This window comes from Tenebrio molitor, chromosome 4 (assembly GCF_963966145.1).
Source record: "Tenebrio molitor chromosome 4, icTenMoli1.1, whole genome shotgun sequence".
Lineage (NCBI taxonomy): Eukaryota > Metazoa > Arthropoda > Insecta > Coleoptera > Tenebrionidae > Tenebrio > Tenebrio molitor.
This window is the reverse complement of record NC_091049.1, coordinates 20691532-20796795: the sequence shown is the minus strand read 5'-3', so window position 1 is coordinate 20796795 and position 105264 is coordinate 20691532. Positions and strand designations below refer to the sequence as shown.

The following is a 105264-nucleotide window of genomic DNA, read 5'->3' as shown; positions in this document are numbered from 1 at the left end:
GCTTAAGAAAATTGTGTAGCGTGGGTTGCGTTGCCTTTGCAACGAATGTTCGAAAAAATTTGGAGTCAAATAGACGGTTTTCTGTCTTTTACAAACCTAAATCGTTTTTTATATTTCCAAATATATAACCTCACTTTGATTATTAATTATTTGAAGCAAAAACCATCGCGTCGTACTAAAAAGCAGAAAAACTGGTTGGTTAGTTCTAAAAAGAACTGCTTCTTGCAGAAGAAATAATTCACACCACTGCTTGCTCCCTGTATAAATGACGTTTGACACCTACGGTTTGACAGTTAATTAAGCTAGGCCATAAGTACGTTAACGGAAACAACATCGTTTGGCCACAAATTTTTCTGAACACATCTCTAAACTGCTGCCGACCATTTATATTGATCTCATCTTGTTAATTACAAAACATTTTATTTCGATAATTTTTTTAATTCCTCCGATATAAATATCAGGAGATATTGGCTTCATACAGGGTATCTGTAAATGATTGTCTGGTCCAGCTTACTATGAAAATTTGTCAAATTTTGAATGTGCCGCTTTATATGTAGAATAAATTCGGCAAATTCTGTCACATTTTCAGGTTAGGTTGTTGGCTAAATCCTACTCTCACAAATTTTGTTTCGCTCTAAAACCGGACGTATTTGTAATTTGTATTGAAAATTAGAGATTTTTGGTGTTTATTAACTGATAAAATGAATATGTATAAGGAACGAAACTGGATTGAAAAGCGTGAATGAAACGCCATTAATGTCAAAAGTGACAGTTTAAAACAAATTAAAATTGGGCATCTGTTTCAAAAAGGCGGCACAGTAATATTTTTTTCCAAAGCTGGCTGGGCCCGACAATCATTTATAGACACCCCGTAGTTAACACTTATTGTAAGCACACCAATCATAAAACAATCCTAGATCTTAAAAAAATGTTTATTACCTCCAAAATAGACATCCACAACACCTATTGTGATTTCATTTGAACAAAACAATCCGACAAATATAGGAAACTTCTTTCAGCAAAGGAAGCCAGAGTTTCTTTGCCTGTTTTTAAAATTTTTCGATCGTAACGTTGGATCTACGTTTCGGCCGTAGTTACGACACAATCCAGAGAGTTAGGAGATTCCTCCACAAAACAATTTGGATGTTGTCACTCTTCGCGTTCAAGCGTTTGGAGATCCACTTAGCAGATAATTTTTTCCTGGCCCAAATCACGATGTAGTTCACCTTTAACATCCCTTATTTCCATTTTAAAATCAGCAATTCAATTTTTTAAAATGATGCAAGAAGGATATTGATCCTTTAGTTCAGGATATATGATAAATTCGCTTATTGGACAAACCTCTCAAAAGTTTGTTACCAACATACAGGGTGTCTCAAAATTCGCGAATTCCGAATTCAGAGTGTGGTAGGGAAGGAGCTCGAAAAATACTTAGAAAAAAAAAATTCGCTCTTCCTGAAAAAGATATAAGCACTTGGATTTTGTTCAATACATAGCAGCCTTCATATCCAGTGACAAAATACTATTCTAGCTACGTTGCCGTTGCATTTTTAAGAAAAATTACAAAAAATTGTTTTACGTTATTATTTTCCACAACCATCTACACCATAAATAACAATAAAGACTGAACTTTTCAGCCTGTATTTGAGGAAAACGCACTTCAAAGAGTGCACCTTCAGATCAATGTATCTTTGTGGGGGGAGTCCCGATTTTTTTTTAATTTCCATATTTCGACCACTGAATTCGGAATTCGCGAATTTTGAGACACCCTGTATAGTGAATTTTCTGGAAATCAAAATTCATCTCGTTTGTTTGCGCTTGCCTCGCAAAAGAATTTTTATTATTGATTGCTCAACATCAACATCCCCAGCTTTTGAAGTATTGTGTGCTAACCAAGATTTTCTTAAAATTGTTGTTCTATAATAATTTTGTTTGTTTCTGATTATTTCCTGATCCTCCGAACGCAGCTTCGAAATTATGTTTGGGGGAAAAAAAATCAACTTGAGTGGTGTCATATTTTCTGGCTGCGCCGGACAGTTGTCAATCAACATTAAAACTTAAAGATTTCCTGAACACAAGTTGCTTGACATCCAACCTTTTTCATTATTGAAATACGAAAGGTAGTTAGTTGCTTGTCTGGAACATTTTGGCCTTTTGAATTTTACATTGATAAGCCAGTGGCGGCTCGTCAAATGACGCAGGTGAAACTCTGATTAACCTAAAATGTAGTATTTTTTTAATTTTCACTTATTATTTAGAAATATTTTTGTCACAAACTTTAATTTCATCTCAACCCAAATTGCTTCCTTAAATTTAATGCCTGATAACATCTACATCTGTTCTAAATAAGGTTAGGTATATCGTAATGTAGCAATTAGCAAATCACTGCACAAGTGAAGCAGGTCGAATGGACATGGAACACTATTCTGCTTCACCTCAATATATTGGCTGATTCAAAATGGTAGTGGATAAATCTGGCAACTATGTACGAAAATTTATGTGGCAACTGTATGGGTGGCGTATATTTGACATTTGTATGACATTTCATATGCGTGCATTTGATTTTTTTTATACCAGTGCACATTGACGTGACAATTTTCAAAATTGCGCGACTATGAACTGTCAAAAGAAATGTCAACTGTATCCTACTTACAGAGTTGCCACATACATTTTCGTACATACTTGCCATATGTATCCACAACCATTTTGAATCACCCAATACCATGTGTACAGGAGTAGTTTGTCGTGTTTACCGCACGTAATGCAACACATCGTACAAGGTGATGCGTATTTTTAATAGGTATGTTTCATTTCAATTTAACGGGTAGTCGTTGCTGGGGTTTACACAACTTATTACTTTATTCATTAATGCCATATATTGAGTAAGAAATAAATTACATTTTAAATGGCGTAACTTCAATTGACTACGGCTTTAAACTGATTTTGTATACCGAATTAAAAAATCTCATCACCCCAGATCGGGGAATAATCTGGTTTAGCCGTTTCTACAGTCGCCACTGTAACCAGCAACTTTAATTTCTCTATTCGTGTAATTCCATTACAGATATTTTCTCGAATTATAAATATCAAGTTCTTCATATTAAATGGCCAGTCACATAAAATAGAAGCTAACTCTTCAGTTTACGTTTCTTCAACGAGTTCATATTTTTTTTTCCACACAAAACAGCGTAGATTGTCACCAAATTGACGTAGTTGAATTCACAGTATTGCGAGGCACATTATTGTTGATGGCTTTTTCAATTTCTTCACTTGAAGACTCCAAATCGCGACATTTTCACAGATCAGATAGGTACTTTTCTGACAACGCAAGTTTGAGAAAAATTTGTTTACAATTTTGGTTGTCATGCCAGGGTTGCTAGAGACCGATGATGCAGACCTACTAGAATCAGATGCGTTCAAAGGTTAGGTTCCGTTTTGTCGCTGGAAAAGTTAGGGCAAACTTTTTTCGCTGTCATAATGACAAAAACACCGCTGCTGATGGGATTTTTAGTGCATGAATTAAATTGTCGGATACATTTTTCAATTTTACGAAAACTTTTTGCTTTGACAATTTTACGAGTTGAAATTGGGCATTTTTACGATATTCTGGTTATTAGGCCCGAGAGCTTTACCTCGAGGTTTAATCTTTGAATAAAAATGCCCAAATGTCAAGGCGTAAAATAGTCTAAAGCAAAAATATTTAAGTGAAAATTGGGATATTTATCAGATATTAAAAATTAGGTCCTGTTATTTTTGACAAGATTAATTCCAAAATACAAACTTTAACGTTAATTATTAATTTATAATACAGTTATTTAAACACAATTATTAAAAACAATTTGAGAATCTGGCAGGAGTAGCATTCAATTTTAATCACTTTTGACAGATGACAGAGTAGCAGGACGTTTTAGTCGCGATAAAAATTTTTGATTGGGTGAAAGCAAGCGCTCTGATTGGCTGAACACATACGTTTGATGTACGTGGGAATTAGTCACTGTTAAAAAATTTTCGTTTTCTTTCTGTTTTTATGTTAATAAATGAAAAATTTTTGGATCAACTAGATCATTTTTACGCTTTACAGCTTCATTTCATCATTAGGTAAGAATATATTTTTTATATTAATTTATCATTACATTTATTACAGATCTTCTCTTTTTGTTATTGCAAAATTTGCTGTTTAGTAGTAATTATCGTAATAAGGAGTAATCTGAGGCTGCTTATTAGTGCGAACTGGTAATCGGAAAGATTACAACAAAATAGGTAGTATCAAATGTACAACCTTGTAAACTTGCAAATTAGGGTAGAAGATTTTTATCTACACACATTAACACTAAATTACTGCGACGGTGATTATACGTTACGAATGTGTAAAAGAGCGAAATTAGTGACCAACACGAACCACCGATTTGAATCCCACAAAAAGTTTAGGACATTTGAAGATTTTTATTTTTCAAGATTAACAGAGCTCTTGAATTCTTTGATCATATTACATTGAATCACATCATGTGTATTTTGTTTGTAATATAAAAACGATATACTACCAAATTTCTATTTAAATATAATTCATTGCAGGCTCTAAAACTTCAGACTTTAGTAGTTTTCCACGGATTTCACATAAAGCACGTCGAATTAATTCATATCATAGATTTTAAGGCACAAGTGCTTTTTGAATCTCGTATTTAGAGAACGTTTAATACTTGTTTATTCAGATAAGTTCTAACTATTATTTAACACTTAGTATTCTTCAATGTACAATGCAAATGATAACGTATTTTCTGTTTTTTTTTGACATACGAAATTCAGTTTCAGGAATTTTTCTCCGTTTCTCTAATATTGCTTCTAGTGTGACATTAGGTATATGACACAAGATATTTGCCAAATAAAACACATTAAAATGACAGTGGACCCATAGATAAACATTACAAGCTAACCGCTTACACTACATTGCTTTTATGTCGCTGTATTCTGCAATACTAGAGAATGCACTCTTGTCGAAACGGCGTTTTAGCTTTGCATCAAATTTGCTTAAGGTGAGTCGATAATGCGTTTTACAATAGTGTACATTGTTACTTGACAGCGATTTTTGTGAGTAAACTAACTTGCTTGCTTGCTTCGTCAAGAAATACAAAGTCGCAAAGTTTGTGCAATAACAAACATAAAATAAACAAATAAGATGAGAGTAAGGTTGCAAATGTTTACTCCGAACTAACTTCAAAATCGTTAAAAATTGGCATTTAATTTAATTTCTGAAACAGGGTATTTCTAAAATCCAATAAAAATAGCATAGGCATGCCTGAAAGAAGAGTAATCATTTTTAAAGACTTCATTCTCGACCTACAGTCGCGAGCATTAAATCTTGGTCGTCAAGGTCATTTTGAAATTTCCCGCTACTGCCACAAATTTAAAAAAAATCCTGCTTAATTAGGGCTAATGTCAATAAAACGTCAATAAAAAAAATGGTCAAAGTTTTATTCCAAACATTCAAAATTTTGGCCCCAATATCGTATTTTAACAGAGTAAAAATTATTTCGCTGATAGAGACGGATGTGTCAGAAACTAGGATGGTGGCAACCTATTTGAGATTTCCGAAAAGTTGACAAGATGTTGACAAGACAAGACAAATAGAATTTATTAAAGGTTATGCCCGTTTCACATTAGAGGACTTACCATTGTGTCAGAGAATGACCTTGATGAGCAAAATTTATTGCTCGCGACAATACAAAATTTTAGACTCCCCGAAATTGGGGAATTTCAAAAAACATCAAAAAGTATCCTAAACTTGTTAAAAAAAATACTTAAAAACTAGGTTTATTACAAAATGTTAATTTTGTCAAAATGACTTTTTTGTTGCAGTTGAAGAAGGTAATTTTTTCAATTGAATGTTAGTGTCACGCAAGATTTTTTTTGTATTTAAAGTCATAAAAACAGATATTTCGCGTTTTCCTCTTATTCATTCTTCTATTTAAAGGAATCTAATACTTTTACATTTTCCATAAAAGAAATTTCACGCTACAGTCATAGGAGAAACACTGATTTCTACATCCACAAAAGAGCAATCTTTGACAGATCAGCCATATTGTGGTGCGAAGTGGAATTGCCTTATTAAATGATTGCATTAAATTGAAGTTATTTCATGACTAAATTTAAAAATTACTTTGCACAAGGAGACAAATTAATGCGTGTCCAATATGAAAGGCAACAAAAAACAGTTGAGGCAACATTGAATGTAACATATTTTTTTAGTAATCTGAGGAAAGAAACAAACATGAGTAGTCAATAAAAGATTTGCAGAAGGTACTGAATATTTTACTACTCCTTTAATAATGATACCCAATATTATGTTGTTCAATCGTGTTGCTATTACATCATTACAAAAAACAAACTTATATCACTTGATAGTACTAACAGCACCTTGACGAGGTCCTCTGGAGCGGTCGAACTGTCGAATTCTTCTTTGGGGTCGGAGTGACTCCACCAAAAGCCAGTTGGGTCCCGTCTCGAGATGCACGCAGTCTTTTTTTGTAGAGGGAGAGGAGAGGAGGAAATCAACCGAACACGTTCAGAGCGTGAACGAAAGTGAACGAATTTCGGAAAGGAAAGGATACATCTTTCGTAGGCGTTTGCATCACTAGTGAGGAAAATGGAGAAAGTAAACTCACTAGTGAGGAAAATTTATTTAACAATCTACTACATTAACAATCTACTACCTACTTATTAATATAAAAAATTTAAAATACTGTTACTTGCATTAATTGAAACTCCAGATCCGGAAGATTAAAAAAGAGGGGAGTAAAATAATTATAAAGAAATTTAAAATTGAGACTCATTTTCATAAGCGACGTTGGAAAAAATAGTATACACAATTCGTGATCAAAGTGCGATTTTTCAACTCGCAATACTATCCTCACTCGCTGGCGCTCGTGAGTATATCATGTATTGCTCGTTGAAAAATTAGGCACTTTCATCACTTATAGTGTAATATACTATACTTTACCCGTTTTCAATTTCATCAATCCCAGAAGCTCGTTCGCGGTGATCCTACCTTGATGGTGTTCAGCTCTGATTGGTCAAGTTTAGGATGTCTCTTCTCGATAGATATAAGTTTTTTTCTTTAAAATTCAGATTATTATTCCATTTACCCAAATACTCATTTTTTTCTCTAGAGAGGCTGTTCTGGGACACGCGCTATATGTATAAAAAGTAGATTTTTTTGAAATAACAAATAAACTAATTATTATTATTGTTCAAAATAAACTAAATAAAGCCACAAATATTTATTTTTCCTGACAACGAGAGACAAACAAGAATCCCTGAATTCCCTCAAACTTCGATCAAACAATTGAGACTCTTGCCGGATAAAGATTTTAAAAGATTCGTTCTGTTTACAAGGGAAGATAATCACCACAGCACCAGTCGTTCAATAAACTGAAAATGGTACATAATGAAGCTCCATTACGTGTACGTTATTGTATTCTTAAAAATCACATTAAACCTCTTTAGTGACATACTTTATTTAAGAAGATAAAAAGATTCGCGTTGCTGTGAGACAGTTCTTTTAATGTCTCGAATATAATAAAAGAAAAACTTCAAAAGGACTCTCGACTGTCCCCAATTAAGGTCCGACATTTTGCCACGCAAAATGGAATTCAGTGAATGGAGTAAGAGTAAGTCCTGGTTATTTTAGAAAGCGCTGTACATGTAAAGAGTAGAAAGACTAAATTACTCGACACACCGCTTCTTATGTAAGTTTTTTTTTTGAGAAGTTTATGGTCAAGCATAACATCACATTTATTATCGTTTTAATCTTAGGCATTTGACTTTTCGCGTCGAGAAAAAGGATTCGCTGTCAACAACTTTCCTTTTGGATATAAAGAAGCTTTAATAGGTTCTTAAAACTTCTATAGTCATTGTCATCTAGATTGTTTAAGAATCATTCACAGAACTGTAAACATTGTGGCAAGTCAGCTGACAGTAGCTCTTGAACTGCAGTTACTCGATAAGGATAAAGAGGCAAATCCTTGTGTAATATTGCACGAGACGTTTCTGAAGACACCTCCATTTCTTGTGACAAATGACGAATTTAATTTCGGTTCCCTTTCTGTTATATCCCTAATTCATTGAACTGTTTCTGGAGTACGTATTGCCAGTTGTCCACTTTCATTTTTTCGTTCTACATTACCTGTTTCACGAAACAGTTTGACATATCAATTCACAGTTACTTGAAATAATTTGTACAAACCGTCGCATCTCATTAAAAAAAAAAACAAGAAATTTGTGGTTGGTTAGTTCTAAAAAGAACTAGATGTCTATTTTTTAATCAAAGAACCACAACACCGCAATTTACACCCAAAATAGAGCTGACAACATTGTACACTTTTGACATAGGGTGAAAAATCTCATATATAAAAATTGAGGTTATTAGAGATATTAGTAGCGCAACATGTTAATAAAGTTAATAACAACTAATTTGAGAATTTAATAAATGTCTTACTTTGCGAGGCATTTTTAATAACACGTTCAAATTTTAGGTGCGAGTTTGCGTATCAATAGATATAATTAAATTCTCTAAATTTAGTAAAATTTTATATTTACAAACCTAAATCAACAGGTCGTGGTTCTTTGATTAAAAAATAGACTTTATAATCTATGATTTGACAGTGGATGAGGCTACGCCATACATTAACGGAGGCAAGCACCAAGGCCACTTGACCACACATTTTTTGAACGCTCGATACAAATATTTAATTAAATTTATATTAGAAAGATGCGTTTATGTGTTCTCTAGCAATTGCATTTACACTTTTGTTTTTTCTCTGGACGTAAATTTCGTATTGAAAATATTAGAGTCGCGTTAAATCTGGCACAAGAACCGATTTAAATATTAATTTTTCAGGCAGTGAAACGTGCCCAAAAAAAATCTGAAAATATTTCAAATATTTAGCCAATATCTTAGAAATGAATAACTCCGGAAATTCTTGAAAATCTGTTACCTAGGAAGTCAGAGAGAGAGATGCCTGGAATGCCGACGCACGTTGCCGGATTATATTGCAATCTATCTGCTACTAACTGGCAAATTATTCACCTAACATTGAGATAATTGCAGACAGAGATGATTGTATGTTTTTAATCCGGAAAATCGTTTTAATGAGCTATGTACGTACTTCTTCTTCTACAAAGTAACAATGTTTAGTCGCCACTCAGTCTAACCAATTAGATGCCGGCTTAGTCGTTGTTTACAGTACAAAAATTGCATCAGTTCGTTTATAGCAGGGCAAACGATCGCAAATATGGATCAACAGCTCGACCCCTTCCATCCCCACTCCAATTATCGGCTAAAGGCAATCATCTCTTGGTGCCGGATCGCAACCTCCAATAAAATTTTTGTTTTGTTTGTTCGAATAGCACTTTATAAGAACGGCAGCAATACCTACAAGACATTCTCCACTTTCCCCCAATTTATTCGAACGAGCTCTTTAACATAATATAACACGTCGACACCACATTACCGCTTATCAGCAGAATCGCTTACGAAACTCCCTAAAATTTGCAAGTCGCGATAAAGATCAATTTAACGTGTAGCGGCAACGGCATAGGTTAATCCGAAGTGTTCACATAAACCCCCGAATCAGACATTCCGTTTCTTTATCACCCTTCTACGAACATGTCACGTTTCCACCACTTCACTTAAAACAAACAAATCGACAAATTATTTAAAAATCATAAACCACCCCTCCGGGCTGGAGTAAGTTAGATAAATGCAACGGAAGAGATCTTAAAGTAGAATTAATGGACATCTCGGGCTTATATAAAGTACCGCCTTGAAAAACCAAAATCAGGTTAATGCACACGAAATAAATTAGAAAAACGAGCAAGACTCATCGCCGACGAGTTGATAAGGAGGAAATTAAGGGTTTAGCTTAATCCCTGGCACTGTCGAGAGTTGCCCAATTGAATTTAATACCCAACAAAAGTTGATCAAACTGTCAAAAGTTGCGTCACGAGTCGGCAACTGCGGCCCGTTGGCCTGCGGAAAGGAGCGCCACCAGAGGGGGGCTGGTGGGGCGACCGCCCCGGCATCAAAATTTGCGAGCGGTAAAATAGTCGTTTCTTATACCTCATAGGTTTCTAAAGGGATAACATTGTCCAAGAAATAACCTTATAGTAGTCAACCCTTATCACAGCTTTGAATAAATTTTATGTAATTATATAAATCAAGAACCGGAAGGGAAATTCTCTTTGTACGCAGGAGCATCTCCAGTCCAGTTATTTTCAGTTTTTATAAATAAGAACTTCATCATAGGTAAAATAAGTCATTACAGTTATTTGTATATCATGGCCGCGAAATCATTCTTTAACGTACTGAGAGAAAAATTGTCGCGGAGGCCGCTTGCGGCCGAGGCAAACAATCTCGAGGATGTTACACAACATTTTTTGTGCAACCGAAAATTTGTAATTACTACATATAAAATGAACAAGTAAAATTTACTTCACTGTCAATAAATACATATAAATTCGACTTACCTGTCGCTGTGGAAATGACATAAATAAAACAATTCATTTTGTAAATAATTATAAAAATGTCGGAAGATAATTGTAGTGAAAGTTATATGTGGGTACTCCTCCAGATTTAAAAAGTACGTATTATAATTCACTACCGCCGGTAGCGCCACCTATCGGCGATACTAGTCTCACTCATGTTATGAGGCTTGCGGCCCATTCAACTAAGTCACCAATGCCTACTGCGATGGTGACAATAATTTATAATGACCCTGTAGTTTGGCTCTGGTTTTGAAATAAATTGAGTGCCCTATTTTTCTCCTCTAAAATCTATAATGTCTGAATTAAAAAAGAACGCTATGCCATCAAACTTTTGAAATGTTTTAACGGCGGCGTACGGGGATTGTATCTCACATTCTTCATCTTTTCGATGGCATAAAGAGTTGACCGAAAGCAGTGAAAGACTCGAATTGCAGATGGTTCTGGTGCTCCACTTTTTTGCACTCTAAAGGCATCAAAACTGTGCCGCATCCCTCCTATAGTCCTGACATCGCCCCATGTGATTTCTATCTTTACTCTCAAGGGAAAAAGGAAATAAATGGACGACGTTTCGAGACTGAAATTGAGGCTGTCAAGGCTTTGAGACTCTCTATGAACGGCTTCCAGCACGTCTTCGAGCAGTGGCAACACACATGGGACAACGTAGTAAAGCATTAATTTAAATGATTAATAAATAAAGTTTTTGTCAACTTAATCCCACTCTTTATTGAAATTCCCTCGTACTTTATCTAACTTCTTTCTCGTCAAAAGACTTCGTTTGGTTGGAATAACCCCCTATAGTGTCTACTCAAGTCAAAGGTCATAGAAAAAAGTTGATCTATTGCCTAGAAGTTGTTTGACACTGCTAGTTCTGTTAGCAGTAATTTTCTTTCATTAAACTAAGCCTTTCTTGTCTTTGCACGTCCGATTCCAGTAAGTGATTTGTTACTTTTATTTTGAGCATCATATCCCGAAAATCTAATCCGAACAATTCTGTTGGGTTGTTTACTGAGCCTCCCTGTATCCATTCTCCGTTTTCAATCCCTCTACTCTTGCTACTCCTGTAATTTTAGTCTCATTCGATAACTGTGATTTTCTTTTCGACTTTTGTTAGCAACGAGAGTTGGGATGGGTATCGTCACCAAACTCACTCAAGCGACACTCGAAGTAGACATTTCTGTGCACTGGCCAGCTCTTTGATTATATAGCGTGATGTACTGATGTCTATGTTCATTCTCAAAGAAGAAGCTATCCAACAGTGAAAGTTTCGTCGACATCGGTCCAATGGTTCTAGAGTTTGAAAGACAAACACAGGGATATAAGAAAAACATTTTATTCACAAGTCAGTAATGAGACGTGATCGGTCAGAAATGAAACCATTTCCCATCTGTGGGGGCGTTACTATCGCACCAGTCGTTTTTTCGTTTCGTAGTTTGTTTTTTTCAGGTAAAAGATTGAATGTTAATTTTTGTGCGGATTCCCGCAATTCTGGGGGAGTACAGGCTATTTCACTATCGGACATTTTGTTTGTTAAAAAAACTGAGCAAGTGCAAATTTGGTGTGACTTTTGTTACCTAATTTAATAAAATGTCAACCGTGCAGCGCCAAGTGTTAATATTTTGCCGAAATAAACGATAATATTATGGAAGTAGGTTTTTATTTATTTCTTATTATTATAATGTTGCTTGTTTTACAAAATGATTGATTGTAAATAAAATAGTATACAAACCTCGGCAAAAGTACCATTCCTGTGTCTCGAGAACTAGTTTACGTCGAGACAAGCCTCTCGGTAAACTGTAGTTCTCTTGACAGGAATGGAATACTTTCCGCCTCGGTATGTAATATACTATTATTTTGATATTCCCATGTACCTACCTATTGCAAAATCCAAATATTTTTAAATACATAGCACTTGATTCAACTGACTATTTAATTCATCGGTCACTGAATGTTCATCAATCAATGAAACAAACTTAACTTTAGTTGTTTCCATGGTAACAATAGAATTGCAGCGGTTATTGGACTATTAAAAAATATCATCGAATATTGTACTAGTACTTGAAGTGAATATTTTAAACAAATGAAAATCTTTATTTAAACTTTTTTTTGTGCAGCGAAAAATGAACACAGAAATATTATTTTCTGACAAATTGAAATGTACAATTTGAAAAACTGAAAAAAAATTGAGGAATTTGATTCAGTAAATAGTTCTCCAAATACGATTCGTAATCAATGTTATGCAGATAATTTCTGCGGTGGTGTTACTCATGTCAACGGCGCTTTAGAATTCGACTCGTGCTGCGCACTCGTCAAATTCCCATTCCAGCGCCGTTGACATTCGTAACACCACCACTAAAATAATCGGCATAACATTGACTACTCATCGTATTACAACTGATTATTATTTACCCAATGTAATTATTTTCTTAAATTTATAAAATCCCAACTTAATTTATTACTTTGAGTTGATTAAGGTGTTTGAAAAGGGTCTTCAACAGCAAATCGCTTCCCATCTAGAAAAACATAATCTTCATCTATACATACAGTCGCGGACAGAAAAAGTAGGATAAGACTCATTCATAAATTTTGCTAAAATTGAGTTGAGTAAACCGGACTTACTATAATAAATGAATAAATATTTTAATAGTAACCATAGAAATAGAAAACAGACTTACATTAGCGAACTGTTCGCGACTGTATAATCTTCATCTACAGCAGCTCTAGGCTTGGACACTGTACATTTCTTTTAGAAAAGCACAATCATGGTACGATTTTCTGTGATTAAATTAACATTATGTAATTCCAGCTACGAAAAGGTATTGAGTCAGATAATAATAAACCATTACTTGATTTCGATCCATCATTTGACAACAATCGACCACGATCTCAAAAGAAATTGGTTAAAAAATCTTATAGATATTCGAGTCAGATTCTATTCACTGATTCTACATTAGGGAGACTATTTCCTAAAAAAATTAAATTATCTTGTCACATTGCTGTCAAATTAGAATTTCGACCATTGACAGAAATTTTTTTTTTTTTTAATTTGCTTTGGGTGTGGTTTATTAAAAATATTTCTTGTGGTTGTCGTGCATTTACACATTCGAGATAATTATTGGCCACGTGAGATTTTGTTTCAGTCATCAAATATTTAATTTATACAATTTTCATGAACCTGTTAAAATATTCATCTAAATCGGTTACTCGTTTAATTAATTGTAATCATCGTTACAATTGACTTTGACCGTTGTTTTTGTTAATTCTTAATCACAATTTACAAAATTTATTGTAATTGTCAATTGGTAATCAGATTGATTTTTGCCCAACACTGTTTACTGCGGTTTAATTACCCAATGATCAAAACCCGAATTAATCTCTCTCAATGGATACTCAACATCGAACCTGACCAATAATAGTTTTGTGTCTGATACATCTATACTACAGGATGATCAACAAAAAGAGATAAAGGGCGGCTTGTAAAACAAAACTTGTGAAACGTGTGGCGTAGCTTCAATCACACTAAAAGTAGCCATACAGGAGCAGGATTTCCTCAAGGTCTTTGAGGAATTCCCCAATGTGTGTGGCTGCGTCCTTGAGGGTGCGGTGGATGGTAGAGACACAAAAATCAATTCTTTTTCCGCCTTGAATCCAGCATTTCCCAGTCTCTTGCTGCGTGTATGTGTTGCCATAACCGTATCTTTTTTAGCTATAAAAGGGGTGACCAATGAAAGACGATGTATCGCCGTCCATCCTCAAGTAATTGTGGACATCTTTCTGGAAAACCTCCAGTTCTGTAATTAGATTCTTGTGGGAATACACTTTGCTCTTCAAAATCCACTCCGTGCACGATACACGTCTTTTGTGCCTTTTCTTTGGAAAGCAGTCCCATGCAATCGCACAACCGACAGCCGCTAAAATATCGTCATCCATTGATGCCATGATGAAAACAATTTGCAACGAGAATACGAGAATAACCAACAACCACCACCAGTCAACACAGAACTAGTGTGTTGAACCTGGAAAAAATCCCCAAGGCCTTTTCCTTGAGGAAAATCCTCTCCGTGTGTGGGCGAGGGTTCGGTAGAGGAAATCCCGCTCGTGTATGGCTACCTTAACTGGTGATGAAAAGAGGTTTTAGCCGAAACCTCAAACAATGTTCTGTATGTCAAACTCAGTCAATATTTTCTTTCTGTCGTGAATATTTTGTGTTCGTAAGTGGAACAAATAAATACAAGATCAAGAGTGGTTTGATCTAATTTCAAAGCACTTTTGATCTGAAATTTATTTGATTACACAATATTTCTCAGAGCAAAACACTTCTTTTTTAATCCGTAACTATTCTATCAATTTTGGGTTTAAATAAATTTATAGCAGAAAGCCAAAAAGTATTTGAAACATTCACAAAAACGACTAATCTTCTTGATTTAATAAACATAAAACATAGTTAGGTGTGCAGTTGCGTAAATTTTGACATAAACCTCATTCGCTTGGTTAATGAAATTGTGAAAAAACGAAGACTTTTTTGGGAAAATGTTTATTGTCTGCATGAACGCGCAACGGCAGAAGTATTTTTATTACATTCGCCATAAATCAGGATCACGTCTGTTTTATCATCCTTGGAATGTCGTATTTTCACTTTTTCGTAAATGTCAGTCGTGACATGTAAAATCATTGGGAGCAAAGCCATGACGGATTCATAATTTCATTTTGAAACAATACGATATTTAAAATAACCACGTTAACTTTGGAAATGTATTGTGGGCTCATTATCACTCGTGAAATACCCTGTATAGTATGCATAAAGTATTGGTTTTAAATAAAAACAAGTTTTGTAGCCCTCAAAATAAGTGATTACAAGTCTGGGAAATGAGGACTATTAGCCATAATTTTGCAACCGAACTTTTGGATGTTTTGGCTGTTACTTGTGAGAGTTTATGTTAATCTGATAACACAGAACTTCCTGTTTGTTTATCAAATATGGACGGAAGAACGGAGGAACTTGTAACGTAAAACTGCAGCGTGAATATGCAATGATGGCGGTGTAGGTGCTGTCAACTTTGTAATTTTAAACAGCAATGTAGGTCATTACATCATTTGAAATAACATAATTCGCTCTTCAACGGTGGCTTCATTTTCCAATTCCATTAATTGGTTCTGAAGTTTCGATCGTTTGATGTGGTTTCTAGACATGCGGAATACATTATTTTGCCTTCATGTTTGAACTAATTTTAGAAAAAAAAAGGTATTCAGCAACATGCTTGTAATGGACAGTATTTTCGCCTGGTTGGAGCTTTCTCGCACTATTTTAGGCCTGTTTGGGATAAACATATCCGAATAAGAGTGTTGAAAGACGTGGTCAACCTAATTTAACTCCTCTAGATTTTTTTCTTTTGGGGATATTTAAAATCATAGCAAAATCTTTGAAAGATTTGAGGAGAAAAATATGAGGGTGTGTGCATCTGTCGCCCCAGAATGTCAAAATAGACTACAGAGTGATCAACAAAAAAACAAATTAAAAGAGTTACCTCATCTTTTGTTTTATTGAAACGTACGTCTTAGCTTGATCGTGCACTGATTTATACTTGCTATGCACAGCTTCAAATTTATGAACACAGAAATCTTTGCATTTTTAAAAACGAAATTTTAAATAAAGGAATAATCAAAATGGTAAGAGACTAGTGTTGGAATATTTATTTTACTTGTTGAATTTTGTAAAGGGCCTTCAAATAAATTTATATTTAGAGCAACCTATGGAAATTCAATTGTTTGCAACATTTTTCCAGCGTAGAAAATGACACAAGAAACGTCTGGCATTTTAACGAAATAAAATTAGGTTAGAAAATATTTTTAATTTTTGTAGTGCATTCTTCCTATTCCCCCTTCACCGAATATGACAATATGAAATTGGGAAAAAGCTTACTATGTAACCTGTGTAACTCCGGAGAATAATTATTGGTTACCTACAAACATTACTTTACACTGTTAACAGAATTAGAATGTCGCCTACGCCTACTATAAATATATATTTATTTGAAGGCCCGATATTATGGATATTGCTTAACTGTTTGACTTAATAACTCCATAAGCAAAGGGTTAACAGTAAATTGTTATTACAGTTTTTTGCATGTCTTTCAAGATAGAATCATGTGATGTAAATATTATGCGCAATTTGTAATACACCCTGTATATAATTTAAAATTTTCATGTGGGGGTGACCGGGAATGGGTGAAAACAGAATCCTATGCGCTCAATCGCATTCTGAAATTTAAAATTTATAACTTATAAATAAACGCATCGGATCTTTTCAATTGAAATTTCTTTAGTCCTCTCAAAAATAAATTGTCTGGTTGTCGTTCCACCCATCTTAAATTGGTATTAAATTAGTATTTAATTAGATCCGTGATCGATGTCTGTAATTTTAAAAGTTTCTGACATTCTGGATATCAGATTTTTCGATAATTAATTTGGGAATGTCGTTGGAAACAATTTTATCTTAACCTATTGGTGCCTATTGGAAACTTTAGTTGCCATGGTAGTTCCACAGGTTCCATGTGCGGAATTTATCGTAATTACATTTTCCGGGAATTGGGTAGTTAATCAATTTGTTACATCATCCCGGTGGCAAGTTCTCAGTTGAAAAGGCGCATCAATTTTTTTGAGAACTTTACTAATTATAATTTTATACGATTATTATTTACAATAAATGTTTGTAAAAATCTTTGGACAACCAGCTTCAGTAGGTTAAATATCTAATTCGTTATAAACAAAATGTACTGATCTTTTTTTTTTATTTTCAATGTGGAATGAGAAGATAAAAATAATTTTTGTGAAACTGACATCAGTTATGATGATGGAAAGTACAATGTGATAAAAAAAGAAAACAAATCAGAGCAGGCGTTGCAAACTATCGGTCATGTCGTAGCGGAATTCTATGCAAATAAGCGTTCAATGCATGGACGTAGACAATTTGTGGTCTCAAACGCTCGTTTATAATAAATCATGCCTCATTGAATTTTAGATAATTGTGCATTATTTTATTAGTATCCAATAATGGAGAAAGTTTATAAAATAAACAAGAGCAACATTTTTACAGTCGTAAGAATAGGTTATTTCGAAGCTTTATTGCCCAACGCGACGCCACTGGTAAGCAGATTTTTCGCAGAAATGTCAAAGAAACGTCAACGATGTGCTGTTGTTAACCTAGAAACAAAAAAATCGATTTCGGCAAGGTTTACAGACGTTTATTGTAAGGAACATTTATTCCAGAATAAGTGGTAAAATAAAGCATTAATTATCAATAATTAATCAAATTTAATATATTTTTCGAGGTGTAGACAACCAATAAAACGACTGTGCATAGCAAGTATACATATCTGTACGATCAAGCTCAGACAAATAAAAGATGAGGTAGCACTCTTGATTTGTTTTCTTTTTGATCACTCGGTAGTTGCCTTCCACGTGACGCCCTTGGTTGGCGGAAGTCCATTTTCAGCATTCAATTAAAAAAGTGCAATTAAAGAAGGAACTCCGTGTTGCTACTGAAGCCGTGTGATTGATGTTATGAACTAATTAAATAAAAGCGACTGTCGCTAATCACTCAACAATCGTTTCTTAAGACTGGGAGCCGCGGTATTAATGAAAAGGGAGCCCGGCGCCATTGTTATTCATTGGCTGTCGCATTCAAAAATTCGACACGTTCGTCAACTTTTCTCATTTTCTGGCAATTTAATCGAATCGCGACAATCCGGCTATGCGCTAAAACACGTCATTAATATCAAATCAGCTGGGGTGGGATACGCAAGGGGTGCGATTTCTTTGGTCTTGTCGCTCGGACAACATTATTGGCAAGTGAAATTATAGTTTGTGCAGGGTTAAACCAGAAGCGGCCTATCAGGCCTACACTGCGGTTGCGTTGGCGATTATCGAACGCATACCACTAATAAGAGGTCGGGGAAAGTATTTTTCCGGTGAAAGTTCACTTCGACATTAACTTTATTGGTGGTGTAAAAAATACAAAATGTTTGTGAGCGTTATTTTTTTTTTCAGTAATGTTGTTGGGAATTTTGTTAATCCACTTTGTTCAACGAACAAAGTAAGTGTAATGTGGAGTTTGAAAACATTTTCTAGTGTAAGGTTCACAGTCTGTATGTAAAAATTTTAATTAACATAATTACAGTCCCTAACAGAACTTTTTAATTAATTTATTTTACAATGGAACTTTTGTCTGGACTTTGCAGGGTATTTGACGCAGATAACATTAAGTACGGTCAGTAAGTAGTTAAAATGAATTAGAGCTTAATGCAACTATTATATGGAATACCTACAGCTGTTGCATAGGAAAAATTATAAAGTTCTTTTGGAATTTTGGAAGAAGCAAGTAAATTGCAGTAGTTGTTTACATTCGAGTACGGTAGGTATATTTTACAGCTCGAGGCGAAGCCGAGAGCCTGATTATTATGAGCGCTGTAAAATACCTACTGTACGACATTTGTAGTAGACTTTTCGGCTGACCAAACGTTTTATTTTGCACTTTAATAAAAAAAATTAAATTGTACTGTAATGACAAATTTTCTGTATCAACCGATAAATCTAACTGATAAAAAACTTTCAAAGGCAAGAGAAATATTTTAACAAATAATAAATGTTGTGCAAACTGTCAATAAAGAAGGCATAGGTTCAAAAAATTCTCAAGCAAGTTCCTGCAAATTCCTGAAACAACAGAAGTAAATATGCCGTGTGGATTCTGTCTCCAAAACCCACGTATTTTCTTACGAAGTTTGGAATTAATTTTCAAGGTCATTCCCCTTGCTGTATGTTTGGTTGCCTAGCCGCTAATGTGATGTAGCATTTCTGGTGATTTTGATGAAACTGATTTGATTTTAAACGGGTTGCATGGCGTTTGTATCGATTAACCGTTGCCTGCCAACTCATTTCAAACCGATTTCCAATTTCGAAACGGTGTGAAGAGCACTTATGTCGCTTTTGAAACGGTTTGAAATCTGTTTAAAAGTTAATAAAACGTTATCAAAAACACCAAGAATGTCGCTGAACAAGTAGGCAACCAGTATACATAGAGTTATATCGAGTGTTCAGGTGAAAAGTTCGTCAGTAGCCTTTGAATTTTTCACAACATGGTGAAGATCAATAACAAAAGTTAGGTTAGGACCACGTTAAGAAGTGACATATTTGGCTAGATTCATTTTATAGGAATGGGAGTGCCAGGTTATCAAAAAGGTTTATAATTAGAGCAGAATATGTCTATCGCAGTTGATTTATTATAATTCCACAGAAAACGAAGCTCAACTCCAAAAAAGACGTACACTCGCAAAACACAAATGACATCTCGACATCTGTCAAAGAAGACATCATTCTTTTTTCGCTCTATTTTCTTTCATCAAAAAGTCATAGCCAACTTGATGAACTTTTCATTTGAACACCCGTTATATGAAAGTAGATATACGTGAATTATTTTTAAAGTAAAATTAAGTATTTCAGGGGGATTTCGGATTGTTCAATTTAGATGAACTAAAACAGCCAGTGTGCAAACGGACGTGTAGACTAGTTACAAAAACTAAGGGTTTGTTTTGTCTGGAACATTTCATCTTTAAATAATAACGAAATAATTGAGTAGGGGTTGGTGAATATAGATGAAGATAATTCGTGGAGCTTTTGTTTTCGGTCGGTCGGGGCAAATCCGAGTACATTATGTGCGTTCACAATATTAAATGTGGCAATATCATATTAATAATCCCAATTTTGACACAAAACGCCATTATGACCGTAATGTGACCGTTCACGCTAAATAAAGTTGGCGAGCTTCCCGAACTTGACACACATTCCTGACGAAATATGATGTTATTACGCAGCGTATGAGGGATCACTTTTCCTGGAGGCAATTATTCACATTTTCCGTGAATTTGCGGGGTGAATTTATGCAGGGGAAAGTCAGGCAAGTTCTACGTCTTTGACCTTACCCCCGAAACGTGATAACGCTCTGGCGCTGATCCGATTACGAGGACTGCAATTACCTATTTCAATGGGAATGGTTGATTATTGCTATTATTTCCGTGGTAAATGAATTTATGGCTGCACGATAACCTTTTTGTCATGAATGGAGTGGAATTTCTGGATGGTTACTTCTCACAATAATATGAAATGCATTAGACAAATATTTGTGTCCTAATTTTTATTAGGTAAATAAAATTCAACTAGGTAGATTTTGTTCTCCAAAATGCCGTCGCTGTGTTCGTCTGAACAGTAAAAGAATGAAATGAAGTGTTATAGTTGGTGTAGATTTAGATAAGTGCAATTCCATTAAGTCAAAGTAGCTGGATAGCGCCGACAGCGCCATCAAGTAGTTTAAATGCAAATTTTATAGATATATCTGTCAATTTTCACTCTACTATCTTGCAATTTTTAATACTCTTTATTACAAAAATACACCATTTGATAGGAGTTGCCAATTTGAACTTAAAACAATTACATTTTTAGTAGGGTTGAATCACGTTTAGAAGGTTGACGGAAATTAATTATTTTATTTTCGAATGTTTCGATGTGAATGGAAGGAAATGGGAAGCAATGTGAGTACAGTTGTGAAGTGATTCTTTGGTAAAAATTAAAGTAAGTTCTGAATAAAAAACATGTTTTTGGATATAAGAATAAAATTGTTGAGTACAGTTGGTTGCACAAAAAAAACGGGCAACGAAATTTTTCCTAATGTAAATTTGATTTTGTCCATTTGTCAATTAATTGTCTACTTGACAATACCTATCAAATAATTTTAAAAAATGTCATTGAATTTTGACGTTAATTCTAACCTATCTCTCGTAAGAAGGTTTCACACTATGAAAAAAATGTGTCAATTTTATTCTGACAGTTCCCGTTTTTTTTTGCAACCAACTGTACGTCTGACACTGAATTTTTTCCTACAAGAAGCTTTAGAATTTGTGTTAGAGACGCCATTACACCGCATCACTAATTGTGTCACGAAACATCAAACATGATGTTATTAAAGGCCTTTTTCCACATGCTAATATTATTGGCGCCACTCGAAGGACACCAGCTTAGTTGCATATGGAAATATTTCAACTGGCACCACTAGTCATTGTGTGCGGGGTTTCCACATGTAAAGTTTATTGGCGCCATTTTAATTGCACGTGGAGATTTGTAAATCCAACTGGCGCAATTTAGCAGGCACTATTAGTCATTGCGCCAGTAAAGTACGAAACTGGCACCAACAAAATCATTATTGGCCGATTTTCCTAATAATTTAAAAATATCAAATATCTTTATTTCAACAATTATGCCGCATGCGGTTTAGCTCTGAATTTTACAATGTAGAGACGATTTTCTTATGTAACTTTAACCCTTATCTTGATACTTTGACGTAAGTTTTTACAGTATCGTACTTAGTCGTCGCTTTTCGTTGTGAGATATTGAGCTCTTTAAAAATGCGATTAACTAAATCCTTTCTTATTCAGAATTGGGACGTTCAGAGGTTTTCGTAAATGTAACACTTTTTCTTTCCCGTACTTTAATGGAACATCCTACAATATTGATTTCGTAATGCTTGTTCCTTTCCTGACTGTGAGACTTGCATAGTATTAACAAACTTCTTGTGCAAGTATTTCGTCTTGTTGACGTACATGGTTCAATGAAGTTGCTAAATTTTCTCCAAAACAATAACACGCTGTAATATGGGTATATTCCCAGTCTTTTATCAGTACCCACTTAAGTAAGTATTTCAATTACTATTTCTTAGGTCGTATTAAGAGAGTTTATTAATGTAGAATATTTGGTAACCGTATTTTAAATAAAATGTAAACACTTTTTTCATTAACTAGGTATGATGTATTTTTTTCTAATTTGCTGTTTTAACAAAGCTTCGTTTTGAATGCTTTAATAGTATATTAAAGAACGAGTTTTATAAGGGTTGATTTGGCGCACGAGTTCCGGGTGTAGAAAACGACCCGTAGGGGAGTTTTCTATGGGACGAGTGCACCAATGCCCTTATAAAACGAGTTTTTTATGTTATTTTTCAGAATTTGCACCTTTGTTTAAATTTTTAAATAAAAAAATTAAATTTTCAAATTCTAGGGAATTTTGTATTAGTCATTGGTAATTCAAGGTAACGGATCCAACTACAACAGATGTTAAAAAGTAGAGTTTGAACATTAATATTGGAAGTTTTTTGGTATAAATGACAATAATACACTGAAATATTGATAAAAATTTTCTTAGAGATCTATTAAAGCACTCGTGGTTTAATAGATAGCCATAAACGACTCCAAATTGAATACAATAATAGATCTATTAGAGACGCAAATTCTAAAATAAGCTATTAACACATCCGAAATCTAGAGACTTTTTTCAGTTGGTAACACACATTGCCGGCAGCAAATTGACTCTGGTATTCTCTGCTATTTGCCGCATTTCTGGATAATTCATCTTTAATTGCGTCGTAATTTCACTTGCGAAAAATGACAATTATGTTTAGTCTAGATTGAAATTTAGAATTTTACTTTAAATGTGAACCATGAAATAGATGTGTCACCAACTGTCACAAAATTCCCCAAATTACCAAAAATGTTTTTACGATACTGGTGTTCCGAAACGAATGGTTTTAGGGTGGTACAGTCTGGTCTTTGACGGAATTTTGACATTGACAATTGTTTAAAAAAATGGACTGTATTTATTATAGTAGCATTGTTGATAGATCGTACATTTACAAAACTCCTGTCTGGTTTACATTGAAAAGTACAAAATATCCGTGCTGTTATATTTCATTACCGCACCAGTGCTGTTAAGTAAAACAGAAAACAAGTATTTAATAACCAGGCAACGAAATATTTATATTTAAATTGAAATCGGTATCATTCTGTGTTGTTCTAAACTAATAGACTTATTTTCACTCTTTCGAAATTTTCAACATCTAAATTGGAGAAATGACGTTTTGTAACCCAGATTTTATTATTATCAATTTTAGAATGTTAAAAAAAAAACATTTTTGAATGATTTTGAAGCACTAGTGCGCGAAATCTATATCCGAGGTTAACTGCTGCGGTGCCAAAATGTCATTTTGAAGGTAATGAGTTCAAAATAGTAGATTATATCATTAAGAGTAGAAGTGATAGAAGTGTGTCTTTTTGTGTTAAGCTCAGAGATTGAAAACCGAAACAAAGTTGAGACACAAAAATTTGGAAAAATGAGAATCTAGAAGATAGAAAAATAAGTGCCGAAATCTAATGCATTTATTTATGCACACAGTACATGTAATAGAAATCATTTAAGGACTCATGGAAATTTATATTTATATTCAAAGAAAAGTGAACTATAATTTTAGAAGACTCGCTGTAAAGCTCTAATTAATATTGACTCGAAGCTTTGTTGTGTTGTTCTTGACAAATTATGTGGAATTATCGTGTTGCAGTAACAGCTCTTATTGGTGGATAAATTAATTACGTTGTGTGTGCCGGTTTATGCGGTTAATGGAATTAAAATTATTGCAACGATTATTAAATTTAAACATTTAGATCTAACTGCGCCTAGATTGGTTAAATTTAACAGAACGGATTATTCCACTGGAATCATTGTTACAATACTAGAATGATTATTTATAGGTGGGATTGATTTTCAGGTGTCGAGTGTCGATAAATCTAGAGTTTAGCGAAACCACCTTTGCATTTACTGTATATTTCAAACTAGTTTGGAAAAGTTTTTTAAACTTTTTTCTGTTCCCCACATTGTACACCATTACAGGTAAATACAACCCACATTTTAGAAAACGCGATAAACAATGCGAAATGTTAGTAGCTTTCAACAAAAATTATGTGTGCGTTTAACAGCGTACCGATATTTTCATCTGTGATATGATATGTGATCTTAAAGCGTAATAGCTATTTATGCACCAAGGGCGTTACAACGATGATTACGCCCGGAGAACGATGAATCCAGCTCGAGGGCTTTAGCCCGAGAGATGGATATCGTTCGATGGGCGTAATCATTCGGTGACGCCGCGGTGCATACAAGATTTTATTTTTCAATATACGTGTTCTTAAAAAAAAAATTGGCATCTTTGCAATTATGAATTAATAAGGGCGTTATGAATTCATTACGCCCGCTTATTCTTATTACGCCCTGTTATTATTCCCCGGTTGTTATGGACATGTTTACGTATTTCGTATCCTAGGAGTTATCATGCAATTATACTAAAGTGAAAAATAAATATAATTAAGCATCTAGCTAGGCAACAAAAATGGATGATTTATTGGAAAGTAACACGTGCCATTCAGGAAATAATTCAAATTTAAGATATGTGGATTTAAATAAATTATTATCTTTCGTTAGCTTAAAAAAAACTCAATAAATCCTCTTTATGAGCCTCAATTGATTTAGGAAGTTTATTAGTTTGAAAAATGTGCATTTTATGATAGATGTAGATATTATTTATTATGATAGACATTTATATAATAGTTATTTATGGTACAGTCGCGATCAATAAATGTTGGACACTAGTGTCATCGTGCTGTCATACATTCTAAAACGACCTCTATGTATTAATAACCTTAATTTTGATTGTTGTGTCAATTTTGAAAATGTAAATGTCAGATTTACTGACAAAACATTCAAGAAGTTTTAAAAGTCAGACATATGGAACAGAATGACGTTTTAATTAATAAAAAATAGAAAATAAATAAATAAAAACTATAAACTTAATATTGTATCATCGCTCATATTGACAAATTGTAGATCAATTTGACAACAATTTCATCATTTATGTGTGACAATTTCAATAAAGCATGATCTAGAGTAATTTTTTTATATGATAGAAAAATGATGTCCAAAATTTAATGATCGCAATAGTACTAGTGTGTTAGAAGGCATATAATTGACGCGAAAAAACAGGTAAACCACGAGTTGATAAGAAGTGGTTTCGTTTTTTCAAGTGACTTATAACACACTTGTGCCATCCTTAACTTTATCCAACACCTCCAGAATATCGTTGAAAAATGATGACAATTGTAACATTTTTATTTGACAAATTAATTTGATCGACGATGCGAGAATCTGTTCAAGCTTTGATTCCGATTACCATAGCACAAAATTAAACAAAAGCAAAAATCCGTCACAAAAATATTTCATTTCAATGAACCCAATGAAAGAAAATGTGATTGTTCCTGTTGAGATTCAAGAAGCAGCTAAAGTGCATGTTCGAATTTAATACTGCAGAAATCTAGAGATGTTTACGAAAAGGAATTTCGTCTTTTTAATGGCTGGATACAAGGATATTACTTTAATTAATTAAAAGTGAGTCAAGAATACATAGATCACTATAGTCGTTTTCAGTGACATCCGTGCTGTCACTATGACAGTATGTTGGCATTACTTGCTGTTTCAGTTTAGTAATTTTGAATTTTTTAATTTGGCAATTTAGCTTGACGCGGCAAATTGACAAATTCAAATTATTGTCTATAATTTCAAACAAATCAAAGAAAACATGTAGTCTGGTTTAACCATGTTTTACACCATGTTAAAGACTGAGTTTTATTATTTGTTGTTGATGTTTGACGAAATAGCAATTTTCTTTTACCACAACCTCAATTTCTTGTTTGACATTTTTTCAACTAGGATTTGCTTATACTCTGAATCCTGGTTATAAATTTGTATGTACAATCTCCACCAACATATTAAAAATGACAATGACAGCACGGATGTCGTTGAAACCGACTATAGTGACTTATATAGCTTTTAGTCCATCAGTGACTTATATGCCACTTTATTTGTTTAAAATCACTATAGTTATTGTCCTACTATACAGCCTGAGTCAGAATAATTTGAAATTTTTTTGTGGTAAATTTAATGTGTGGTACACTCTCATTGTATGCCCATTTTTTCAGGATTCTATGAAAACCCTGTTAGGAGGTATTAATTAAAACAAGACGTTAAAAAAATGTTTTTGTAAAAATTTTTACATTTTTAAACTCAGTTGAAGAAACATCTTTTTTAAATAATGTTAGTGCATTTGTTTTAGTGAAAATTAAACAGATTTGCTCAAAACAATCCCAAATTCTCAAGAATTCAGCAATGTTGCTCATTTATTCAAAACAAAAGACAACAGGATCACTACTTGACTCTGTTTTGAATAAAAACGACAACCTTGCTACCGGGTGATTTTAAATGATTGCGACTTTTTTTCTTAAGTTGGGAACATTTTTCATAAATTATTTTCGCAAACTTGATACCTTAATCAACACATTGGCGTACGTACGTCATTTTGACATTTTATGTATTAATAAATTGTGTCAATTAGGCGAGGACGCCTATGTTTATGTCACCTATCACATTAAAAAGCAGAATAACCAACAATAATATTACCAACTTATGAAAAAAAGAATACGGGATTGTTTTGAGCAAATCTGTTTAATTTTCACCAAAACAAATGCACTAACATTATTTTCAAAAAATCCTTCTTCAACTGAATATAAAAAGCTACAAATTTGTACAAAATACATAGTATATTATGCACCGAGGGAGTGAACTGGATGATTTGTATCTGAGGTGCAGTTTGTAGCCTGAGGGTTCTACAAAGCACTGAGGGTAAAAATCATTCATTGCCGAGGTCCATATACTATTTTTTGCACGACTCACCGATTTTAATAGAAAAAAGCCGAAAATTTGTAAATGATAGTATCTGCACCTCTGGACTGCATGATTGTTACCCTCGGGCTTGGCTTGGGATATAAACTGCACCTCGAGTGAAAAAACAAATTAATTCGAAATAAATATGTATCATAAAAGGTTGAATTTTAAAGATTTCTTTATTTATTTATTATGGTTTTTTGCCCAAGGGGAAAAAAGATGACTAAAAGCTTGAGTTGGTTATGGTTTTTTGCCCAACGGGAAAAAAGACCCGGTTTACTCCTTCCAACGGTCGCCAACCCGCGGCACGCGTGCCACTATTGGCACGCGGTCATAATCTCATCATAATACTTACGCGAAGTAAAAACTTTTTTCCTGTTATTCGATTCAGACGACTTAGTAAGGCAGGGGTACATATGCATTATCTTTCAGAAGAATGAGAAAGAAATGAAAAAGGGGCACGTCAAATATTTTTAGTCAAATAAAGTGGCACTCGAGAACAAAAAGGTTGGCCATCGTTGCTCCATACGATCAGGGAGTGAAGTTGCTCATTATATACAGGTCGTGCAAAAAATTTTTTTTTCTGTCGTCTTGTTTTAATTAATACCTCCTAACAGGGTTATCACAGCATCACCGTGCTACTCTCTCAAACATATTGTTTTTCTCTTCTTCCCAATTCTTTTGTTTATTCTTAAATTCTTCCTTTAGTCGTTCGATTTCTCCCTTGACTTCTTGGTTCACTTTTCGCACCTCCTTTATTTCCTTTTTAGTTCCAATTTCACTTCCTCCAGCTTTTCTAGTATCTTTTCCATTTGTCTGCCTGTTGTCTTCTCTACTTGTGATCTTGCTATTTTCTTGCTTGCCCCAAATACCTCCTCTTCCTCCTGTTCTGTCTTTCCTTGTTTTTTTTTCCTTTTTTTCCAGGAACGCATCCACACTTCCTTGATTCATCTGAAAAATGGCGGAGGTGCCGGGCTTGAGACTTTAATGGTGCGTTAAAACGGTAGCCTATGAAAGATGGTGGCGGTGCCGGGCAAGACACCTTTTGTTATGTCATGCTAGCCTGCTGATGTTACCAATTAAAACTGCCGTCTTGGCACAAGTTTTTGTTCTATTTCCGTCCGATTTCGTCCAGGTGTCCACGAGGCCTTGGGGGCTTGTCCTCACTTGCTTTGTCTATGAAAATACGAGCACTCGACTGCCCTGCACACAATACATTTTAGGTTATGTTATTCACGGAACAACTTACGTCTGCACGGTACTACGACACAACACGGAACGTCCATTTTACTATTTTTAATTTTGACATCTGCCAACCATGCACCTGGGCGACTCGTGTTACACCACAATGACACCGGCTAAATATTGAGTAATAATTTTGTTACTTTTTTAGAACCTTTTTTTCAATAGGGATAATTTATTAATTAAATATTTCTTGTCGTGACAGATGCTTCTAATGACTTTATATTTGACTCGGTCGGGCCTGTGGATATTTCAACTCCTAGTTTGTAGTTTTCGCCATTCGATTTTATATTTGACAATAATTTGAGAACGATAAAAAAGTCACCTGATCTAGTAAATCTTAATTTGGTGTTTCCTCAATCTGAAATTTGCTAACATCAATTTTATACATCGAAGCTTTGTACTGTATTAGAAATACGGTGAAATAAAATATTCTCATGATAAATATTCGTTCAAATAAAGACTGAATTCGTTATTGCGAATTTATTTACCAGGTAAATTTTTTTTCACGATGTGGAAGTTAAACTTCCCAAGATCTGACTCAAAAGTTTCTGAATTTCAACGGTGTGCCTCGCTTTATCTCGAATTAAACTTCTAGAAGTACGTGAAACTAAAGATAATCAGGGTAAGTTATTCAAACCACATTTTTTTAAATTTTATTTCTCTATAGATTTTGTTCTAATTAAAATGTTTTTAAATTGTGCTGATAGTAGGTATAAAGGACTCGTCAAATCCTGCAGCCGGATATCGCATGGTTCAACTACCTTAAATTTACATAGAAATTACCATCCATAAAATGATAGCTTAATTGCACAACTTTTTATAGGTACACTTTTGTAGAGACATGACTTTAATTAAAATTTTAAAAAGCATGTATTTGATTCTCTTTTCTTACAAAAGTTGAGTTTTAAAACATTCATATTTATTCTTAGTAGACAAAGCACTTCCTTCTTCTGTATTTGGAGAAGAGTAGCTTCAACTTACGCTTTTATGAAAACATATTTTTTTTTGTACACACATTATTATCAAGTGGCGTCTTAAATGTACTCGTACAACGATAACAGTTTCATTTGAAATAATTTTTTTTACTGATAAATATGATTTACATTTTCCAACTTCTTGAATTTATTTTCAAACAAAACCATTAAAAATACACCCACAGACAGCATCCTGTGCGTCTTAGGGGAGGATTTGATGAAACAGGAAGTTATTCAATAAAAATCTCTTTGAAAGATCATCTCGACACCTCTTGGATCTGACTAAAAATCTGACAACACCGACTTGTGGCTTCAGAAATGTTCTCCAATGATCAAGGAAAATTCCTTTAATGCTACAACAATAAGAAGGATGTTCTTAATTAAATTACTCAATGAAGTAATCTGAAAATTTAGTAAAACGATTATTATACATCTGTTAACAAAAGATCTTGGTTATAGCAATTATAAATTCATTTCACGATGGAACTAAAGACAAAAGACAAATTACGCAGACTGACGAAAATCACTGCCAAAGTCTAAAGTGTTATCTTGCTAGAGTAGGGTGTAAAGATAAGAAGGGTGTGGAAAAGATTGTTAAATGAGGGTGTTTGTAAAAGTTTTAAGATACACACACTTCACCTTTACTGAATGTCCTCAAGAATATTTTTTTTGTCTTACGACAACGATGCATTTTTCTTTTAAACCTACTCTTAATTTAAAGTTTTAAACAAATTCTGAGGCGCATAGAGTTTTCTAGAGTATTATTTGACATTTGCTTTAAAAAAATGAGTGCGTGACGGACCTCATCGATCATTGATTTATTGATGTTTTGTTATATAAATTTGTCAGCTGATTTCTAATAGGTTAGGAATCCCTTCAAACTATTATTCTTACGTGAGTTTCTAAAATTTCCTAGTAATACAATGGCCGGCAATAAAAACTAGCCATCACTTTTCTGTTACGTCAAAATCCAAATGTGTAATTAATGTTTTAATGATGGCTAACTTTTTTGCTGGCCACCGTACATAGACATTTTAATTTGTAAACGTTAAATTGTTTTTTCTAACGTTGTAGTAAGAGGTACACAATTGAGAGAAGAGTTTCATCAGGAGATGACGTAGCAGTGGCATCTCTACATACTACAAGAAGACCAAGTGTTGCTTCTCATATTATTAAAGAAACAACTCTTCCGACCATTGGAATAAAAATATCATCCGAAATCAGCTACGCAAAGATTCAATCTATCGAGAAAAAATGCTCTAAATCTTACAATAGTCGGTGAAGTAGTACAACACAATATAAAACCAAGCAAAAAATGACATCGAAAAAATTACACAACTAAAGAACAAATCGTTAAACTGTAAGGAAAATATTATACATCCTGTACTAGAGATATTTGTATTTACTATTCAAGATCAAGTTATCAATACTAGAAATTATATAAAATAGTGTATTATTCAACGAGCGGGTAATGGATGGTTACTACTCATGAGAATTCATCCAAGTGTGTAATAGCCATTACCCGCGATCAGAATACTATACTTTTTCTGCGACTCTGAAGAGAAATTGATAAATAAGTTTCATTATTACATAGATAAACTAAAACTGACGTTTTACAATTATTACTTTACATACTTGATACCATTGCATTCAAGTTTGCGCTTGGACTTCATAAACTAGTTGCTATGATCTTTGCCGTGAGTTTTCAAATTATTTTTCAACGGGCCGTGGGTAATGAACCCTGTTGTCTAATAAAAACACTTTAATAATTACGGTATTATACAATAGGAGTAGAAAAAAAAATATTAGAGATCCTGCTGTGAACAGCGATAGTTGTGGAATTCGTAAAGGTGCAAGCAAAACAATACAACCTATTATTTCTCTTGTTCGGTTTTAGCGCAGGTGATACAAATACCGGCTTGACTGTGTTGTTAAAATAATTAAGTTCCGTTTAGCAACAAATTATAAACTAATCGGAAAATTTAGAAACATAATACCAGTATAAACCAAACAGTGTCCTCGAAAATGATAATTATAAATTATACTGGGATAAAACGTTTTTGATTGATAAACAATAAATCGTGATCACGATTTTACCACTGATTTATTATTATTTCAGCTACTGGTATTATACTCAAGAACTTAAAACACTATTTAAAATTTAAAAGTCCATTAATAAATAGTTATTTGTATGTTAAGGCCAAGTCTGGGTTTTCTAGCCGAGGCGCAGCCGAGGACAAGGCATTTTTTGGCAGAGGTACACATTACATTTTTTAGGCGACCGTACGAACTACAAAGCAAAAGACATCATTGGAAAAATTACAAAATTATTTTGTATCTACTTTTTTCAAATAGATACAGGGTGATTCTGAAATAAGTTTGGAAAAAAAATGTGGAGTATCCTTCACACAAATTAATTCTACGTAAATCACTTTTGGAGGTGAAATCAAAAGGATGGAAATTACCCCAAATCCTCGTATTTTCGACGGCTATGAATGAACAGGGAACATTTGTTCGAATTTGTTCAATTCATTAGCAACTCTTGTTACATCAACTCCACAATAACATTGTAGGTACAAGCACACTGCTTTGAAAATGTTTCTATGGAAATTATCGACAGAAATAATGTCACGTTTGTGACTGACGGGCACCTTTGATTGTTATTGTTGCTAAACTACCAAGATAATCAGGTAATCACCTTTAACTCAGCAGCGTACGAGCAATTTTGACCAAATTTTCAATCATTTGTATCTCGAAAACGAAAAAACTTTTATAAGAAAAATGTTTTGTCTCTGACTTCTTCTCATTATCACCAATTACGGGATTTTCTTTCCAAACTTATTTTAGAGTCACCCTGTATATTTATTAATACATATTAACAATTTTTTTATAGTGTTTTTTATCAGCTTGCCACCAAAACGAGACATTTACTGTTTGCAATACAATTACTTATTTCCATAATTTATGGTAACAGGACAATTATTGCGATTATTAGACATTTATTCATCATTTTCGCTGTTGTATTAGACATTTCTTCCTCATTTTCGCTTGTGCCATCTATTATATGATCGTTCATTTTCTTATTATGCACCAAATAACCGCCAGAAATAAACGATACAATACTTTTTCGGACAAATAAAATACATATGTTAAATTTAACTGTCAAGTATTAATTTGTTTTCGGAACGGTTTACTCGGTTTTGTCGGTTTCGTTGCTGACTTACTAAACAGACCAACAGATGGCGCCACGGTCAGCGACCGAAAAATGCGTCCGAAAAAGTACGTCCGCTTGGAAGTACGTAAAATTACTTTTTTCATTAAAGGTGCCTAAAAAACATTTTAATTTAAATTCAAAAACTGGTGTTATCATATTCTTGGCGTATTGTTTGATCATTTAAAAAAAATATATATCTATAATATCTTTAAAAGTGCGGTTATTATATTCATTCCGGATTAATCGCGGAGTGGAGCCATGCATTTTACGATAATTTTCCTCACTCAGTTTTCATAATGAGTTTCATCATTACTTACAACAACTATGAAAGCATCGAATCATCATTCGATTTAGATGGTTTTGTTGACTTTATTTCTATTACATATTATAGAAAATAATAATTCTGAAGAATATGAATTTTAATTCTTTTTTTTGCATTACGAGATGTAATGAATGTAAAGTTCCCATATTAGGTTTTGATTTTTGAAACTATGTTGTCTGAAACAGACAGACAGTCTGCTAAGTTATATTATACATATATTCTAAATATTGCACCATAAAAATTCGAAAATTAATGAACTACATTCTTTTATGTTCTCTATTGTGTTGACTTTGGTTTGAAGTAGAGTCGAGAAGAAAGAATGAATTCATTCGCTGAATATCTGAACTATAAAAACTTGAAGAAGTGCAGTCTGCAGCGAATTGCAGCAGTGTCATATATGTAGATTCATTACGAGGGTGGCAGATCATTTATTACCTCAGCCATGGAAGCAAGATTATGAAAAATGGAATAATTTTATCTTTAACACACTCACCTAAGATATCATTTGATGTATCGTAAAGCGCTTTAATAATAATAGATATTTTTTTGTGCCTCAGGTTCCACGAAGGTTTATTTTGGGAATAAATAGTAATCACAGGCCAGGGATGAGAGTTTTCGTGTAAAAAATTCTTTGCAGTTTACATGTTAAAATTATAAACAATGAAAATAAAGTCAAAAAGTGTAAACAATTCTGACAAGTGACATGAGTAAGGTTGCTGTAAATTGCAATGGTGTGAAATCTTAATACATTAATATGTGGATTTTGATCCTTAAAAACATAAAAATTGTAATTACATAATTTAAAGATATATTAAAAAAAAACTGTGCCGCAACAAACGAGAAACTTACATCTTGTAATAATTCTAGCGTAATTGAAAAACACATTGTAGAAAATTAGGGAATGCAAGCGTCCAGCTCCGATGGCAGTCTAATTCCTCTTGCAATGCCATCAAGCTCGAGCTTGAGCTACGATTTTAAAGTTGAACCAAATAGTGTATTGACTATTTTATCTCCGACCCCTGATTTACGAGGCACTACTGTGGCAGTTATTGTAAGCAGTAAGAGCTCTGAAAGAATTAAGACCAAAACCATGATTAAAACTAAGAAAATTACTGATTTACTTGATCGACTATCTACAGAGAAAGAAGATGATTTAAGTAAGGCATTATTAGAATTTGTTTTTGGTTGCTCAACATTCTACTTTCCATTGTCAAGTCTCAAAATTTCAAAAAAATCATGACCTGTTTGTGCAAAAAAATATATCATTAAGAAAGACGTCTGTTGGATCAAACTTGCAAAGAAATTATCTTGGAAGCAATTGGTAACTTCGATTCTGAGTTTGTTTGCCATATTGATGATGAATTGATGATGGTTGGAAGAATAATGCTGCAGATTTAAAGACTGTAGTATGTGTTCCAGGCAACGCCAATGGTACTCAACCGTATTTAAATTTAATTCGTTCCATCCCGATGCCGGTCCTGCTTCGGACATTCCAGGTAGGTCTCAGCGTTTCGGTGGATCGTGACTCATTATTCATCCAAACCGGTGACATCAGGGATGCGAGAAGGTGCTACTTGGGGACTTCTGGACGCGTCCCGATTGTTCTTCGTGCGTTCCATTAGGCTGATTTATTGAATTCAATATGCCAATAGATAAATTTGTATCAGAGAGCTTAAAGAAAAAAAAAAACTCACGATTGGATTTGCAAAAGAAAATGGCTCTGAATATTTATTCATTGACCGCTTTTTGTCTACTGCCATTTTTAGATAAGAGTAAATTGAGTAGTGATTTAAGAAAGACGTTAATCAGTTTTTAATTAAACATTTAAACAGTACGTACTGAAGATGAAAGAAACATTTTAAATGTGACAAGAAGGAGACCAGATGACGCTGCAGTATTTTTTTTAGCTGTGTTTACATTTTTCATCAACGGTGAAATTTCTACTGCACCTAATAATGAACTGCAGTGCTTTAAATGCTTTATTTAAATGCTTTTGATGTTACGAGTCCACCACCAAATTGATACAAGAAATTTAATTGCATGTGGAATAATGCCCAAATAACGAATAAAGTTTGCATTTACAAATCACATATTTTTTGGTATTCAAAATACATTTGGGCATTTAAGCCCAAATCATTCTTTGTACTTTGTAAAAAAAAAGTCCTTTGTTCAAATTTTAATTAGTTTAGCAACACTTGTTGTTTTGTCTTCATAATAATAATAATCAGTTCAACCAAATATACCTGACACTATAGCAGATATAAAATAGAAGTCTTTACATGGGAGATACTTTAAAGAACTGGAACAGCCAGAAATTAATATTCAGGCTTCTCATGCATGGCTCAAGAAATCAAATATTCACCCTGAGATGGAGGGTTTTATATTTGCAATACAAGATCGTGTTATAAATACAAGAAATTATAAATAACACATGCGGTTTGCAATCGATAATTGATAAATGTAGGATTTGCGGAACTGAAGGGGAAACAATTGAACACATCATTTCTTCTTGCACCGTTTTGGCTCAAAGCGAATATAAAAAACGACACGATATATTCGCTAAAATTATACACATGAATTTAGCTGTTAAATTCAATTTATTAAAGAATACACAACCACATTAGAGTTATACACCAGAAAGTTGTTTGGAAAATGATAATTACAAATTATATTTTGATCGAACAGTTTTAACTGACATTCACATTCAGCATATACAGACCAGACATTATTATTTTAAATAAACAACAAAAGCAAGCATATCTTTTAGATATAGCTGTTCCAAATTCACACAATATAACACAAACATATAATACAAAAATTAATAAATATTTAGAACTATCCGTTGCTATGAGAAATCTTTGGAGTTTAGAAAAAATTTCTATTTTACCACTTATAATTTCAGCAACGGGAATAGTACCGCAATCTCTTTTAAAAAATTTAAAAATTCTGGATTTAGAGAACACATTGGTAGTTGAAATTCAAAAAGATATATTATTATACTCATGTCACATCGTAAGGAAGTTCCTTAACTTTGACACAGAACATAATAAAACACAACAAAGTCAAAATGTCGAGGCGAGACACCGGTAATTATGTTGATTAGCACTGCACTATTACTTGATAGTAATATCCGTAATAGTGTATGTACTCCGGCAAAATTGCCGTGCCGCCGGGTGGTGAAGGATTCAGATCATAAAAAGTACAGCAGATTTCGACCTGAAAGGGACCCCTGCTTTTGGAGCAAGTGGCCGAATTTCTAGGCGACATTCTTTTGGGTGGCTGCCAGGTTTCACATTTTTTGGAATGTGACCACTGTGGCCAAGCGCTTAGCGCGCCGCTTTGCATTCGGGAGGTGGCGGGTTCAAATCCCAGAGCCGGCTGCTTTGGTGTGGGTTTTTTCAGGGATTTTCCCACACCAGCATATCTTGGGCAATGAAAAATTGCACCGTCGTTACCTTTACGTTTTACCAGAACCACGTGCAGGATGGCACTTCCGTTGAGAATGCTCTCCGCGGCGGGTCAGAGTCCTCGGTGGTTGGAAGCAATCATTCATAAAAGAACTTAACAGCATCCCTTGACCTGCAGGATCCAAAAGACATTCTCGGTTCTCTCCACTTACTACGTTGCCATTAGAAAATGCTGCGCCTGATCGCCAGAGTGTGCAGAAGAACAAAAACGTAATCCGGAAATGATAATATGTATAAAGTAGGGAAATTCTGTAAAGTGACAAGCGGGAGATATATGAAGATAAGTATTAAGGCTTCCTTGGTTGACCCTGTATAAATATTTTTTTACGTTTTCTTTAGTGCTCAGCTTCATTTGTCAGCTGTCAATAAGACAGCATAAAGGTTGTTATTAAAAATTATTTCTTTGAATTTACCTTGTTACTGTTGATATTGCACATCAAACATTTTAAAGAATATTTGCTTGTTATTTTCTCGTAGTGATTCTTGTGGGGATTTGGTAAGGAATGAAAATGCTGCAAAATTCAATTATTAGTGCCAACTTTATTGTTGGTGATTTTCAACAAGTACAAAATTCTATAAATAGATAATTATGATTTTGAAATCTATGGATTTCAATGCTCGTTACTGTTATTCCCCAATTATTTCTATTAAGAATTCGAGTTCGTGCTGAAAAAATATACAATCGTATGGTATTAAAATTAAATTTTGTTTATTTAGTTTTGAAATTATTTAGCACACGTTTCGCGGGAGAGGTATGAAATTATTTACAAAAACTATACCTATATTGGTTCAAACTTAATCAAACTGTGCCAACATTATTTGAATATTTGAAGATAAACTAATTATCCGAACTATATTCGGTCGATATACAGGGTCGTTATAAATGATTGTCCCATCGCAGTTGCCGTTGAAAACCCACACAAATTTTGGATGTGCCGCCAGCCTCGCTAGACAAACTTTGTAGTAGACCTAGCGGCGATACTAGTCTCGCTCATGTTATGAGGCTTGCACGTTCAACTACGTCACCAACGCCTATGGCGATGGGACAATCATTTATAATGACCTTGTATAACATCAATTAGTTGTTTCCGTTGCAAATTATTTCATCAAAATTATAATCGTCTGACCTGACGCTTTAGTAGTGGTAATGGCAACAGACATCAGTAAATATTAAATGTTAACTTTGAATTTGTTTCTTTGATGACGGTATTTTTTGTTGAGTTTAGAAAGTAAGGTTGAACAAATAATTATCCCTAATTTAGAATTCATGAGGTATTATTACTTTTTATGAATTCCTTTAGTATAAGACCTGCAGGAAATTAATTAAAACAAACTTTATTTCATTATGGCGTCCCTAACTGATGATGAGAATTTAATCTTGAGGTTGTCGAAAGCTGAGCTTTCTAGAGTTCTCCTAGAAGTGGGTGAATGATGTCCCTTCATAATACCAAGAAATCACAGCATTACACGTTTCGATGTTTCCAACATTGGTTATGTAAGTGAAAATCGCATTCATGAATCTATTGTCCAATGAGAAAGCTACGTTTATTGTTATTACTATGGATATATAAAATATTTCCGGAAATATTTTTGACAACTCTAGGTGGAAAGAAGAATTACTACATTTTTGGTATGGTATGGTCTTGGTATGTATTTTTAAAAATCTTTAGACTTACATTTTTTGTCGTTCACTGATGGTTAATGTATTCATGCTATTTTCTAGCCGAATATCCCTCTGCATAGAGATTCATATCCTGCAAATTTTATTTTCGTGCATTACTGACAAAGTTATTGTCTTCGTCTCGGGCGATTAATAACTTTGTCAGCAACCGTGGTGGATGGCCACTAGTCAAACTAGATTGAATTTGGGGGTTGTGAAAGGACCCTTTTTTCACTCTTTCCATAGAGGGCCAATTGCTGAAGCATTCCTCACTTCTTCCTCAAAACTATGTGAAAATTCAATGTCCTACATTTCAAGGGCCGCAACCGTACCTCGTTGGCTGAAGCCCACGGCCCACAGTTCTTATTTTGATTAATTCCCACGTACATCAAACGTGCGTGTTCAGCCAATCAGAGCGCTTGCTTTCATCCAATCAAAAATGTTTATCGCGATAAAAACGTCCTACTACTCTGTCATCTGTCAAAAGTCATTAAAATTGCATGCTACTCCTGTCAGATTCTCAAATTGTTTTTAATAATTGTGTTTTTAACAACTGTATTATAAATAATTAATTACCTAACGTTAAAGTTTGTATTCTGGAATTAATCTTGCCAAAAATAACACGACCTAATTTTTTATATCTGATAAATTTCCCAATTTTCACGTAAACATTTTTGCTTTAGACAGTTTTACTCGTTGATATTTGGGCATTCTTATTCAAAGGTTAAACCCTCGAGCTAAAGCTCTCGGGCCTAACTAGAATAAAAATGCCCAAATTCCAGGCACACCTGACGCTGAATGTGTGGAACGGGATAGAGTATTGATTGAAATTTATATAAACAATTGCATATTCAAAACATATTTCAGAATCGAGTCCTTTTCAATACTTTTGGCTGACACAGTAATGTCTCGAATGGCTTCAGTACAGTGGTTATTAAGGAAATGACGGTATCTATATGCATGTAAAGATATTTCAGGCGTTCCATATGAATATTAGAGTTTCTTAATTATTCATCATTATTTTTGTCAACTACCTCGTCAGTAATATCAATTCTAAAACGTTCTTCTATGCAGATAATCTCAAGGCAAATATGTAGTATTAGGAGAATCTCTGCAGTCAGCTTAACTTTTCAGGAAGTCAATTTAGCAAATGAATGTCTAATATGCAGACTGAAAATCAACCTAAATCTATTCTTTATGAAAATAGTACCAACGTTATCAAATCATTGTAGAATACCCCTTTTCGTATATCCATCCGTTTTAATCTGAATTGCTTTAAGTGATTCCATATCGTACGTTACGAAATTTCTCTAAATCATAATACGAGTAGGTATATCCATTTTATGCAGGATATATAGGGTGTTGTGGAAGTCTACGTGGAAAGTTTAATCAATACAACACGTAAAAATGAGCAACATCAATTGACGAGTTGAATTTGGGCATTTTTATTCTGGTTAGGCCGAAGAGCTTTAGCTCGAATAAAAATGCTCAAATATCAACGAGTAAAATTGTCTAAAACAAAAATGTTTAAGTGAAAATTGGGAAATTTATCAGATATAAAAAATTAGGTCGTGTTATTTTTGGGAAGATTAATTCCAGAATACAAATTTTAACGTTAGGTAATTATTTATTTATAATAAAGTTATTAAGAACACAAAAACAATTTGAGCATCCAATTTTAATCAAATCACTTTTTACAGATGACAGAGTAGTAGGACGTTTTTATCGCGATAAACATTTTTGATTGGATAAAAGCAAGCGCTCTGATTCTTAGCTTATTTCAACTCACGTTGGAAAAATGTAAAAAATTAGTTGTTTTGTTTCGAATTAGAACCTGAAAAGCTACTTTTTTTATCTATTACATTGAGTTTATGTAAACAGGCCAATTCTTGTCTTTTTCATGCACTAAGAGTTATGTTCAGACCTTTTTTATTATTTACCTTTTACAAAAATCTTGTTACAGTTTCCTTGCTCAACACTTTATTTTCCTTAGGCTTCTATTCTTCCGACTTTATTTTCAGTGACGCTTTTAAGTGTATATTTTTGTAAATTAAAGTTAATTCGAAATTAAAAATGTTGTTTTTAACGTGGAACAATATTAGCACAAAAATTAAGTCTTTTGAATTTTGCTTAGTTCAAAATATACTAGTAAAGCTCTTCCATCTGTTGTATCTGCAATCTTTTTTCCTTTACACCATTTCTCATACCTGTCATAAACTAATTGATGTTTACCCGATTAGACAAACACGGCCCACTCCTCGCTGTGCAAACTTCACATACTTACATGCTATATGTAATCATGTCTATGTCCCACTCTTTGTGTAAATAACTTTCAATTTTTAGAACCTCCTTAATGCATTTTTCGACAAACTTAAGTTCGACGTCTCTTGTTCGGAAACGACCAATTCATCCATCTCCTAATTTTCTAGAGATTGTTCCACAACTCCAAACTAATAATTCTTCAAAAAAATTCTTTTAGTTACTCGTAGGTGATATTTACAGTCAAACACAGCCTCTTAACAATTTGAGCAATTACATACTCACTGCGTTTATACAGGGTGATTCACGAAAGATGATTAGCCTAACCAAATTCTCGATGCAGCAGAAAAAATAAATCACACTGGTCGAATAATTTGGGCTAAGTGCACAGTAAAGAGACATAAATTATCAACACAATGGGTCAATAATAAATTAATCTAGATATAGGTAGAAATGACTCGGTGATATATTAGGTGCACTCCCTTCATTGAATTCATAATCTGAAGTTGCTAGATTAGAGATATTAGCTCTGTTTGAGTATTTTGTAGTTTAATAAATAATCCACATAATTTTACGTCGCTTTTCAAAGAGAGTTCTATGATGATTTGACATACCGTGAATTCTTCGCTTGTGAACAGTGAGAAATTTTTGTCTGGATTTTCAAACAACCACCTGTTATTCACAGTAAAATGTTCTCGGTTTGTAAAGTAACACTAAATATTTGTTAGGTTCTTAAAATACGAACTGCATAACTACAGACTTGATTTGAAAGTCGCGGAATAAATCTAAAATTACTTGCTATACGATTAAGAAAAAAAATGTAGTTATTAGCTGTGAACTAGTGTAGATTTTTATTTATGAGATAAAAAAATGAGTTTCAATTTTATTCACTAAATCTGTTCTAATAAATGAAAAAGATGCAGCAATTAGGCGTTGCTGCAAGTTTGAAAGATGAAGAGTTTTTAGTGGTTCACCTTATGTAAAATTTGCATTTGAACGTACTTCTTGTGCTCGTTACGAGCAAACCTGTTGTAGTTGTGCAACTTTCAACTCTTTAATGAGCGGTCTGCAAACGACATGTTGACTTCTGGGGTGGGAAAATCTGAGAGAAATATTTTACCAGTAATTGAGAAATGTCTAGATTAAAAATTATTGAAAAATGTTTCAATAACTTTTCTGTAAAGACTTGCTAGTTAACTTGTGCACTAAAATATTCAAACCATCGATACATTTTCTCAGTAAAGTACGTACTTCTTGTCGGTTATTTGTGCAAACGAGCGGTTGTCAAAATGCGAAAGGAAAAAGTGAAACGAGGTGTGCTGTGCCGCACAATGCTCCGGCTCCCAAGAGTTGATCCCAAAATTTTTGTTGAATCCTAGCCACCATAAATCGACAAATAATGCCAAAATAATCTATCATGGTTGTTTCTTTTTTAATTACCTTTAATTCAGTAGCCTACAGTAGAACAAAAATAACGGGTGTTCAAATGAAAAACGTAGCCTTTTTGATAACCTGGCATTCACATTACATATAAAATAAATTAGTTAAAAATGTCACTTCTTAACGTGGTCCTAACTTTTGTCATTGATCTTCTAAGATCTAAGACATACTTCACAATGTTACGAAAAATTCAAAGGCTATTTGATGAACTTTTCAATTGAACACTCGATACTTTTATTAGACTTCTACTCACAGTTTATTTTCACATTCAAAATTATTTTTCCTCAATTTATCAAAAGCAGCGATAATAGTGTCTTAATTTATCCTTCAGAAGATGTAACAATTTATTTTAAAACTGAAAACACTTTGAAAAATTGTAGGGATGATTTTTACAAAATATAAAAAAGCAGTTACATATTATGTCTCAGATGCTTAAATATTTTACAATACGTGGGCACAAATAATGACTACTGTCGGTACGGAAGGTACTTCAGACTACTTCAGAGTTCCGCTTTCTTTGATTATTCTCCAACACCCCACTTTCTTACTCCCTGCTTGATCAAAATGGCCGCTCAGCTCTGACAGATTCTAAATTCGTTATTTTAGCCAAACACGATAACTTTCCCAATATTTCTAGAATTGTTTATGTAACTGTCTTCTCCTCTATGATTTGGAATATTTGAAGTTTTATTTTTGTTAGGACCAGACGAAATTTACAATTGCAAATACGAAAATAACTCTGAATTACTGACTCTACACTACATATGTATAATAATTGTGCAACAAGCAAACAAAGAGAAATGCATTGAAACAAATTTACATTTTAAAATCTAAATTGGGCGTGAAATGCTTTTATGCAAATGCTAAAGAGTTTGACTTTTGCAACGCCATGCACATGCAATTCCGTGGATGCAATCTCTAAGAATTATTAAACTTTTGTTTGAATTTCCCAAACTCTCTCTAATTAGTTTTAAATCTTTATTCACTCTCTTTCGCACTCGAACATTTTGTTTCTAGGAAATTAAATAATGTTGCCATTACTTTTTTTTTGTTTTTTACCAATTTCTTTTCTACTGTGTTTTGTTGCTGAATTCTCCGCGATGTCTGAGTATTCTTCTATTGCAAACTAGTAAAACTGACAACAATGCACTAGACATTGACGCTATTTATAACCTCAAACTGAAAAACATAACCTGATTCAACTTCTAGGATGAAGCGTTTTATTCCTAATTTCCAATTCTAGCCCTTCGCCTATATATTTGACAAAAATTTGAGAATGACAAAAAAAGTCTGTTAATCTAGTGAACATTAATTTGCTAACATCAAATTCATTAGATATTATCTGATTCTAACTGAAATTTCCAAAAATGTGGACCTAAATAGTTTTACTGTAACGTTTTTCCCCAGAAAAATGTATTCCCAAATTTACTACTAACTTATGTACAATGCGTTTTATTTTTGTTGATTTATTTTATTTGAGAAAACAGTAGCTCTAAAAATATATAATATCTCTTATACTTTTTTTTATAAAATCAAACATGAATACCACGTCGGAAATAAATTTTAAACACGGACCCGGTGGTTTGAGCGAAACGTTTAGCACTTAGTCACGTGACTCATTATCCCTTGCACCCCCTACAGGCTTCACTAGAATGTACCCACAAAGTGCATTGCGCTCCTTCTATTCCTTTGAAAGTTCTGTGGTTCCTTCAAATAAAATACAATGTTTTAATAAAAATGATTTGAAGTTTCAACTGGACAGGATTTTCAATTTTCCGTTAATTACACATGTCACATTTATTAACAGAAAAACAAATCATATGCGCCATAAACAATTTGTTTACACAAATTTGTTACCTACTAACTGGTGGTAATAATAAACACCTATAACAGTAATTAATTGAAACGTTGCACAAACAGAAATGACCATTGATTTGTATTTCTTGTTGAATTTCAAGCTGATATGAACATAAAACAAGAAGAGGATGGAATGAAGCCATCACCAACGTTCCAAACACAACCCCTTTGGACTGCCAATTGTGTCATTTGTATTAAAAATGAAAAAGAAAAAACGAAATTACATTTGCTTCCACCGACAATTAGTTCGCTTTTTAATTTGATGGAAAATTAAACACGTCATTTTTTTCACATTTACCAAACTTCACTTGTTTATGTTACTGCGAGACGCACAAAAAAATTTAAATCCCTTTCCCCATGTTTCAATCGAAATCGAGTCACATTCACGCCTAAATAGCTGAAAACATTTTAGAAAAAATGTGTACAACTTTTTGTTCAGCATAATACAGGGTTACTATAAATGATTGTCCCATCGCAGTTGGCGTAGTTGAATGTGCCGCAAGCCTCATAACACGAGGCGATACTGGCGGTAGTGGAAACCTGTCTACTAGTTTGTCTAACGTTGCGAAGCTAGCGGCACATCCAATATTTGTGTGGGTTTTCAACGCCAACTGCGATGAGACAATGATTTATAGTAAGTAACCCTGTAATTCAATTGATTTTCTTTTTTTTTTTATCGAATCATAACATCCTGTAGCCGTAAACACCGATTGCATCAACACCAAATGCATGTTTGATTTCTAGGAAATTTCCAGTTTTGCATAAAATGAAATCATCTTCTGGTAAAACCGCGTGTACTCGCTTCGCCGGTGCAGTGTTTTTGGTCACGTGACACATTCTCCGTGGCACAGGTGACGCGATTCCACTAACTTTCACTCAAAACAACGAATATATTTCAGTTTAATTTGGATAGGTGCAGTGATCAGTTGTCGCTTTGGAAAAAAATCCGCAAACAATGAAAACGGTAGGTTTGTTTTTTTTTAATGTGAAATTCGCTCTTACGTAATCGCCTCTGGCTAATCTCCTTGTTCCACTTTCGGTCGCCCAAGAAAGTTGTTTTCGAGATTCTTCCGTTGCACAGTTCTCATTTAATAAAGGACCCAATTAATCAAAATCTAGGCCTGCGTAGGGCTAAGACGAGGACATTTTCGACGTCGTTCTAAATATTTTATAAGCGCAAAAGTTTCATTTGAAGGCAGAATTTGCAATTTTAGTTGGTGCCGAGAGACTCCATATTTCAAGATATATGGCGCGTTTATTAAGGCGGCTTCACAACGACGTCGGGGGAAATCTGAATTGATGCTTAATTTTTGAGGCGCGTGTGCTCGTTTCACGTTACTTGATTAAATTAAAAAACAATATTATTCGTATTCTTGGGATTTTCGGTATGAATATTCATGGTCGAAATATTTTTCAGCCGGATGGTCGTGCGTTTTTTACTAAATTTTTAATAAATGCCGCGAGGCAGAAGATCAAGGCTGATTAAGTCATAAAGGTCAAATTGTTGCTAGTGATGCTTTTTGTTGTTATTAATATGCGTCATTCGGCTTAATAAGTTTGTTTCATCTCTGCTAAGTCTCTTATTAAAAAGGAAAACAACGGATTCCTGCTGGAAGTTTTTTAATAATTGCTCACCAATCAACGCCCACAACTTTTTAATCTCTTTAATATTTAAAATCCGTAAAACATATCAGAAGAATTCGACGAAGCCAACTTTGATAAGAATTTTGCTGTGCGGAAGGGAAAAGAGAATTATTTCAACTCCGGAGTGCTCATTAATCTTGTAAAATATTTAAAAGGCAAAATGAATGCCAAATACGATAATAATCAACAAAAACTAGGAATTTCACTTTGAAAATTGCTAGTCTCATTCATTTTTCTCTCAGTACGTATTTTTTTTTTTATCTCAAAAGGTGCAGCAACCGTTGAAGAAATATTTAATGTTACAAAGTTCTTACACCACTGTTGATTTTAAATAAACTAAAGCAACGTCAAATCTTCAAGGATTATTTATTCATATCTGTTATTTGACAGCTTTTAAAGCAAACGTAGACAAGTTGTGAATTATTTGCATTTAATGACAACCTAATGAAATAGCAAAAGCCTTTGTTGAATTAAAGATTCAGCATCGCTAATGATAATCGCATCAATGTGATCAATTATTATACTATTGCTGTCAATAACGCTAATGGATATTGAATATCTAATAAAATGAATACACTCTGCACAAGCTTCGCCACAGCTTATTAAACAGGTTATTACTTGAAATATTTTTTAATTAGTAATTTTTACAATGCTACTTTGTTTATTTTAATTAGGCTTTAGTCCTTTAGTATCCCTGTTACTTATATAATTTAAATAAAGTTCATTTGAAATATTCATTAAACAGTTCGCTACTGCATTTATTTTTATTATTGTCTGATTCACTTTCCAGCGAACATACCGTTAAGAAATAAACAGAAAAAACACATTTGCAAACATTATGATGTATTAACGCCACTGATTACGAAATATAGCTAACATACATTATAGCGATAAACAATTTGGGACATTTTAAAAAGTGTGCGAAACTTGGACAAAGAATTTTGAGAATAAAAGAGTAGAAGTGAGACTTTTTGTGCTGAGCCCAGAGATTGAATACCGAGACGCAGACGAGGTTGCCACTGGCCGAAGCACAAAGACCTTCTACTCTGATGGCATACTCGTATACTATTTTTTCTTCAAACGTCCGTAAAATATGACATTGCACTGCTGCATTGATAATGCTACAGTGTCACTTCATTGTTATGGCATCTAATGAGCTGACCAGCGTCCGTGAAGTTATTATCTCCGCTGAGAAGCGTCCGTGAAGTTATTATCTCCGCTGAGGGCGTCCGTGAAGTTATTATCTCCGCTGATGAGCGGCTGTAAAGTAAACTAGCTAAATCATTTGAAATTCCTACCTGGTCTCTTAACGTGTCTTAAATAATTTGTTATGAAGGTTTACAGAAAAAATAGTATATGTTATTCGGAGCAAAAGTGAAGTTTTATGTGCTGCGGCTGGTAGATTGGCCGCTATTGGCTATACTATTATATTCAAGCGGATCACAAAAAAAATCGGACATGAACTCATTTATTTTCTTTTTTCTGTAGCAGATGTTAAAGTGTGCTTTTATCTATTCAAATCAAAAGGTCAAATAGCATTTTAACTGCAAGGGTAGATAAAGTGCTACTTTAGCAGCAAGGGTAGATAATCCTAGATTGATTAGCAAAAAAAAAAAATGGATTGGCACCACGGTGTCTGTGTGGCGTGGTATTAACTAACGTCTTTCAGATGTTGATGGTGTAGAAATGTGTGTCAGGCCTTGATGGATTTTAATTATTTCTGTAACTTTGTTGCTCTGCATCTCACTCGCGTAGGATTTAAATGAGATATGACACTTTTGTTGTGGCGCGTGCCGTCTCTCTAATACAATTCAAACCGCTTTGCAATTAAACCCTAACTATTAGAACGTAGAACTCATCCGAGATGGATGTTATAGATTTTGAGATATAAGTACATACTATTTTTGCAAAACTATGTCATACAAATTGACGTGGCGGTTCTCGGAAACTAATGAGGTAATGAAGCTACGTAAAATATTTTTACATGATGAAAATTTTGACTATGGACGTGATGTACATGCGATGCTTAGTTTAAGCGTTGTGAACGTTATACAGGGTGTCTTAAAATTCGCGAATTCCGAATTCAGAGCGTTGTAGGGCATCACTTCAGTAGTCCAAATATGGAAATTAAAAAAAAATCGGGACTCCCCCCACAAAGATACATTGTTCTGAAAGTGCGCTCTTTGAAATGCGTTTTCTTCAAATACAGGATGAAAAGTGCAGTGTTTATTGTTATTTATGGTGTAGATGATTGTGGAAAATAATAACGTAAAACAATTTTTTGAAAAAAACCTTTACTTTGGAGTAAAAAATCTTAAATGTTTGTAAATTTTCTTAAAAATGGAACGGCAACGTAGCTAGAATAGTATTTTGTCACTGTGAAAATGAAGGCTGCTATGTATTGAACAAAATTAAAGTGCTTATACAGGGTGTTTTCGAAGTTGAGGTGTTCCTTTTAACATGTGATAGTATGCGTTGTTCGAAAGAGTTTTAGCCAAAATCACCTTAGTAAAATGTGTACGGTAATGAAGATACAATAAGTTAATTTTTTTGAAATTTTTGAAACCAGTCCTGCGCTGATTTGTTAGAAATTTGAATTGACAAAAAAAAAATCAAATGAGCATGGACGTTAATCAAAAGTACTGTCAGAGTTGTCACCTAATTAGTCGGAATGGCTTTATTATTAAGAAAATTATGAGTTCACAGATTTGTTACTAATGTATGGGCAATATTATCACGCTATCAGAATGCAGCCGAGGCGTCCAGAGAGTACGCAGAGCGATTTCCAGAAAGTCACCATCCTGGGTCACATCAGTTATTAATCTAGTACAGCGGAGAAATAGACAGGACCGGACTCAAAAATTTAGAAAACAATAATAATATACAATCAATTATCTCCGTTAATACAAACATTTTACTAAGAAGATTTAGGCTAAAATTCTTAAGAATAATGTATAGTACCTCGTGTTACAAGGAACGCCTCAACTTTGAAAACACCCTGTATGTATCTTCTTCAGGAAGAGCGAAATTTTTTTTTTCTAAGTATTTTTCGAGCTCTACTGGGCCCTTGCCTGCCACGCTCTGAGAATCTAAATTTTGATTACATATTTATTTTTTTCTATAACAAGGGAACTTTTTAACAAAGCTCTGTTTGTATCACAATAGAAAATTTTCGCCTTTTCCCATTGGCGGGTATACACTTTGATGGTTAATTTATTCCAAATTTTAAATCAAATTGTATTGCTTTTTTGTAAAAATGTTATAGAGAAAAGTTCCATGATTTGGCGTGTTCTTCCACTGGTTAAAATTAACACACGTATTTCAGAAACACCCTGTATATCTCATTTCGGGTACATAGAATAGTTATTTACGAACCGAGTGCGAAAAGACATGAGCGCATTATTTGAGGCACGAGCGACGAAAGAGCGAGTGTTTCACTGGCGCGGATGTGCCGAATATGTCTTCGCGCATCAAAGTTTATACAAAATTTTTTGAAACGAACGTTATGTCTGATTTGTCGTGTAGTAGCCTTTGTGAATATATGGCGCTTGCCAAAGTGTCAATCGAATTAATGGCGATTTATTTTCCCTATTTAAAAATTTTCAACATCCCGATTGGAGAAATAGCGTTTTGTAAATCAGATCAGTTTATTAAATGCGAACAAAATGTGTTCATATCATGTTTTTTATTTAATTTTGTTTATCATGTCTTAAGTGCAATGATTTTTTCTAGCTGACCAAATTGCATGTTTTACCAACAAAAAAATCTGCATGTTTCCTTTATAAGCTCCACATCTGTGTCCCGCTTGCGGGTATTAATTTACATTGTAATCGATTCCTTCAGATCCTTTAGAAAAGTTGCGCCGATTTCCGCACTTTCAAAACTACCCTCCAACATTATGCTCATATCTGTACCCTCGGGATTATAATCGAACGGGACTATTATTTATTTTTTGTTGGTAGAAAAGTTTATGGTCTCTGAACGTAATAAATTGTGCGAATAATACAATTGTTACAATCAGAAATTTAAAGTGAATTGACCTCACAAACTTTCGCATTAAACACATTTCCAGAGGACTGAATTATTTTATGCTTTGTCAGTCTTTCAGTAATCGCACAAAACTCTTTATTCGAATGCGAAACTATATTTGCCAGAACAATGGAGACGATGAAGAACAAATAATTAAATTGAAGCCATGCCTTTTTACATTTTCTTGGATACCTCTCTTACGATTTATTTTCTATTGACAAAATATTCAAATACAATCACTGACGGCGAGTAAATTTCTCAAATCTCGATAGACAGTTCATTTAAATTTATCCTCAAAGCAGGCCTTGAAAAGTCGCACCACGAACTACAGATCATGCATCAACTATTAAAAATCTAACCTCACTTTTTACATTATTTGTGTTTTATAATTTTAAATGAACGCCTGATACATATTTTGTATGGCCTGGGGCCAGTGTGTTTGTTACATTAGGTTGAAAATAATCAAACAAAATTAATCGTTCGATATAACGAATTAATAAAATTTTCAATAATTACATTTTGTTATGCATCAGATTGGTACATCATATAATATAGGTTGCCATATTCAGGTTCATTGTGTTCGTAACCCGGACATGATAAATTAATGAAGAGGCACTAAATAATATAATAAATATCCAATTTGCACCACATCACTGTTAATAAATAATTTATAAGGTCGTTCCTCAAAAAAATCCATATCTCGTTATTCATTTATGATAGTGACCCCGCTTTAATTAAATTCGATGTAGTATGAACTTGAAGAACTCATAAAAAAGTTCTAGTTGGTGTTACTATAGTACTTTCGTCGGCGAAGGGGTTTGCTGGCAATTGAATAGACCGTTGTTCTTTTTATGATTATTTGTTTATGTCCTGCCGTCAACTCGGGCAATTTGTATATTTTCCTTTTTTCTTGTGAGTTCTCTCTCGTGATTTATGTAACGATTAAGATTTGCAAGTTCCATAACGATTATTAATTTGTGTCGGTCGTTTGTGTGCCCTGACGTGTTATCAAGCTATTCGAAATTGGGTCGCTTTGGGTCGGGAAGTGTTTAATCGTTAATTTCTTATTCGGTCCCTTTAAATCGAATTACATTCAATCACGTGATACACCGTAATAAATGTAGGTACATGTTGTCTCGAGCACATCAACTTGGCATTTTTAATGCGGGGGCCATAAAACGACAAGGGGAAATGTAATTGAGACTGTCGTTAAGAGGCAACATGGCCCCCATCATTAATCCAAACTTTATGACATTGTCATTATAAATTTTACAAGTTGTCTTGCGAAATGTGTACGACAGATTATTTTTATAATTTACCCTTAAGAGTACGTAGGGTGTATACGAGCAAAGTAGCAAGTACCTAATATCACTTCTGGAAAACTTCTGAACTGAAAACAATGTTTTGTTAGTCGCATTAGAAATCAATAATTTTTATCTTCAAGCGGTCGAAAATCGCGCCTTTGTATTTGTATCTCTATAGAAACGGTTGAAGTGGCTTTTTTTTGTAACCGGACTTGAAACACTTCAAATCCAAAGAGTTGAAATATCCACATTATTAAAAGAAAGCCTCTAAAGAAGCGAAATGAGGAATTTATTACCCAATATTTAACCGGTGCCACTGTGGTATAAGTCGCCCATGTGCATGGATGACAGAGGCCAAAATCAAAAATAGCAAAATGGCCGTTCAATGTTAAAAGGTAAACCTTCAGTAGGCTTTATTAATATAATTAAAAATTGTCATTTTACTGTAATTGCGGCAAAAGAAAATAAATGAGTTTATGTCGGATTAATTTTTTTGATCCACTTGAAGATAAAATAGTATACAGGGTGTCGCAAAATTAACGTATTCCAAGTCGGGGGTCTTGCTAAGAAAAATCTCAGGAATCTAGAAAAAATAAAATAAAAAATATAGGGGGGGGGGGGGTGTCTTTACAAAGACATATGGGTCTGGAGGTTCAAACTTTTCATCATGTTTTCTTCAAATAAAAAATATAAATGGTTGACATTCATTTTGAAATATGGTGAGGATGATTATGTAAAATATTAAAATATAAATGAAAAGACATTTCTTGAAAAAACAGCTTTATCTCGACAAAATCAAAGTTTTTAACAGTGTTTGTGGTGTAAATTGTTTATTTACATAAAGGTAAACAAAGGTTTGCGGTGCATCCCTTTTATAGCCTGACTGGGGATGGTGCGGCACGCTCCGACGGTGCGCAGCTGATGATGATGGTAGGGGCCCAGCGATTTCATTCTCGCTGACGACGGTAGCGCTTCGAAAGGGTTAGTACGGGGCGCTTTGGTACTACATCCGTGATTTATGCTACAAGTGTTATTTTTCCAATTTTTGTTCAAAAGGGAAGTACAATATAGCTAGAATATTAATCAGGTACTTTTGAACAAATATTGGCAACTTTGATATTTTTTTCAAAGTGACAGCAAGTCGAGTCAACTTTGGTTTTTGATTTGTTTCTTCTGGAATAACATTTCCATCGCAATTCGTATATTTGTTCAAGAACAACAACGTGAAATCTAATCATTTAGTACTTTAGGGCTATTTATGTACACATCTTCTTTGACGCGGCTCTTGTAATACAAACCTCCTTTAAGCAAATCTACAAAAAATAAAGTGGCAGCGGATCGGGTGATCGATTGACACTCAGTAAAATTTCAACACCCGATATTCCTCTTTACATCTTAGCAGGAATGAGCCAACGATGCAACTGATGTCACATAAACTTTTAATTTCGATTTTTGTCATGTTAATTAGGTCAAATAAAAGAAGCGAAATCTGATTTTCTAGGTTTGTAAGTTTATTGAGTGCTGAATATGCGCTTTTGATAATAATAGAATTGGATTCTCCGTATCCAGTTAAGGACATTCATGCTTACTGACATTACCCATTGTGGTGCAAATATGGTTTCATCATCAAAACAGATCTTATCCAATAAGTTCGGTCTGTCGTAAGCATATTAGAATTATGTCACAAAGCTCAATGCGGGGCTTGGATAAAATGTGTGTTTAGTCCTTGATGAATAAGGATTATACCTACGAGTTCGACTTATATCTGGTGTTCATTTACATTTCTCGGCAAAGTTGGCGTTGAAGAGTCGATTGTGAACGCGCCACTTGTCAGTCTGCAAAGTAAAAACCACGGTAAAAACACAAGCAAAAAGTTAGGTTAGATTTAAACAGCTGATGCAGGATCCGTACTTTGGTGGGAAAATGAAATGAACAACCGATATTTTACTGGTGTTCTTCACATTGCTGAAATAATACCAACTTTTTAAAAGAACTAGCTGTTTTTATCGATTTTGAGAACACCTCGAATATTAGTACCTGAGTACTCCATATTCGAGATCGAATATAGTATTAATCGTAGAAGTCCGAATATACATCAAATATCAAAAATTTCAAAAACAATGATTAAGAAAAGCCGGATAATATTTTCTGCAATGAAAATCTGAAATTTCCTTCACAATTGTGTGTTTATTTTATTTGATTAATAACAATTTGAAATCATTTTTACTTTCTCATTTAATTTTCCATGAATCTCTTTTTTATTTTAATATAAATGTACTATTTTTTCAATTTTGACGGTTTTACATTAGTCCACTCTTGAAAAAAAAAGACTTAAATACTCAAAGTGTCAATAAATATCGTGAAAAACTGAATGTTTTCCATAAAGAGCATAATTATTGTTTAAACAATATAAATATTTATGTTTATGTGACCCAACCAAAATGTTTCTGATTTCAAATAATATATAAAAATACATATTTGAAAAAAAAATCATCAAAATCGGAGCTGTTCTTGAGGATTAAGAAGTTTTAGCGATTTTTGCGCCTCACTGACTCGACAAATTGGATGTTTAATGCGATCGTGTGATTTTCAGTTATAATCTCACTAGTGCATGAATTCTTTAGGAAAATTTTTCGGAGCTCATGAATATTTTATTGTTGTGAAAATAAGCACGAGTCGCAAAATCGCAAAAGCATGATTGAGAAGAGAATAAAAATTTACAGCAACTAATTTATAAGCACGTGGGAGATTCTAGAAGAAAATCGCACTCAAACAGCAAGTAGTAATTACCTGAGAAGATTTATTTACTTTAAATATCAAATCTACAATGTTAGAGATCGAAAAAAAAATAGTTGGCCAAAGATTTTGTTCTTTCCATGACACCAAATGCAAGCTTTCTATTGGACCCTTATTGAGGACGTGTAATTTTCAGTTACAATCTCCTTGGTGCATCGATTATTTTCAAATATTGTTTCGGACTCACGAATGCTTTTGTTCTTGTGAAAATATGCAAAAGTAGCACACGAATGTCTTAACTCCGAAGAACAACAAAAGCATGATTGACAAGCGATAAAAATTTTACACAAAGTAGGTAATTCACATGCACATGTGGTATTATACAAGAAAATCCCACGTCAACACCAAGTAGGTACCTATTTGGAATGTATTTATTTTAAATGAGAAATCAGCAATGTTCGAATTTTCGTGGTAAGAATGATTAAAACAATATTGTGGCCAAGGGCATGCAAAAGAAGATCTAACCTTTGCTGTGTCTATAAAAGAACGTATATCAAAAGTCCTGTGGAATTCGAATATACAGGCTGTCCCTAAAAAAATCGAGCCCATAACTTCCTTATTTATCAGTGGATTTTAATTATTTATGCACCAAATTAAATGGTTGTGAATAGGCTACACCAACTACGATGTTAGAAACATTTATAATAACTAACTTAGAGGCCGATTTCAAGTTGACTTGCAACTTGTATTGTCATGGTAACGGCTCAAAATTGCAAGTTTGAGAAAGATGACGCATATTAGTAATTAATGTGTAGGACAAAGATAGCTACACATTTGCGCTGCATCACCTATTTGTCACCCTGACTTGAAATCGGGCTCTAATATAATAACTCTGTACAAACAAACCTGTCCGCGAATTTTTGCCAGAAATTAACTAAATACATATAAGGAATTTTATTTCTCACTTTATAATCGTACTGTATGCTCTATTAAGCACGAAATAAATTCGGAAATCGTCTTTTATGTCTGATATTGAAAAATCTGACGAAGTCAAGTGACGAAATTGACAAAGCAATCGTAAGTAAAAATAAGGCTTATGGAGGGAAGCAGTTTTGTGAATTTTGTATGAAAATAGGCTATATTTCATTGTAATATAATCGTAACATAATACAAAAGATAAAATTTATATTTCTGTATGTATTTTGTAGGCACTAAACTAAACTATCTAAAAAACTACTCAACACATTTTAATGAGATTTTCACTTAGGGGTGTTAGGGTGTTTTTTTTCTTCAGTTTTAGTAAAAATCATTCCGCGACCTTTCAATGGGGCTGATTATTAACGACGAAAGTGAAACAAGTGGGAGAATTTCTGTAATAAGGATTCAGACTCATTGTTTAACAACAGCGGATTTACATACTTACCAACGTTTGATTGTGTGAGAAGTATGTACTGCAATTACATTTTCATGCTTCAATTCCGTATTGTCGTGTTATTAATAATAGTATATTATTCAACGAGCTGGTAATGATGGCTGTTACTCATGACATGACGATAATTTTGTGTTACGACCCGAAGGCGAGTGACGTAATTCATCCTAGCGAGTAATAGCCATTACCCGCGAGTAGAATACTAAAGTTTTTCTACGACTATGAAGAGAAATTGATAAATAATTTTCATTATTAGGCAAACGAAACTGACGTTTTACAATTATTAATTTGCATATTCGATACCATTCCATTAAAATTATATTTGTAGTGAGTTTTCTCGAGGGCAATGGCCTGTACTAAAGTACAGTGAGAATGGAGAAAAAATGTTCAAATCTGATGGGTCCAAATATACTGGGTGCCCCAAAATTCGCGGAACAACGTAGTAGTACGTTGTTAAGTAATCATTAATATAGCAGGTAAAAATGTTTAAAAAAATTAATGTTCTTTTTTGTGGAAGATATAGACCTTTTCGTTGTATCCATGGAAATGAGAGGGAAAAATCAGAGCCATGTTGTCGTACGTTATTTTAGGTAAAACGAATATAAAATTATTACTTGAAAATGCTGGAAATAATGAAGAAAATAATTGCAAACCTGATCACAATCGTTCAGAATTATTAGGCCACTGGGTAGTAAAAGACAAATAGTCCAAATCCTTTTTAATATTTAAAATAAATGAGATCAAAGCTGCACATTTTGAGCCCCCATATCTTCAAATCTAAGAGGTATAGAATTTTTTTATTATTTTTCTCGTTATCTTCTAACATGAGTTGACATTGCCTCATTGAGTTGTTCCGCGAATTTTGGGGCACCCAGTAAAAAATGCAATATTCATGTAATCTCGTACAAATCTTCTTCATTTTTTTTTAAATTATTTAAGAGCAACTAAAATGTGAATTCATTTGTCGTTATCTATCGAGAGCAGACAACATCAGGCGCCAACAAACTGAAGACATCTTCGCTTTTACGTGATCCCAATACAAACTTTCTGTTTCACGGAATTATTTTGAGATTATTACTACATAATAAGTAAAACCTGATAAATTTGCGTAAACTTATTAAAAGTTATTTACTTATTTAGTTATTTAGTTATTTATTTAGTTGAATGTGCCACAAGCCTCATAACATGAGTGAGACTAGTATCGCCGATACAACGAATTAGTATTTTTGCTTGTTGTGACATTCCACAAATAAGAGAGCTCCTTTCCTTGAACCCATCTTGTTGCTTATCTATATTAATGACTTGTCTCTATTTTTCCAGGAAGTTGATGTACGTAGTTCTATACACCATATACTTTATTTTGATGAGAATATAATTCATGTGTCACATGATCCCTTTTCAAAGATTCTTATTGACTGAATTGGGGCAGTATAAGAATATCCCAGCGATTATTGTGGTCCAAACGACATTTACCAAATTTGACAGATAAAACTGTTTCTTCAGATTCAAAAAAGATTCCAAAAAATAGTTATTAAAAAGTAAAGCAAAAGTAAAGTCAGTTTATGGATCAAAATGTACCTCATTTATTCATTCAATATTTCCTCATCAAATATAAACTCGTGATATGATTAATAACCGACGATATGACTCGTGAAACCGGAGCAGCACATTTCAAACTGCAGACACAAGTCCGTAGGATGAGTTGCAGTTAAACATATTTCAATGTTCAAAATAGTAATACAAGGAAATTTGGAGGGTTTGCAGGATTTTGATAAAGTGTGCAAAAATATGGACACTTGATCAAAATCCTGTAATTATCCGATTTTGCATAATATTTGTAGGGTAAGTTTGGAAAATTTTCAGTTGCCAAAATTGATAAAGGTTTCTGAGGCATTTCTACTCGTACATTCATTCTACATTGCCTATCATGCCAGATATTTCTTAAGAAACTAATCAATGAATGGTACAATCAATAATGACTCGCCCAGTACATATTTGATTTTGTTTTGAATTAGAAAAATTACTTCCCTGTAACAATTTCGCTACTAAGTAATCTGATAGTTTTCCTTTGAGTCTGGCAAACTATGAAATATGTCCCTAGCTCAGTGACTTTAAGTGCCTTCATAAAAAAGTGGTGGTTGCCATTAAATCCATTGTTGTGGAAGTACTTGGTCGTGCGGATAAAACATTTACTCGCTAATGTGTTCTAGCCCCATCCTGCTATATCCTTACATCATTATCAGGCAAGTTTTATTTATCTTAGGTAAAAGGAACCGAAGTGATCGGCTCAAAATAAACGTAAAAAATACACAGGAACAAACAAGATGTAAATATTTAATTGCAGTGTTGTTAAAATAAGTTAAGTGATGAATTCTAAACAAGTATCCTTTTAAGTATCCCTCGTTCATTGTCTCTTTGTAAATAAAAACTTCCAACAGATTACACTATATGCTTTTCGAAAACTAATTTTGGGTGTGCGACTGTGATGATGATGGCACTGAAGAATTTGAAATTATCGAATTGATTACGAATACAGGAGATATAGATTTATTTATGAGAACAAGAATAAAATTGCTCGTGAAGGATTCTCTCAGCAGTTTGGTGTAAACGTGAGAATCCCCAATATTATTCGGAATTAAACAAATTATGCAAATCGTCGCCACAACACATTAGGTATAATATGAATCGAATTAAATAGTCATTACTTCGTTGATTTGAATAGCAGAAGCGTGTATGATATGGGTAATAAAATTCATCCGAGTGAAAGCTTGATGTTCACACTCCGTGATGATCATTATCGACATGAAAAACATTTTTCATTGTAAAATTACCTACGAACGCGTTCAATTTTATTGAAAATTATTGTGGGATGACAAGACGCATTAATGTCACCGTTGAAAATAAACTAATCGTTCTACACGAAATTACCATTAGGGAACGAATTTAACGCCAAATTTGACACAGAATGTAAATGGATAACCGTATTATGTGACGTATCCACCTGTCAATTCGTTATTTATTATTTTTAAATTCAGGTTTTCGCTGTTGAGGATGATAACAGTTCTAATAATAAATAGGAGTATTATTTTAGTAATAAATTTATTAACGAGAAAGATTCCAATTTGTATCCACAAAGTGTAGCATAAGCTGTTCAATTTCTTGTTTCTACTCGTTCCAAGAAACTTTAAAAAATTCTAGAATTTAGTTGTAACGTTGCATTATAAATTTCATCGTATCCCTGAATGTCGAATATTGAAAATTGTAAATAATTTTTATTGCATATGTATATTACAGTGTTGTCGTGTATACTCGTACATAATGTATGTACATCTTCCAAAATGGTTTAAAAAGATTTTTCATTCATTATTCGTTCCTTGGGGTCTCGTAGTTGGAGATGCTCCGCCAGTGTCTACGCAGTCAAATACCTGTGGGCCGGTGCAGAGCAAAAAATGAAGTTTTGCCACCTATTAATAGGGATACGGACCGTTGACAAAACAGCTGACACGTGAAAATAGTTTCTCATAAGTCTGATGACAACTTTTCTTTTTATTCTTCGAGGTAAAGGTAAAGCAATTTGGAGAATGTCTAAAGTAGAATTTGCTGGTCTAAATTTGTAATAGTGATAGTGACAAGTAACCAATTTTTGTTACGTGGAAGAGTGAATTCCTATATTAGAGTTGCATGCTTTCATTCGGTATAGTTACATTTATACAGGGTGTCTCAGCGGCGGCAGCGGAGTTCCTCCCGGCGGTCAGAAATTCTCAGGTCTTGTAACAGGTAGTGAACGGTAAGGGATTAGCGCTGGTGATAAGAATGATCGGGTTGAGTGATGAAAGTATCATTTTCATTATTGATGTTGGAAAAAATTTTTAATTTAATTATTTCTTTAAAAGCGTCAGCATGGAAACTGAGTCAAAAAGTGCGAAATTTTGTCAAGCCAGAAAGTTACGTAATAAGTGATAACCGTATACGTTGGAGATGTGTTCAAAAGTTTTTTTATTGCAAAAATAGATATACCTTGAGTTTTTTTTTAATGACTTGATAATTTATTGTTTAATATAAAAACAGTGCTAGGCTTTGTAATTTTCACAAAAATAAAGTTAATAGGGGGTTGAAAAATTAGCATGTAAAACCCTATGGCCAGTCTTAAAAAAAACTCACTGTATACTCACATCATGTACATAAATAGAGTATAATTTGTAAATGCCGAATGTCATTTTAATTTACCCTTGTAAATAAAATTGTTTCTCCCTCTCATCAGTGTATTTATTGCCAATTTCAAGCAAAATACTCGCCATAATAATCTAGTCCGGCTACCACTCGTCGACTACCTATCGCAGTAATCCCTGATAACCTCGGGAGGAACTCGTCCGTTAAAAAGGGTTATGCAGGTAAAGAAGTGACCACCGGGAGGAACTCGGATACGCCCGTCTCAGCTAAGACTTTCGAGCCTAATATCTGGGTTATTTGCCAACGGATTTTTCTGAAATTTAAAATGCAGATATTTTAGACCGTGAAGGTTCAATTAGTAATAATAAAATTACCTCAAGTTAAAAAATATAATTTTAACACATGTTTCCTTTATCGAAAACTATGCGCGATTATTATTAGATTGTTAAACATTAAAAAATAGGGGCCTACGCAAACAATTAAGTAAATCACTTGTCTGATTCAACGAAAAGATTAGATTTTGTCGCTAAAAATTTAATGTAAAATTTGAAGGTATTTTCGTAGTTACTTTTGAAACAATTGATGATTAATTGCCAAGCAACATTTTGTACACTCTTTAAAGTCTGTCAAAATTGGGCGCGCTTTACTAGAAACGTCAAATTTTGAAAATTTATTGAAAATACTCTAAAAATAGACTACAGCGGCAGAATTTCAATATTATTGAAAAAGGAAAAAAATTTGCCTATGGAGAGTGTCGTAAGAACTTCAATGACACAGTTCGTTTTCTGGTAGAACACTATCCACATGTAGGCTTTACAAAATGTAAGGTTAAGAGAGTCGTCAATTTATTTGAAGACACAGGAAGCGTACGTGAACTAAATTACCTTGCTAAAATATCCCGATCGTGTTTTAGTCCTTTATGGAAGAATTAAAGCATCCAGTATAATAAATTACGTCCAAATGTTGTCTTTAACTTTGTAAGTGTTCGTAAGGTTAGCAAGAGAAACGTCAAATATGTCACCTGCGCTTCTGCGAAAAGGGATGACCAAAATTCTGCAAAATTGCGCGTTTGTTTCATACGCGTCTACGTTTTTGCATTTGCAGCCACGTTTAACACAGTTTTTTTGCTTTTTTCTTGCAAACCAGACGTCTTTCAAGGACGAGTTTTTCCCTACAGCATTTTTTATTGACGATCAATTTTTTATGTAAATCTTAATTGATTCAACCTTTTAAAAAGGCATGTAAAAATTACGTTTTTAAGACTTGGGTGATTGCATTAATTTGATTTTATTCTTCACCATCTAAAATATCTGCATTTTAAATTTCACAAAAATCCGCTGGAAAATAACTGAGTTATTAGGCTCCAAAGTCTTAGCAGAGACAGCCTGTATATGAAAATGTTCCTGAACTGATATTTAAACATGATCACATTATTTTAGGTTTTTGATATTTACCACACAGTACCTTATTTATATTTTTTCCCAAATAAAACTTACACCAGAATTTATACTGTTTGTTTTTCATTAATGTTTTTTTTTGTGACCAAACATAGATAATTTATTGCTCTGGACCTACATGAAAACTGTTTGGTTATGTGTTTTATACAATTTTCATGTAAGGACTACATGAAAATTGTATAAAACACATAATTTTCAATCAGTGCAATTAATTAATAATTGCGGTAGCCCTGGCTCTGCTCAAGAAAATGTCTATCTTCTTTTAATGTATCTATATACCTTTTGTTGATATATTATTTTTTACAGATATATTTTAGAATATGTGCTTCGTTATTTCATTATTAAATAAATGATTTTGTATGATTACGGTGTAGTTCAACGAAGGAAATTTTTAAAACCTTGCTACAAAGTTTTGATGTTTTCACATTTTTTAATACAAACTTGTATTTTTTTAACTAAGGTATTAATTTCAACTATTGTTAATTGTTATTGATCCGAACTGCGCCCCTGCAAAATGCCACCAGTGTGCGACGCCCACTTCACGCAGTAAAATGAAACGCCCTTAACGGTATAAATTTGTTTGTTTAAGTCAATATTGAAGATCCATTATAAAACTGAAAAACAACGAAGTAGCTGTATCGTGTGATAATGCTTTAGTTTAATAGTAAGTCACTGGCGCCGCAACAAATCTTCCAAATAGAATTTAAATAGCAGATCACTTTTCCTTATCGATACCTGTCTAGTTCTGTCAAACTATAATTTTGTTTGTACTAATTCTAATAGCAAAGATAGACATTTATACAACATGTGTACAAAATACTATTTTTTTACAAGTGGGAAGTTTACACACACGAATGTAGAGACAGTTGTACGCGTAAAGTAGTGCTTTATACATAGAGACGTTACATACAGGTGATTTTGAAAGTTGTGCAGATATTTTAATCACGAGCTACTGGCTTCATGTAGAACTCGGAAAAAAATTTTAAAAAATTCTATGTTAAAAAATAAAATACATGGCGTACATTTTATAAAACATGATATACAAGGGTGTATTTTTAAAATGTGCCGAAATTTTATCTACGAGGTTGTAGGACAACGTAGAAAACTAAATGCAATTAAAAAAAAAGTAGCTCAAAAAATAAATGTCATTTTATTTTTTGACAGAATTTTTTAAATATTTTTTCCGAGTTCTACATGACGCCAGCAGCTCGTGATGAAAATATCTGCACAATTTTCAAAATCACCCTGTATACAATTGTTGCAATTTGCAATACTGTTACCTCTGTAAAATAAAAGTATTACAAAAAATAAAATTAATAAAATTTCAAAATATAAATCATTTGTTTTTTTTTTTGACATTTTCATTGAAGCATACCAACAAGTTTTATGAGGAGAAAATTGATGATTCTGCCTTACAGCGTCTTTCTACTGTTAAAGACTTACGTGATCAGAAGTTAGCTTGTACGAATCACTACGATTCGAGAAAATCCTCATCATTCAAAGAGTTAGATGGTGTCATCCGCAACTTTTCCGTTTCAGGCCTGTATTGCATCACTCGGCTAACGCCTCGTGCTTCAAACTTCGGCCTCAAACCTGTGAAGTGATCTGAAACTTCATATGACAGTGTAAATTGACAGACAAATGTGGGTTGATAAGGTATAATTAAAATGGATAAATCTTAACAGACTGCTGAGTGACAGTTTTTGATAGAAGGACCACCGAATTATTTTACGCCTCTTTGTTTTTGTGTATTTTATGCACTCAATAATTGATGCACCTCTCTTCAGGTTGCATTTTGACTTTAATATTTTCTGCTTTGTCTTCATTCCTAACGAACCTAGCGTAGGAAAAATAGATATAATGGATTGCTAAATAAACGTAATACACTATGCAGACCATTCTTCATTTACGTGTTACGCGTTAAATCTACTTTTGATAGTTTTCATATTAGAGAGGCATTACGGAATGTATACAAACAAACAAGTCATCAAATATTCTTATTGTGTTATCAGTCAATAAATAATGCTGGTTTGATTGACTATTCTGTCACAAAACTTTGTCATAAGCCGATTTCGGGAGACTTATGTAATAATAAATTTGTCCTTCATATTTTATTCATGATAAACTGTATACTCGTACACACACCATCTATATTTGATTTTTACGAAAACCTTTCACTTTTCAATAAATAAAGTTCTTTTTAGCCTCATTTCCGGCAAATTATTTTGAAAACACATTTTGTTTGTTTATTATGGAGTTTAATTTTAATTGAGTGCTGCCATGGTGGTACAATGACGAAAAGCGTATGTAGAAATATTTTAAGAGATGTATAGGGTAAATGTATCCTCCTCTAAGTAGGCACTGAAGAGCCTATTGTGAACGCACCATGGATTACAGATGACGGATCAGCTGCTTAAATCTAACCTAACTTTTTGCGTCATTTGTATCTTTACTCTCCAGACTGACGAGTGGTGCGTTCACAATCGACTCTTCAATGCCAACTTTGAGAATAAATTTAAATGACAACCGATATAAGAATCATTATGCAAAAACCTTCATTGATACTAATTAGGTATTATGTACAAAACAGGATACAGAGCTGGAAGAAACACTTCCTCTGGTGAGAAATAAAATTATTTCTTTTTTTGTTATTTCTACGTTGGAGACAACAGAAATGACGAACGATACACGTATGGCTTCATCAAAACAAAAGAAAAATAATTTGTTTTGTTACGTTCCTTGAAAAGTGATATTGCTCTTTTGTATTTGAAGAGTGTGCAAAGCACAGCAGTGAAAATTTTTTAATAAGTTCTGCTTTCTGGAGATGGCTCCAAGACGAAATCGCAACTTGGCAAACTACTTTTTTAGGACGTCATTTACGAAGAAGTTGAAATCATGTTGTTATTTTTCGCGTTTATTGTTATTATTTATTAACCACAAAAGAAGCCCGATAACACTGCGAACAAAAAGGAGATGGTCAATAAAAAATAAGCAATGACTTTATTATCAGAGATAGCAAACTTGTGTTTTTCGTGGATTATGGACATTATTAGGGCCATTCGGTCCGCCCTCGTGATGTGGGCTCTCATGTCGAAGGATACCAAAAAAATATCATCCCCGTACACGTGCGCGAGCCGCAACGGCGTAAAATTGCCAAACACTTAGTCGATTCCCGTGAGTTTTGCGAAATCTCGTGCGATTGCTTTCGAATTGTTTTTAATGAAAAACTCGGCGGAGAAATTGCCGGATGGAGGTTGGAAAATAGGAGCACTCGAAGAACTATTACATAACTCCGATAAATTTTTCCGGCAACAATTACACTAATGAAAAAAGGAGGAATACGAACCGAACGAAATACTTTACCGGAGATTATATCCGGCAAATCACGTGATGTGTTCTTTTTATTTCGACGAGACGGCCATAAGCAACATTTTATCGGGTTTTCTCCGGAGGGAAGACAGTCATAAACCCTCATAATTTTGCGAGTTAAAGACAGGTCGGGTAGGAGCGCCATAATATTTTGTACAATCGAATTAGGTGTCCTTGTATAAATAATTAAAGTGTCGAGGGTTTAGCTCCTGAATATATTGCGAGTCCCATTTGCTTAGCTCGCAAATAAATCAACGATGGATGAAGAAATCGAGACGATTTCAATTTGGAGAATGATTGATGGACGCAATTGTGGTCAAAGTAATTGTCATAGTTTATTTTCCCCATAAATTAGTAGCAACAGAATTGTCATTATTGTTGGCTGCCCAGCAAAGCAAATTATAGGATGGAAAGAACACAAACAACAAAAAGGCTAAATAAAACAGGCCAGTATATTTATCACTTCTACAAAAACGTTCTAGTAGGTGTGGCACGTTAAAAATAGATTAAGGAGAGAAAGTCTTTGATCTGTCATAGCTGTTCAGGGTATTCCACGAGTGATAATGAGCCCGGCGGAATTGAAAATGCAACCCACAATACATTTCCAAAGTTAACGTGGCTATTTTAAATGTCGTATTGTTTTAAAATGAAATTATGAATCCAGTAATTGTATTTGTCACAACTGACATGTGCTCTCTCCTCATAGCCCAGTCTGCAACTTCTTTCCTCTCCTTCCATCCAATACCTCTTTTCTCTCCTAGTTCCTACATCTGAATCTCGCCATCATTTTTCTTTCTCTTGCACTCTCTCTCCTCAGGTACAGCTTTCATATTCCCTGTTGTATCTAGATCCTTTGATCCTTTCCCTTCCTTCTTGCTGTCTGTGTCTTTGTCCATTTCACTCAATTCTACATTCATCCATCTTCCTTTTGCTGTCAATCCTTTCACTTCTTCACTAGCATACCCGTTCCTCTGGTAGAATATATTTCTTTCTCTCCTTCTTCTCCGTATTCTTTTTCTTTTCTCTTCAGCATTCCGTCAGTATCGCGCACTCTTTCTTTTTTGTCCTCAAACTTTGCCGCTCTCTTTCCCGCTTTCACTCTCAGCCTATTCCTTTTGCACTCTTCCCTCGCTATGTACCCTGGCGTTTTTCTGTCCACTCCTAGCACCCATCTCAAATATTTTTCTTGCACTTTCTCTACTTCCTCTTGTTCCTTCCATCCCCAGAACTCTGCCTCGTACATTAATATGTTCTCCACCATGCCCTCAAACATCATCAATCTCCTCCTGAAATCACCTCCCCACTTTCTCTCTCCTATTCCCCACACACATCCCACTACCTTGTTTGCTTTCCTCACTATCTTTCTGATGTGTGCTTTATCCGTGACTCTTTTGTTGAATGTGTAACTCAAGTATTTGAACGTTCTATTTTCCTTTCTTCCCATTTCCACTCATTCTCTTCACTCTTCTTCTTTCTCTTATTGAACACCATCATTTTCGTCTTCTCCACATTCATTTCCAGCTTTTTCTTCCTCACATACTTGTCCAGATTCCTCATCATTTCTTTCTCACTCTTTGCCAGTATTACCAAGGCAATACATTGTCCATGGTACCCCTTCCCTTTCTGAATCCTGCTTGACTGTCCGGTACCACTCCCTTTTCCTCCATCTCCTCGTCATCCTTTCGCTCAAGATTGACGCATACAGCTTGTACTCTGTGTTTATAATCTCTGACGCAAAAAGTAACAACATTTTTGCGTCAGAGATGATAAGTAAGATACTGCAATGCAGTAATGTCTTGTAATTAGAATGAATACAACACTCTATTGTATCTCTTACACTTTATTACTAAAATAAAGCTAACGCACGTTTCGAGAGCAAAGTTGTCATCCTCAGAGTGACGCGATGTGAGAAATAGGAAAGTGTTATAATTGTGAACAGGAACTGGTCAATTTCAAGAGCTCAAAAAAGCAAATAAATGAAGTTACCTCGTTCCACGGGGATCAATTCACAGGACTCAATTCACAGGAACACACACACAATTTTACATCACCAGCTTAATCCTGATTGAGTGAAAATTGAATTACAAAATTCCAAACAGACAAAGGGAGTTGCATAAAAGCTTTTAACAACAAAGTTCTCACAGTTAAACTATTAACCAACTATAGACATACCCTCCGGAAGTTTTTTGTAGAGAATTTTATTTTCTATAACAAAGTTCTGCATGATGTTCCTATGTTCGTCTTCTCGGGGTTTCATACGAAAAACTAAAAACGCGAGATTTCTTAAGAAAACTTTTTAATGTCAGGATTCTATGTGCGGTCCATTGAATTTGTTATTAGAGTTGGCGCTGGAACTGTCAACGCATGTCTATATAGTTTTGAACCATAGCGACAAACGTCACATTTAATGACTATTGTAAAACAGAAAATGGCGAATTAAGGATTCGAGGAATTAAGGGAAAAATTACAATGGTAGGTAATGTTTATTTTATTAAACAATGTTACAACAGATGCTGAAGTGTTCACCATTTTGTTCTAAGTAGAAACGGGCTCTTCGTTTAACTCGACTGACAGTATTTTGTAACATTAATTTATAAGTACACAAATAAGTGTATCGATTCAAAAAGACCTACGGCTTCAGTTCCAGCGCCAACTTTAATGACAAATTCAATGGATCGCTCGATATTATTTTATCATCAGGGATAAACTTGTGTGCAAAATTTCACATTACTAGCTTAATAATTCTAAGTAGTGAAAACTGAGTTACAAAATTCCAGGTCTTCGTGGAGTGAAATTGTCTTAAGGAGTTTGCGAAACAATTTGATAATACTTTACCTTATATACAGGATGTTTCTGAAATAGGTGCATTCATTTTAACTGGTAATAGAACTCATCAAAAGGAACAACTTTTCTCTCTGCCATTTTGGCGAAAAACGTTGCGTAATGGCTTAAAAAAAATAGGAAAGATTTTCCTAAAACCGTTCATATCTCCAAAACTAAGCTACCTAAAAATGTGAAACAACCAGATTCTTACGAAGTGAATTTTTTGCTATACGGTTAGATTTATTTGAATTTCGATTTTGGCGTTAAAACACGTTTTCTGGATGAAAATGGATGTTTTTTTCATATTAGCGCTGATCTCAATTAGCCATTGCAGTATTTAGTGGCGTAAGGCTATTTTAGTGAAAAATCTCTCCAAATTTTTTTTGGAATTAAACATCGTTTTTCGGCAAAATGGTAGATAGAAAAGTTGTTCCTTTTGACGAGTTCTATTACCAGTTAAAATTAATGCACCTATTTCAGAAACACCCTGTATAGTCGTGCAAGAACGATATAATGCATTTTAAATTCAATGATCAGGCGCCTATTATTATTTGACACCTCCTACTGAGAAAAGTACCATAGAGTCTACTAGTTCCGTCCTCTTTTTAAATGGAAAGCGGATTTACAAAATTCAAGGATCTGTTTATTTACATGAATTATCTGCTTCTATGTTACGCTAGCTAATCTTTTAACGATAGAGGGCCTGCAGGATAACGTCAAAGTTCTTGGACTAGACACTGGAATATTATTGTCAGAATGGTTGTCAGGTATCGGCTTCTTTGGAACCCCAACTATTTCAGCGTCTTCTCTTATCTACTCTTATCTAGAGACTCGTCCCATAAAATTGTAGTTCTAATTGTAGTAATGCTTCGCCAGTTAATACTACCTTCCCCAAATTTTACTTAGAGTTGCCACCTAGCGGGTTAATTATATCTCATATAAAAATCGGCTAGTCAGCATGGTGCCCCTGTGGCGCGGCGTTAACTAACGTCTTTCAGGTGTTGACAGTTTTACCAACTGATTGTTTGTTTCTCCAGCTGACTCGCATAAAATATGATACTTTATTGTTATTTAATAACTCGATAAATATACGAAAACAATGTTTATAAAAAATGTAGAGCGAAATATTCAATAAAAAATCCTATCTGAGATGGGATACTTCTTTGTTTTTGAGGCGCGTGCCAACTCCATTCACCCATTCAGCGTGGAACAAAAGTTTCACCTATAATAACGCCGTAAATAACCGTAGTAGGTCGATGGAACAACAAACTTTCAGGCAGCAGCGTGCAAGTAACGTGTTTGTGAGAATTTGCAAACAGTCATGCAGACGATACTAAAATGAAATAAAGAAGTGTCTAGATTGCGAATGGGACGTAGACCTGGGCATTCTAATAAAACTGCTTTCCTCTAAAAAATTTTAAGGTCCGATAGGTTTAAACTTTTAGTATACTCTGTTTCTGAGATCGATGCCGCTAAGCCATAAAACGACCGAGATTCCAGTGCGTCCAAAACATTTGATGAATAATTAATTATGTAAGCAATGTTGCGCCACTGTTGTGGTTCCTAGTGATTCTCGTTTTCCCTAGGCCCTTGTACTGGTGTTAAAATATTATTATATGGATTTCCTACTCTAGAGTACTATCCCTTTCGTGCCATCTTCCAAACATCATGTTTTCTCACTCTTACGCCTGCACACAGTTTTCAGAACAAGGATGGCCAGTTTGTTAACGTGAGCCGAGCGCTAGTATCTTTCCGACGCATGTGCGGGTGGTAACCGGACCGGCATCGAACTCAGAAATGGCGTATACCACAGGTAATCTGGTCGTTTCATATCAGAGATATCTAAAATTAAGCAAATAATTACAAAATTTAGACCAAAATTTAAAGCTTGTTGTATTTGAAGATTTATTTATTAAGAAAAATATAAGATATTTGTTGCTATTGCTGTAATGAAAAAGTGTTATGTTTTTCAATTTTGCAAAAAAAATGTAGCTACAATAAACCAATATAAGGTTATAACTACATATAATTACCGCAAACAAATTTAAACTCCAGTACAGAATAGTTTCGATTTTTCCTTCTCTTTTTGTTCTTGTCACTTTCTTAAAAAACTTTATTAAAAAAAATAAAGTTGCTACATCCTCTTTGATGTTGTTTAGCTTTAATTCAGTATTTATTTCTTCTCGTAATAATTTTCATTTCCCATTTTCTTATTCTCATGACACTTTTCCTCTTATACCTAAATAGATCTCCACTTGCAAATCTATCAGTTGATTTTGCTTGAACCTATGGACAAATAATCACACTCTTTCTTTAAATCTCAAAATACAACCCTTTCTATTCACATTTTTATTTCACTCTTTTTCACGCTTTTTCATCCTTGAAACGGCAACTCACCCACGCAGGTATCCTTCTACTGTTTTTCAAATATGTATGTGTCATTTCTTTATCAAACTCTTGATGTTGTCAACATACCTATATTAGTTTATTTTATTTCTTTTATTTTATTGATACAAAGAGGGTTGTGTTACTTCACTTCTTTGCTCATCCAAGAATATTTTCTATTTCGTTTTATTACATGTTTTTATTATTCATTTTTATTGCTGTTTCCTCCACTCCCATACATACTCCCCTCTGCCAGTCATCTTGACTCAATATTTCAAATTAAGAAGAATCCCTTTTTACAATATAAAATAAAATTAATAGTTTTTAACTGAGTGATTGAAAAGGATGAACTGAATGTCAAGGAAAGTGCCTTGAACAAAAATTTACTCTTGTAAACAAGATTAACCAATAACAAATGTGTATACTGGTATTAAAAAAATACGATGACGTCTACCGATTAGATCACTGCTAGTCTAATCAAATTAATTTTACTTGTAATAATTATAATATAAAAAAAATAGCTGATATGGATCGCTTCATGAGACCCTATTACACAACTAAGCTAGAGTGGTTTTTCGAACTTGAGTAAAGTCAAAAAGTAACAAGGATTGTCACTAATGTCATTTTTGATAATAATAATAATTTAAAAAATATTCGTCTAAGACCAAATTCGAATTAGAATTTTTTGTTTTGTATTCAACGTAGATTCGCGTGACATAAATATTATGCGCCATTTTTAATACACCCTGCATCATAAATTTTAGAATTCTCTCTGAATGTACAAAAATCTGGAGAATATTAAATGCGACAAACATTTCATGTGAAATGGTTTATAAAAATCTTTACGAGTAAATAAACAAAAACACTTTTTTTATTATTTTCTTCGTTGATAACGATTCAATAACAAAATTCATAAGTTATTTTTAAACCTTATTAATTCCATTAATTGGGTAAATAGTTCTTCAATTCAATATTTAGCCCAAAATGGAAAATTTTAATTTTTTTAAATTTAAGAATGATTGAAAATCACTTCTAACTGGCATTAAACATTATTTATCTACGATCGATCGGGTAAAAAGTAGGAACTTTTGGCACTAAAAATCGTTGTCAAAGTTGACGTTTGTGAACTGACGGAATCGTGCCATAAAACTTTTAGTCCAGGATTTTATGGCATAGAACTGTCAGAATACAACAATACAATTTGTTGGAAACATTGTTTAAAAGTAGGTTGCTAAACGACGTGGTTCTCAAACGACTTTGGTTATTCATAAAATCTTGAATCAAAAATAATTATTTTATACAAATTTATGTTGAAAAAAATTGATGTAGATAAAATGTTGAAGACATACGTGTAAAAAGTTCCTTTGTTGCACTCACATCCTTTAAAATACTCCCTCGTACCTCGGTCGTATTTTAAACCCGTTGCAATAAAGGATAACTTTTTACACTTATATCTTAAATAACTATTTTATAATGTGTAGCCACAAGGTGTAATTTTTCAGAATGTTCAAACAATATTTAGATTTTTTCAATCAATTTCTTTAGAGCAACATTTGTCGCTTCTCTTAATTAGCTCTGAAAATTCCTACTTGACGATACGATGTAACACAAATTAGCTGGTCTTTGTTTTATAATTGTAAGAGGCTTTTAATTGAGAGAGCTAATAGCTCTACACAGATTGCTTTATTTCTACACATTCTGCTGCTTCATTAACTAACTAGTCACTGAAACAGTCTCGTTTCTTTAGCACTAAAATTAAATGAGTAGAGTGTCCGACTGGCAGAAACTAAGAGTTAAATACAACAAATTTTAAATTGCAGTTTTCTATAAATTCGGAATGTTGGCGTACGGAATGCGTAAAGATAAAGATGTACGGTATAAGACGAGGCTAAAAATATTTCTCATCCCTTGACACGACAATGTTTACTCTTCCCCCAAAATATTTCCGCTGTATCCGCAGTTTAGAGGTTGGTAGATAAATATTTATTTTTTCAAATTTAAGATGTTGATCGTTAACGTTGTAACCTGTGAAAAGGATGTTTCGTAACCTACATATATACACAGTGAATTAAAAAAAGCAGACAGAATTTACACGCTTCTAATTGTCCCTTTCAAGCATTTATTAGTAACGGAAGGGTCAAGATTAACGTCAAGTCCACCATTCAAAACAAGTCGCCTCGTAAATTAATTGATTGACACTTCTAGAGTCATAATTGTTCTCATTTCAGACCAGTAAAGTGGTCTATAAGTCACGCGTGTGTTATAAGTTATAACTCATGTGTGAAATATAACTGTAACTCACTGTTGAGTTACCTACATTTACATTTATTTGCAACTGTTGCAGTTGTTGGATAAAATTTTCCATGACACTCATGTCTTATGTTCTATAAGTCACTAGAGAAAATTATACTTCGGGAGGTCTAACTTTTTCTCGTGACTTATAGATAACATTACACACTTGTGCCATAAATAACTCTTTTTATATTTTTATCCATATAAAAAACTAAGAGGTGTGGTAAAATTAAAATTGGAGTCAATGCAAAAAAATCATAATGGTAGTTTCTCAATTATACAGGGTTATTATAAATGATTGTAGTCGAAGCAGGCCATGCCCATGTTATTACATTTTTGCCGCTTTCATGTGAACTGTCAATTTTTGTCGCTGTCTGTCATTTTTTAGATGAAAAGTGCGGTGTGGTTTTTTAATTAACGATTGAATCCAAAAATTTTAAGTTGTTTTGCAACGAATCCTAAAAATATTGAGTTGTTTTGCACCCAATTTAATTCCTGTGTGTGAACACACCGTTAAATGTGTATACACCGTACTCACTTATTCACATCATTTTGATGTTTTCTATGTGGAGCGGCAACCATAAATTTTACATTCAGTTTTTACGCCTACTTCGACTACAAACATTTATAATAACCCTGTATGAAGTAACAGAGGAAAGAATATATCAAAATTTTCTGTATATCTGGCCTAGTTTTACCCACAGTTTTTCGAAAATCAAAATAATTATATGACATCAAAAATTGCTCAAAGGCTACAATCAAGAGTTCAGAGATAATAATAGAAAGCACAGCCACGATGCTGAAATCGGTGTTATTATAGGAAATAAATACAATCACATTGTTGCTTATCCGTGTGTGGCTAATACACTGCACTTGATAGTTGAGTATAGAAGCTACTTGCGATGCAGTTAAAGACAGTTAACCAAAGTTTACTGATATGCAAGTTTGCTGTCCGAGTTTTGCAATATGTAATATCATGTTTGGGTCCACAAATGATTTAAAATAGTTACGGCGGATGGAGCAACGAGATAAAATTAATGAACATGTCTCTAAAGCACAGTTGTGCTTGCTTGCGTGAAAACTTTTCCACTTCTAATAGTTATTTGTGTATCAAAGCCAAAAAGAGCCGAGTCTGAGTTTTCTGGCCGAGGCGCAGCCGAGGCTTGAAAACAGGTGAGGATAAAAGGCACTTTTTGGCACATTAAATTTTTTAGGCGACTCCACGAACTACAAAGCAAAAGGCATCATTGGAAAAATTATTAATTTATTTTTTATGTACCTTTTTCAAATAGATACATTTATTAATACATGTTAACAATAAATGTTTTCATAGTATTTGTTATCAACTTGCCAACAAAACTAGAAATTTATTATTTGCAACACAATTACTTAATGGCGCCACGGTCAGCGTCCGAAAAAGTGCGTCCGAAAAACAGTTACTTTTCGTCCGCTTGTAAATACGTAAAATTACCGTTGTCTAAAAAAGCGTACGTGAAGTACGAGCGCAGCAAATGTTGCAATCTCACGCGTAAAACATAATTTTTGCAACGTCATTGTGTTTGTAAAACAACAGTAAAATTTTACAAAAAAATTATTAATAAATCTTCAAACCATGAATTAGATGGCATTAATTTTTTTACTGTCATTGAGAAACTTAGGTATCTGGCTAAAAGTCCAAAGGTTGTCATGTAATAACTATTATGTATGTTCCTCACATAACGAATTTTGATTGGAGGATATGTTTCTGTATAAAATAAAAATCGTTAACAATTCACAGATCGAACTCTATTTCCAATATGAATATAAAAGTAATAATTTTGTGAGATTAAGAATAATTCAAGAGAGTTGAAGCATTATGGTAATGTTTGAACAGTCTCAAAAGTTTATGAATGCGACTGTGAAAAACAAAAGACTTGAAATCTTATGGCTTAACTTGAACCATCCAAGAGTAAATGTCAGCATTACGTTAGTCATAAAATACCGAACACGTATTTCGACAGTTTCAGAAAACTAGAAATACTTTTGGTTTGAGAACGGTTCCTCTCCCAATAAGTTACCGTTCACGTGCAAGGATTATTGGCGCCACGCAACTGGCATATCAACATGTCAATTCATCTATCACCACTAATAATTGCGCCAGTAAAGTATACTTTTTGGCAACAACTGACTCTGCTCATTCAAGTTCGACAAAGTCGAGCAGGAAAGTGATGTAGCCAAATTAATTAATCACTAATTAAATTCACGAAATGGAAAAATGAAGTGATCAAAATGAGACCAAAAGATGTATTGATTAAAGTTTGAATTATATTTTCCTTCGAGGCGTTAGGGAGTTATGAAAAATGGATCAGAAGCATTTGAAGTCATGTTAAATCCTGTTCTAGTTCAAAACTGATTAAAACTCAGGAAATACTAACTAGTGCCATTAAACTGGCATACATCTGGCGCCAGTAATCTTTGCATGCGGAAACTTAGCTTGATTTACAACGCAGAACAAGGTTGGATTCCATTTTGTGGCTAAAACTGCCCCAGACATATTCAGTGTTATTATTTTTCACAGCGCCTCTTGACCAGAAATTCAGAAATTCTGTTATTAATTAATTAATTACAACTAAAATAAATTAAAAATAAGAACATGCATAAACAATCAAACCAACTGTTTCTAGCACCGTTGACATCATTTCTTGAAGCGAAAATATCGGACGTTCACATGAAATCCTGGGCTGGGAAGGCGTTGGAAACCGTCAATTGTTTTGCTTTTTTAAAGCGTAAATTGACAGTTGTAATAAGAGTATTTTGACAGCTAATCTAAAATAATGAACAAAACATCTAAACAAATGTCATTTGTGTCAAACGGCGGGAAATTCAAACTTGACACTGTTCCAAATGGTTCAGTTTTTTCAACGGTTTTCATTTAACGCATGATATTTATTAACACTGGTCAAAGTAGAGCAGCTAGATAAATTTTGTTTTACAATCCCCATTTAGTTTTGCAACGAACTCTAATAAATCGGGACTGAGAATGTAGTTTGTTGAATGGAGCTGCACAATCTAATGTTTCATGAAAATTAGCAACTTGTTGCTGAAAAAATATAATTTGCATGTATTAACTGTAGCTTCCGCTGGTTTGTTCTTCCAATAATAGAAATTTACGGTAGGTGTAATGTTTATTGCTTCAATAATGCTCAGCACCTATTTAGATTTTTATCCTTCGTTGTGCCACTCATTACCTACCTGTAAAACTGTATTTGTAGATAATAAACAGAGATATAAAATAAAGATTGGAGAGTTTAGAAAAACTCTTACGAAATAAAAAGTACGGATACATAATCCAGATACCGATAATCTGGGAAATAAAATGTGAGTCCAGCAAGACAAATAAAAGAAAAATGCTTTCTGAATCTTCTAGAATAATAATTTTAGTGATATTGATACTTATTCTTTATCCGGTAGTAAATAATCATATTTAACTAAATTTAGATTTAGAGTGAAACAATTATTCAAAATTAAAAAATGTCTAACTAAAACGTTGTCCTGTTTTAGATCTTCGCCTTGTCACTTTTGATAAGTGCCACCTTCTGCGACGTTTCGCACTTGGTGCGCCTGCAACAAACCGAACCGTCGACACCCCCGCCGCCCCCAAAACCCTACGCTTTCGGTTACGCCGCTGGTCGTTTTCCAGGCCACATCGACCGGACACATTCAGAAGTTTCCGATGGATCCGGTGTTGTACAAGGTAATCACATTTGCCAGTTACAATTTCGCCACAGTTCTTTCAGAGACGGCAATGAGTCATAAAAATTAATCGACGCTGGCATTTATCTGAATGAATCAGTGAATCCTTTTTATTGTAGGTACTTTCAGTTTGTCATAACAAATGTTAAATGCGTCTTTGTTCTAAACTAAATGAAAGCAATTTAAAGTGGGGCAGTTATCGAGCAACACGAGCACCATTGGATGTCTGGATATGAGGGAAAAGAAACAATAATATAGTTAGAGCTCTATCAAATAAAAGCAAATATTTTGTTGGTTAGGAAGCTTTCGAAACGAGAAATTTATTTTATGAATTTTAACATGTGAACTGGCACAGTGTATTCTATTTGGATATAAAAGAAGATTTTTTTTATTAATAAAAGGTATTGATTTTCTGGTTAACAAGGATTTAGATAGAGCTTTCCACAACAAAATTTAAAAAAACACACAAATGCATATCCTATAAACATTTTAGAGCTTTCAGTTATGCATTTTGTTGTCGACAAAAAGAGCAGCGTTATTGAAGTAATTAGTAAAATTCAGATTGCATTAACAAATAAACACTTTCAAAGAGATTTTTTTAATAATGTGAAAACATTTAAATTTATTGTTCTCAATTTTGATGTGATGTATTCAGTACCTAATTGTTTGGTTGTTCCACATCCTAGTGCAAATCAGGACGTGCATGTTTGAATTCAGTAGGACATTTTCCAGTTGACAACACTGATTCGTATCCTTTGTCAATTTGTTATGGTTGCTCAGTGTACGATATACGAATCTATACTTCTTCTGAAACTATGTATATCCAGATGGATGTTCTGAGTGCATTTCGCTGCCCCCATGAGGAACTCAAAGGGTGCAAAGCGACAAAAGGGAATTTAATGATGGAATTTTGAACGCAGTGAGTTCATTGCATTTCAGGAGGTTAGTTGAGAGTGTTTCAACCAAAAGCAATACCACTTGGATAACCATCATTAGCGCTAATGGACCCTGTAAAGTAGAGAATATGTTGGAAGAAATCATTTTACTATAGGACAGACAAAGGAGACAAAAACCAACATCATTTTATGTCAGTTCCTGAAACTCATTTTGTTCAATAATTATCACTCTAGTCCAGTTTTTACCCTTTTGAGGTGACGATTTCCTTCCTCGCTTTCTCTTTATTGAAACGACAGAAACAGAAAAAAACAAAAAAAAGCACTTTATGTAACTTACCATTTTGTCGTTATTAATGCTACGTCAGATATCTGTCAAATAAACCTACATAACATATCCGGTTGCAGTATTGTAAATAGCCGAATAAAAAAATGTTCTTCATTGTATTGCCAACTTAAACAGTCCTTCTTGATCACCCGGTACTACCGATTTGCAATTTGCTAAGAAAGAAACGGTGTCCATTTTGTACATTTGTTGCATTAAATAGTCTTCAACTTATAAAATGGGTTTTTATTTTTTAGCACGTAGGCTTTGAAAATATTCAGGAAACAAATAGTGCGTTGTATTCCTTGCTAAGTAACCTTTCAAACGAGGTGTCATTTGGCATACCCTACCACTTGAAAAAAAAAGTTAGGGGTGGTTGCGAACTTCCGGAAGCAGATAGGCAAAAACCATATACGCCAAAATGTGGGCAAGCATGTCCAAGTTATGAATTTTATTCCAGTTAAAGTTTCTACAAAAAATGTAAAGTTCATTTTTAAAAAAAACAAATGTCCAAAGTGTTGTCATGTTGGTATGAGCCACTAGTTATTTGACGGTCATTAGGTTGGCAACGTAAAATGTCAATTGTATGTTAGCCATTTTGATGTGAAGTCGCTTGCACTATCGAATATGTTCAATTGCAATTTTTCAGTGTCATTATCGTATTTATTTCTTATCTTTTGGATAACATTTGATTACACCTGAAACTTTTCTGAATTTTGAAAATTATTGACATAACCTCAAAGCTGATCTAAGGAGATTTTACGACACGAAATGAAAGGTTTTAGGGTGGTACAGTTTGGTCTTTGAAGGAATTTTGACATTGACAATTGTTTAAAAAAAATACTTTACCTAGCGCTTTGAGTTGACTTTTAAAAATAAGAAAATTAATATTAGTCAATTAGGTAGAGAACAAATTAACGTAACAGATAGACACACAAAGTGAATATACAGGATATCTATAAATTATTGTCGGGTCAAGGCAGCTTTGGAAAAAAACATTATTGTGCCGCCTTTTTGAAACAGATGCCCAATTTTAATTCATTATTAACGGTCACGTCCGACATTAATGACGTTTTGTTTGTGCTTTTCAGAACAGTTTTTATTCAATTCTTAATTTTTGTCGGTCAAAAGGGTGTCGTTGAAAAGGCCTGTCGGTAATTTTTGTCGGTCAAAAGGCTTTCGGTCAAACGGGCTGTCGGTAAAAAGGCTGTCGGTAGAATGGTTGTCGATAAAACGGATGTCGGTAAAAAAAGCTGTGACCGCAATTAAATAAGACAAACTGTTAATCTCTGCGAAATATGTTTTGCTAGTTTTTGGCTAAATACGGGGTTATTATAAATGATTGTAGTCGAAGCAGGCCATGCCCATGCTATGAAATTTTTGCCGCTTTCAGTGGACTGTCAATTTTTGTCGCTGTCACTGTCATTTTTTAGGTGAAAAGAGCGGTGATGGAGTTTTATTTTTTTTTTTTTTTAATTAACGATTGAATCCACAAATATTGAGTTGTTTTCAACTCCTGTGTGTGAAACTTATTCACATCATTTTGATGTTTTTTATATGGAAGGGCAATCATAAATTTTACATTCAATTTTTACGCCTACTTGGACTACAATAATTTATAATAATCCTGTATATCGTGAGCAGCTTTTACCAATACCAATACGTACCAATACGGTTAATATTAATAATAAATAAATTCAATTTTCGGAGGAAAACTACAGTGCAGGTATTTTATTAATAGGAAAGCAACACAAAGAAATCTAATGGTGATGCTCCCTCTGCAAAAATACAAGACCACAGTTCGAAATCTGATACTGAAAAGCGATAGCATAAACATGTTTGTCCGTTTGTGTTGATGTGTTGACATGAAGTGAAATATATTTTTAAAATGTATTAGCAGTACAGTGAGATCAATAAAGAACCTGATCGCTGCGACTTTTTTATGTCTGTATTTGATCGTTTCCATATTCAATTTGAGTAATTTGTTGCCACAGTCAAACGTCATGAATATTAACAAAATGTGGGAGCAATAAACGTTTAATGAAAATGGAAGGAGACTAAACAAATTGACAAATACAGGTTGTTTTCGAAATTGAGGCGTTCCTTCTACACGAGGCACTATACAATTGATCGTCAATAAAAAATGCTGTAGGGAAAAACTCGTCCTTGAAAGACGTCTGGTTTGCAAGAAAAAAGCAAAAAACTGTGTTAAACGTGGTTGCAAATGCATAAACGTAGACGCGTATGAAACAAACGCGCAATTTTGCAGAATTTTGGTCATCCCTTTTCGCAGAACCGCAGGTGACATATTTGACGTTTATCTTGGTAACCTTACAAACATTTACAAAGTTAAAGACAACATTTGGACGTAATTTATTATATTGGATGCTTTAATTCTTCCATAATAGCTATTTATGTAATAAGTACATAATATAGGTCTTTGTGGACGAGCCCTATAGTTTATGGCAGAGCGAGCTTGCGAGCGAGGCTAATAAACAGGGCAAGTTCACAAAGCCTAATTATGTACGAATTACATACAAAGCTTTATGTTCGATTGTGAAGTTAAGTTTCTTTTAGATACAAAATTAATAGATTCTAAAAATTACGATAATTTCGAAGTGTTCTGTTTTTGTTTCTGTGGTTACGAAATTATTTATTACTATTTATTTGTAAACGAACAGTGTTTGTGTTTGAAACACGAACTGAAATCGTCTTTATTTCTAGTTGTAATAATGAGCAAAGTAAGTGAAATTGCGGCAAAAGCTAAAGAATCTTGACTGCAAAGTTTTCTATTAATTCTATTCATTCCTGATTTAAATAAAATTAGGAAAATTTTGACGTTTATTTTGAAGTAATACCCAAAATTGACAAGCGGCCGTTTTACTATCTTTATGGACTAGTCCATAAACAGATAGTTTGTGGACACTAAACGATATCATAAATCATGAATTATAATACAATCGAACATAAAGGACTAAAACACGATCGGGATATTTTAGCAAGGTAATTTAGTTCACGTACGCTTCCTGTGTCTTCAAATAAATTGACGACTGTCTTAACCTTACATTTTGTAAAGCCTACATTTGGATAGTGTTCCACGAGAAAACGAACTGTGTCATTGAAATTCTTACGGCATTCTCCATAGGCATTTTTTTCCTTTTTCAACAATATTGAAATTTCTGCCGCTGTAGTCTATTTTTAGAGTATTTTCAATAAATTTTCACAATTTGACGTTTCTAATAAAGCGCGCCCAATTTTGACAGACTTTGAAGGGTGTACAAAATGTTGCTTGGCAATTGTTTCAAAAGGTAACTGCTCAAATACCTTCAAATTTTACATTAAATTTTTAACGACAAAATCTAATCTTTTCGTTGAATCAGACAAGTGATTTACTTAATTGTTTGTGTAGACCACTATTTTTTAATGTTTGAAACAATCTAATAATAATCGCGCATAATTTTCGATAAAGGAAACAAGTGTTAAAATTACATTTTTTAACTTGAGGTAATTTTATTATTACTAATTGAACCTTCACGGTCTAAAATATCTGCATTTTAAATTTCATAAAAATCCGTTGGCAAATAACCGAGATATTAGGTTCAAGACACCCTGTATATTATTCTTAAGAATTTTTGCCTAAATCTTCTCAATAAAATGTTTGTTTTTATAGTTTTCTAAAATTTTGGGTCCGATCCTGTCTATTTCTGCGCTGTACTAGATTAATAAACTGGCATGGCTCAGGATAGTGTCTTTTAAGCTGCAGCTGCATTCTGATAGCATTGCCCATATAACTGTGTGCTCGTTATTTTCGTAATGATAAGCCATTGCGACTATCTTGATGACAACTTTGACAGTATTTTTGATTAACGTCCATGCTCATTTGATTTATATTTTTTGTCAATTCTAATTTCTAACAAATCAGTGCAAATTTGAGCAATTTCAAAAATTCCACAAAATAAACTTATTGCATCTTCATTGCCGTACACATTTTACTAAGGTGATTTTGGCTTAAACTCTCCAAATCCTCCAAATTTCGACGTCAATTTACAACTGATGAAACTACGGCATGGCATACGTTAACAGAAACAAAAGCAAGAACCAAGCCACGTGGTCATACATGTTTTTGAACACAAGTTACCACATCCATCTTGACCAGCAGACTTTTGTAACATGCTGATTTGTCTTTAATTTTTTTATCGTTATTTATTCAAGGCTCATACTCCTACGTGGACCCCCGCTACCAAATCCGCACCGTCGAATACATCGCCGACAAAGACGGCTTCCATCCCGTCCTCAACAAGAGCCCGCCACCGCTACCGTCAGACACCCCCGTAGTGGCCGCCGCCAAGAACCGTCACTTGGTCCAGTTTGCCAAAATCGCCAATGCACACAACGCCGCCCCTGGTACCGTCGTGGTGCCGGTGGACTCGGTAGCGGTGAATCGCGCAAAAGACAAGCACTTCCTGCTATACCAGAAGATTGCAGAAGAACATGCGAGGATCGCAGCGCAGCGGGAAGCAGAAAAGTTGGCAAATGAAGGGACGGCTCAGCCCATCCTTCTGCAACAGCATTAAGCAACACTCGATTTTTTAGTTTATGCGGTGATAAAGTGTACGATAAAAAGTTGTCCTAGTAAGTTTCAAGGCATGTCTGAGATTAATTCGATGCAGTAGGTAAATGGCAAATGATGAGTTGTGAGTCGAATGGCAAATGTGAGACTTACTAGGATTAATTTTTATACCGTCTTCGTTTATTTTTTATGTATTTTATTTGTTTTAATTATTAAATATTATTAATAGGAAACGATCATTTTAGTGGCGATAATAATTATTTGCAAATTTATCTAAAGTAAATATGTGAGTGAATTATTGCAAGTATTTAGTTACTTGAAATAGTTATTTTCATAAAATTTGAAGCACGAGGCGTCTATCGATATTTTAAAACGATTTTTTAAACACTAGTTAAAATTTCAGAGATAGGTTTAATAATAATACTTACCTATATAAATTGACAACAAAGTGTCTAAATAGTTAAGAAATGGAGACTTTTGTTATTTACAGGATAGTACTTGAATTCAAAGTGTCATGTGCCTTATTATAATTCAATAAAAAGAAGTTTAAAGAAGTTCTTTTATTTTGGTCACACACTAGAGCTATTAAGATTTAGGTCATTACAAAAACTGGGAATTGTCAGTTTTTCTTAGATACATAGCGACAATTACATAACTTGCACAAGGGGCGAATTATGCTTGTTTGTTTAAAAAAAAACAGTGACAGCTTACCTACATATTTTCCAGGACCAAAATCAAAATGCTGAAAACTATAGGTCTATTTTTTAATCAAAGAATCACGACCTGTTGATTTAGGTTTGTAAATATAAAATTTTACTAAATTTAGGGAATTTAATGATATCTATTGGCTATATATAACTATAAACAGTTTATAGTTATATGGCTATAGAGGTATTTTCATATTTGGTGGCGGAAACAAAAGACTGAGAAATGTCACAAAAATGTATTGTCAGTGTCAAATTTCTCATAAACGCCGTAAAAAGGAATGTTTAGGTAAATTTAAATTTTCGCTAAATAGATTGAAAAAACAAATTCTAAGGAAACCAATTTTTGTCAGTGCTTCAAAAGGAAAAGTTATTCTCATATAATCAAACGTATTACAAATTATTTCTCTAATTCGACGATGAATAACTTTCTTATTGACAATTTGCTGCATTTCTGTCGAAATCACGAACGTCTTTGAGAAATTTGACAGTGACAATACAAATTTGTGACATTTCTCAGTCTTTTGTTTCCGCCATGAAATATGAAAATATCTCTACCAGCCAACGTCTGTCATTTTTAATGTCTTTGAAAGTACGCAAATTCCCAGCTAAAATTTAAATGTGTTATTAAAAATGTCTCGCAAAGTAAGACATTTATTAAACTCTCAAATTAGTTGTTATTAACTTTATTAACATGCTGCGCTACTAATATCTCTAATAACCTCAATTTTTATATGATGAGATTTTTCACCCTATGTCAAAAGTGTACAATGTTGTCAGCTCTATTTTGGGTGTAAATTGCGGTGTTGTGGTTCTTTGATTAAAAAATGTAATATATATGTGAAGATGTTAAGCTTCACTAATTGGAATTGTTTACTTTTAAACATCGGAATTCTAAGTACCTACACTTCCGGAAAAAAACGGACACTTAAAAAAATGTGATTTTTTAAAATTTACCTTACCTACTTCAGTAGAAGCGAGATAGGTACACATTTATTCCAATTCTCTAATCAGTTTTACACAAGTCGATAGTTTTTAAATGTAGGTATCTAGGTGCCTGTGGACCAGAACATTGGTGAGTACAACATATTTTTTGTGTTTTTTTTTTTCGTTTATGACAGTTTTCACGTTTATTCTGATGAAATTTAGATTACTATAGACATTTTTTTAAATTGTGCAGAAATGAGATACGAAAACATTGCAAAAGTGGTGGCATTGAATGAAGTACTATTCCGGACACGGAATCTTGGCCAACACTTTTTTGACATTTCTAAAAAAAAATATGTAAACCAATCATTAGTGTCATTAATAAATGACAATTATTAAAAACACGGCCTCCTAGATTCATAAGAGACGAGTCTCTTCTAAAAAAAAAATATGTAAAGCAATCATTAGTGTCATTAATAAATGACAATTATTAAAAACACGGCCTCCTAGATTCATAAGAGACGAGTCTCTTATGAATCTAGGAGGCCGTGATTAAAAATCACTTTGAAGTTTTTATTGTGACATCAAAAAAGCAGTATCGAGTCAAAAGTTGGGTTATATTCAATAAAGGCCAGTTCACACATATTTGTCAATTAAATGTTAGTTGTGGCCAAGATTCCATGCCCGGAATAGTACAGTTAATTTCAAAATTATCGAGTACACCTCAGAAATCAAGAAGTCGATTTATTACAGATTTTTCCACGTGTAAAGATGCCTTTTTGAAATTTGAACGTCATATTTTTTATAGGTTAGGTAAGTTTGACAACATAAAATGTCGCTGATATTTTAGAACACCATAATATTGTCTGTTTTATCCTCTGCACGGTGTTCTTCGCAATGTTTATAATACTGGGCTACCCCACGGATCTTCTTCTAATTTGGAAAGAATGAGCACTTTCGCGTTTTCGGTTAGATTCGGAATTTGTTTGTCAAAATTGACCATTGATCATTGACAAAAAATATAAGTGCATTTCACACTGTAGAAAATTAGGTGTACTCTATAATTTTGAAATTAACTGTACCTACGGTAAATTTAATAATAATTTAATAGTAGTTTTTTGGTACGAGTGGCCAGTTAAAGGCAAAAAGCCCAATTTACACACGAACGAGTTGAATACAACGTTTTTTTTTGTTCGACGAGCCCCTTAAAGGCTTCAAATCGCTTAAAATCTTTAACATTAGCTTGACGTTTCGTTTTGACAAATTGTGACATTTATCAAAATCCGTTCACATAGTTGAAAATTCTCAAATTCTGACAGTGTCGAACAAAAAATAATACTACATAATTTAATAATAAAAAGAAGCAACAGCACACTGTGGATTTTTGACTGCTATTTTATCAGAACGTTCTTCGACTTCTTGACTGTACACCCGAAATCCAAATTTCATGAAACGATTGTTCCCGTTATTTGTGGACGAACTCTTCGATAAAACAGAGTATAAAGTGAATTAAAGACGATTGAAAGAAAATCTGGGAATTATTTATTGGCGCATGCAAGAGGTTCGGTAATAGTTCGCGAATGCGGAAATGGGTTAGGTATTTTGTTGGCAATGAGTCAACAATGCGAAGAGGAGCATTAGCGGTGAACGCCATTCATTCGTTCTAAGTGAATCAAAGTTTGTATGTCTCATATTCAAGATAATGACAAAACCTCCTTAAAAACTAAGTACTTTGAGGGGTGGAAGCCTTCACAATTACAGAAATCTCAACTATTTGGAATTTCGGTTGAATTGTCCAGTAAAGTGAAAGAAAAGACAATTTAGGGAGAACATTGTTCAAAGAATCATACAAATTTGAGCCCGAAATGTGGAAACACTAAAACTCATAATATCGTGAATCGTATACCTACAGATCGAATTTTTTTTGTGGACGACTGCATTTGAAAGTAGCGTTGTATCGAACACCCGGCTTGGATACAACTGTTAACTCGCCCTTCCATAATTTGTATTGAATTTTGAAGCGTCACTTTGACAATCCAAATCAAGGTGTCAACGGTGTTGCCAATCTAATTTTAACGCCATAGCCTGCTTTAATTATAAATTTAAATGATCTCATGGTAGTAAACATCCGTAAGTGTCCGTGAAGTTATTATCTCCGCTGAGGAGCGTCCGTGAAGTTTTATCTTCGCTGATGAGCGGCTGTGAAGTAAACTAGCTAAATCATTTGAAATTGCTACCTCAAATTGTAACAAATTTGTGTCTGAATGTGAGATATTGAAAGCTGAAGTGAATAAATAAGGTTTAATCAAGAAATTTGTACATTATTGTAAAACGTACTTACTTACAAAATTTATCAAAATTAAAAGGGGTTGACAGACGGATAATTATTTCGGGTTTTGTTCACAGCGTTGTTTATACCTACTAGTCATAGTCATAGCTATATTAATTTATCAGTCTACCTAATCTCCTACCTGGTTTCTTAACATTTCTTAAATAATTTGTTATGAAGGTTTGAAGAAAAAATAGTATATGTTATTCAGAGCAAAAATGGCATTTTATGTGTTGCGACTCGTAGTTTGGCTGTCCAATGCAGTGAGTTAGATATTTTACAGCGCTCAAACTAATCAGGCACTCCGTTTCGCCATCGTGCCTGAAACATAGTTTTCGCGCTGTAAAATAATTCTACCGTACTCTAATGTAAATAACTTGATATTACCTAATGGTTGCGGGAAAATGAATTTCACCTCATAGGAGGCGTTGAAGAGTCGATTGTGAATGCACTATACGGGTTACAGATCGCGGAATACTGATCAGCTGTTTAAATCTTACGTTTTACGTGAGTGGTGCGTTCACAATCGATTCTTCAACGGCTACTTGGAGGTGAAATTTAAAAAAAAACACCCGAAACAATCTTTTTTGTAACGAAAAAATCCAAAATATTTAAAAATGAAATTAAAAAATAAAATAATTTAACATGATGTAGTAACTTTTTTACACTTGGATTGGTAGCACTTTCCGCGCCGATTACTACAGGGTTATTATAAATGTTTCTAACAGCGTAGGTGGCTGTGCGCTATGCTTTAGGTGCGCCGCTACGCCAACTAGATGTTGGAAACATTTATAATAACCCTGTAGATTATTAAAATTTAAAGCGTTGGCTGTGTCGGTTCATTCTTGCTCCATATTTTTTTCTGTTTCTCCTATAATTTTGTCAAAATGAGCGACTCCGACGAAAGTATTTTGATGACGTCTGAAATTAGAGAATCAAATTCGATACTGCTTTATTTGCTGATTTCCTAATTTGTAAATTGTAAAAGATTAATAGTGATTAAACGCCCAATTTGTTTCCGTCTCTCTTACGTTACGTAATACCAATCTTACAAAGCAATTTCTCCTAGTTTTTGTTTTAAAGTAAAAAACATCGGGGTGCGGGAAGTGAGATCGAAAAAAATTAGAGTTGGCTGTGACCAAAAATTTCAGTTGGCAATTCGTTAAAATTTTAATTTCAATTATGAGATGTAAGGGATGTCAGTCTTAAAAGTTAGGTTAATGATTCTGAGAACGTTGAAATCTTGATTTTCATAAAGGGGTGCATTATGTGTGACCTGTCGGTTGTAAAGGAATCATGAGGAGTTCCAATCGTATTTATGAACTAGAGTAAATATTCGAAATGTCTGCCTTCAGCTTCCAAACACAATGCTACTCTCTTCGCTTCATGTTTTCAAATGACCTGCGCAAAGTCGGGACATCAATTAAATTGCAGTTATCAGTAATTACTTGCATTAATTCGGGAATTGTGCCAGGCCTGTTTTTGAACACGTTCGTTTTTCAGGTATGGAAAAACAAAATAATCAAGGCAAGTTGTTGGTAAGTGCCTTGAAAGTCTGGAATGACAGTTTAGTGGAGTAACGTTAGGTTTTTATTTCGGAACCGGTAGCAAGAGCTCGGATTTGAACGAAATTTTTTTAATGTGTTATAAATAAAACATATTAAAACCTTTATAGGTTAAAAATTGCCACCTCATTGTTTGTTTCATTAATTTATTGTTTATTTATAAGAACTTAAATTTTCCAGTTAGAAATCGTTATTTTCGCAAGAAAAATACTAGAGAACAATATAGAATGACTTTGGGAAGAGTATATTGTTATATTGAAACTTGTTTGGAATTAATTGTATGTGGAAAATGAAGAACAATAGGCAGATGTTCGGTAGCCCGGTGTTGACCGGCTCAGATAGAAACACGTTCAGTTTGTCTTCTAGAGTCGCATAGTTTGCATTTTTTGAAGAAAATATATAATTATTTTTAATGGTTTTTGACAAAAAAGTGTTTAGTAATACCATGCGATCGAAAATAAAAAAAATACAGAGGTCCGTGGGTAATACGCTTCAGTTGGCAACACGTAAAAATGTAATTCAAATGTCATCAGATGTCATTACAATGGAGAACTGTCATTATTAATTATTGACTATTAAAATTGCTATTGCAATATGTTCACTTCAGAGCAAAAAATTTTCATTGTGCAGTGTTACTTCAGAAACGGCGAATCGTCCTATTCAACACCTCTAGTTTTCGGGGAATTTCAACAAAAGTTTCCGGACTTTCAACGCACTTACAGAGGAGAGTAAAAAAAACCAGACAAAATTTTTGACATAACACTCATAAGTGTGAAACCGCCCTTCCTACATTTAAACTTATTTAGACTGATTGTGACAGCTTAGTTAATAACAAACAACGAACAAAAAAAAAAAAAAAAACGTTTTCCCGTATTTTGAGAATAATCGAGAAATACTTATTTTCAGTTTGAGTACAAAAAAAAAATGTTTTTGGTCACGTGTAATGTCTGCTATTCACTAAGTTGATTAGAGCATTCATTTTCACTTTGATAACATTATGATGTTAGAACAATAATCACCTGTCTTGTTAATTTTAAAATTCTAAAACACTTGCACAGAAAATTGCTGTTTTAGAACTGTCAGGTACGAGTATAGCAATTTTTATAAGAAAATAGCTTTCCAAATTTCTCCAACTTCATAATAAAGTTTCCCAATGTATTTTGGGTTGCACACCCAACAATCATATAAAACGCTTTACTGTGACGCCATATCCTTTTCAATTCAGATAATTTCCATTGGTTTTTATCAATTACTATTTCAACCCTTACGTTTTGAATTTTGTTGTAGGTTTCCCATTCTGCTATCAAAAATTAAAGTTATATTTAATTCCATTTTAGTACATCAATAGTAGTAGTAAATATGCTTTATTTGCCCTACGGGCTTTCGGATTTCTGATTACAATTGTATCTAAACATTAAAAAAAAAAACAATTCTTAAAAATTTCCCACCCCTTTCTTTTTCTATTCTTTCCCTCCTCTTCCATATCTCTTTCATACATCTATCCATCTTATCTCCCTTCCGTCTTCGCTCCGTATTTTTCCCGTACATCAATAGTATTTAAAGCAGAATGGTACAAAATCTAGTGAATACAGTACATACATGATTCCTGTCATGTTACCTTACATGAAGCCGTTCTTGAAACCTTTGCTGTAGTTGTCTGTAACTGCTGTACATAGACTTCATCTTTAATCAATTTAAAATAAATAACTCTTTAATAATGATTAGTGATTACCACCTCAAAGGTGAAAGTTGTTTGCTTTCTGGAGGTTGTTGTTCCACAAGAGTCTTCAAAACAGCATCATTAACGAAAGCTTCTGGATTGTATACATTTAGTTTTTGCTTTTTCATTCCATCATTTAAGTTTTCAATTCACAAAAATGTGCTGATGTATTCACATGGGAAAACTAAAACTAAACAAGTAAGCAAATGTTTTTATATACAGAAATTTATAACCGACAATTTAACATTAAATATAATTTACAATCTAACGTAAACAGCACAACAGACTTAACTAAAGAGCATTTTATTTCAATCATTCAGATGCACATGGACGAGATAAATTACTAGCTTAACTGCAGAGTATTTGCAACAAAAATCGTTTACTAATAACTGTTACATAAAAAGTAAGATGATAATCAAGTACAACTGAATCTGTATGTGCTACACTTATTTTAAAACGGTACTGATCAAGCATTGACAATGACCCGGCTGACTTAAATCTAATTTTGATTCCCAATTAATCAGATCAGTGGTTGTGGGAGCTTCGTGCAAAATAAACTATGACTCACATACGATACATTTGAACCAGTACTCCTATTATTATTTTTTCAATAATCTCACCATATCTTTATTCTGTTTGGTGATGTTCATGTCAGCTGTTTCAGCCTTATCTGTAATGTTACTAATTAAATCATTCTGTGAATCAATTTCGCCTGACATATCAGTGGCCAGACTTTTCAAACGTGAAATATTGGAACACATCTCTTGCAAATTCGCATCTAATTTAGCACTAAAATCTTTACTACCGGACATCTGCGACGGCGCCGAGTTGTAATCTAGATTTTTAATCCTGGTGCTCGGATGATTTTCAAATCTATCATACGTAGAGAGTTTCTCTTGGAACTCCTGATGCAAATTAGTCGGTTGTTGGGCCTGGACACACAGAAATCGTGACTAATCTACCATGTTAAAACAGTAAACACTCACGTTACTCGGTTTCGACGCTGCTGAGGCCATTGGATTCACGTCGTTCTTCCCCGACATGTAATTCTTCAAGCTGCTGAACACCGACTTGATGCCGTTGATATGTTTCTGGGAGAATCTCAGCGTTGCGTTAATTTCATCTAGCTGCTTGTCGGTTTTCTCCAGTTTCTCTCGTTGTCGCATCAGTTCCTCGGCGGTGGCGATGCCGATTTGTTCCGAATCCCGCAAGATGCTCAGGCTCTTCTCGGTGCTGTTGATGGTGCGATCTTCGATTGCTCTTTTGCGTTCCTGGAATGACTGGAGTTGGTCGTCGAAACTGGGCTGTGGGCCGTCGGGCTTCCGAGAGTTTCGCAGAAATGTTTCGTCGTCTACGTCGTCGTCGTCATCGAAAGGGTTTGTTGATTTTACGTATCGATGGTTGGACATTATGGACAGGGTTGAATAGTTGGCCTAATTCGATGGCGAGGGGAGTAACACGACAAAGATCACAGCAACATTCAACTAACTGATGACGAATTTTGCGTCTGACGTTTGTGTGTGATGACAAGTGACACTTCATCGGTGGAACACAGGAATTTTGAATTTGGTGTGTTGGCTGCATTGAAAATACTACCTCAAATTAAGATTTTACGTGAGTCTAGACCACATCAAGACTTTGTTGTATTGTTGGGTGCATAACAATAACAAGGGAATTCATTGCTGAGAATAAAAAAAATTGCTTAATGATATTGATACAATAAAATAAATAATGCAGAATATAGCCTAACGCGTCGTCCTGCGTGAGCGACTAGCTTACGACGGTGCGGGCGGTGCGGCCGAACCGGATTTATTAAAGCATGGAGTACTATAGCCCTGTCCTACGTGCGGCCGCGTTGGTCGTAAAATTGTTTCGTCCGAAATCCGGACGGCAGAGGCGATCAAATTCTTTGATTTTTCCGCCTGCGATTCGCCCGAACCGTCAGTGGTGCATCTTCGACGGTGCACATGTGTTCTTTTGTCGGTAAAGCGAAAGCGACGAACATTGAACCAGGGAATATAATTTAATTATTTACAACACTGTAGTAAAATAATTCATAAATATCTACCCTTGTCGGAAAGAGGACAAAAGAGCAAAAGAAATAAAAGAACAAATATCGCAGATGTTGAACACAGTATCTTCACAAAAATAAAATTCTGCTTACGTTGTCAATGTCTTGTAAATTATTCCCCACCCTGGGATTTATTATTTTTCAATATTTTTAAATTCTCTTCTCAGTTTTCTGTTAGTATTCGTCAGTAGTTACTGTGGAATACGAGTGTCAACAGGTCCAACAGAATTTAATTTAAAAAGTTTACAATGTCTGAATCATTTATTGAGCTTTTAATAGTGGCAGTTAGAAAGACCAATTTACTTTGGGACATGACTGATAGAAGGTACCATAATCGACTCTTCGTGGATAGAGAATGGACTCGAATAGCCAAAGAACTAGGGGAAACAAGTAAGTTAAAAAAGTTTACCATATTCTATTATTTATTTAAAACTCTTTATAAAAGTATATAAAGTGTAGCATGTAAGGTACGAGTATAATGCACATTATTGTTTTAACTATACACGTTGTATCGGTCGTAGTGTGAAAAACCTGCAAAGTTTTTTTCTTATAAAAGCAGCTTTCTTTGTGGACGCGTTATTCTTTTTTCTCGATTTCCAATGTGCCCGGGGGTCAATTTTAGCATTTCTAAATTGTTCTATGTCAAATTCTGATACTCCTTCAAAGTCTATAATAATGTTATGCAACAACGTAATGGCCTTTACAATGTGCACGGCATTTTCCACTTTAGTTTCTATTGCTTTTCCCAAAATTCGGAATTTTGAAACTATGCTACCAAATGAACATTCTACAACCATTCTCGCCCTTGATAGTCGATAATTAAAAGTGTCATTTTCTTCACCCTCTTGTAATTGACTCCTGGGGAAAGGCCTCATAAGGTATTCAGAGAGTGGAAACGCTTCATCCCCAAGAAACACAAAAGGTGCTGTAATTGTTGAACCTGGTAATATTGTTTCCTCTGGAAAATTAATTCTTCCTGATTCTATGCCACGTCGTAAAGGACAAGCATCAAATACACCAGCATCACTGTCTTTTCCGTAGGAGCCTACATTTACCGTAACAAATTTATAGGTAGCATCTGTAACAGCAAGCATACCAATAGAGTAAAAATTCTTGTAGCAGTAATACATAGAGCCGGAATTTGCAGGTTTTTTTATTCTGATATGTTTGCCGTCTATAGCCCCCATGCAATTAGGAAATTGCCACCTTTCCCAAAATGTTTTTGCAATGTCTTTGAAAGATGAAACCGTGGGTTCCGGCATATGCTCCATTACCAGTGTATTCCAAATAATTTTACATACTTCCACAACAATAACAGCCACAGCACTTTTTGAAATTCTAAAAGAATATGCAATTTGTCTAAATTGTATACCCGTGGCCAAGTATCTGAAACAAAAATTATTGTTATAGCCTCTAATTGTGATGTTTTTTCTTTTCTAGAGGAAACAGTTAAAGGGAAGTGGAAAAATTTACGTGACACCTTTAAGAAGGAGTTAAAGAAGGTCCGCAAATATAGATCAGGTGACGAAGCAGAAGCATTTCGTTACACAGGATCATGGTGCCACTTTGAAGCCATGCAGTTTTTGAAACGAATAGCAACTCCTAGAGAAACTGAGGGAAATTTGCCTGCATCTCAGGAAGAAAATTGTGATTTTCAAGATTTTCAGGAAGATGAATCGCAGGAATATGAGCCTCAAGACTCGCAGGAACGTATGTCACAACATCAAGAAGCGGAACAAGAGGAATTGGCTCAGCAAAATGAAGAATTTGGACCATCGACTAGCAAAGGAAAATCGAAAATGAGTCGTTTACAGAAGGAACTACAGCACTTGGAAGAATCGCTGCCTGCCGCAAATAGCCCCACAAAACCAATAGCTGTAGCTGTTTCCAGAAAACGGAAATTAAATAAAGTCTCACAACAAGAAGGGAATTTTGAACGAGAAATGTTGCTACTTGAGACAAAAAAATTGGAATTCCTAAAAAATTCAAATGACGACGATGAAGACCTCAACTTTTTTAAATCGCTTTTGCCGCATGTCAAGCAACTTCCTTCAATAAATAAACTAAATTTTCGGACCAAGGTGCAAAATTTGCTCTGTCAGGAACTGACAAAGCTCGAAAGCCTCCATAATAGGATTCATCTATCCCAAACAAGTACGACGAGTCGAGTCACATCGCCATATTGTTCACCACTTTCTTCGATCTACAGCAGTGGCCAACAATCCGATGGTGGACATAACGAAGTACACAATAATTATATTGTGCACGAATTTAATTAACTACCTAAGCTATATGAGGAACCACAAAATAAAATATTTTGAGTTACAGTTCAGAAGTTATTAATTTATTTAACTCAAAAGTGTCCATTACTGGTGCAGTGTCCATTACTGGCGCAACTACCCTATATTTTTTTAAACAAAAAATAAAAATAAAATGATAAAATGTAAAAATCATTTTTTTAACCTACCTTAAAGTTAACATGAGCCTTTCTTCTACTGAAATTGGTCGTTGAAAATTAGTTGGCTTGTACCTAATTTCTGATTTTATCGCGTTCACTATATAGTCAAATGTTGTAGGCAGCATTCTACAATAATTATGAAATAAATTTGGAGAAGTTCTTAATTGTCTATATAAATGATGAAACTCTCCAAATTTCATTCTTTCTAAAAAAATAATGTTTGTCGGATTTCTTTTCCTTGGCCTATTTCTACGTCTTAAAATTAGCATTTTTAAAACCACATTGTCACACATTAAAATTTTACGTTTGTTCGACCACCCCATTTTCTACGAGACTGTGTGACTAGTTACCGACGACTCTATCGTCATCACCACTCTCTCGCCGCGCCGTGCCGCTAGCACAAATCAGCACGTAGGACACCCAAACCTCGCCGGTCGCATCGCCCGCACCGCGTCGTATCGGCCGCCCCGGCCGTTTCGTAACATTGGTCGCTCACGCAGGACATAGTGTAAGGGAGTCCGTTTCGGCTCAGGGACGCGAGGGTCGCGGGTTCGATTCTAACCCAGGGCGAAATTTAAAATAATAAAAAAAAAGAGAAGGCTATTTATCGGATTGATATGATACAATTCAATATCCCAAACTGTCGAAAAAGTTGTGAAACAAATATTTTCTTGCGCGTTGAAAGCGTCCAAAAGTGGAGATCGTCAGGCACTGGTTGAACCATTTGAGCATAGAGCATTTGAGCCGACGATGGCGCTACTCTGGCGGCCCCTCGACGTACTATTATTTCGGCGCCCTAAAAAATATTTTATCCACAATTACCTTATAATTGAAGTTTTATCCACACTTATGAACCGTATAAAGTAACACTTTATCCACTAGTGGAATAATGAAATCACTTTATTCCACTAGTGGAATAATGAAAAAATACAATCTTAAATCAATTGAACAGGATCACTTTCTTCCATTTAGGGTTGCCAGGTGTTCTATATTTAATATGAGTTTCATATATTTGGATATGATCTCCTATTTCATATTAAGGTATCCAATATGAGATCAAATCTCATATATTTCAAATATTAGAAGATTTCTGAGAAAAATATATTTTATGGTATGTCTTAATGAGACGAGAACGGTTGACTAGACTAGACGACTCGTTTTCAGTTTCAGCTAAATGCTAATGCATAGATAAATGCTAATGCTAGTTGAAAATTCGCAGAACTTAAATAAAATCTACACAATAGCAGAGGGCAGAGCACAGTGCACGTGCACGCGAAACCACTGCGAAGAGTTTTCCTTCTTTTTCTGTTTATTCACTGGTCCATTTTAACGTAAACCTTGTGTAAGTGCAATATTCTGCAATGAGTGCCAAAGCAAAACAAATGCGGTACAGTTGTGTGTACAAAACCGAATGGGAAAGTAATTATCCATGGCTTCAAGCGGTAGTAAACGAGTCGCAAAAAGCAAGATGCAAATTTTGTAAGAAAGACTTTTCTGTTGCAAATCAAGGCGTACATCAGGTAGGTTAGAACGAGCATGTGTTAATAGCGTGCGTCGGTCCTTTAATTATGCTTTTCTATTTATTAGGTCAAACAACATGCGGGGACTGATTGTCATAAAATTAAAGCGACAACACATGCTAATAACACTTTAATTGAAGCATTCTGCAAAAAACCTAAATCATCTACAGAGGGTAATAAAGTGACAGCCCAAGAAGTCGCCATGGTTTACCACAACGTTAAACACAATTTATCGTATAATAGTTTAGACTGTAATGTTAAACTCCTCAAGTATATGCTGCCTGATGCGACAAAAACGATGAGTCTGGGTAGAACGAAAGCAGAAGCGTTGGTTAGAAATGTGTTGGGTATTCAGGCTGTGCAAAAAGTCAAAGAACAATTAAAAAACGGAAATATTTTTTTTGGTATTCAAATTGATGCATCCAACGTAAAAAATCGAAAAATTTTTCCAATCACTGCAATATTTTGATACAGCAAAAGGGATACTGAATAAAATTATTAATTTTATTGAAAACCCAGATGAGACAGCGACTGGTATGTTTAAGTCTATTGAAAAAACTTTACTCAATTTAAATTTATCTTTTGAAAATGTCAGTTGTTTAAGCGCAGATAATTGTAACGCGAATTTTGGAAGAAACGATTCTCTTTTCACTGAATTATTGGAAAAAAATTCCAATATCATCAAAGCTAATTGTCATGCTCATGTTATACATAATACTGTCCGACACATGGTTGAACGACTCGAATTTGATGCAGAAAACTTGGTTCTTAAAATTTATGCTCATTTTGCTCTTTCCGCTAAAAGGCGTGAATCTTTACAGGAGTTTTCGGAATTTAACAACGTCGAGTATTCTGAGTTATCACGTCATGTTGTCACAAGATGGCTATCTTTAAATCCCAGTATTGAAAAAATTTTGAAATTATGGACTTTCGCAGTTTAAAAGACTGCCCCAAGCAGATACAAAAGTTAATGTACATTAAAGGTGACGAATACCAAGATACTCCTGATAATGAAGTTCCTGAGATTTATTTAATGTTTTTAAACGGGTTTTTAAAAATTTTTGAAGATGCTATTCTTTCCCTTGAGTGCAATAATGTTAGCGTTTTGGAGATTTATTCAATTCTAAATGGTTTACTGGACAAAATTAATAAACGAATTGAACAGGTTTTTTTTGGATTTCTTGTAATGCAAAAATTAAAAAACTTGGACAACTATAAAGCAGATGTTTTAAAAAATGATTTTTTAAATGCATACAAGGTAGCTAAACAGTATCTTGTAAAATGGTTTGACTTTAATGAAAACAGCTTACTGTTCCTTTTCTCAAAATTAAAGTTAGATCATGAAATCTCCTTTCATGATTTATCAGCATTAGTGGAAAAGTTGCCTAAAATCCTTAATATTAACATGGATGCAATGTTTGACGAAATGAGTACATTACATAAAATATATAATTTATGTGGAAAAGATGAAAATTTTACGTCCTTAGCAGAAAGTAAAAAGTGGCTATTAGCTCAGACAAAAGAGCTTCCCAATATAACAAATTTGATTAGTTTTATCCTGAGTATACCATGCACTACAGCTTATGTTAAACGCATATTTTCTATAATGACAAATAAATGGACTGACACTAGGAATTGATTAAAAGTGAACTATGCATTAGTCTTAATTTTGATATGTCATGCTTAGAATTTTATAATTATGCCTTAGGTGATCAGAAACTGTTGTCTGAATCGCAAAACGAAAAAAAGTACCTTTAGCGTTAAGTGTAGATTTTTATTTCAATTTTTTTTCTTTATTCATATAATAGTATCCTTGAGTATGTTGTTTTCATTTGTCTGTTTATGAATTTCATTTATTTTTTATGTTATGTTTTATTTTTACGTGAATTTTAAATTTTAATAAATAAGAAAATCATATTTTTCACTGAATTTCATATATTTTAGTACAGGCTAGCCTATATTAACTCATAATGAACCTGGCAACCCTACTTCCATTTTCACCAACTTGCACAGCGTTTTGTACAAATGGAGTCGATAAACAATTAAAAATAAATAGCGACTATTCAACACCTCCCATGTTTTTTAGTTAATTTCAATGATTTTTGAGGTGACATCCGCTGTCAGAGTGTAATGTCAAATAATTTTTTGATGACGAGATGAAATTTTGGCGATTCTGATTTTAAATCGCTGTAATTGTGGATAAAACGTTATATTGCATTCGTGTTTTAGTCGCATTTTATCCACTTAAGAATATTAAACGCTCGTGCGTTCGCACTCGCGGTTAAAAATTCTTGCGTGGATAAAATGCTATCTAAAACACTTATACAATAAATAACTATTTTTCACAACTTTTTCGACAGTTTGGGATATTAAATTGTAATCTATCGGATAGTTTAAAAAATCTCCCAACTTTGCTCCAAAAATGGTTTGAATATTTTTATCGGAACAAAATTTAACAGGGGGTTGAAAAATTTGCATGTACTATTCCGGACACGGAATCTTGGCCAACATTTTTTAGACATTTCTAAAAAAAAATGATGTAAACCAATCATTAGTGTCATTAATAAATGACAGTTATTAAAAATCACCTTGAAGTTTTTCTTGTGACATCAAAAAAGCAGGGAAATGGCTTTATCGAGTCAAAAGTTGGGTTATATTCAATAAAGGCCAGTTTACACATATTTGTCACTTAAATGTCAATTGTGGCCAAGATTCCGTGTCCGGAATAGTACAGTTGGCTTCAAAAAAAAAAAACGGGAAATGAAATTTGACCTAATGTGAATTGGAAATTTAATTTGTCAATTTATGTCTGTTTGACAGTAGTATTTGTATTTGCATAACTGACATTTCTGACACATAAGTGTAGTTTTTTAACCTAAATTCTAAAAGACCGTTTCAAACTATAAAAATTTAATAAAATTTGACAGAACTTTTTCTGACAGTTCTCGTTTTTTTTGAAGCCAACCGTAAAACCCTATGGCCGTCTTAAAAAAAACTCAGTATGGTGAGGGGGCGTGGCTATTTTTTTTAACCTTGTGACACATTAATTCATTGAAAATTGATTGAAAATACACGATTAAAAAAAATAAAATAGTTACACATTGTTTTCTTTATTATCAAATAAACACAAGAATACAAGAAACAAAAAATAACAACTAACACAGACTTTGTCATAAATCGCAACTGCCTCTTAATCCCAAGCGGTACCTATTAGTCTTCTGAAGAACTACTCGAAGAAAATTCAGATTTTTGATATTCGTCAGATTTTCTAACCTTTTCCAGAAAAGCTTTATCACCTTTTACTTTTTAGAAAAAATCTTTACAAGAACGTGCCTACAATTATACATATACAGGCCCGACAGGGTTATTCACGAGAAGGGTATTTCTGAATTTCTTTTTGCCGCAACCCATTATACACATTGCAACAATATCTTGATTTCAAATTTTGAAAATAATTGTTACTGAATCCACGATGGGTCTATGACGTTAAAGCAAAAAATCTTTGTCAATTCGAAAAATTTGTTTTTACAATAACGACGAAAAGACTGACACATATGGAGAGTATGGAATGAATTCTGTCGCCGCTGCGGATGTTTACAATCCGATGGTAGACACATTTTACATTAACTTAATTTGTTGAATTTTGATTACAATACAAGTTATCTGTCAATCTGAAATTCTGACAAATCTATCCATCTTACTTTGATTTCAAATTTAAGAGAAATAACACATTTGATTTAGTAGTTACTGCCATTGATATTGTTGGTTGCGGCAAAAAAAATTTTATACCCCTCTCGTGCTGGTGAATAACCTGTATGTATACTACAGATAAAATTGTTTTCACAGTTGACAGTTTCAGTCAATTTGTTCCTTAGTCCATTGTGTATTAATAATAGAAAAAATTCTTCCTACATTTGCAAAAAAAAAGAGGACAAAAGAGTACTTACACAATAAAAGATAGATAAAAAAAGAATTATTGCTGAAAAGAGGACATTTCCTCTTAACTGGCAACCCTAACTGTACAGAGGCGAGCAATAAATTTTGATCATCAAGGTCATTCTTTGACGCAATCGAAAATGCTCCATTGTAAGACAGTCGTAAATGTCATAACCTATCATCATGTTGTATGACATTAATTGTCATTTTGTTCTCATTTTTTTGACACTTTGTTGACATGAGCATAATCAGGCAGGGAAATTTTTTAAATTTGTGACAATCTAACCAAATTTTGAAATGACATTGCCGACCAAAATTTATTGCTCGCGACAGTACAGACTGAACCAAATTGAACTTCATCTAAAATTAGTTACTTATTATAACCTTTACATCTCCCTTGTAAAAATACGATGTGCCGTTCTAATTGTCAATATGTATACCGTCAAAAAATGTAAAATAGGCTTTACATGATTAACCTCAATTATTGATATGCGACTGACGTAAACAGAAAATAAATTTCAAAATTTGACTTTTGAATGTCACGTTGACAATAAAGAGTGATTTACATCGCAATTTTCTAAGTGACAGAAAAATGATGCCCGAAATTCCGTGTCCCTAACTTACTGTACATCAAAATTCCAAAAGGAATGAGATCGGTCATACGCCTCGATAATGAAAGTGTTTTCTTGGATGGCACATACACTCAAGTTGCAAAAAACCCTTTTGCCTTTGCAACAGCACTTTTAAGTCAAAATTGACTGTTTTTCGACGAGGACTTTAATAGAAAATGTCATGAAAAATGTGTTATTTGCACCACAATGGTTTTTTGATTTTTGAACAGCGTTTCGATGATAATCATTTTGTTCCATACTGTATATCGTGCGTTCATTTAAATTTGTCCTCAAACTTGACGTTGGAGAGTCGATTGAGAACACACCACTCGTGTAAAAGCGTTTAGATGATAATGATTTTGTTCCATGCTGTATAATATCATACGTTCATTTAAATTTATCCTCAAAGTTGGCGTTGGAGAGTCGATTGATAACGCACAGTGCAATTAACTCAAAACTCAAAAATTGACAGCGTGACCGACACAGAAATGTTTAATTTTTGAATGTCAATCATGATGAATTGATGATAGCAAAAGGTGGTTTACAGAGATTTTGTTGAAGTGACAGAAAATGCTGCCCGAAATTTTGATTTCGCGACTGTACATCTTGTTTAGCAAACTAACCAGTTTTTTCTATCTAAAGGTATTTTTTGCGTTTTTTGTAATTTACCGTGTGCGTATGGGTACTTTTACCGCCACTATTGACATTTAATGCTAAGCACTACGCCCTCTGACGGAGATTATTCGTATTCACGTTACGTGATGTGTAAGTGTGATTAACTCCGATGAATTTACGATAATTCAGTGGTACGGTCGGTGAACAAATAAAACTGGGACACTTAAAATTTAATCTATGTAAATCACACCATTGAATTGTCAATATATTTGTCAGTGTCTACATAATATGTCATACCAAAGTTAACCTATCTGTGATAAAGCCGTAATTAAACGATGCAAATTTGTAAATTTTGACTTATGTGATTGTCATTTTTGTTCCAGTTTTATTTGTCCATCGACTGTACGTATTATTAAATAAAGTTTTTTCAGTACTGACAGTATAATGAGTAGTAGAGCACATGGTTGTGTCCCGCGTTGTAACTAACTACACAATGAATTTTTTATTAATGAACCATAGGGATTTACATGGTGTAAACTTTATTTCGTGTTCATAGCTTTTCTACTGCTAATTTCAAAATTATCTTTCGCACACTTTTAGCTTGCTTAATTTTTTTTAATTACGTAAACTGAAAATCTGTGGCGAAAAACTGTTTAGCAATCATATGACAATTCAACCCTTTTTGCAAACATTAAAAGAAAAAATTAAACACCTTAACGTTTCCATTTCACAAATTTACAATGCAGATGAAGCAGCTCTATATTGGAAGCTGCTACCGGACAAAACTGTTGTTCGTTCTGCTGAAAAACTAGCCCCAGGTCGAAAAAGAATCACCTTTTTAGTTTGCGTAAACGGCGATGGTTCTCACAAACTAAAACCGTTGATCATTGGAAAAGCCACAAATCTAAGATCTGTTAAGAATGTAAATTTGCCCGTGGATTACAATTTTTCTAAAAACATCTGGATGACCTGCAATATTTAGTAATTGGTTTAAATATCCGTTTGTCCCGCTAGTAAGAAGTTACCTCAAGCAACAAAAATTGCCTGAAAAAGCTTTGCTGTTGGTAGCCAACTGTACCGGACATTCAGGTGAAGAGCTGGTTAGTGAAGATGGTCAATTCACCACTACGTTTTTACCTCCAAATACAACCGCGTTAATTCAACCTATGGACCAAAATCCAGTCAATTTGACTAAATTAGCCTATCGCAAATCTTTGTTAAGTCAAATTGTCTCTTCAGATGAGGAAGATCTCAGTAAATGTCTTAAAGAATTTAGCTTAAAACATGCATTTTTTTTTATTATCGAATGCATGGGGTAGTCTTAAAACTCAAACAATTGAAAAAAGTTAGCACAAAATTTTCGATAACAGTTTTTTTGATCAGCATGACACTAATGATGAGTATGAGGAGGATGATTTGATTCCATTACAAATCTTGCGACGACTGACATGTTAACACTCCAGCGATTAAATGAAGAAGCATTTTGTTTTTAATCAACGAAATCATTATCAATTATTTGCAGAAAAGATAATATTTTATTAAAAGTTCCACTTATCTTTAAATTGTAAATATAATTACTATTTTGTATCCCACCTCCACCCGGCGGCACGGCAATTTTGCCGGAGTACATACACTATTACGGATAAAATAATACTATCAAGTAATACTGCAGTGCTTATCAACATAATTACCGGCGTCTCGTCTCCACATTTTGACTTTTTTGTGTTTTATGTTCTGTGTCAATGTTAAGGAATTTCCTCACGATGTGACATGAGTATAATAATATACCTTTTTGAATTTCAACCACCAATGTGTTCTCTAAGTCCAAAATTGTTAAATTTTTAAAAAGAGATTACGGTACTATTCCTGTTGCTGAAATTATAAATGGTAAAATCGAAATTTTTTCTAAACACCAAAGATTTCTCATAGCAACGGAGAGTTCTAAATATTTATTAATTTTTGTATTATATGTCTGTGTTATATTGTGTGAATTTGGAACAGCTATATCTAAAAGATATGCTTGCTTTTGTTGTTTATTTAAAATAATAATGTCTGGTCTGTTATGCTGAATACGATATGAATGTCAGTTAAAACTGTACGATCAAAATATAATTTGTAATTGTCATTTTCCAAACAACTTTCTGGTTTATAAATATAATGTGGTTGTGTATCCTTTAATAAGTTGAATTTAACTGCTAAATTCAAGTGTATAATTTTTGCGAATATATCATGACGTTTTTTATATTCGCTTTGAGCCAAAACGGTGCAAGAAGAAATGATATGTTCAATGGTTTCCCCTTCAGTTCCGCAAATCCTACATTATTCAATGATCGATTGCAAACCGCATATGTGTTTTTTTATAATTTCTTGTATTTATAACACGATCTTGTATTGCAAATATAAAACCCTCAGTCTCAGGATGAATATTTGATTTTTTAAGCCATGCATGAGAAGCTTGAATATTAATTTAAATTTTGATTGTAAAATAGATTTAATTCTTAAATAAAATTGCTTTTCTAAATTTTCTTTTATAATTGAGTGTTGAATATGATTTGATTGATTAATACCTAAATATTTATAAAATTCTCCTTTATTTAAATTTTTAATTGAGTGTTGAATATGATTTGATTGATTAATACCTAAATATTTATAAAATTCTCCTTTATTTAATTTTTTTATGATTTCTCCTTCTTGAGTTATACATATATTCTAAATGTTCGTAATGACCGCGACATATTGATTGCATTTTACACTTATCAATACCAAAACTCATCCCAATATCATTTGAGAAATTTTCAGTTATTGTTAGTAAAGATAAAATGTGATTCTTTTTTGATCCATAAAGTTTTATGTCATCCATATAAAGAAGGTGATTTAATTTTGATGGTGTGGTATTATTAAGTCTAATATTGAAACCATATCCAGTGCTATTTAATAGATTTGTCAAAGGATTAATGGCTAGACAAATTATAAATATAACTACTATTGTTGTTATGTACTTATTTACACGTATTAAATAAAGCTTAAAAATAATCTGAATTTTTGGTAGTCCGAATCACCTTGGTTATTTATTATTTACTTCGGATTAACGAGGTATTACTGTATATTGATCGATATAGATTTGAAATTGACACACTTGTTATTGTAATGTCACATTCTTCCACGATCGATGTCAAAATAATTATTTTTATGTTCGATTGTATTATAATTCATGATTTATGATATCGTTTATTGTCCACACACCATCTGTTTAGAGACTAGTCCATAAAGATAGTAAAACGGCCGCTTGTCAATTTTGGGTATTACTTCAAAATAAACGTCAAAATTTTCCTAATTTTATTTAAATCAGGAATTAATACAAAACTTTGCAGTCAAGATTCTTTAGCTCTTGCCGCAATTTCACCTACTTTGCTCATTATTACAACTAGAAATAAAGATGATTTCAGTTCGTATTTCAAACACAAACACTGTTCGTTTTCAAATAAATAGTAATAAATAATTTCGTAACCACAGAAACAAAAACAGAACACTTCGAAATTATCGTAATTTTTAAAATCTATGAATTTTGTACCTAAAAGAAACTTAACTTCACAATCGAACATAAAGCCTTGTATGTAATTCGTACATAATTAGGCTTTGTGAACTTGCCCTATTTATTAGCCTTGCTCGCAAAGCGAACATTATTCCCGTCCCGTGCCGGGCAATGTTGCAAAGAAGTTTGGGTGTGAGAAATTAACCGGATTCTTAAACCATAAACCGGATCAAATTTGACCGGAAAGTGTGTGGCCGGTCTAGAAAACGATGCGATATGAAGACACGTTTGAGGTTATGTGTTGGTGGTCTCGGTCCATATGAATCATGAGCAATTTAACCAGGAAAATAATAAATAGAAAGACTTTGTGGCGTCTCTGTAAGTACATTATTGTAATATTTGAATATTTTTCAACAACTACCAACGCACTTTTACATTGGAACTTTCAAAAACCCCTAAATTCAACTTGACGGCTGAAAATTTCCCAAAGACCACTCACCAAGATAAAGAATGGAGTATATGTATGTACTTATGACATAAATAGGTACTTATTATTTTTCACTTATCAATTATTATTGATTGTTCATGTCTGTGATACCGGGTGTATTATGAAAAATCTTTGGTGCTGTAACTTCCTTATTTTTCATACGATTAATAAATGATGTGTCAAATAAAATCGTTTAAATGGGTTACAATTTGAATTGATCCAATATTTGTTCTTGAATTGCACTATTAACTTCTTTTTGCTCAGTTTTATAGAGATTTTTATTTTGAATATGAAAATGTAAACAACCATGATCATGCATAGAAAGAAAAAAAAAAAAAAGAAATCAAAAAACAATGTAACAGACTTTTTATTAAACGCCGCAATGGGCGTCAGTGGAAAGTGTATAGTGTTGCTAAAGCGATTTTGTTTGATGTATCATTTATTAAAATCGGATAAAAAATAGGAAAGTTATAGCACCAAAGATTTTTCATAATACACCCGGTATAAGTTAAACTACGTGCCAATAAAAATGCACCACCAAAAAGGAGTCAAGTTTATTTCTCTTAAATAAAGTAATTGATTTCATTTTGGAAAAAAAAGTACAGAAAGTCAGAAAAAAAATTAATAATAATTTGTCACTTCACCATGGTTAGTAATACATTCCCTAACTCGATAGGGCATGTCCCGAATAAGATAATAATAATAATAAATGTTTATTGTAGCCATCCAAAAAAAAAAAACAAAAGAAATAAATACAAGACGATCGATCTCTTCTTGAGTTATCTCATCCCAAGCTTGCTATAGGTGACTTCAAACCGCTTGCTTGTTGAGGAAAACATCTTAAACGTAGACCCATGATATCCCACAAATGTTCTTTGCCAAGCATCAACAAATTATTTTTGACGCGCACTATACAGGCTGATTCACGTAGCCCGGTCATTAGAAACTTTTTGATTTCCCAAAACGTGAATCAGCCTGTATGTTGTGTATTGGGTGATTCAAAATGATTGTGGATAAATATGGCAACTATGTACGAAAATTTATGTGCAAGATAGAGTTGACATTTATTTGACAGATTATAGTCGCGCAATTTTGAAAATTGTCAAGTCAATGTGCAATGGTATAAAAAAAAATCAAATGCATGCTAATATGAACTGTTATACAAATGTCCACTCTACCCAACCCACACAGTCGCCACATACATTTTCGTACCGGGTGAGATGAGTTTTATCGTCAGCACTATTAAAAAAATAGTAAAAATTAAGAAACTTTAGGGTTACATTCCCTTGATATAAGACTTCAAATGTGTGTAATCAATTTTCACTTATCACTTAATTCAGAGCCATAAAATTAAAAAAATCGATTTTGAGCAAAAAAAAATTTTTTTTCGTGCACGCTCATAATTCACAATTAATTTAAAGAACACATTTACGAAATTCGCATCAAAAGAAAATTATTCGTTTTTGAATTATTCCAATTTTAACATTAAGAGCGAAAAATGACCAAGATTTACAACTGCAGTGTCATAAATAAATATCTCATTGTTGGGAACATCTGTTGACCACTTTTCTAGTAATTCTTAAGTCCCTAAAGGGTATCATAAATAACCTACGTCAACTTCTTTTGTGGAACTGACCGCCCAATTTAATAATAAATCATAGCTAAATTTTAGGCTTTAATATCAAATTACATTTATTTCAAAAACCGGTGATGTTTTCATGATTTCAATGACACCAAATTTTTCCTGAATGTTTGAAAGGACTCTCAGTGAAAAATTATGTAAATTAATGTATCAGTTATTGAATTAAAACAAAATCTTTACCTGTTTTATTAAAAATTTTGAAATTTTTACAGACTGTTCTAGAGTGATACACAATCATTCCTGAATTTTTTGAAAATTTTAAATTGATTAGAAGTGGATGTTTTCCCACTGACGATAAAACTCATCTCACCCGGTACATAGTTGCCACATTTACCCACAATCATTTTGAATAAATTAAGAGTGATCGAAATTACCCC

The 105264-nt window shown here is 33.7% G+C and overlaps 3 protein-coding genes across 3 annotated transcripts; 2 read left to right on the top strand and 1 right to left on the bottom strand.

Moving 5' to 3' along the window:
- The first annotated feature begins 44415 nt into the window (after positions 1–44415).
- On the top strand, positions 44416–81324 carry LOC138128119 (cuticle protein 16.8-like). Its single transcript, XM_069044315.1, has 3 exons — positions 44416–44576; positions 74791–74983; positions 80413–81324. Exons 1-3 carry the CDS (start codon positions 44568–44570, stop codon positions 80772–80774), a joined length of 564 nt encoding a protein of 187 aa, XP_068900416.1. The 5' UTR covers positions 44416–44567; the 3' UTR covers positions 80775–81324.
- Positions 81325–88214: 6890 nt separating this feature from the next.
- Snap29 (Synaptosomal-associated protein 29kDa) lies at positions 88215–89561 on the bottom strand. The gene is made up of 2 exons (XM_069044623.1): positions 89002–89561; positions 88215–88947 (listed from the first exon to the last, which is right to left on the bottom strand). Exons 1-2 carry the CDS (start codon positions 89422–89424, stop codon positions 88615–88617), a joined length of 756 nt encoding a protein of 251 aa, XP_068900724.1. The 5' UTR covers positions 89425–89561; the 3' UTR covers positions 88215–88614.
- An 836-nt stretch (positions 89562–90397) lies between these two features.
- Positions 90398–93317, top strand: LOC138128171 (uncharacterized). Its single transcript, XM_069044353.1, has 2 exons — positions 90398–90476; positions 91422–93317. The coding sequence occupies exons 1-2, from the start codon at positions 90398–90400 to the stop codon at positions 92363–92365; spliced, it is 1023 nt and encodes a 340-aa protein (XP_068900454.1). The 3' UTR covers positions 92366–93317.
- Positions 93318–105264: the final 11947 nt, after the last annotated feature.

Bases quoted from the DNA above. Each gene is read 5' to 3' on its own strand.
- LOC138128119 (XM_069044315.1), top strand. The intron at 74,984-80,412 runs GTAATCACATTT...TATTTATTCAAG, and splicing joins TGGATCCGGTGTTGTACAAG to GCTCATACTCCTACGTGGAC.
- Snap29 (XM_069044623.1), bottom strand. From the start codon at position 89,424: ATGTCCAACCATCGATACGTAAAATCAACAAACCCTTTCGATGACGAC. The intron at 88,948-89,001 runs GTGAGTGTTTAC...CTGTGTGTCCAG, and splicing joins CAGCGTCGAAACCGAGTAAC to GCCCAACAACCGACTAATTT.
- LOC138128171 (XM_069044353.1), top strand. From the start codon at position 90,398: ATGACTGATAGAAGGTACCATAATCGACTCTTCGTGGATAGAGAATGG. The intron at 90,477-91,421 runs GTAAGTTAAAAA...GCACTTTTTGAA, and splicing joins CAAAGAACTAGGGGAAACAA to ATTCTAAAAGAATATGCAAT.